This window comes from Schistocerca piceifrons, chromosome X, assembly GCF_021461385.2.
Source record: "Schistocerca piceifrons isolate TAMUIC-IGC-003096 chromosome X, iqSchPice1.1, whole genome shotgun sequence".
In the NCBI taxonomy this organism is placed as follows: Eukaryota; Metazoa; Arthropoda; class Insecta; order Orthoptera; family Acrididae; genus Schistocerca; species Schistocerca piceifrons.
In genome coordinates, this window is record NC_060149.1 from 368,006,769 (window position 1) to 368,150,947 (window position 144,179).

General features: G+C 38.9%; 2 protein-coding genes across 2 annotated transcripts; one reads left to right on the top strand and one right to left on the bottom strand.

Moving 5' to 3' along the window:
* Positions 1 to 9,665: 9,665 nt before the first annotated feature.
* On the bottom strand, positions 9,666 to 99,337 carry LOC124721804 (protein BCL9 homolog). The gene is made up of 9 exons (XM_047246925.1): positions 99,239 to 99,337; positions 91,054 to 91,393; positions 76,331 to 76,498; positions 75,984 to 76,246; positions 71,624 to 71,761; positions 41,372 to 41,810; positions 26,861 to 27,583; positions 19,577 to 19,811; positions 9,666 to 12,786 (listed from the first exon to the last, which is right to left on the bottom strand). Exons 2-9 carry the CDS (start codon positions 91,352 to 91,354, stop codon positions 11,103 to 11,105), a joined length of 3,951 nt encoding a protein of 1,316 aa, XP_047102881.1. The 5' UTR covers positions 91,355 to 91,393; positions 99,239 to 99,337; the 3' UTR covers positions 9,666 to 11,102.
* A 14,209-nt stretch (positions 99,338 to 113,546) lies between these two features.
* LOC124722364 lies at positions 113,547 to 117,054 on the top strand. Its single transcript, XM_047247537.1, has 4 exons — positions 113,547 to 113,596; positions 113,774 to 113,940; positions 114,331 to 114,520; positions 117,024 to 117,054. The coding sequence occupies exons 1-4, from the start codon at positions 113,547 to 113,549 to the stop codon at positions 117,052 to 117,054; spliced, it is 438 nt and encodes a 145-aa protein (XP_047103493.1).
* The last annotated feature ends 27,125 nt before the right edge of the window (positions 117,055 to 144,179 follow it).

Genomic DNA, 144,179 nt, shown 5'->3' on the forward strand with positions numbered 1-144,179 from the left:
TGAAGTGTAAATGGGTGTTTCGACAGTATAGCTATATTACAAAGCTTTCTCAAGTATTAAGTCTTGTAGTGTTGATGATGAAACTGCCAACAAAAAATTGCACCTTTTTAGCAAATATTAGTGGCATGAGTCATCTTAAAAAACCTGGGACAGTTTTGTTACATTACTCTCACAAATCTACCAAGATGACACCAAGATGTGGTATGTTCCCTTGTTCCTTCTTGTCTGACTAGATAAAATTTAAGTATTACAACATACAGCACCAGAGTTGCAGTAAAATGAAATAAGGAATAAAAGGAGCACATCTCAAATGGCAACACAGAGGTAGAGAACAGTCAGTATGTGCAGTTGTAACAGAAATAACATCCACATATCACAAATATACTGAATTTTTTTACATTTTTTGCAATTTATAATTATTGCTTATGTCATTTAATGTATATTAATGAGCAGCATTCATATTCCACCATCAAGTTGTCTCTAAGCATTTCAGAGCCACATAAAAAAAGAAATAATATAAAAATAAATTGTGTTAGTATTTCTTATGAACTTGCATAACACTGTACATATATGACAAAACATTGTTCCTACTGTGCATATTTCAAGCAGAAATTCCTATACATGAGTAACAAGATAAATGAAGTTAATATAGGTAATAACAGCGCCCTACCAACGAAGAATATATGTGCAATGAATCAAATATTTGCAAAATGGAAGTTTTGTTTCTCATGTTCCTCATTTTGTGCACTGATAGCAATTTTGTCACAATGTATAAATAATCTTGAAGATCAAATTTAACATCTATTACACTCTTACTGAAACATGGTTCTCTACAGCAAGCTTGAATCACAAGTTTACTTTTGTAGAAGGCTGACAAAAATATATGTTGGTAGGTAAACTTGGGTCATGAGGTTCTCTATCAAGAACCTAGAGAAAATACCAGGAATCTAAGTATCAGTATTAACAGAATACCTGTAAGGGAAACAACCCTGGCTCCGTAAAAGACCCATTACAAATTTTCAAGTAATAACTTGGCGTAAGTTCGTATGTTAAAAGCTTAACCAATTTTGTCAAACTGATTATCAAAGAACTAATTTTGAACACAAGGCATGCTGCCATAATTTTACATCACAGAGCATTTATCTTGAAATTCTAGGAATAACATTACATAAATATCAAAACAAAAAGTAGACAATACACTGAGGTTCTCCTCAAGTTTACACAACATATTTTTAGGCAATGTGTGCATGAAATAGAAATGTTAGTTAAGTATGTTCTGAATATACCTTACATTAAAGGGACCGAGACTATGCACTGGAGAATGGATTATGCATATAAAAATGCCAACGTCAGGTAATGTAACAATGACTGCTGAGAAAATGTAGACAATGAGAAAAATAGTACAAAGTACACACTATTACAGGAGAGGAGAATGGATGGAGGGTGGAAAGGGAGAGGAAGGACGGAAGAGAAAATAGCATCCACAGCAAGGAAGCTGGGCAGGAGAGCAGGATGTAACAGAGGCAGTGTCGGAGTGTATGAGGAATGGTGAGATGGAGATTAGGGGAGGGGGGGGGGGTGAAGAATGAAGAAGTGGAGAGGGAGAAGCAATCAGAGGGAGGGATAAAGTTACAGAGAAGGAAGGATTGAGAGGGAGAAGTGGAGAAGAAAGGGATACAGGAAGAGAGTAGAAGGGATAGTGGAAGAGGAAGTGAATGTTACAGAAGAAGAGAGGGAAGGTGAAAAAGAGGAGAGATGAAATGGGGTGGGACAACAAACATGTCTATTATGGACAATTTACAAGTATGAAATTCAGTAACAAGGAAATTTAATTTCTTGAATGATATGAAATTAATGTACATCCACATATTTATGTATGCAGGGAAACATTCTCATGCTATCGACTTAGTTTCTGTACATAAAATTCAAAATGCAATACGTATATAGGAATGCCACACAGTCGGCAATAAAAAAATATTTTTTTTCCATGTAACATATGAAAACACTTGTTCTAGATCCCATGTAGTGCACTATAATAAACTCCAGTTGTTGGACCTATATGAATAAACCCATCAAATTTCCCATAAATTTGGACAATTTGTAACGGTGATAGTAACATGAAAAATCCAATAGGGAACTCTGTACATTGTAGAGCAGAGTACAAATATTTTTTGTAGCTAGATCTGTATTTATATATGTTGTAATCTGTCTATGATCAATTCCATTAATGCCAGTATATGAACCTGTTCACATCATCTATCAACATGAGATTATCACTAACAAGTTTCCTCATCCAAATAGCTGTAATGGAATACATGACACTGCCATCGAGTGGAGACAAAGCTTCTACAGATCACATTTGTAGATTCTTCCCACTTTGCACTGATAGGCAAATATTTGTCTTATATCAAAAAGTTGGTACACTAGAGAGTTTGAACTATTTCATAAATATCATGTTTTGTCCAACAGTAGAGTTCACAATTGTGTTAATGTCAATGAGCTGGAGGCCAGCTGGTCTGTGGAAAAACACAGGCAAAACTATGCTAGTCAGGAAACAAAGAAAGTTTAATTATTTTAACTCATAGTGCAGTTAAAACAATGCACGGCAATAGAATGTAGTACTCAGCATCACTTGCTCACTCAAATTTACTAAAAACTGGTATTGGTTGGCAAACATCCATTACAAAATTTCAAACAGCTACAAAATGGTGATTTCATCTCTCTTTGAAGCTTCATAATGGATGCTTGCAATCCAAAAACCAGACATTAATCAATTTTAATGCGTAACTGAGAGTGAGTAGTGCAAACTATATTCTGATCGCTTGTTGTTGCTCTTTACCACCAATACAAAAAACAACTCAGCTTGGAAACTAACAATTCCAAACATTACATCAAAGAACTTCAGTTGATACACACAGATATTTGTTGAATATTGTATTATTTTTTATGTCCAGCCTTTCACTGTCAATCAACAGGTACAACTGCTCACACAGTATGTTTTGAGTCATACGACTTTCTCCAGTGCAGCTAAATACTCTACAAAACTCATTTTCTGGTAATTAAATTTTAATTAACTTGTAAGTAATAAATCTGACCTACACAATAACAGAAATCTGTTTCAGAATTGTGCACTGAAAACTTTTATGTACAGGGGAAGAGGAAATGTCCACTTACACAATAATGGTGCTGGATTCCCTGCCTACCTACAATAACAGCTTCTGTAGGCCCTATGGTCATACAAAGTTATGCAGATGTAATCCAAGACACTCATAGAGCCCACAAAATTTTTGGGGCAAACCACAACAGCGTATCAGCAGTTCCATAAAAGTGGAATCTTTTAAATAAATTCAAAGAATTGTGTAACTTTTGGGATTACAATTAACAATATGTTCCTAATATACACACATTTCACATCAGTGACCAAAGTTGGACAAGCGAAAGGACAGGAATTATTTTTCTGATTGATCAACATAATTAATGTAATTGTGGCAGAATAATGTTTGTATTTTACTTCATTTTTCTTTTTTGAAGAATTTCTTTGCTACAAAACAGATTCAAATTCACACTTCTTGTCCCTTTCAATGTTCATAACGATACCACAGCGCTCTAACCAATCAGCAAACCATCATGCTCCCAGGTCCTAAGCACCTTCATGTAACTGATAACCAGCTGGATCATACCAGTATCAGTTCTCATAAAAGAGTTCATCTCAAAGATAAACTAAAATTGTTACAATCTGAATGGAAAAATTAATGTAATTATTATAAATAGTAACAGTCTCAAAACTAAATCCTGTTTTTTATGCTGAATTAATCCTACCATAAAATTTTCCACTTCATATGTTTTCTTAGGGTACAATTATTAGGCTGTGATTGACTACTTTATTTCCCCTCCCCTGCAGATATAGTCACAGTTCAAGAATTTAGAGAGAAAGAGCATCACTTTTCTTTTTACCTCTCACAAACTTCAGCATTATTCATAATATAATGCACAACACTACACAAAAACCACTAATAATTATTATTTCTTCTACACACCCTCTACGTCATTAGATAAAATCGACAAACAGGGAGGATATACAATGGAAAGAAAGATATTTTCCCACTGCAATTTCAACAGTATTTTACGGCTCTGGTATTTCACATATTGGTTTTTAATGCGTGGTACCAAACAGGAAAAATTGGAAAATGTGAAAGCCGAAGTTTGCTATATATTCTTCATGGTTACTATTCATGATACAATACACCATCTAGAATATGTATAACACATTTTGTTTTCTTCTATGTTAGACATTTCATTAAAGGTGATGATGTCACTGTTGTTTTGTATAACAAGAATTTGGACAAAAATTTCCTCTTATGTTATGCAAAATGGCATGCTGTTGGGAAATGTTACATGTCATTTGTCTTTAAGTTTAACATAAATAAAGACTACAAAAGAACAGAAATGTTTAATCACCACCTAAAGGACTAACTGTTATGTCACTGTTCATCAATCAGCTTCAGTTCCTGATGTTGACAATTTTCATTTTCCTCGTCACTGAATTCACATGAATTAAGAATGAATGAGGAACATATCGTAGTGCATTGTTCCAAAGCCTATTCCTTTGTACATGGAATCCATCAAAAATTTGACAGACACAAAAAGTTACACCAAAAGCCATAAATATCCTCTCCCATGTATGAGTTACATATTTCAAATTACATGATACCAATTTTTCTCAAATATAGCCAAAAGATAGCAATTTAATATCGTAATCCAACATGCAATGCGAATACTGTCCAGAAACACAAAACTGCCACATAATATTCAGAGGGTACATTAATCAGCTTCCATATACCTGAGACAACAGTCTCAACTGAAAGCAGATTTTGTTGCATAAGTTTTCACTTATAAAGACAAAAGGTACAAAAAGTCATTATTAAATACAGAAAATCCTTATCAAACTGAACTACATTAACTGTTATGGTACGAATTGTGGCACTGAGGCTCAACACGACTGTATTTGTATTCCGCATGTGTATCACAAATGAAATTGAAAACAAGTAACTGACAACACTGTTACATTAATTTTCCTGTGTCTAAGGTCATTTTCTCAGTATATTAGGTTTTATGGAACAAAATATTAAGGACATAATAAGCCTAGTAAATTCCAGAACATTCTCCTCGTGTAATTAATTACCCCTTGCTGTTAAAAGAATAAGTCAAAAATATCAATTAAAATTTCAAGGAATTTTTAATGACTGACGATTCATGAAACTTTCAGCATAAAATCATATTTTCTCAAGTGAAATCACAGAATGATGTGATCACTGAGTGCATGGAAGTAAAACTATCCAGAGCTTTACGTACAATTATAAAAATCAACTTTCCTTTTGTATGAATCCAGTACAACATTGAATCCAAACACATTTCATCATATCACTTTCAAAAAAGATAAAGAGAACCAAAAGCAAGCAAGCCATTTGGATGGGTTGTTTCGAAGCACATTTAATAATTCTTTTGTCATGTGTGTGTGAACGACTTCAGTATCTTTACCACACTCGTTTTTCTTTTTTGTTCATAAATGAAGGGGACAAATACCCAACATCTTACTGACAGTGAGATTACTACAACCTGAATAAATGATCAGATCCAGTTAGAAATGAAAAGAAATGGATAATCCTCCACAAGAAATTCTTCACTCACTTCACAAAATTCTTTGAAAATTTAAATCAAAATGGCTGATCTGTAAAATTGCATTGTGGTTCTGCTCATTACATTACTACTGTTCCACCCCACTCATTATTAGCTGTCTAAGCATGTTCTTTAAGTGCTACACATATGTTTGTTTAATGTAAACTGCCTATCCATTAATTATTTACTCAACAATATTGTTTTGAAGTTACAAATTTTACAGAAGACTGAATTGTGTGTGTGTTTTATAAAATTATTGAAGCATCATAAAAGTAACCACAGGGAAAGTGGAAAGCTTCACCAAAGATCTGGAAAATTATTAAAAAGCACATAGTTTGTTCATGCAGGTGCATGAAGTCTGTCTCAAACATTTCCTAGCCATAGTTCTAAAAATAACACCTAGTAAATTAATTGCTTTTTTTTTTTTTTTTTTTACAAATAAAATAACTGCTCTTTAAAAATAGTTCCTACATCACTTGTGAAGACATGCACCGAGAGTATAAGCTTTGTTTCACAATGAAACAGCTGTTTACGATTTATAAGAAAATGTTCAAAACACTAGTGACACATAGGAAAAGGGAAAGTAACAAATCATGTTATGAACAAATTTCTTACTTAAGAGGGACAAACATTCGATGAAGGCATTTTTTCACTTAGTAAAAGAAGAAACAGCTTCTTAGCGACTGAATATTGTGTTCTTTGAGTGAAAAAGAAACCGTGTTGTGAGAATAAGAAAAGTCTGGAAAGAATTGTGGAGCATCTCTAAATCTTCAAGATCAAATTAGAATATTTATTCAGGTTCCCACAGGTCAAGTATAACTGATCCTTAATGTCAATATATAAATATCTAAAATCAAAAATAGAAAGTATGGCCAAATAACTACCACCGTTAAGCAGATGTTTATTTTACTGGTCACTTAACACTCTTTACAGAAGTTAGCAGAAAATTCCTCTACAATAACGAACTAGTGAATCATAAAATCATCCTCACTTCCGCGAATTAGGTATTTTTTTCCCCCCTTCTTTAGTGTTTTACTGACAGTCATACCCAACAACATCCTCATAGTCATAAGGTTGCACGTATATAAAAAAAAAAAAAAAAAAAAAAAAAAAACACTTTTCATAGTGTGTTAAAGTGAATAACATTACTATCCAAAAATAAAACACATGGAAATGGCCAATTACATAAAGTTTTATCATATACAAAAAATTTTGATAAGCAATTTCTGTAATTTGTTTGATTTTCTGGGTTAGTTGCACTTTTAAAACAAATTTTCACCTGTTTTTTTTTTAAAAAAAAAAAAAAAAAAAAAAAAAAAAAAAAAAAAAAAAAAAAAAAAAAAAGAGTTGAAACACACTAACTCAACCCATTACGTAAAGTTGTGCAGCAAAAATAAAGGAGAGGGAAGAACTGCTAATTACTGCAGCAGCTGCCTTTGTTATGAAATATTGATATTATGCATTGAAACTGCGTCACATGTTTTCTGTGTTGACAAGAGAATCATTATTGCCAGAATTTTCTTAACCACAGAAGAAATTAACAAAATGAGCTGGGTAGGAAATAAGTCACCTCAGGAGATTTTAAAGTAAAAAAAGATGTAGAAGAAACTTGAGCAACATCTACTGTACCAAAATAACCATCTCAAGTAAGTTTACATCAAACTTATAGTGTTCATAAAAAAAACTTACACGAACTTTCAAATAGGCCACTGAGTTGGAATATTGTTACTCAGATCATATGATATTAAAGTGGTGGCAAAGATGTTATAACAGTGGCCATGTTCACATTCCCTTGAAGATAAGACAATGTATAGTGAAATTTTTGTTAGAAGAGATAGAACAAGAACAAAGGAACTTCTACCTGTTGAAGAACCACTTAAGAAATATAGGGCAGAAAGAAACACAGGAAATGAGGAGGAGGTATGAATGTAACAAATAACAGCTCAACAAATGGAACTAAATTACTGAAAACAGATGTGCTTAATGATTAACTGCAAGAACCAACAAACACAATTCAAGCAGTGCACAAGGAATTGAAACAAGGTGATATAACTGCTTTGTTTATTGTATTAGAAACTGAAACACGTTGATTTTTCAAGACTAACTGGTACATTTACTGCTAGACCTGTCCATATTCTCTAACGATGTACTCTCATGGACAAAATACAATGTCTCATTCTTATCATTCAGAAAGAGCTGTAGCAATACATTACACTTTCTATGCATGTGTGAATTTTATAAGATGGAAATGGCTGAAGATGTGAACATGCAATGGAAATAATAACATAGGTGACAACAGCATCATCAGAGATGAGAGGAATTTTACGGAGTATACTCAAAGGAAATGTTTTGATAATTTCCACAACTAATGAATGACACAGGAGAGAGACACAAATAGAAAATAATTGGAGTAAATGAACACAAAATGAAATCATACATAAACACAAAAAAGGACCAGCTTGAATAACAATAAAAAGGAATCTCACACAAAACAGAAATAACATGGCATCTGGGCAACCAAAAAGGAGGTCAGAGGGCAAAATCTGATCACAGATAACAAAGAGGTAGTGACAGGATGAAACACAAAAACATGTACTGTTATAATGAAGAAAGGTAGGCAGACAGGAAGGAAAATGGACAAAAAGTGAAGAAGAGAACAACACCAAAACCTAGAGGAAGATGAGAGCATGAATGAACAATTGAACATTGAGAATAAATCACGTCAAACTGACTGACAAGAGGCTAGATAGGAGAAGAGCCTTGAAACAAATTATATGAATGCTATAGGGTTGAAAAGAATAATGAAAGACGAAAGGGGCTGATGATACTAATGTAAAAGTTATGGTTATGGAGCCTATAAGATACAAGTAGGACCTGCAAGACAATTTCCAATAGTTTATATTCTGTGGCTGGCAGCATATGTGACAATTCGGAAGATTCAAAGTAGCAAGTGCTGAAGCCTTCTCATGTCATATTGGACAGGCTATCAATATTGCCCAATAATTCTCTACTAACTGCTCATCTGCATATCATCCACATCACCAGTCATCCACAATCAAGTTCTTGACCCCCCTTTTCTTCTCTCTACCTTCTTTTCTTCATTTTATTTCTGAAGCTGTAGTCACTCTCTTGTTGCAATTAACTTTCTCATTATTCACTTTTTCCATTTTTTGTCCATCATTATAATTTTTTATACATTTTGTTCAACTATTTATTTTCTTTGCAAATTCTCATTTTTTTAAATAATAATCAATATCTGGAACTGTACTGTTATTTCTTTACTATCCCCCATCTTTCCAAATTTCATTCATCACCTAAGTTTTTGCATGAAATTTGCCTTGTAATGGGTACTCCATGACTAAACAGTTAAGTTCCTAACCACTGAATTTTCACATATTATTATATCTGTTACCTGACAACCAATATTTTATCAAGGTCTCCAACCAGTGACCCACTCTTTGAGTTTTCTCTATTTGGAGTCTGTCCTGTTATTCTGTTACTTACTGCCCCCCCTCCCCCCCCCCCTCTCTCTCTCTCTCTCTCTCTCTCTCTCTCTCTCTCTCTCTCTGTGTCACTCTCAGCATAATTCTAGTTCCTCACAAGGGTCATGCAGAACTGCTGAACTGAAATAACCACGTTCAATTGTGCTGTAGCCCATTATAGTCTACTTGGAGAATATTGTGCACTCTCAACATGCAGTTTTTCCGACTTGATATAGTCAATATTTAAAGATTTTTTATTTATATCGTGGTAACAAACTATTTTTAACATAATTAAAATTTGAACAATATATGAAAGGATTGCTACCAATTCCATATTTTTTAATGGGAACAGAGCAGATAGTAGCTGCAACGAAACTGTTAGCCTATGTAAGCTTAAAAGTATCAAAATAAATGTGTGAAATTAAACTGTTACCAAAATAAATGAGAAAAATGTCTAAAAAACCAAATACAAATTCTATATTCAAATCTATAAATATTCTGCCATGTTTCGACTATACGTTGTACAACTTAGGCTGAAATTTTCTTCATCCTGTCCACCAATAATGTCCACTTGAATTAAAAGTCACTATTTCATCCAGAAGAGACTTTTTGTAACATTCATAATTTTTGTTCAGATGAGGCAAAGTGAAAGTACAATGGACAGAAGTCTAAATTAATATTGTCAAATAGACTATAATGATAGTCACAAGTATAAGAATCTTTTTACATTATACATCCAAGTAACTGGTTCCTTCATGACATAATTTATACATATATACAAAAACCACATATCATCCATGTCACATAGCCACTAACATTCCCTGAGAAGTGAGAAATGCCTTTCAAAAGCCAGCTGCACTTATGAAAGTATGTCATACATGGTTTGTTACCATATTACAAACATTCAAAGTCATCAGTCTTCATTACTAAAAAGAAAGATACAACAGCTAAATCATACTTTTGACGTAACAGTCACAGCTTAGGACGCAAATGGGAGCCATAAAATTAAAAACAAAATGGAAGACACTCAATCACAAATGATTTTTTTCCCCATTTTAAGTACAATGAGTGGTGCAATTCCTTCAGTGTCTCTTTTTCTTTCCCACGAAGTTTCAGTTCCCAAACTTCGTAGTTACCACAACCATTCTCTGTGGCAATAATCTCTATAGTGAACTACACTGTGCAACTCACTAAACTGCTACCACAGTTCAAATAGGAAGGAACACAAAAAGATATGTAGTGGAGTGCAAAAACACTATTAAAAGACTGGGTGGAATATGAATGACAAACTGCATGTACTGGTATACAAATCTGGTATTTACAAGACACAAAAACGTTAACTCTTGATTTATGGAACAACACGGAAATCATTTAATTTACACATGAAGTTCATGTGTTTGAAGATAAATGTATGAAATACAATTGATATGACAGTTTTCAAGATACGTATCTAGTGTTTCACAAAACTGCTAAGTAAAACAAACCAGTTGTTTTCAGATACATTCTCAAACTTTAAACAAAAATAAAGAGATTTTCACCATCTTTTTTCAAAGAGAACTGCAAATGTCTAAGCTCAACACGGTTAGTGATTTTGCCCTCTGTAAATAAACAAAGATACAACTGTGACGTACTGTAAATCGGTACGAATATTCTGTAAAACACCAGACAAAATTTACGGACAGACATCATGTTCTAATTTTTACAATGTTTAAATTAATATGATAAGTTGTTTAACATGGCAATTAAACAGAATATTAATATCACTTTTACAGACCAATGGGATCCATATTGCTTTCGTTGATCACTGTTCCAGGTTGAAACAGTGGGATTATCTTTCTTACACCACACACGCATATTCACAACGGATGTGCTGGTATTTTTACCATTCAAATACACAATCCAAAATGGCAACACACTGTGAACTACTCCACACAATCCAAATGCTCATTTTGGAACAAAAAATGATTGATTTGGACCAAGAGTCTGATTGCTCATCTGACTTCTAGTGTTGGTAGCATACAACTGTTGCTGAAAATTATGGAACTGTTGGGCATAATTAGGATCAGCTGTTGTAGGACCCATGAATGGAGAATTCTTGAAATTGTTTGCTTGTCCCATTGAAGGTGGTAATGGCTGACTTGCATCTGGTGCACCACCTAACCCCATAGGTGAGGACTTTGGTCCAGGAACAAATACCTGTGAGCCAGGGCCCGGACCCGGCACAAATGGATGTTCACCACCGGGACAAGGCCCAACTCCCAGCATTCCACCACTCATCCTCATCATTCCACTTGGACGCAGGCCTCCACGCAGTGGGACTGCTCCCATTCCTGGCCCTCCATGGCCCACAACCATTCCACCTGACATTGGTAGATTCACACCAACAACAGGACTACTGGGACCGACTACTGGGCCACCTACATTTCCACAGCCAGGGCCAGAATGGGGCACATTGCCCATTCGCACTCCATTACCATTTGGTTGACCAGTTCCAGGAAAATACTGCAGGTTATGGACAGGAACACTGCCATCTAAGCTGGATAGAGGATTGGCAAATCGCTGCAGGAAGTCAAGACTCGGTGGTCCTCTCGGCCCTGGGGCTCCTGTCTGTGGTTTTGCTGGTAAGTACTGTATCGTATTAGGGGTACTTGCTTTTACCTGAACATTTGTGTGACCATACGTTCCTGGAGCTGGGGGTCTTCCAGGAGCACGTTGTGGGCAGGGATTTCCCATGTAAGGAGAAGGTCCCCTTGGTGGACCTAACCCCAACATGTTGCCAGACTTGGGAGAACCAACAGTTCCAGGATGCTGCACACTGCACGGAACTGCTCCTCCTTGCCCTGAAACACCACTGGGGCTATATGAGTGTGGTGGCACACCTTGCACTTGGAGACTCACAAAACCCCCACCAGGTCCACCATCCTGGCAAGGTCCCACATCTCCAGGATGGGCCGGTGACTGCTGAAAACCCATCACACCCGGTCCGCCTACCATTACAGGATTCTGTGGATTTGGTGAGTTTGACACACTGCTCGTCAACTGCTGACTCATTTGCGCCATTGACGTGATAGGGTCAAAGTGAGCCATCTTACCATCACAAGAAACACTGCCACTCACATTTGGATTCAGAGGCACATTTTCTGATCGCAGACATGGGAAGTTGCCTCCAGTTGTTGGTGAAATGTCAACAGGTGGTCCTCCACCAGATGGCGAAACATCTAAAAAGTGAGATGTCACTTTTACACCACCCACACCCGGCTGTGCCTGTTGTGGTACAAATCCTGGTACCTGGCTACACATTGATGGAGAACTTCCTGGTGGTCCATTGGGATTCTGAAACCTTAGCGCACCCATTCCATCATTCAATGGACTGGAGCTAAGGAAATGTGCTCCATCCTCAGGTCGCGGTGCTTTCACAGGTCCATCCATTCCTGGTGTTCGACGTGGAGCCTTGTTATCAGATCCTGGCGTGTGTGGACTTGGTAAAGGAAATCTAGTATCACCAGAACCACTTGGATACCTTAACTCCACAGACGTTGGTGTAAGAGGAGTGGCAGGCCCAGACATACGAGTGTTCATATCTGAGGACGAGCCTTGTAAGTTTCCATCCAAATTTGGTGGAGGTAAGCTGCCAAAATAAAAAAAAAACACAGGTAATTAATGAAAATAGAGAACAATAGGAGAAACATATACTAAAAACTAAACAATTGTGTCCCACATACTGAAAACGAAGTGCAATAACAGAAATAATTTGCATTTTTCTTAATGTGGGAAAAGGATTTAGGTAAGCAATTCTGAGTAAAATCCCGTACACCCTATTCATATATTACATGTCAATGGTTTGGTACATTTATACTCTGCAGTCTATTCAGAATAAATTTCAGTTTATTCTAATACATAATCTATTAAATTACGATTTTCTGCTACATCGATAATACGTCAAAAGTGTGCAACTCTGACATGCTTACATGACACTATAACACAATGAACCACTTGTGAAGACTAATGGTAATTCTCATCCATGTGGTAGCGAGTTATAAAAACCAAGCTGAGAAACATCCACAGTTTGGTGAGTTACAATGTATCTCTCATTTTTTAAAATCAAATTCCAATTTCAACGAAGCTATTCTTGCTATTAAAATAGTAACTAGTCTCACTGCACGAGATTTTGCTCTTACAATCATTATTCTTTGGTCTGATCATCCAGTATCATATTTTTCAACTTTTGCAATTTCTTTAATACTTTAATGAATACTATAGTCCTCCTTACATAGAGCAGATGATGAAGTATCTATTCCGCATTACATTACTGCTTCCTCCCTAGTTTTATTTCTCCTGAAGTTACTTCACTTCTACAAAAATGTTAAATTTCAGATGTCCGTAGCTGCAGAGTGAAGCAAAAAAGGGGCAAACAGTTTCCTGATGCTTAGTAACTATAAATTCTTGTTCAGATAAAAAGCTTTAACACTACTGTGTTTACAAACATTTGATCCCTTAGTGAGTCATGTCGCACATCAGAAGTGTGACAACCTATGAAGAGAATTGGAAAGCTTAAGAAAACAGTCTGACACACAATATTAATCAGCCACATAATATTCCATTTTTAAGTTGCATGGTGGCCTCCCTGGTAATCACTGATTTATACTGTGATTAAATTCCTAAACTCCATAAGGTATTTTGCAATAACTCAAAATTTAATTTCAGCAGTGATGGACATGTCAACAAAATGTAGTGTAGTTAGTACTTTTCCACATTTATGAGCAGATTGCTTCATTACGGTGGAAAAATGAATTTTGGTGATTAAACAAGCACACTTTTGAGAGCACGAAAGGATTAATACTTAGCGTAGAGGTGACAAGAACACTAAATATACTGGGTTGCACTTCCAAATTAGGACAACAGCTCTTATGGTTTCAGATCAATGTACGTCAGTGTCCACAGCTGTAGGCTCTTGTTTTAAGCATGGGATGATAATATTTAACAGTATTAATGCTGACATGAAAAAGGAGTCTGTTATATGCATCTGGAAAGACAGGTCTTAGCTGTGGTAAGATATTCTGAGGGAAATCGGGAAATCAGTTGCTTCATAATTTACTGGAAATTATTCAGCTTTTCGTGGCAGCAGAATAGGAGGAATTTAAGTTTCTCCCAGGGTATAAAATGTTCAAACAACATTCAGGAAGCAGCCAGTTGGTATCTTGTGGATTAAAAAAAAAAAAAAATCATCAAAAAAATTAAAAACCTGTAATCATAGGCTGCTGAAAGTTTTTCAAATTAAATCGTCATCAGTTCAAAGATCTCTTGAGAAATTATGTTATCGATCTGACAACACTTCACTCTGCGCACAGTTGGTTGATAATAGTGCAATGCCTGTCTGATTTGTCTTTCACTAGAACCATTCTGCTGAAAGGTTACTTCAAGGTGGGCCAACTCAACTGACAAACTTTTAGGGACTGAGATGACATGTGTCCTTATGAATCATGGTACGAAGTATCTCTTCACGCTCAGTGAGATGGTGACAACTATCAGCCTGAAGATACAAAACAGTGAGACTTGGCTTCCCACAAATGGCAAGCCCCAGCAAACCATCTAACTCCTTTTTGACCAACGCATCACAAAGTCCTATTAACAAAGAAAACTCAGTCGCAAGTTTTTGCACAGTGGTAGGAGTGTGTGTCATGAACAACATACTAAAAATCCTAACTGGTGAGATGTGATAATTTGGGTGAGGGGCATTAAAAGATCAATTTTTTGTGTGTTTCTCGAATAACTTGAGAACAGACTTCTAGCAGAATTTTTTCCAAATTTTTTCCAGTACAAAATTAAACTACATTAAAGTTTCTACAAGAACGATCATATTTATTTTTTCTCTAGAATTAACAGTCTCTGTGTTGCAGGGGATGAGAAAGTTACAGATTATTAAAATAATTGTTCTACCAGTAAAAACTTAATGTTTTTCTTTAAATGAAGTGGGTTAAAAACAAATATTAAATTCATGAACTTCTCTTCTCCATAAGTCTGCAAACAAAGATGTGCACATGATTTCCTACTCTATCTACACCACTACATCACAACTGAAACAACTACAGGATGTTTCACAAAGTTATATGGACCCACCATAGCATGCCTTATGAATCACTGGTGACACAGTGTGCAGACGTGCCTGGGAAGCGTGTGTAGATGGGCAGTCGGTCAAATTTCAGTAGACATGGGAGTGGCAATCAGCCTAATAACCTTTGATATGTACACACTCTGCCGGAGTTGCAATAGTTGCTCCATCAGGGTGTGTCTTATAGTACACAGCGCATTCCTTTGCGGGGACGGGACTGTTTTCCCCTTGTGAAACGACAACTTACCTTTTTAATGGTCAATTCACCATGGGCGCAAAATATCTTTGGATTTGACGCTTTTCCTCTTTTTGGCCCCCTAGATGGTTGGTGAAGTGCATTTAGTGTCTCAATCTGTCCCTTTTCATCATTGGGACTCCTTACTGCAGTCTCACAGCCCATTATTTGAGAAAACCTAGGGCTGGTGAGAAAATTTTGAGGCATGTTTCTTTTAAGCTGTCGCAGTACCAAAATCTGTCGCCCCTGTGCCATTCCCTTGCCATGCGTGACAAGGTAAAGGCTGAGTTGCAGCACTGGCAGGATCAAGGCATCACTGCTCTTATTTTATTGAGTCAGTGGGCCACCAGTTTAGTGGTACTTCAGAAGCCCAATGGTGCCACATGCTCTTGTGGTGATTTTAAACAGATGGTCAAAGTGTGATGTGTCGCAAATTCGTATCCCATTCCTCGGCAGACAGAGTTGCTGGCAAAGCTGCTGGGAGGGGGAGGGTGGGGAGCAGTATTTTCCTGCCACTGAAATGTGGGATGATTACCTGCAGTAGGCCCCGAACATGGTTTCTTGGACATCCCTCGTCAATAACACCTCCTTTGGGCTTTACCAGTTTAAAGCTTTCCTTTTGGGATCTCGTCTGCACCAGGAATTTACAAACAGTATTTGGAACAGCTGATTCAGAATATTCCCTACTGCGTCAAGTACCTTGATGACATGTGAGTCACAGGCCCTACTCGAGAGGAGAATTTAGGAAACCTTCTGTCAGTTTTCCAAAACCTCCTGGAGAATGGCCTTCATTGCAAACTGGTAAAATGCAGCATTTTCTCCCTGAAGATGCATTTTTCGCGTCATGTGCTTTGTAAAGATGGTCTTGTCCCCAAGGATGACCACATCAAGGCCACTGTCAACATAAAAGCACCCAAAAACCTGAAAGACATTCGGTCTTTTTTTGGGTAAAATTTCATTCCTGAGGCTGTACATATCTGCCAGCCTCTTAACCAGCTTTGCCACAAGAGCATTAAGTTTGTCTGGTCTGCAGAATGTCAAAGGTCTTTTCAGTCTCTCAGGCAGTGCTTGTGGTGCTGCCTGCTTGGCTTGCTTTATGCTTGGTAAACCTTTCACCCTGGCCTGTGCCGCATCCCAGTACAGCGCTAGTGCCGTCCTGTCCCATTTAAACATTGATGGCATTGAACAGCCCTTCACTTATGCATCAAAGATGCGGCACAGAGTAATGATTAGCAGGTGGAAAAGGTGGCACTAGCTATTATTTTCGGGGCTAAAAAGTTCCATGTCTTACTGTATTGCGCAGGTTTCCTCCTCATAATCAACCAAAAGCCACTTGTTTCCTTACTTGGCCCTCATTTCAAGTTGCACACCAGTTGCAGCAGTGGGTCCTCTTTCTCAGTAACTACTGTTACGACATTGGTTACTGCTCCACCATCCAGTATGCCAATGCTGATGTGCTTTTGTAGTTACCGGTGGGGCGTGATCTGGAGTTCAATCGGCAGGAGACTCTTGTAATGGTGTTGAATGATGTCTTGCCGCAAACCTTGTTGGACTTCCTGCTGACAGCAGGCAAAGTCACAACTGCCATGGTCACTGAGCCACTTTTCTGGAATATTGTTTCGAAAGTCCAGCAGGGTTGGCTGGAGCCCATCTCTTCGGGTGCAGATCAAGTGCAGTGTACATTCTTCTTCCTTCGTGATCAACTTAACATTGTCCAGGAGGGTTCTCATTCTTGCCACAGAGGAGCAATTCGGTGATGTGGCCATTCTCACAGAACTGTGTCCTCGTAAACTCCAGTTGCCGCACTATGACTCATATGAAGGCATCAGTGCAACATCACATCTACTGGCTGGCGATCGAGCATGACATGGCGATCGAGCATGACATGGAACATCCAGTGTGTTCCTGCAAGGCTTCTGCACAGAACTAGGCGACCCCAAAGCACCAGTTCTTTGTCCTTGGCCAATCCTGGAGCACCCTTGGGACAGTGTGCATGTCAACTACACTGGCCCCTTTTGGGCAGCATGTGGTTGTTGGTGGTCAGTGCATTGTTCCAGTTTCCTGTATGTTGCTAAGCTGTCCTCCGTGTTGTCAACTGCCACAGTTTGCATGTTGCCAATAATTTTTGTCTTTGTGGCTTCCCCCAAAACCCAGATATCTGACAATGATCAGCAATTGGGGTCACGGCAGTTTTAGCGCCCTTGCATCCACAACGGTATCCAGCATCTGGCTACCGCTCTGTTTCATCTGCCTTCAAATTCGGAGTTGGAGAGTTTCACGTATACATTTAAGACCCAAAAGAAGTAGTCTGTGTCCGACCCTTCCCGTGATGGGTGCGGTATGGCAAAACATTTGAACAGGCACCATCCCCGGGTCTCCTGGATTTGCTTCACCATGAGTTGCATGCTATAGAGTACCAAGGATGGCTGTTTTTTTCCTCCTGGGTCTTCTATTTTTGCCAGCTACTTCGGCCAGTGGCATGAGTGACTGCAGGATGTCATAGTGGGCCACGAAGCTCAACAGTAGTTTGTGGTGGATGTTGGCAGGGAGCAGCTGGTCCGCCAAGCACATCAGCTACACTTGCGCCCTCTTGGGACATCACTGCTACAATCTGTTAGACTGCCAGGCAGTAGTTTGGGTCACGATGTTGTTCCAGATGAGGGCTTCCATTTGCAGTGGGGTGCTTCCCTGTTGCAGCCCCTTCCACACACCTGCTGCCATCCTATGGCCTGCAGCAGCAGCCCCCAGTAGAACCCCACCACCTGCTCCTGTCACTGTGGAGCCCATAGATTTTGAGGTCCACCCCCCTCCCTCCTCCTCTGCCATCTCCCTCCCCCCACCCCTTTTCATTTATGGAGGTGCCATCCTCTCCACTGTGACTGTCACTGCCGCAGGATCTGTGCCCTTCCGCCCTTCCAGCAGAGCCAGTGGTGCTGGTGTGATAGTGTGGAAACCTGGTGACGTAGTATGAGCCGACTCGCTGGCAGAGGTGTTTACCTGCAGGAGGCACTAGGTCAGGCAGGTCAGTGCTTGCTCAAAGTTTGACCACCTACCATATTGTCATGTCTTGTGCCAAGTGCTGTTTGCACCATGCCCAAGGTTAGAGTTCTTCTCTATGTGGGTTCGGACTCTCTGCTTACTGTAGATCAACTCTCATAGCGAGTTTGTTTCCCTCTCAAGGGGTGCAAATACTAGGGATACCTTCCTAAAAATTACCATCATCAGGCCGAGCAGATAAAAGGAATGATTAAAACATTGGTGGGCCTTGCTAAAATAATTTGTGAGCCACAGTACTTGGAGGAAAAGCTCGATCATTTATGAATTACTTTTGGATGAAATGGTTGCTGTGGCAAAAAATAAATCGGGCTCAATATCCTCAAAGATCTGAAGCTTCTAGTGGAAAAGAGCCACCGAAAGGGAAAGTTTTCCTATAATTCGTTAAAATCGTCAGTCACATATTGTATCAGATTCCATGTTTAAACTGCCAAAAATGTGTGTGAATATTAGAAGATTGCAAAGGACTGACACTCGCTGCTTACTATAGCAGAAATATGCTAAATCGCTTTCACGTGCAGTGAAACGTACATAGGAAATTTCAAAAGAAGCACCTCACTTAAAGAAAACAGAAGTAATTGTCGTCTGGGAAACACAGATGAATCAGCAGTGACAGATCAGGGGCTGCGACCAGGGGACCACCAAATTGTTTCCACAACACTATAGCCGTATGAAGTTCCAATCATTACTATACTAGGATGTACAGAGGGGCCGTAAAAATTCAAACTAAAAAAATTTTTTTTAGTAAACTTGGAGTCAAAACATTAATCACAGTAACAGGCCTTGGCCCATGGTTGAATGCCCACATAACAGAAATTGTACCAACACCACCATTACTGTAATCTTCTGAAAACTAATATATATATATATATATATATATATATATATATATATATATATATATATCTGTCTCACACACACACACACACACACAGACACACACACACACACACACAGTGTCCAAACAGCACTTTTTCAATATACACGTAAAATTAGCTATAACAATATTTTAACACTTACGAAGGAGAACTGATGTTGCTTTCCTTCAAGCTTGTGTTTGGTTGCTTCTGAATAGTTAACTCTTGCCCTTCAAAAGTATTGAGGTACTGTATCTGCTGTGGGGATGGTACCGGCATAAGATTTGGCTCCTTAGATGGCACTGAAATAAGGCTTGAATCCTTAGGAGGTTGAGTTGGAATTTGCTGCTGCTTCTGCTGGGCAAGTGTTTGAAGTGTTCTGCAGAACATAGTGTCAACTGCAACATACAGACACGAGATGTCACTGAAAGATTTAATTAGCACTAAATGTAAACAGTTATAAAGAACATTATTTTTAGTGCCCCCCACCCCCACAAAAAAAAGCTTCACAGGATCAGTGGCTGGCAAACTGGGCTCTCACCCTCAAGTTTTAAGAACAGTTTTCTTTTCCTCCGTAAAAATTGTCTCTCAATACATACAGCAAGAGGCTCCTACCAATCCCTACGCACTAGCAACACTAAGCTCAGATTCATCAGCCATAGAATTCTCTGAACACTGCATGAATGTGCATTATCAACTGGAGCTTTTCACAGCAGTGGATAGTCTCACATTAAATACATGTACTTCTGATAAGAAATATGTTGGCTGTTTTCCTTATTAATACTTTGAACTCCATAAAAAAGCCTGTTTTTCGAAATGAGTAGAGAATGAAGAAGTTACTATAGGGGAAAAGAAAGGAAAATAAACACAATGTACAAGATAACGTAGGTGAAGCAACTATCAGAGCTACAAGCTGACAAGCACATGTGAAGCATATTCTTCTGTCAGTGGGAACCTAGATCATAGCAAAATCTTTATATAGAAGTTAGTTGATGGATTCCATACCAGGACAATAATTTACCACAGAGTACAGACTGATCCACCATTTAGGCAAAAATTCAATCTGCAGTGCATTCAGAAAGATGTAATAAATCTGAAGATAAAATCATCTAGGTCATTACGCCTCATCATGTTCCTCTTCAAATTTCTTTCTTTCAACTGACATTTCGACCCCTCTGCTAGGATGATCTTCAGGATGTTCTGGTGGTCCCAGTTAGGTGATTATGAAAAAGAAATTTAAAGTGGAACATAATGTGGCCTACCAACCTAGAAGGTTTTACCTTCAGTGACAACAGCTGTGAAAGTCTGCAGACTTACATGTAATAAATCGGTTTGCAAGACAGCTTCGGACATAATTAGAGAGTGTAAAGGCAACAGAATATTTAATGTTTCATAAACTGACACAATCAGAGACATCTGTGATGTACCTGGTGAACACACATGATAAAGTGTACTTGCTACAAAAACCTACATGTTGGGAGCAGACAATCACTCAATATGTAGGAACTGCTTAAGATATGCAGGAGGTTCAAGAAAATTTTGAATCTGCACAATAGTTGGTAGTATAGAATAGTAAGATAGTAAAGACTGTTTTGGTTCTCAATGGCATTCACTTCATGTGCCTGATAGGTTCTCAAAAGTGAAGTACTTGTGAACCTACATTGTCTAAGGCAAAAGGTAATACTGTCTAACACTGAAAATCAGTTGGGTGGTAGATAAAGCTCATATGAGCAAATTAGTTTTAGATAAAGATGGAATGAATACTGTGAACAAAAATGAATGTACGTAGATATGCAAATTTAACACAGAAAATGTGCTCCATTCCTTTCACACGAGATTGTAAGCAATGGATTTTACACTGAATATGTTTGCAGTGTGAGAACACTAACATAACTGTTTGCCCTATACATATTAATTTCGCATTCATGGCCAGTTATGGGGATACATTACGTTCACATTACATTTATAATGATTATTAGCCACACAGACATCAGGGAGCTACATCAACAATACAGCAATTGTAGCTCATTTAAAGAGCAGCAGCTAGCTGCAAGTGCTGATTAGTGTGGTAAGAACAAGACTCGGTCTGAAGCTCATCATCAGCAGTTGACCAAACTTTTTTACTGTTACTGAATCATAAGAATGTGGTATGTTAATGCACAAGGAACTTCAACAAGAAGTAAACATCTGTAAAGCACAATGAGTCAATGTGTGTTGCTCACAGTCAGAAATGTAATGTTCTTCACAACTTTCGAACAGTAGGAATTTCTTGAACATTTATATGAGCTTTTCAATCCTCATCCAGTTCTTGGGATTGGAAACTGCCTATTACATGTGAATTTCTCAAGCACTGAGAAAGATCTGATCTGTTTCCAGACTGTTTTATTTGAAAAGTAGTTAGAAAAGAAGAGTCCTGGACACCCGATGCCAAGACTGAGGGCGAAAATTTGGAAAATCCTTAGTCCAATAACAATGTCAATTGGGAACAAAGAAAATTTCTTATCAAAAAGTTTCAAACAGTAAAGTAAAATCTCTTAAAATCCTTATCAATAATCCGAGTAAATTTGTTATATTAAATATCAAAACCTGTAGTCAAAAACTGTCCAAATCACCCACTGGGTCTCTTGAAATTAGCACCATGTCTAGATGTGTCAAAATTGTTGAAAGAAATGCATGACAGAATGCACTTTTAATGGTAAAAGGGAATAACTGAATAGAATAACATATGTTTTGTAAATAATTTTAGTCTACCTAGCTGTTAACATATTTAAAATTTACAGTGCCTATGATAACATGCAGAGTACAATATAGTTTGAAGAAACCGCTTTAGTGGCTTTAATACACTCACAATTTACAGCATGATGGAAATATTTACCATTAGCTGCGCAAAAGTTGGCCATCTGCAATTATAGTTCAAGATAAAAGACCTGTACAGCACTGGTGTGTATGAAATGCAACAAGCCAATTTTCCCATTTGCATAAGGAACAGACATAATAGAAAATATTACTTCAAAAATTAGGCAAACCTATTCTGAAACTGTTCCAAGAAGATATGTATACTTTTCTCCAAACGGAATACATAGCTATATCAACAGTTATACTGCAGAGTAAATAAATACAGAACATAGCATTTGTAGCTGAACAGTCAATGTCCACACATTTCATGTACAGGGTACCTGGTCCAACATGAGGTTAGGTAGCTTATGGTGTCCCTGTGCAACAATGGATACAGCAACAACGAGGTGATGACGAATCCAGCTAATGAGTGGGAACTGGACTTAGGCATAAAAAACATAATTACAAATGTCCTTTACTTTTATTAGTAGTACATAAAACAGACACAAACGTATAAAATTGAGTGCATACATTCTACTGCTAATATCAACCCCTTACTCCTTGAGACAGACACACCAATTCAGCTGTTTAACTATAATTGCTTAGACTAACTGAAGATTATAAACTCAGGCTGATTAAGTGTTCGTGAGCCTTCAGGCTCAAAATTTTTATAGATTCAAGTGTGGGTTCTTAGCAAAAACACAAATATATCAGAAATGTTTGTCTGATATTTGAGGTGATGGTCATGAGAGGAAGTTAACACATTGGTGTACTGAGATGTTAGCTGGTCCAACTGACCAGTTGCTTACATTCACCACTCTGGCAACATTGCAGTGTATACGCATTCTTCTGATACAGTATGGGCAACTAGCTTTTGGTACTGACAGCTCAGTAGCATCATGTTTTTCCCTAACAGCTGCTGCATGCCAGCCAATGGAGGAGGGTGCTTGAGCAGGTAAAATGAACTACTTGCACTGTAAAATAGATGCTCACATTTGTGAAACATAACAGTGAATTTCTTGTCTGTAATTGGTGCTGCTATTTTGCTTTGGTTAACTTGAAATATAGTTGGTAATTTATTTTGTTTTTGGATTTTTGGTATTTATTCACTTCTATTTCATTTGAAATGACATGCAGTGTGATGAGCAGCTAAATGAAAGAAGTGAAACAGAGGAAGAAAGTGTGCTACACAGCGAAGTCTACAAATCTGTGGGCTCAGTGAAGGAACACTTTGAGAAAGAGAAGCAAATGGGCAAACCATCATTCCCTGTTGCTCGGGTTATAAAGAGAGCTAGAATGGCCTGGAAAATAAGCAAAACCATTGTTTTAGATATAGAGAAAGGACAGAACAATACAGACTGAGATGAAACTGGCACAACAAAGTTTCGGTCACCAGAAAAAAAGTGGCCGAGGAATAAGCAAGGGATAGCTTGGGATGATTTTCAGGAAGACATTATTTGTAATTATTCTGTTACAGAACCAATGATAACTATGTCAGAAATCATAGTAATGTGGAAGAAAGGATGGTTATACACTACCTGGACCAGAGTATCCGAACACCTCTATGTAATGCAGAATTGATCACTATATGTCAGTATAAAAGGAGGCAGAGAGTATTGTGTTGCCACTAGAGTAGCAGTAACAGCAGAATTGGTCAGTCAAGCGAGGTTAGTGACTTCGAATGTGGACTAGTCATTGGATGTCACCTGAGTAACAAATCCATCAGGAACATTTCACCCCTTGTAAAGCTGACCTCGTCAACTGCTGGTGACGTGACTGTCAAATTGAAATGCAAAGGAAAAACCACTGCTAAATCAAGGCCATGCACACCAATGCACTGATGGAACAGGGGTCATTGAGGGCTGTGGGGGGGTGGTCATAAAATATCAGGGGAAGGCATCACTTGTGAGTTCTGAAGTGCTACCAGCAATGCAGCTAGCACAATGACTGAGCACTGAGAGTTAAAAATAATGGGATACAGTTGTAGAGTAGCTCCTCACAAGCCATACATCTCTGTAGGCGATGGGAAATGAGTGATTTGGAGTGATGAATCACACTATACCCTCTGGTTACCTGGTAGAAGGGTTTGGGTTCGGCAAGTAACTGGAGAGTGTTACCTGCCATCGTATGTAGTGTAATCAGTGATGTATGGCTGTGGCGGTGTTACAGTTTGGGGGCATTTTCATGGTTAGGATGTGGTCTCCTAAATGCACTTGAGTAAATGCTAGATGTGGAAGGATATGGACAGATTTTACAGCATTGCATATCGTGTATCATACAGGAACACTACGGAGACGATGACTTTATCAGCATGACAGTGCACCCTGTCATAAAGCAACATCTGTGAAGTAATGGTTTGTGGACAATAACACTTCTGAAATATGCTGGCCTACCTAGAATCGTTACCTAAACCCACAGGGACTTCTTTTGGGTGAGTTAGAACGTCAGCTGTAGAGATGGGCAAAGTCGTTCATCCTTGGGAACTAGTTCACTGGTGATAACTCTTTTTTGGGAATCGTTCATTTTAACTTGTTCACCGTTCATTGTGCTTGGTATATGGTTCTCATGAAAAATTGAAAATTAGTAGCATGGGTGACTGAAGATGGAAGGTGCCAAGAGGGGGTACTTGCCTCCCCCCCTGGAGTACAGAGTTTTTATTCATAACAGAATTCTCACACACTTGTAATTTTCGTGATTCTGCAAAAATCTCATTTAGCCAACTGCAGCGTTATGTGGCTAATCACAGTGAAATAATATAAGGTGGCGCACGAAAAACCGGTCCTGAGTACAGATTGCTCACCAATTATGCACAATTTGTTGACTGCTACGAGCAGAATAGATAAACATGTAATAATTAGGCAGTGAAGCAATAACATATAAGCTAATGCAAACAACTTCGAAACAACAGATGACGATTGGTAAGTGAGAATGAGCAGTCTAGTACTCAGGGCCGATTTTTCGTGCTTCACCCTGTACCACTGAAATAATATTGTAAGAGTTATCATATTCTCTCCACAAAATGTGACACCATACACTTGATTATGAATCGCGGGCTTCATTCGGATGTTAGTCGGTCTGCCTTCCGTAACAATAAACATACTCTTTTATCTTGGATAAAAAAAAAGACGGAAAATGGCCACTCATGTATGCCGTGCTGACGTCCTTTGCATGTGTAATAACAAAAAATCTTGCCTTTTCACAAGTATTTCTTCTGCTGCTTATCAAAATAGTGAAGTAAGCTGATACGCTGTTTTGTTACATAAAAAGACGTATGCATTACATGCCACGTAATTTTTACGTAATTTACATAATTATAAAATTCATTTTAATTACCGGTCATGGACGCTGAATAGATTACAAAAAGAAGCAGAAGTTCAGAGTTCAAAAAATGTTTGAAACATATCTAGAATTGGTGTGCAAAGCAAACGAAATGAACAACAACAATTCAATATTGAACTAACTATGAGCAGTCGGCAGTGGAACTGTGATGAGTGGCCACACGAAGAAGGATAAGTCCGGCCGAGCGAGACCAAGACTGAGCCAGATGGGAACAGGACCAAGGCTGGAACGAGACCGGCCGATGTGCCGTTGCTGGAGCGAGACCAGCCGATGTGCCGTTGCAGGAACGAGACTAACTGTTTCCTGTTCCCGGGAACTATAAGTAGAAAGCAGAGACTGAGACAGACGGGAACGGGACTGAGGTTGGAACGAGACTGGCCGACATGCCGTTGCGGGAACGAGACCGACCGTTTCCCATTCCTGGGAACTATAAGTAGAAAGTCATGACCAAAGTGAACTATGAAAGACCGTTCCTTAGAATTCGTTCCTCGCTTGTTCCATTCATCTTTGAGAACCATTCCTTTGGACCTGTTAGTTCGCGAACAACCCATCTCTAGTCGGCTGCCCTCTAGACTGCAGTGCCCAACATCAGTACCTTCTCTGGTTTCAGTTTTTGAAGAAGAATCGGCTGCCATTCCAACACAGACATTCAGCCACCTCATTGGAAGTGTCCCCTGCAGAGTTTACACCGCCATAAAGGTGAAGGGTAGACACATCCAATATTAATGTTCACTAGATATCCCGATACTTCTGATCAGAGAGCGCAAATCACTGTCTTATAAACACTAAGGTCTTTACACTAGGACACCAATTCAGTCTGAGAGAGATTTGGGAAGACATTATGCTTGCCCATGTTTAAAGGTCTATCACAGCATCTGCCTAACACAACTGTTATGTCTCAACCACAGGGCTAAATAACATAGTTTGGTTATGTGGAAATATGAGAAAAAGTTAACAACACAAAGAGAAGAGCTTGGCATTAATGTGTCTTTTCCACACACACAAAGAATCTAGGCTTTGAAGGACAACAGATTGAGAACATGTAAGTTTCCTATTGTTTTGTTGCATCATGCAGATTCTAATGTAAATCACTTAATATATAGCTCTCAAGGAATTGCACTGACTATTCACTTACTTTGGTCAAAAATATATTATAGTATAGCATTTGAAAACATTATCACCATGGGCAATAAACAATACTTGATCTACAAGCACACTATTTAAATTACAGATGTTATGAGTGTAAACATCTTTAAAAACAAGATATACAAACCAGGTTGCTGCTGTCCTGTAAAATCAGTGCCTTCTTTTCGAACTGCTGTCGGTGACAGATGAGTGGACAGTGGTGTCCCAGGATTGCTCGGATTAAGTGGACGACTTGGACCTGGCGAATCAAGAGGAGTGTTGTGAAGACCTGTTGGACTAGGTCCTGCTCCAGGAAGACGAGCTGATCCAGTACTGAACTGCTGCCGACTGTTCGAATCAGAAGGAGAGTTTATACCTGATGAGGCACGTGGCGATGGCAAAGACAAGTTTGATGTAGGGTTATTTGGTGAACCGGGGGTTGGAGAAGACAGGGCTGTTGGGACACTTGCAGACCTAGTCGTCGGATGATATGGTGGAGGTGGCCCCTGAGACCTCAACAGCGCAGGGCCCGAAGCTGCCCTAGCTGCACCTCCTGGGCTGCCAACGCCTGTCATCACAGGCTTCTTCTTTCTCTCTTCATAAAACTGCTGCTGTAATTTATGCCATTCCAATTGTGCAGCGGCAGATGTCGGTGTAACGTGATTTGTAGCACCCATGTTCTTCTGTGGCATAAGCACCAAGTTTTGCATTGCTACACTGTCTGCTGGCTGTCCTAACATGGATCCATCTGGCATTAGAGATTGATGCTCCCCAGGGAACAGCATTTCGTGCATCTTACGCAAGGTAGCTAGCTGCTCCTCCCTATGCTGCCTTTGCTGTGGGGTCAAATTTTCATCAGGAACTTTAACACCTGAAAAATTAAATACAAATACCATTACTATATATATATATATAGCTCTGCTACAAGGAGCACAAACAGGCAAACAAAATCAGTCCAAGCAAGTTGCAATAAAGACTACAGATGTTGTTTGGTATGTTACACCACCCCATTTTCATTGAAGTGCTGATCATCAGAATATCTACTGTGTTGTTGAAATTTTCTTCACATTAACTACATTGTTCAACTATGAAACTCTAACTTGAATATTATCTATCAACATTAGGTTCATTGCTAAAGCCACCATCTACAACATTAACTACATATAGTCACTCACTGTGAAGAATATCGAAAATATGGAATCAAAATATAACCTGACACTGTTTTCATAAGAATGACACAACACACAACCGAGGACTTCCGCACTGTGTAACAACAGTTACAGAAACGTACATGACACGTGACAGTGGAACACAAAAAAAATTTTTTATTCTTCATTGAGGTTCAATCATTTATGATTTTTTTTTTCTTTTTAGTTCCTTAACTCACATAAATAAAATTATTTTGACAGTTTTCAAAGCCATTTGTTTGAAGGTAATACGCCTATTCAATTTTCCATAACCTTAGTCTCTTGGCATATTACAAGAGTATAGTCCTAACAGTTAACAGTGGGACTACAAAGAGTAAACATCACCAAATGACTTACCAACTAGCACTGAGAAATGGGCATCATGTCAGAAGCACCAACATTAGTAAGACAGAATGAATTAGCTAAACGAATTTTTGCAGTAAAAGGGAATGTCTTAAAATGCAGCCCCTCACCCTAGTCTCCGAACAATGCTTTTCAAAAAATAATTTAAATGAAAAATTTTCTTACCCTCATGGAAGAGACATTTCAATACTCTGTTCTGATGCTGCCATATAATACTTTTTTACCTATCTGATGTAGATTACTTAATCCACTACAACCAATAGTAGCAAATGTAGTCACAGCTTCTAAAACCAAGGCAGGAGCGTATGTTATAATCCATCACAACTTCATCTGGTACTCGCCACTCAATTTCTTCAACATTCTTTTGGCTACTACAAGTCTGAAATTTACTGATTGCCCCCCTTGATTATGGACAGCAATATAGGTGAATCAACTGTTTTCAAATCTTCAAAACAAAAAAGCCTAACAATTATCTCTCAGCAGTTTAGCAATAGGAAAATTGTCAGTGTGCTGCAACATTTAAGAGGACTGTCCTCAAGTTTCTGTACCTTTTTGCCAAGCACAATACTTAAGTCCCTAATACATCTTTTTCACCTTGTGATGCACTTTAGCTAATGCTATACAGGGTGTTACAAAAAGGTACGGCCAAACTTTCAGGAAACATTCCTCACACACAAAGAAAGAAAATATGTTATGTGGATATGTGTCCGGAAACGCTTACTTTCCATGTTAGAGCTCATTTTATTACTTCTCTTCAAATCACATTAATCATGGAATGGAAACATACAGCAACAGAACGTACCAGCGTGACTTCAAACATTTTGTTACAGGACATGTTCAAAATGTCCTCTGTTAGCGAGGATACATGCATCCACCCTCCATCGCATGGAATCCCTGATGCGCTGATGCAGCCCTGGAGAATGGTGTATTGTATCACAGCCGTCCACAATACGAGCACGAAGAGTCTCTACATTTGGTACCGGGGTTGCGTAGACAAGAGCTTTCAAATGCCCCCATAAATGAAAGTTAAGAGGGTTGAGGTCAGGAGAGCGTGGAGGCCATGGAATTGGTCCACCTCTACCAATCCATCGGTCACCGAATCTGTTGTTGAGAAGCGTACGAACACTTCGACTGAAATGTGCAGGAGCTCCATCGTGCATGAACCACATGTTGTGTCGTACTTGTAAAGGCACATGTTCTAGCAGCACAGGTAGAGTATCCCGTATGAAATCATGATAACGTGCTCCATTGGGCGTAGGTGGAAGAACATGGGGACCAATCAAGACATCATCAACAATGCCTGCCCAAACGTTCACAGAAAATCTGTGTTAATGACGTGATTGCACAATTGCGTGCGGATTCTCGTCAGCCCACACATGTTGACTGTGAAAATTTACAATTTGATCATGTTGGAATGAAACTAAAATGAGCTCTAACATGGAAATTAAGTGTTTCCGGACACATGTCCACATAACAGCTTTTCTTTATTTGTGTGTGAGGAAAGTTTCCTGAAAGTTTGGCCGTACCTTTTTGTAACACCCTGTATATTCTCCAGTTTTCTCATTACTCTGAAGGACACAATTATCATGTCTTAAGCACATTTTACACGAGCAACTTTATACTCAAAAATCAACTACTCGAACTGCATGCACCTTTTGTACATGTGTGTCAATTGGCAGCCAACCATATATCGTGTGTGTCTATGGTGTCAATGATCTATAGAATGTGTGGAGTACTAAATTTTCTAGTATGCTGCTCACTGCACATGCACAGAAACAGGGCAGTGTGGTGTTGTCTGCTAACACTGGAAGTGAATCTATTGTGATTGAGATCACTTGTATCATAGAAACAGATTTTGTGCTCTCATGTCTTCTTAATTTTTATTGTGCTGTTTTCTTTGTTTTCATGACACACTGAAAATGTTGTATGAGGTCCTCCTACTTTTCCTACTAGTGTTTTCCTACATGAGATGAAATGTCTGAAAGCAAAATGGTGTTTACGTTTTACAGGGAAAAGCCTACACTATACATCAATAGATAAAAATGTTTTAATAAAAATTATTTTGACAGTGGAAAAGTCAGAATTATTTGACAAGAAAAATTATTTTTGATGTTATTTTACACTTTGCAAGAATTAACGATACAAAGGATAAGGTGAAATGGCACTACTTACAGTGTTCTAGATATTGTTTTATATGTTTACAAGTAAGTATTTCCTCGAGCAAACAAATAAGTATCTTTTGAAATGTTTGGACGACATTTTTCCTATTCTTCCAGTTCTCTGGAGCATACAGAATTTCGCACACAACCTCTGACAGGGACATTCACAATGAATTTTCCTTTGCTCATTAATAAAGTTTATTATCATTGCTTGTTCCAACATTTTGTTACTATATTTCTATTTCTTTATAAAACGATAGTCCCTGGAAAATTCGCTGCAGCTGTACAGATGCCAAACTGCACAGCAGTCAAGTCTCACAACATACACAACTTTGGAACTGACGTGTAAACAAAATGAGCACTTGAGACAGACGAAACTTGCTACAGGAATGAAACACCAGTGCCACTGCAGTAGACTCACTTGCCTCGAGTAGTCAGTTGGTACAAGAAAGTAAATTGTGCAGAAGGGGTTATTTTTAGCACACAAATTTATTGTATATATGACATACTAAAAGACTGATGCTAACAGGATACCATGTCGTGTGATATTTGCATTGTCACTGATCCGTAGATTCTCCAACATCTTTAAATAACCATCTTCATCACAGTCACCAACATTATCTTCATCTTCAGTAGTCATGTCTGCCTCTTCCTCTTCCTCTGACACCATTGAAGTCACGGCTGTGTCAGCGAATTCTTAAATGCTTTCATAAAACTACTTCTGCTACCAGTTACTGCAGCAGTAACTCTTTTTGCATTTGAACTGAGTTCTCTACAAATTTCATCCAGCATAGTGGCTATACAATTGTAGCTATTAGATACAGAAAGTCTCCAACACGCTACCATTTTTGATTGTCTGTTAAGTTTTATTTCTGAAACTTAATCCTGGTGAAAGTAATTTTTCTTTTTCTCATAAGTGTATTTGATTAATTACATTTATACCATAATCATAAATGTTTAAACTGTTCAATACTTCAACAAAATCTGAGTTTTAAACAGAACTGAGCACGATAATGGACAGATGAGTTAACAAGATCACTCTCAAGTTTATCTTGTAAAAGATTCTTACACAATACACCATTATCTGTGGCTGTGACAGTTTTTAAGTTTTCCTTGTCTTAGTTTAACTTGCTAAGTGTAAGCATGATATTCTTCAACAGCTTGCTCCCCATGTTTTTATTTTACATGACTCAAAAATTTCGGAGTAGAATTAACATTTGCATTAACTTCAACAACCTTAGGCGAGCAACTCACATACACGGCCACAATACATTTTTCCTTCAAGCATATAGCGTGAAGTCTGAAAGACACATACTGTCAGGTAGGGCCTATGATGATGGTGTATCTTTTTTGAGTGCCTTCATTTCAGCCACTTGATGTTAGCATTTTAGGAGATAGATTTAAAATCTGTTGATGTCCACTATTACAAATGACAGAATCCTTACTTTGTCCACACTTTTTTTAGTGCTATGAACATGAGACAACTGCAGAATTATATCAAGGCCAACATCCAATAGCGTTAGGAATATTTGTAGAACTGAGGAAGGTATTGCAGATTAGTGCCCTTCAGCTGCATTTTTATCTTCATCTTGTAGCCTAACTGCTAAGGTCATTTGGCTAAGAAGCATTTTTATGTTACATTTGTTACACTATAAAGCTGTTGTGAATACAAAGGTTGGTTTGAATTGTGTAATGCTTTGCTGGACCTGGTCCTATTGGAGGGTAAAGCCCATGCCTTCCCATGATCTTTAAACTGACTTATCCAGCCAGTATAGAATAATATGGACTCAAAATCACTTGGTAGTTTTCTAATTAACAAATCACTGCTAGATGTGAAAGGGGCAATAAATGAAACACAAAATCCTACAATCAGAGGTGCATCGAACCCCAGATCTTTAGATTTGTTGAATGGTACTTGCCTACTGAGCTACTGAGTTACACTCCTGTTCAAAGCATTAACAAATTCTTTTTCAAACAGGGACCACACTGAGACACAGGAACAAACACTGATTATATTTAAGAGAGCACTGATCAAGAAATACACAAGCTGTGGTGATATTGTATGCTACTTGTTAGTAGAGTGACAAATAATAAACGGCAAATAATTATTTGTATTTGCGGAGACAATAAGTCCTTTATCAATGAATAATTTATTCGTGAGTAAAACTTTTGAATTATCAATTTATTTGAATAATTTTCTACATTGTCATTTGAATAACTTGCATTATTGGTCATGCGTCCATAAAATGATTAAAATCTCATAAACAATTGTCATCTGTCTCACTAAGCATTCAGAATGCTATAGAAAGTCTGAAAGAAGCCTGAGAGAAACTGTATATAATACCTTTGGTATTGTTAACATTTAAAACCTTATTTCCCAGCCTCTTTGAATTTTGAACATTACTAGGTTTACAGATGAAGTCACTCTAAAAATGAATACATAAGGCATGGCGGGATAAATAACGAAATTATGCAGATTCTAATATTCAAATGTAGGAGAAGTTAAAGGAGGGAGGAGGGTTGTTTTTGAAATCTTGTTGATCTTCATGCCATTAGTGTTTTAAAGCATATTGTATTTACGTGATTTCAAAAATGTCAAATGCCCTATGAAATTCAAAAATATAAGTATCTACAGCACAGTATTTTCAGTTGCTGATGATTCTGCCTGGTACGAATTCAATGTCACATTTGTAAGTATCAGAAAGGTACAAACCATTTTCAGAGGGTTGGGAAGAGGTTGGAAAGGATGAGCATTGCTGTCAACTAGTGACTGCTAGTGGTGATTAAACTTTTGGAGAAGTGATTAAACCATTATAATGATTTCATACATGATGAACATCAATGAAGAGACAATAAGACAAATTTAACATGAAAACTTGAACATGGCTAAAGTATGATAGTAAAAATGGTCAAATGGTCACTCCATAACAAAAAGAGACAACTGGAGAAACTTATGCTCTGACATAATGAAATAACTAATAAAAGAGTCATACTTATTGCAAAATGAGATGATATAATGAAACATGATTCTACAGTATGATCCAAAACACACAAAAAAATGCTCTGAAAGAGCCTCACACTGCCAAAATGAAACTCATGGCAATCCTAATCATTTGACATCTGCAGTGAATCATCTTACATAATGTTGTAAAATGTATCAATGACAACATACAAAACTTATCTAACAGGCTGCACAAGTCTATCTAAAACTGGTTGCAAAGAAGTTACTCTACATCATGACTAGTCAGCTACAGGTTTTGAAGGCCAACTGAATTCAGTATAGTTGGGATATCGCACTGTAAATTTCAGCAACCATAAACTGTTATATTGAAAGTTCTCTTGTTTTTGCTGCAGAACTAAAATACAATTATAAGCAATTCGAATCTTATCTTGTCATTTTTGCATAAAAATCACATTAACTAGGACATATAACAAAAACTTTTGGAAAAGGAAGTAAAAAATTAACTATAAAAATGATAAAGAAGTCCAATATATTCATACCAGCCATTATAAATAGCAAAGCTGCTACTGAAGTACAGGTGCACTACAGAAATGTCATATAGGGGTGCATGATCCTACTATCACTAAATATTATTGCCAATCTACTAAAAACATATGGACAGACAACTTAAGATCTCAGGACAAAGATAATGCTAATTAAAAGGTTCTTACTTTTTTGAACATCATTTTCACCGGCATACACGATATTTAAAACTAAGGAAATTCATACATAACTGATTTAAAACTAATACTTTTATGGCAACATCTCTGACCACAACATACTTTTAAATTATCATTCCAGTTTGTCAGCTAATAGCACATGTTTAAACAATAGTGACATCTATTTACCGTTTACTCATCATTTACAAAAGATTGCAATTTTCCAAGTGTTTCAATTCCAGTTTAAAACAGTCAAACTTTATTGTGTTCAATAAGGAAACACTACCTGAGCTCTATTCAATTGTTGATTTCAGTCAAAACACATCATTTCATGGAATAAAGATCTTCCATGCACACAGGTTTTTCAATCTGGTTTTGCTTTACTGAATGCAGTATTGTGTGAAAAACTTGCACATTTCATTACATTTTTAAGTTTTCAACTAATGGTCGAGGTAATACTGGCACAAGCTGCAGTGCATGCAATATGGCACAGTGATTCTCATCACTGGCTGGTGTGAGGATTGCCAGTTCAAACCCAACCACCAGCAACTGTGTTATTTAGTATTTATCATGTCTGGAAGGTTTTTAAAATATCTCACATTTGTAAATTCTGGGGTATTCAGTGTTTATATAAGCACATGCTTTCTCTGTGCAGAGTCCAGTTCTGTTCTGGCTGTATGCTGGTGTTTGTAATAAATGTGCTTTCAGATCTGGACTTCAGAGTCGTTACAATGTGACATTGGTTAGTGGGGATGCCGGCTACTTCAAAACTTTTACAACACTATTGTTCCAACTATTCAGTGTGGTGTTGGCCCAACCTTAGCCCTGATGACGGCTTCCACTCTCGCAGGCGTATGTTCAGGTGCTGGAAGGTTTCTTGGGGAATGGCAGCCCATTCTTCAGGGAGTGCTACACTGAGGAGAGGTATCGATGTCGGTCAGTGAAGCCTGGCACGAAGTCGGTGTTTCAGAACATCCCAAAGGTGTTCTATAGGTTTCAGGTCAGGACTCTGTGTAGGCCAGTCCATTACAGGGATGTTAGTGTCGTGCAACCACTCCGCCACAGGCCGTGCATTATGAACAGCTGATCAATCGTGTTGAAAGATGCAATCGCCATCCCTGAATTGCTCTTCAACGGTGGGAAGCAAAAAGGTGCTTAAAACATCAATGTAGGCATGTGATGTGATAGTGCCATGCAAAACAACAAGGGGTGCAAGCCTGCTCCATGAAAAACATGACCACACCATTACACCACTGCCTCGGAATTTTGCCGTTGGCACTGGCAGATGAAATTCACAGGCATTCGCCATACCCACACCCTGCCATCAGATCGCCACATTGTGTACCGTGATTCGTCACTCCACACAACGTTTTCCCACTGTTCAATCGTCCAATGTTTATGCTCCTTACACCAAGCGAGGCGTCGTTTGGCATTTACTGGAGTGATGTTTGACTTATGAGCAGCCGCTCGACCAAGAAATCCAAGTTTTCTCACCTCCCGCCTAACTGTCATAGTACTTGCAGTGGATCCTGATGCAGTTTGGAATTCCTGTGTGATGGTCTGGATAGATATCTGAGTATTACACATTATGACCCCCTTCAACTGTCAGCTATCTCCTGTCAGTCAGCAGACAAGGTCGGTCTGTACGTTTTTGTGCTGTACATGTCCCTTCATGTTTCCACTTAACTATCACATGGGAAACAGTAGACCTAGGGGTATTTAGGAGTGTCTAAATCTTGCATACAGATGTGTGACCCAACTGACACCCAATCACCTGACCACGTTCGAAGTCTGTGAGCACTGCGGAGCACCCCATTCTGCTCTCTCACAAATGTCTAATGACTACTGAGGTCACTGATATTGAGTAACTGGCAGTAGGTGGCAGCACAATGAACATAATATGAAAAATGTATGTTTCTTGGGGTGTTCGGATACTTTTGATCACATAGTGCAGCTTACACATACAGAAACTGGAATACAAGCAGTACATTGTTCCCACAGTCTGTATATTCAGAAGACCAATGGATTTCAAGCCAGCAGTAAATCAAGTGCGCACAGGCATCCATCATCAGTGTTCTCCTGAGATGCTGTGCTGAAAGGATTCAACTGAGACACCAAATACGACAGGTGGGAGGACATGACGTGTTTAACAAATGTGTAATTCAACAGCACAGCATAGCAGTGGTTTGAGCACAATGAAGAGAAGCTTAATAGCTGAAACTGAGCACAAGCTGAGCTGAAGAGAACGTTTGGTGACAATCAGCAACACGTACACTTGGCACAAGAACTACTGAAGAGCACTTCATGGGAAAAAAAATGTAGAATGTTTTGGCCCTATGGCAAACTGTGAAACCAAATATTACAGAAATTGGCAAAGTCTAACAATTAATGAAAGGAAATGCAGAGGACACGTACCAAGTTCTCCTGGTAAATTATTTCACAACTGAGGAATTCATCAAGTGGTGGCAGTGCATCAAGGAAATGAAACAGAAAAGAATTGGACAAAAGAAGTATGACTGGGTCCTGTAGGTGGTCTCTATGGTAGTTGTGCAAGATCACTATGACCTCACCCCCCTCGCACGCCGAGTAGTGAGAAACGAAATACAGCATTTTATAGCAACCAGAACTACCGAATCGAGTAAGAAAGAGATAGCAGCCATTAATGTCAACCTGACCCACTAAGTGAATGTTGAAGAAGTAGTGTATAGATCCTTAGCACCAACCTCTGCCACCAGCCAGGAAGAACGAACGCAGCCAACTCAGACTTATGCTGCAACCATTCAATGACAACCCAGCACCCGACCACAGCAGGTAAAACTACCTCCAATGCCAAGTGTAACATCCTGTAGAAGAACAGACATTTGGAGGACAGAGGACAACACACTGGTATGTTTCCACTGTGGACATACACACACTACTGCATAGAAAGAAGGCAAATTTTTGACGATTGCCATACTGTCAGATGTCAACCGTCATAATAATTCTATTCATGACAGTCAACTGCAGATTATTATACACGATCTGTGGGATGAAACTCATTGACGTACCCTGGATGAGGTCACTCTCCGACTGTAGCTGTTCAATGTCATCGTAAAGATGTATCACCCAATCACTTAGCTGCCACCTTCAGAAGACTAACCGATACAACAATCTATGGAGGTAAGGCTGCCACAGGTGCAACTCCCTCCATGTACGACTGTCACCAAGATTTGAGGAAATCTCACTGATGTCACCATGTAAGGCAACACTGTCTGGGCAGTAATTGACCCAGAGGCTTTCCAGTCTGATATGTTGGATGCTCATCATAGCTAGCTGAAGAAGACAATATTCCTTGATATGACACCACTTGCGCAAAGTGTCACAAGCGGGAAATACATTCAGCTGAAAGGAACATGTATTGTACAAATAACTATCAATGACAGAACACAACCCTTAAAATTTGGTGTTTTAGCAGAATGTAGCCATAATATTATTAACGGATGGAACTTCTGGCAATCATCATACACTGTCATAGACTGTGGAAGATCAGAGCTCTACACTGACGAAGCTATTCCAACAAGCACACATGACAAATAATTGCTGGTGGTCACGTTTGAACTGGTGACCCACAGCATGTCAGGAAATGAATCACTTAAAACGCTTTTTGCTCACAATCCTGATCCATTAATTTTGCATTGCACTGTAATTGTTTTGACTTCTACCAGCCACAGTCTGTTTTGTTTTACTTTAATACCTTATGACAGGTTATGAGCGTGCACTGCTCATCATCAGGTATTTTATTGCACGCATGTGAAAACGGAAATAATCTATAGCTAACTTGTGTTTTCAAATGCATCCAATTGAATGCTTGATAATGATGCTCAAAAATTATTGCAGTTTATTAAATTAAAACAAAATAAATAATGTTACAGACAGCAATAGAAAAAAAACTTTTATTCACAAGTCACAGCATTTAAAATTAGCCATTATGGCTACTGTTAATTTTCGTTATATTTAAGAACTCCTTCACAGAAACATGAAGCCTCAAACAATAAATAGAATTTTCACGAAATTATAATTAGTGTCTCCTAACAAGATTGTAGAATTCATTGATTTCATTATAGTTGTAATCATAACTGCTAACAATTCAGAATCTCATTCACTGAGGTGATAAACGAGGTAGAGACCAGTTTAAGAATGGAAATAAATCAGATGTCTGCATACTACTTTAGATTTTATCCCACATCTCAGCTATTTGTACACATCCTCTCTGTAAGTTAATAAAAGGAAATATAATGAAAATGAACTGCAGTCTTTTAAAAATTTTTTAATTAAAATTTGGTCTCACAACTGTTATGTTCAACACAACAGCATTATATGTAGTTCCTTCAGGATTGGCTTATTTATTTGGATGCACTTGTGGACTTACACGCAGCACTTCATGCTTCTGAGCAAGTTGTATTTTCCAGGGTGAATAGATGCACTCTGTTTCATGACACAAATTTGTCTACTGCTAACATGCAGAACCAGAGGAAAAATGGTCAGCTTTTTTCCATTCCTGATGCTGCAATAATGGGTCAATCACAAAACATTTCATCTAATGATTACCTTAATATGACCACGAATTGTTCAATAAAATAAAGAGTGTACACTTTACTCTTACACTGTTCTTCAAAATAAGAGCCTGATATTAAGATACAAGTTGTGATATAAAGAAATATATGTTGCATCAATATAAAGCCATATATATGTTACAGAACTCTGTATCAGGTATATACATTCTTGTTACATCAATAAAAGTGGAAATGGTGGCCTAGTGGAAAAGTGCATGCCTGGAAACTTAGAAGCACAGAAATTTTTGTCTGTCTTTAACTTAGCTTTCACATCTCAATGACGTGAAGACACATCAGGAAAGACACAAGGTTAAGATTCCAAGTTAAACTGTAGGTCTCCTTTTCTCAGTAGGATTACCAAGATAGGTTAGGGCCACCCAAGTCACTGGAGTAGCATCTAATTGAAAGACTTGCACCATGCCATCGAATTACATGAAAATTCTTTTCTTTATGCCAATAAACGTGATTATGGGCTACCCTCGTCGCAAAATGTAGAATATGAAATGTCTAAGCATACTTTAAAATATGTGCCCACTAATCCATCAAAGTTACTACTCAGTTGACAAGTGACATTTCATTTGTGTAATTCAATTCATGATAGAAAAATATTCACTATGAGGACTCAACTTCTGAACACATGCATAAAAACATGTTTTACCACACTACTTTAATATAAAAATTGCTCATCACTAACAAAAAGTATCACATAAACAGCCTAATAGACGTGTCCTTATTGGCGGTGTGTCAGAACATTGATTGTATTAACAGAGTTGGAATCTACTCCAGTTCACCTCCCACTTTCAGCCAAATGCTTAGCACAATGTACTCTCCTTACATACAATTAAATTTAATGTTTCAACACTGTTAAAATTTTGTTCCTTTGTGGGTCCACAGCCTACAACAGACCATGTTTTCATTTGTTTAAAAATTGTGGTCTACTCGATTCCCTCATGGAAACATTGTTGTTATAAATATTACATTCTCTGCCTCATTTCCAATGTCTTCCATCTTTTATTATTGTTATTGTTACTCAAATGAGTGGCATGTCTAGAGGTGCCTTTAATTGGGCCTTATTTTACAATGATATTTCACCACAATAGTTTTACTGTCAACACTGCTGAAATAGATGGCAATTTCGCAGTATGGCTGGCAATATTGAAGACTTTGCAATCTGTTGCAGGTAGTTGCCGACATACTGCCAGCGTTGTCCACAAAGAACAGAGAATATCTCATACTGTCCTTGTCTGTAAACACTTCCCTCTCACTCTCACCTTTGTTTCATACTTATCTCACCGAGAGCGCCGCTGTCACGGGTCAGAGCGAAAAAAACATCAATTCTCTTTTGTTCGAAAGTTTCCGTTGTTTCTTGTTGCCAGTTTTTTATGTATGCACTGGGGAAGAGGACAAACAAGAGAATTATGAACTTTATATAAATGCGATTCAGCTACGACCAGAGTTATGGGACATTGAAATTAATGTATACAAAGATCAAACTCTCGAAAAAAGATAACAGTTGGCAACCTGTTGCTGCTGAACTCAGAACTGCACTTGATAAAGCACACAAAAACTTTCAAATCCTTCAAACCTATGCCAAATGCGAGGTAAAAATACTGGACAAGAAGAGGGGAATCACAGGTGGTTCTTCATTCTCAAGGTTTGCATTTCATACTACCTCAAGATGTAACTGAAGCAGGAATTGATAATGTAAATAGTGATATGCGCTGGTGAATAAAAATAAAATGAAATTTGTGTTCTTACTTCAAACTTCCATAAATGAACTCTTTCAGTCATACCAAACCACTGCAAACTTCTGGCACCACGAGGATTATTGACGAATACTGAACTTTAAACAGGTATATAAATTTCCATATGAATCATCAATGGCAAAAAACTGAAGGTACAAACTGTAGTCTCGACTCTCGGTCCGGCACACAGTTTTCATCTGCCAGGAAGTTTCAAACTCTATCATATTTGTATCGGTTTTAGCAATTCTCTGACAGATTGCTTGTACAGGATATTCAAAACAGTGTTTTAATAGTCTGGTAAAATTCTGGAACAGGCATGTATCCAGCATCAGTTCACTAGTCCAATTTTATGAAGCATTCTGTTTGTTTAAAAAGAATGTGTCCACAAATCCTAATTTCTCTTGTTCTTTCTAACTTCATTCCTTTTGTAGTGTGAAAATAGGAGAGTCGCACTTACTTCCTAAAGCTCATGCTCGTCCATTTTGTTGCAATAGTGTGGCCCGTTCTAAACATGTCTGGTCCAGAAATTTACTGCTGTGAACATTAATGGGCAAAAGTGGCTGGTAATGTTGCAGTACATGTGGCTGCAATTTGAGTGGCCACATTGTCGCTGGACAAAATTGTCAGAATATATTGTCAGTAATATGCACATCAATGTACCTTAATAATTTAAGAGTAGATTCAGCAAGGGTCACACCCCAAGCATGACTTCTATTTAGTTTTTACAGCATTCACTGCTCTTAAAAATTGTGTTTGGACAGTTTTCTCAGCCATTTTTTTAAATTTTATACTAACATATTATTAAACTTTCTTGGATATCCAGGACACCAATGACAACCTAGTACCTTTTTAGTAACACGAAAGACCTTTAAAGTAAATTATAAATAATAACTCTATACGAGGTAGCCTACATTTCGCTATGTACTTGATTTTGTGCCACAAAGTTACAATACCTGTCAGAGACGGTTGCTGTACATCACTTGGGCTGTGATGCATCATAGGATTTGCAGTTGGTGATCCTCCCATAAGACATGGTGTATCCTTTACTGGTCCGCTGCTGGGGCAAGGAGGGATCATTACATTATTGCCATTGTTACTCGCTACAGAAGTACTACAGCTACTAGGGGCAGCATTGGTAATGTTTGTATTTGTGCTGCTTGTTGCAGTATTGTTGTTGCTTGTGCAGATTCCACTCGTACTGACAATTGGTGTACTGCTATTAGTGGGAGTAACACTGTTGTTGTTGCTTGTGGCATTACTGTTGTTAGCATTGTTGTTGTTGCTGGCCCCATTATTGCCACTGCTGCCACTGTTGGCACCACCCATTCCAGAGCCACTGGTAACACTGTTGTTGCCAACAGTACTACTCACAGTATTGCCAGCACATGTACTCTGTAAAAGACATAACAATTTATTTCACTAACATTACTTCAACAAATCACTCATATTCAGCTTAGAAATCAATATTTGTTCCGATTCTATTTTATTTATCTTTTGTTTGTTCTTCAAGACATTCATAAGAATGGAAGTTAGCACAGTTATATTGCACTGCGTAAAAGAACTAAAGTGTATAATAATTAGGCTTGATGGGGTACAAATGTTAATAGCCAGTATCAATGCAAAAGGACCTTTGCTACAAAAATTGAAACAAGGGATTGAACATCATACAGAAATATAAATATTCCTTACACTTTTCTGCAATAACTTACATAAGCAACAGATCCACTGAGTCAAAGGCACATACATCTCACTTGATGGAATCACGGATTTGCTTAATTGGACTGAGGTCATGGGACCAGAGTGGGGCACACAAGCACCACCATCTCCATGGAACATTCCTCAAACAATTTTGACACTTTTCAGGACAGAGAGGGTGGTGCATTGTCTCGATCAAGGTACATATAGACTACAAGAGCTGTACTCGAATAAAATGATGCAAATGATCCAACAGTAGGTCCCTCTGTCATTCCACGGTAGGACACGATGGTCGATATACAGGGTGTTACAAAAAGGTACGGCCAAACTTTCAGGAAACATTCCTCACACACAAATAAAGAAAAGACGTTATGTGGACATGTGTCCAGAAACGCTTAATTTCCATGTTAGAGCTCAATTTAGTTTCATCAGTATGTAACTGTACTTCCTCGATTCACTGCCAGTTGGCCCAATTGAAGGAAGGTAATGTTGACTTCGGTGCTTGTGCTGACATGCGACTCATTTCTCTACAGTACTAGCATCAAGCACATCAGGCATTGTTGATGATGTCTTGATTGGGCCCCATGTTCTTCCACCTACGCTCAATGGAGCACGTTATCATGATTTCATACGGGATACTCTACCTGTGCTGCTAGAACATGTGCCTTTACAAGTACGACACAACATGTGGTTCATGCACGATGGAGCTCCTGCACATTTCAGTCGAAGTGTTCGTACGCTTCTCAACAACAGATTCGGTGACCGATGGATTGGTAGAGGTGGACCAATTCCATGGCCTCCACGCTCTCCTGACCTCAACCCTCTTGACTTTCAATTATGGGGGCATTTGAAAGCTCTTGTCTAAGCAACCCCGGTACCAAATGTAGAGACTCTTCATGCTCGTATTGTGGACGGCTGTGATATAATACGCCATTGTCCATGGCTGCATCAGCGCATCAGGGATTCCATGCGACTGAGGGTGGATGCATGTATCCTCGCTAACGGAGGACATTTTGAACATTTCCTGTAACAAAGTGTTTGACGTCACGCTTGTACGTTCTGTTGCTGTGTGTTTCCATTCCATGATTAATGTGATTTGAAGAGAAGTAATAAAATGAGCTCTAACATGGAAAGTAAGCGTTTCCGGACACATGTCCACATAACATATTTTCTTTCTTTGTGTGTTAGGAATGTTTCCCGAAAGTTTGGCCGTACCTTTTTGTAACACCCTGTATAAGGGGCCTCTTTCACCCCCTGTAAATATCCCCCATATGAGACACCCACAAAGCCCCTCCTTGAATGGTGTCCTGTTGCTAACCAGGATGCATAGCCTTGCATGGTTTTTTATGTAATCATACTCCATTACCTGCATGTATCAACATGCACCCTCAGTCTAGCAACTTCTTCCCATATTTCGTGTTTTCAATGGCACTGTTCCCACACTCATATTATCTGTAGTATGAGCATTTTTGTGGAATGTAAATACTTTTGGATTGAAGAAGACAACTCACTGAAAAGCAGAAGTGTTGAGTTGTCGATAGGCACACGCCAAAGAAAGAAAACTTCCTTTGATGAGCTACAGTAACTAACTAACTAACTAACCAACCAACTCACACACAACTATGCACCTAAATGGTCCCAGCTGAAATAACAGTGGCAATGCTATTTTTCAGCACGGGGACTGGTTGTGGTGGAGGAAATGTCAGGCGGAGCAGGTAGAGGGACAGGGAGGCACGAGGCAGGAAGAAGGACTAGGGGTGGGTGGCTAGCACTTCAGAGGCACGCCAGCTTGCCGGCTAGGAATGCAAGAGGGAGGGGTGGTGTGTGTATATGAACCGGCACGATTGTAGTGGCTGGTGGGATGCAGTACACGTTGAAGGTGACATGGGGACATGAACTGGGAGGGGGTGAAAGGACAGAGGTAGGGCAAAATGTTGGGTGGGTGACACAAGGATAATGGGTTATCTGAGAGTGAGGTCAGGATGATTATGTAGTAGAGGGCATGTTGTAAGAATAACTTCCACCTGCGAATATCAGAGATGTTGGCAGTGGAGGGAAGGATCAGATGGCTCAGGTCGTGTAGCAGCCAATGAAACTGAGCATGTTATGCCACCAAGAGGTCTACTTTGTTCTTGACAACAGTTTGGCGGTAGCCATTCATCCTGGTTGACACATGGCTGGCAGTTATACCAGCATAAAAAGCTGTGCAGTGTTTGCAGCAGAGTTGATGTATAACATGGCTGCTTTCTCAGGTGGCCCGGCCTCTGACAGGGTGTGATAAGCCTGTGACAGTACTGGAGTAGGAGGTACTGGGTTGGTGGATTGAGCAGGTCTTGCACCTTGGTCTACCACAGGGATAATATCTCTGTGTCAAGGGGTTGGGAGTACAAGTGGAATAGGAAGGGACTGGGATGCTGTATAGGATGGGTGGACGATGGAACATCACTTTAGGAGGGGTGGGAAGGATCTTGGATTGGATGTTCATCATTTCAAGATCGGATGAGAGATAATCAAAGCACTGGCAAAGGATGTGGTTCAGTTGTTGCTGTCCAGGGTGATACTGGGTGACAAGGGGGCACTCTTTCGTAGCTGATTCTTGGGGATGGTGGGAGAACTGGGGGTGTGTTAGGATATGACACAGGAAGTCTGTTTGTGGACTAAGTTTGGAGGGCATTACCTGTCTGTGAAGAACTTTGCGAGGCCCTCAGCATTCTGGGCAAGGGAGTTCTCGTCTCTACAGATACATTGTCCACAGATGGCTAAGTTCTATGGGAGTGTGGGAGCAATTTTTAGGTGTGGAAGGGATGGCAGTTGTTGAACTGCAGGTACCGGTGGTAGTTAGTGGGTTCAATGTGGACAGAGGTGTGGATGGAGAGGTAAAGGTCAATGTCCAGGAAGGTGGTGTGTTAGGTAGAGGAGGATCCGGTGATGCAGGTGGTAGAAAAGGTGTTGAGTTTGTGAAAGAAGATGGATAGCATGTCTTGGTCCTGAGTCCACATCATGAAGATATCATCAATGAACCTGAACCAAACTGTATGTTGGGGAGTTTTGGTAGGCTAGGAAGGTTTCCTCTAGGTGGACCATAAACAGGTTGACATAAGAGGGCACCATGCAGGTATCCATGACTTACCATGGATTTGTTTGCACACTTTCCCTTCAGAGGAAAAGCAGTTGTGGATCAGGATATGTGGTAAGGTGTATAAGGAATGATATGGTGAGTCTGGAGTCTGAAGGACATTGGGAAAGGTAGTGTTCGATACCGGTGAGGCCATGCGCATGAGGGATATTGGCGTATATGGAGGTTAGTGGTGAGGTCATGGGCATGAGGGGTGTTGGTGTATATGAAGGTCAGTGGCAAGGCCATGGGCATGAGGAATGTCGGTGTATATGGAGATATCAACACTGATGAGCAGGAATCCTGGAGGTAAAGGGGTGGGGATGGTGGAAACTCAGTGAAGGAAGTGCTTAGTATCTTTGATGTGAGAGGCTAAATTTTGGGCAATTGATTGGAGGTGTTGGTCAACGAGAGTGGAAATTCAGCTATGATGGGGCATCCAGTGTTGTTGGGGTGAGGAGGGAGATGGACTCAGGTGAGAGGTTCTGGGAAGGGTCTATAGATTTCTGCAGGGATTGAAGGTTATGTTGGACACTTGAGATGGGATCACTCTGGCAGAGCTTGTGGGTGGAGTCGTCAAACACTTGGCAGAGGCCTTCTGTCAGGTAGTCGCTGTGACTCATCACAACAGTGGTGGAGCCCTTGTCCGTAGGAAGGATGATTAGATCTGGATCTGTTTTCGAGTTGTTTATGGGTGTCGTTTCTTCTGCCAAAAGGTTAGTACTCTTAGGATCTGAGGAAGTATGGTGAGGCGAAGTTGGAGGTAAGGAATTCCTGGAAGCTAACCAGGGTTAGTTAGGCAGGAGAGGAACAATCATGATTGGCTGGTGGTATGAATTGGGAGAGGCAAGGTTCCATGTTGGCATGAGGTTGGCTTCAGTTGGAGGGATTGTGGCAAAGAAGAGTTTCCAATGTAGGGTTTGGGAGAAAGGGAGAGTAGGTCTTTGGCAAGTCCAACATGGTTAAAACTGGGTGTAGGACTGAAGGTTCTGTGGGACTGTTGTTTTCAGTGGAGATGTCAACAATAATGTTTTTGGTTTGCTTGTTTTCTGGGTGTTGTGGTTGTTGGGAGGGAGATTTGGAAGATGTGGTACAATGATGAGGTCAAGCTAGGCAGGGTCTGGATGCTATGTGGGGTTGATGAGGGATTCATTGTATGTAGGATGGGTGTTGATGGACAGTGATGTCCCAAGGTGGGAGTAGAATGTCGACAGGTTGGACAGTTTATGGAGGTGGTATATAGAATGCAACCCCAGGTGTTGGAGTGCAAAGATTTCCATTTCAGAGATTTTAATACATAGAGAGAATTGCACAGTGACACTACCTTGTAGAGGAAATAGAGGTGGTTCTGGAACGCATGTGCCATGTAGACGTATTTTGCAGTACCTGATTCCTGAGGGATAGGGACTGATGGAAACTGAAAAGGTGAAGGTTGTTGTGAAAGAAGGTGTAGGACACAGAGAAGGGGTTCTTTATGGTTAGGCCATTGGAGTGAGGGGGAGTGGGGACTGAAAGGTTGAGACAGCATTTAAAGAACACGATGTGGGACTGGGTTTTAGTTAGGGAAAGGGATACATATCTGAACTGGTGCAGAGAGACTGAACATAATACAGCCTAGCCATCCTTGGATGACGTATCTGCAGGGATGATAATTCCCTTGCCCCACATATAAATGCTTCACAAAGGCCTTCACACAGAGGCAATACCCTCTAAACCTAGTCCACAAACAGATTTCCCTTGCCATATTCTAACACATCCCAAGTCCCCCAACCATACTCATCAAACAGCTACAAAAAAACTTCCCCGCCATTACACATCACCACCCTGGACAGGAACAACTGAACCACACCCTTTGACACAGCTTTCACTATCTCTCATTCTGCCATGAAATGAGGGAACTCCTCCTAAAACGATGTTCCATCACCCACCCTACCTACACAGCATCCTAGTCCATTTCTTTGCCTCTTCCACTCCCAATCCCTTGAACAGAGATAATATCCCCGTGGCAGACATAGGTGCAAGACCAGCCCAATCCATCCACCCAGCACCTCCTACTCCAGTTCTGTCACAGGTTTATCCTACCCCATCAGAGGCCAGGCCACCTGTGAAAGCAACTCTGTTGCAAACACCGCACAGTTTTTTGTGTTGGTATGACTACCACCCAGCTGTCCACCAGGATGAATGGGCACCACCCAATTGTTGTCAAGAACAAAGTTGACCACCCAGTGGCACAACACGCAGCTGAGCACAAAATGCTAAATTTCATAGGCTGCTACACAACCTGAGCTACCTGGATCCTTCCCTCCACCATCAGCTTCTCTGAACTACACAGGTGAAAATCTATGGTGACTAACTGACCCTGCACCCTCCATCCAACAGTCTGCCCTTCCTTTATCCTGTCAAACACTCCCAATTCCCATCCCCATATTGCCCATGTGCCACTTCCCACTGGCCACTACAGTCGTGCCGGACCATACACCTGTCACACATCCCTCCTGCCTTCCTAGCTGGCAAACCCTCGGCCTCTCTCCGAGCCACTAGCTGCCTGCCCCTAGTCCTTCTCCCGCCTCCCTCTACCCACCACATCTGACACTGCCTCCACAACAATCAGTCCATCTGCCAAAAAATAGCAGAGGCACTGTTAGTTCAGTTACCAAGATGTAGGGGCATAGGTGCGTGTATGCATGTGTATGATTGTGTACTTTAGTCTAGCTCATCAAAGGATAACTACAAAAGCTAGCAAGTTTTCTTTCTTTTGTGTGTGCCTATCGACAACTCAACTCTTCTGCTTTTCAGTGAATGGTCTCCTTTAATCCAAAAGTATTTTCATGTTAGCATGTGTAACATGCAATGAATAAAGTACACGTGTGGAGCAGTTGTATCTGTACCCCAGTGCAAGGAGGCAGATCTAAAAAGCATCTGCGTTCAGTGGTTGTTATTGCCCACCACTGTACTGATAAATGTTTTGTCTCTAATTTTTTTCTTTCCGCTACTGTGGCTCATCTACCATTGTCCATGACCCCTTCCCCCAGAATCAGGGCCCACACAGTACGCTCTTCAAACAGCACCATGTGAAAAGTCTAGTGGGTCAATAACCTAAGAGATATTGAGTGCTATGCATTATCATGTACCCCCTATATGGACACAATAAAATGCACTGCACATTGCGTGCATTGGCCACCCTACACTTCACTTTCATACTGACACACAAGACTAAGTCTGATCACATTCCAATCACTTGACACAACAAACTACACTAGACTATCACTAAGCTGACCAGCTGTCACACATATGGGTACTGGACTAGCAAAAGAGCCAGATTATTGAGAGTGACTGAAATTTAGTTTGAAAACATTGGAACTATACTTTTTTAAATCCATCGATACATTAATTTTCACAGAAAACTTAGTCTGTGAGTGTGTACATATACTGTAGTATCACAGTATTATGAAACATGTCTCAAGATTTTAGTTCTTGCACTGATCATAAGCGACAGAAGCACACTTTATCATGCAACTGCTTTATAAGCATTATATTGGTACTGCATATATCTGGTTTGCTATAATGAACTCCACGAAGATGTCTACTGCTTCAACATCAGCACTGAAAGAAATCTCCATGCTCTCTCCTCCTATGTCCTGTTCTTCATCACTGCTTTCCTGCATGCTTTTGATTATTTCTTCGTCTAGCTCACAATTTTCCCCTTTTAGCCAGTTAGCATCATCATCATTAATTTTTCCTCCTCCTGGAAGCTTGCTAAATATGTCAGTGTATAAAGTGTCAGCATTTGATGATTTTGAATTGACCGGCTCATTGCTATTGCTCAACGTAGTTTCCAACTCTGTATCAACGGATGTTCAAGCTTTTCTCCAGCTCTCCATTATGTTAGCATTCTCCAGTGTTAGCCTCTGTTTCTGCTGTTTGAAAAACAAAATGACTTAAGCTGATTGCATCCAACACCTTCAGCATAGCATTGGTAGAGTCTTTTCACATTCATTCTGCAAGGAGAGTAGTGGTGCATAACCTGATTCCAAAATTCCCTGGTCAGTGGGTTCGTGTTCTGTGTTTCCTTTTATAAGCCATGATACTGAACTGTACACTGGGTGAAAGATAGAGTGCATGTATACCATTGGACTGTAGACTCACATCAGAAGGATGACTGACAGCAATGTCAGTTACAAGGATAGCTCTCAGTGCAAGCTTTTTCTTTCAGCACTTTTTCTCACAGCTGGCACAAATGTTTTGTAGAACCACTGACAGAATATTTCTCTTTCCATCCATGCTTTCTTCTGAGCATAATATTGCAACAGTAGTTTATCTTTGTCACTGCGTTGAAAGCAATGTGAATGTTAGATTTTGACAATCACCATGAACAGTAGTTCATGACTTGCATTTCCATTACAACATGCCATTAACGTTGTGCACCGTTTCTGTTATTTGTACAAATTCCTTCTTGTTCCTGGCAACTAATGTTTCTGAACGAAACACTTCGTAAAAGATGCTAGTTTCACTGGCACTGTACATAGCATCAGTAGTAAAAATCTTCTCCCTATATTATATTATCTTCTGTATCTTCTCCACAGACTCTTAGTATCTTCCTTGTTAGCCAAGTGACTTTTTCCAGTGCATTGTACATACACTCCAGGAAATGGAAAAAAGAACACATTGACACCGGTGTGTCAGACCCACCATACTTGCTCCGGACACTGCGAGAGGGCTGTACAAGCAATGATCACACACACGGCACAGCGGACACACCAGGAACCGCGGTGTTGGCCGTCGAATGGCGCTAGCTGCGCAGCAGTTGTGCACCGCCGCCGTCAGTGTCAGCCAGTTTGCCGTGGCATACGGAGCTCCATCGCAGTCTTTAACACTGGTAGCATGCCGCGACAGCGTGGATGTGAACCGTATGTGCAGTTGACGGACTTTGAGCGAGGGCATATAGTGGGCATGCGGGAGGCCGGGTGGACGTACCGCCGAATTGCTCAACACGTGGGGCGTGAGGTCTCCACAGTACATCGATGTTGTCGCCAGTGGTCGGCGGAAGGTGCATGTGCCCGTCGACCTGGGACCGGACCGCAGCGACGCACGGGTGCACACCAAGACCGTAGGATCCTACGCAGTGCCGTAGGGGACCGCACCGCCACTTCCCAGTAAATTAGGGACACTGTTGCTCCTGGGGTATCGGCGAGGACCATTCGCAACCGTCTCCATGAAGCTGCGCTACGGTCCCGCACACCGATAGGCCGTCTTCCGCTCACGCCCCAACATCGTGCAGCCCGCCTCCAGTGGTGTCGCGACAGGCGTGAATGGAGGGACGAATGGAGACGTGTCGTCTTCAGCGATGAGAGTCGCTTCTGCCTTGGTGCCAATGATGGTCGTATGCGTGTTTGGCGCCGTGCAGGTGAGCGCCACAATCAGGACTGCATACGACCGAGGCACACAGGGCCAACACCCGGCATCATGGTGTGGGGAGCGATCTCCTACACTGGCCGTACACCACTGGTGATCGTCGAGGGGACACTGAATAGTGCACGGTACATCCAAACCGTCATCGAACCCATCGTTCTACCATTCCTAGACCGGCAAGGGAACTTGCTGTTCCAACAGGACAATGCACGTCCGCATGTATCCCGTGCCACCCAACGTGCTCTAGAAGTTGTAAGTCAACTGCCCTGGCCAGCAAGATCTCCGGATCTGTCCCCCATTGAGCATGTTTGGGACTGGATGAAGCGTCGTCTCACGCGGTCTGCACGTCCAGCATGAACGCTGGTCCAACTGAGGCGCCAGGTGGAAATGGCATGGCAAGCCGTTCCACAGGACTACATCCAACATCTCTACGATCGTCTCCATGGGAGAATAGCAGCCTGCATTGCTGCGAAAGGTGGATATACACTGTACTAGTGCCGACATTGTGCATGCTCTGTTGCCTGTGTCTATGTGCCTGTGGTTCTGTCAGTGTGATCATGTGATGTATCTGACCCCAGGAATGTGTCAATAAAGTTTCCCCTTCCTGGGACAATGAATTCACGGTGTTCTTATTTCAATTTCCAGGAGTGTAGTATCAGTAGCAAAATCTCCTACCTATATTATCTTCCATATCTTCTTCACAAACTCGTTGTATCTTTCTTTTTAGCCAAGTGACTTTTTCCGGTGACTGTCAGCAGCCACATGCCTTGCCATTTGCTCCAGTTTGATAGCAAACCCTTGCCTGCAGCAAACAAGTTACTGGCACCAAGTTGTGTGTTAAATGCAACTGCTGTTTTCTTTATTATTGGATCACTGACTGGAATTCCTTTGCTGTGTTGTTTTATGGACCAACTGCATAGAGTAATGTCCAGTTCTTCATTCTCACTCTACAGCATAACCTTCCGTTTTCCCAACATACTCTCCATTTGGGTCGTGTACTGTCAAATAATGTGTTGTTTCTTTTTTATGTCGTAAATGGCTCTAAGCACTATGGGACTTAACATCTGAGGTCATCAGTCCCCTAGACTTAGAACTACTTAAACCTAACTAACCTAAGGACATCACACACATCCATGCCTGAGGCAGGATTCAAATCTGCGACTGTAGCAGCAGCGCGCTTCCTGACTGAAGCGTCTGGAACTGCTCGGTCATAGCGGCCGGCGTTATGTCATGAATAGTTAAACATCTGACACTGTACTCAGCAGTAATGGTCATTTATGTTAGAGTGACTGGAGGCCCAATGTGGGCTAGATTAATGAAAAGCCGGTCTACTGAAGACTGGATTAGCAAGAGTTTAGCATATTCTATTTGCCACAGAGACAGAAGAACTCTTTTTCCAGCACTGCAGTTTTTTCTAAACCAGTTGCTTATTAATGTAATATGCAATCCACTGAAATGTCTGTCTCTCTGGAACTAGTATATTATATGCTCTGTTAATTGCTCTAGCAGTACGCATCCTAGTATAATACCTTACACAGATACATCAAAATATGTTCATCCCACACAAATGACAGATGATAATACAGCACCTAATTCACCTGTTGAGAGTCAAGTAAAGTGACATCACTTGTAAACTGCTTTACTTACAAGACGAATACAACTCCACAATGATTCACTGAGTCCAGGATCATTCACCAGTACTCACTGAAGACAAAAATCAAGGCAATTAATGGCAAAGGCTACCTCAGTTGAGATGCTTAAATGTGATATTTGCTTGGAATTCATTTGTCTTAGTAAATCAGAGACTCTCAAAAATCCAGTCTCCGGAGTAGATGAATTCAGATCTCGGATGTACATTGTACCCTGGAGTGTAAGGTGTATATGCTGATCTCCACCTCTCCGATGTTTTCATTACACGTATAACCCACTGGATCCCAGTAGTTCCTCCACATCACCCCTCCAATACTTAAGTCAGGATGTGTAGTGGTTAAGACACTGCACTCACATCGAGTGCTTTATTTCTTATGACATCAAGTTTGATGAGACATTATTCTTGTAAAACAATACATGGGTAGCCAATATCACAGGAATTCTTTTTATTCCATGACTACCGGTTTCAGCGAAACTAAAGCCACCATCATCGGATCTTAGGACACATACAGGTCATAACATCAAGGCAAACAATGGTGACATTAATAGTTGCCTATAACACGCAGGCCTTACAAAATTGTCTTGAGTAGCACATAGGCGTCCAAGAGAGATGACATCATAAATGTTAAGTGTCTCCATCACATGCAAGCACACGCTAGGTACCTCTCTTGGACGCCTATGTGCTACTCAAGACAATTTTGTAAGGCCTGCGTATTATAGGCGTCTATTAATATCACCATTGTTTGCCTTGATGTTTTAAACTGTATGTGTCCTAAGATCCGATGATGGCGGCTTTAGTTTCACCGAAACCTGTAATCATGGAATAAAAAGAATCCCTGTGATCTTGGCTACCATTTATTGTTTTATAAGCACCTAGATCGCTCCCACATGAGCACAATGTGCTTCCTACAAAAAAGACGTTATTTTCTTACTTTCTTTTCTTCCCTCCCATATATCAGTGCCACCTGTCACATCTAGTTATAAGCTCTCCAATATGCTGACAGTCTTATCAAAGCCTCTGCAGACAGACTTGGCTCCAAAACACATCCCCACACTCCCACCACAATGGACCCCACTCCCGATTATTAAACAATACCAGCAGTCTATATGGTATTAGAACAAAAAAGCAATTACAAGAACATTCAACATCAAATTGTAGTTCCCAACAGGTTTGAACTCTCAGTTAAGGGCTATTAGGCACAATGCTATCAACTTAAACAGTAGTTTCACAATCTATATCATATATGTACCTCCCTGCTTAATGAAGTCAGATGCTCCATATCACACTGACCCGTAAACACACATCAATCAAGGATGCAACCTTCCCAGCCCCAATGTCTGCAAGTCTTAAACATCTCTCATCTCTTATCGAGCAAGATGATGCAATGGTAAGACAATGGATCTGCACTAGGAAGAAAAGCAGTTTAAATCATCCAGTTATTTACATTTAGGTTTTCTGTGGTTTCCCAAAATCGTTTACAGCAAATACTAGAACTGTTCCCTTCGAAAGAGGCAGTTGATTTCTTTCCTCATTCTGAGTTTATACTTAGTCTCACAAGCCCTCTTTGTCAACAGGATGTTAATCCCTACTCTTTCTTCCTTCAAACCCCACTTCCTCTTCTTCCACATGTATGAATTTCTGAAGAAACAGTCAGAAACAGAAATGAGTCCCTATTAGTGGCATGCCTCAGCACAGTTATTTGACAGAATAGAGGAACAGATGTATGAGGTGTGGCAGAGACACAGAGATCAAACTGATACCATTGCAGTGTGTTCTCATTTACTGCATAAATTTCAACATATATTCAACTTTGTCTGTGGACACCACAGAAACAGCACTCAACATAGAGGTACCTACTTAGAATGTTGGTTGTACAAGGATATTTTTGTATCTTGAATAAGGCTGTCAGGTGGTGAAGAGGCGTAAGGTATACAGTTCCTGAACAGAGTATTGTTGTCAACATCCTGTATTAGATGCGAAGTGAGGAAATTGTCCACTTAGCAGATCCTTTGGTAGCTTTTGCAATGAGCACACTAAATGCTGATAACAATAGTAAGTTCTATCATTTCTCTTCCTTTAATTTATACCATTATTCATGACAATGAAATACAATAGTGCACTTCACACGCATCCACTAGAGTGAACAACACTAAACACTAACATTTTTGTCACTTTATCATCCACAGATTGAGGTAAGGTAGTGGTAAACAGTCTTCACCTGAACCTTACCAATAGCGGTGAGGGTTCTCCTACAATGTAATCACAGGGAAGTCATGGAGTATGTGATTATTAAGTGATAACATTTTCCCTTCAGCTGATTTTGGCCCCTCTGGTCATTTACAAGTCATCAATATGTGCAGTGTAATGTTCAGGTTACACAATGTCACTATAACTGGTTTTGCATTGATCCATCAAGCTACAGAATAGTAATGAGTACCACAATGCTACTGTATTTAATTGTTTATTTTTAAGCGCAATAATAATGTGAATGTTTTGTAATATATTTGTGCAGTAAAACACAACTATAACAGTAGTGGCAGCATGGAGGAGTCAACACTACCCTGGAACAAATGAGAAAGGATAACTGAATTCACAAACCATCAATCATTACTGTTACAATACCACTGTAATGAGTTAAATCATTCTTCACTCAATTTTCTATATACTGTTTTGAGTATACACAAAGAAAGACACATTTTGTCAGGTCTGTGCCAAAGTACACAAACATGCCTAGAGATGAAGCCTACTGCTTTTGCTACACAAGTAGCTTGCTTCTGTAAAAGCTATGTAATGGAAGTGAAACAGATCGTTATTCTCAGCTACAAAGTATTTCAATGAGTCTAGGAGTGTAACTACTTTTACGAAAGGAAGACATGATAGATAGTAGTGCCCCCTCAAATGGATAAAAGTTATTTTATTTGATAGCTTAAGTGATGGACACAAGTCAAATTTATTTCTTATTCTTTTCAAACTAAATGTCAGTGTCGGTAATATCAAGATAAGAATTTATCCAGATGGCTATTGTAATTAAACTGACAGACAAAAAATCACTACACCAAGGAGTTGTGCAACATAAATGAAAATTGGTAGGCATGTTTCATTGTCTGAAAGATGACGTCTATTCAAATTTCGCACCAGTCGCATAAGAGGATGCAAATCAGGTTTGATTTAAATACATACTGTAACAGTTGTGAGCATTAGTTACTTCTGAGACAGGATGTGGTGAATTGATGTTAGTCAAGCATGCCTTTAAGGTGACAAAGATGCCATTATCAACACTTCTCTGAGTTCGAACGAGGTTGTGTAATAGGGTTACAAGAAGCCGAATGTTCCTTCTGCGACATTGCAGAATGACTCAGCAGAATGTAGCCACTGTACACGATTGCTGGCAGTGCTGGTCACGAAAACGTACGTTCATAAGAAGACTGGGCTCCAAACGACCACGTGGCACTACCTAGAGGGAAGACCATCGAGCTGTGTATGGCTCTGGTGCATTGTGCCACATCTGCAGCAGTTGGCACCACAGTGACACAACGAACTGTTACAAATTGGTTACTTCCAGGACAGCTCCAAACCAGACGCCCTAAAGCATGCATTCCACTGACCCCAAACCACAGCCATTTGCATTTTCAGTGGTGTTAAACAAAAGCTCATTTGACGATGGGGTGGAGGTGTGTTGTATTTTCTGTTAAAAGCTAGTTCAGACTCTGTGCCAGTGATGATCGTGCATTGGTTAGGAGGAGGCCAGTTGTGGGCCTGCAACAAATCTGTCTGCATGCTAGACACCCTGGATCTACACCTGGAGTGTGACTTCATTCGACAGCAAGAGCATTCTCGCGGTTGTCCCATGCACCCTGACTGCAAATCTGTATGTCAACCTGGTTATTCAACCTGTTGTGCTGCCATTCATGAAAAACACTTGCCCAGAGACCGCTGTTGTAACCCAACATGCTCTACAGACTGTTGACATGTTGCTTTGCCTGCTCAATCGCCAGATTTGTTTCCGGTCGAGCACATACGGGATACATTGGACGACAACTCCAGCATCATCCATCATCAGCATTAGCCGAGCCTGTATTGACTGACCAAAAGCAACAGGCTTGGAACAGTATCCCACAAATTAAGCCCGCTTGCATTCAACATTCTGGTGGTCACACTGATTATTAATGTACCATCATTTCACATTTGCAATGGTTTACCTGGCACTTAGATTGACATGTGGTCTTGCAATGTTGCAGCATTCCACATCTGCTATGGTTTACCTCGCACTTACATTACACTGTGGTCTTGCTATGTTAATCATTTACATACATTACCTATGCAAATATATCACTGAAATTTTATTACTCTACATTAATTAGTTTTTGGTGTTGCAGTTTTTTTCTGTCTGTGTATTAGATGACTAAATGTCCAGAGAGAGATGAAGTTGCAGCTTTGATCATTTTGTAGTGTCGTCTAAATGGTGAAACTATTTTAACAACCACAGGCTGTCAGTTTTATTCCTTTAATGCACTGTGCACATGCATTACATTACTGACCAGTCTCAGCCTACGTCCATTTTCAAAGGTATGATATTGATGATGTGTGTGTGTCACATTTTAAAAACTTGTTTTGTGTTAATGTTGAACAAGTTTTTAATGCCAATATCATGCATCTGAAAAAGGCCTTCGGCCAAAACTGACCAGTAATGGAATTTAAATCCATGGTGCATTAAAGGAATAAAACTGACAGCAAACGGTGGTTATAAGGGTTCCATCATTTAGACGATACACGGAGGTTGTGGACCCGTATATGAAGAAATTAATTTAGTAGTGCCATTTCCTAGTGCGTGAGGTTTTTATTAACTTGACACAAAAATGAACATTTGTTCAACATGACATTGTAGCTCAAAGACTGCTAATTATTTCTGGCAAAGAATAAAAATAACAATGAATGTTGGTAATAACATAGTAAAAGGCCTGAACAATAATTTACTGTTTCTTGCATTATTCAAAGAGTTTTGCTGAAAAAGAAAAGGGAACCAAATTTTGACCATTTTCAAACCAAAACTCTGCACACACAGAATAATTATTTCACACCACATAACCAGAACCAGGGTAACGTAAAACCAGAAAATAATGCTGTGTAGTGTGACAAACCTTATACTTGTGCATACAGCGTACCTGGTCATCGAGTAAATCAGCAGGGTTATTTCTGTCTGTACATTTTGTTTCAATATTGGAACAGTTGTTGAATTAATGACAATACTGAACTAGTGTTGAGTTTTAGAGCAATAAAATTAACAGGCATATAATTCTGTAATGCACGTAAAGTCCAAATTATGTATGCATCAGCAAACAATTTTTTACAGATAACACAGTAATTTATACATAAAGTTCAAAGTGCGTATTGCACATTTATCAGCTACCCATACATATTCTGACATGTAAAAAACGAACTGAAACAGGTAATAAATTACTAATAATTCTTTAAAGGTTAAAAATTGCAATACAGTGATGAAATGCTAAGAAGGCAACATGATGCACCAGGCCATGTGTGGCAAAATTAGTGTCACAAATCCAAACAAGTGTGTAGAAGAAGAGGGAATAATTTGAGAAGATGAAATTAGTACAATATTCCAAAGGAAATGCAGGAATAAAGTATATAAGACTGCATGCAAAGTTGGGAAGAAACATAATGAATGGCATACAGGATAAACATGAGAAGCACAAATGTGGTAGGACACAATGAGACACTCACGATTTACAACAAATTAACACAGAGGACGCATTTAGAGTGCACATGTTAGCTGAATGGTTTATGCACATTTATAACAATAATATGATGGAAAGTATTTTCATTTTCTTTTCTTTTCCTGTTAGGAGTTTACATGCCACTAACTAAATGCAATGAAGGACTTCTTGGTTAATTCCACTCATGAAATCTCTGGACTTCAACTGACAAGTAAACCTATCTAAGTGATATACTTCGATTTTGATCAAAAAAAATTCGATCAAATGGCTCTGAGCACTATGGGACTTAACTTCTGAGATCATCAGTCCCCTAGAACTTAGAACTACTTAAACCTAACTAACCTAAGGACATCACACACATCCATGCCCGAGGCAGGATTCGAACCTGCGACCGTAGTGGCCGCGCAGTTCCTGACTGCAGCGCCTAGAACCGCTCAGCCACCCCAGCCAGCCAATTTTGATCAGCTCTGAATATGTTGTAGTGTAGAGCAAAATAAGGTACACTATTTTTTTTTATATGTGCCCATATGACTGTTAAGAGATGAAACACCACATTGGAGGGAAAAAAAGTTTAATATTTTTGAGAGAATGCTGTTGAAATGGTAACAGATATACAAAAATTTCAAATACAAGTTTTATTGCTTTTAATGTTTGTTACAACAGTGCACACAGATTTGTCAAAAAAGTCTTTTTTTCCATATCCCCTTTCTCCACCTCCAGTATTTTGTTTTTCATCTCGACACTTGACTAACAGCAAAACATGTAGGATTGTTAGTATCCAGTTCGATCATATACGATGAAGTGGTATTCCAAAGATACATTTGTCAGAAATAGGATAGAAATATATCCATATCATTGTATGTACGCCCGATATGTATTGTCTTCAATGCCAATTCTCAAGTTGGGTTATTTAATAAGTCTTTCCACATAAATATATTCTAAACGTGTGTGTGTTTTTGTCAACTATGGACATCAGATCAGTTGTGGACCCATTTGGGAAACTCTATAGCAGTTATAGTTGATGCAGATTTGGTGCACAATAGAGAATATAAATCAACATGGAAAGATCCCAAATCAATGTTCCATCTCATAGAACAGAACCGTAGTAATAAAGACAAACTGTGCAGATAACAAGAACCATGGGAAACTCTCAGCTCCATAGGAAAGCACCTCCATGTTGTTACAGGCACTTGTCTCCCTTATTAACGAGCATGGAAATCATCCCACCATGTTAAGCTGTCAGTGGGAGAATGAAATGGCACAAAAAGAGGATGGAATAAAGTTAACTGTTCCATCTATCACAATATGTCACAGTACATATTATTTCAACACAACAACCACAAGATGAAAGAATTACAGGATTCACAAAAATTCACCTTACATTGCAAGAATTATTTCCCCTGAAATATTCTATTTACATGTTTTGAATTCTTGTGAGGCACTTTTAACAAAAAAATACAATACTTAAACTGTAAATAAAATGAGGCAAAATGACCAACATCATTGATAAGAACCAACTTACGTCACAACTCCGAGAGAGAACATAATTAAATGACCTCTTAAAATTCTTGTGAAAAGAGAAGCTCACAAAAGTGCATTACTTCTAATGACTTATGAAATAGAAAAGAAAACTTTGAGTAGAGTTGCTAAAAAAATTAATTTTGAGTGTAAATGAAAACACAGGCAAAAAGCTTTGTGCTTAATTCCCTGTCGATGAGGATAGGACAAGTATATTAGCTGTCAGTTTTGAAGAAATCATCCTAGCATTTACTAAAGCTATTTAATGGAAAACAACGAAAAACTAAACCTGTAATTTGGATGGCCAGACAGTGATATGAAACTCGCTCCTTTCAAATCCTTTAATCTTCATAAGCAACAGAAGTAGCACATCTTAACAAAAATTACCTTGCAATATTACAGTGGAGGTCAAACGTACCAGTCATCCGGCAGTGATGACTACTACGAGGGTATTCCCAAAAGTAAGGTCCCCCTCAAAAAATAGCTAAATGTTCAAGCTGTAAACTGATGCAAACCATTGTAGAAATAAACAGATCTATGTACTTATAAAAAAATAGGATACCTTACTTTTGGGATTACCCTTGTATATTTATACAAGTGCTTGGAGAACAGGCTATCTGCATCAAGCCAATTGTATGCAACATTAAATTGCATCCAGTTAACCTATACTATGCAGATAAACAGATGCCCTACCAACTGTACTGTGTTACAACAAACTTCCTATCCATGGATAAATACGTGCAAACCAGCATATTTATGCCATAAACACATTTTCTGTCAGAAAGATTCAATGGAGAAATAAGTGTGTGTATGAAAAGGGCATGATCGTGTGGTGTCTCAAGTTCTAGAATTATGTTAGAGAGATTTCACTAAAGTAATATCCACCCACATCTTTTATGTTAAAAAAAGGGGTCAGGAAAGTAATACGACCAATAATCAGTTTGGCCTATTAAATTAACTGATATAGACTGTCAAAGACTAAAGAATACTTTCTGATACAACTGTCTGATACCTTTGTTAACTGAATAAACATTCACTTTACACCAGAGTGAGTACAAATTTGAAACTTCCTGGCAGATTAAAATTTTGTGCCAGACCAACACTCGAACCTTTTTCGTGCATAATCTCTACCGACAGAGATATCCAAGTGTGGATAGCTCAGGTGGTAGAGCGTTTGCCCCCAAAAGGCAAAGGTTCTGGGTTCAAGCCACAGTACAGCAGCCAGTTTTAATGACCCAGAAAGGTTTGGCTTCGTTAACTACTGCAAAATGGATCAGTGGCAGAATACTACACCAAGAGACAATAGATCTCTGTTTCTCATCATCTTTTCAGGAGACATTGATCACAAGATGAAATGCAGACATTGCTTAAAGAGGTGCCAACAACACCATCATTACCCTTTGAAACAATAGAAGATTTTAAAGAGAACTGAAGGAAGAAGTAGAAATATTAAGGTTCAATATCCCATCAATGATAAGGTAATTACACCTCTTCAGTTTGGCAAAGTAAATAAGTGTATCTTTCCCAAAAGGAATCAATATGGTAAATACTATCACAAAATTACCTTAGGTGATTTAAGGATGCCAAAGAAAATCTGAATCTAGATTGCTGGTCATGTATTTGAACCTCAGTCCTAAATGTGTGTCCCTGGAGAACTGAGTCACAATATATGATGCAGCATTCAAATGGGAGTAAGCAGATCCAGAGAATACCCAGTAAAAGGCATTTGCCAGAGCGGGTAGTAATAATAATGAAATTTGGTGAAGGAGATGTGATGGATTGGGGCTCTTTTTCCTAATTTGGGCTCTGACCTTTAGTTTTGATTAAAAAAAAAAGCTAGATTGGCCTACAAGCAATAATTTTTCACCATACTTTGCAAAGTTTGGAAATAAACTTAGTCTACAGTGTTTTAGAACTAGCCACAAAGGTTTTGTCAAAGATGAAATGCTGTAATAGTAAAAGGTCCTACACACTATTAACTACACATTGGCATCCTTGGAAGGAAAAGTAATGTATGTATGAACACAGTTGCTCACATATGGATATCTACATGTTCAGCAAATAGAAAGCAAAATGAAGGTAACCCGTATGCCAGGAGACAGATCTCTCTCAATTAATAACCATATGCAGTGGCAGTCAGTCCTCAACAGATTTTCACATTCTAATTGGCAATTATTTACAACAGGAACATATTCAGTGTACTTACAACAGGTAAAATTCCAGAGTGAACCATGGAAATATTGCTGTATGTTATCATTCAAGGATTCCAGTACAAGGCTGAAGTAATGCTTTTCTGGAGGGGAGACTTTCATCGACTTTTGAAAAGTTCTGTGTAACCCCAAGAAACATCATGAAGACTAAGGAGCAAAAGTATGAGATCTCAGATCATTATCTGCATGAGAACAAGACAGCAAACTGTTTTTCATAACACAAAAATTTCTAACAACACACAGAACGTTACTCAATCAGCAGCTGATGAGATTTCAAATAATGTAGCTGTCAGCAAGATACTCACATCTAAAACCTACCGAGCACAGAGGGGTGCTCCTAATTGATACCAGACTTTCAATAACCGACAAACTCTAAATGAATTCCAAATTGTTCTCTAAACGCAAATGCAACACATGCCACATGGGCTGCTTCACATCCCTGGAACATTTTTGTCAGGCTTGAACTGTTGAATACCATGATTATGTTCTGTAACCAGAACCTGGTGAGATACTTTTTGCTCCATTTACTGTACAGTCCCTTTAATTGTCCCTCAATTATTTGATTTCCAAGTTTGTCATCAATAAATAATGAATCTGTAATGTTCATTCAGGAATGAATAAACATCTCACCTCAGAATTTGCTTTTCCACACCTTTTACACATTACAATAATAGAAATTCTTCCACAAAACAGAAGGAGTTGTCAAGGGGAAATGATTCCAATTTATTTTCAAATTTTACTCTGCTGTTGGACATTTTATATCACTGAGTAAGTGAACAGAAATTTTGGTTACAGCATTGGGCACCCATAGCGCTAAAGAAAACCTTACTGCGGTGTAATGAATGTAATTTTTTCTTCTCATACTGTAATTATATACATCATTGTTCCTTTGAAAAGCAGTGAATTATTTACAACACATTTCATGAGGGAATAAGTATACTGACAAGCAGCAGTCAGAATGCCTAACTCATTAAACAGATGTCTACATAATATTCTCACAGCACGTTTTCGAGCAATGAAGACTTCCTTTCTTAAAGTGAGTTACCCCAGAACATTATTCCACATGAAAGTGAGTGAATATACATAAAATATGTCAACTTACTGGTTTGTCTTTCGTCAAGGTGTGCAACGATTCTAAATCCAAATGTGGGTGAACTAAGTTGTTTTAGGAGTTCCAAAATGTGTTTTTTCCAGTTTAAATTCTCACTGATATGGACACCTGTGGATTTTGAAGTTTCCACTCTATTTTCTCACCATGTGTTACACATACGAAGGGTGCAGAACCTCCAGATGTGCAGAACTGAATATATTGTGTCTTTTTAAAATGTGCAGATGACTGAGACTTGGAGAACACCGTATACGATTCCCTTCAGTCGGCTAATGTCCCCCGACTACATTTGTTGACTTACTAGGTACAACTTTTTGCATTTTTTTGGTTTCATATGACATTATCCATTGGTTGGCTTTAGCATCTGTCCCATAAAACTACAGTTTATCTAGGAGAATACTGTGATTCCCACAGTCAAACACCTTTGAAAATATCTACCAGTGCTATTTGTTATTTAATGCTTATAAAATGTAGTTAGTAAACATGTAGATAGCATTTTCAGTAGAGCAAACAGGAAGCAGATTGCCTACACAGCAGACAGAACCAAACACAGCCCACTGTGTCAGCAATTGACAGTCAGGACTCGACATCTGTTAGTAAAAGACACTTGTCCAAGTGTATCAGCTGCTGAGCACTACTCAAACATAGCAAGTGAACTGACACTTTGTTGTGGCATTAGCAGAAAATTCACATGCAATACAATTTCCCTTGAAGCTGTAAAACTTATTAATCCTTTGAATGGTGAAGGTTTTATACACTGGTGTAGAATTTCCCGGCACTCCAGGAAATGAAACCCAGCAAAAAACAATGCATTTTGGAAAGATCTTTGATGTGCGGAAAATGTACACTGCACAGTTTTGCATTATGAAAGTATAAATATGAATTTCAGCTTCCAAAGCACTGAAATTCAGACTGCGCTTTGTGATGCACATTCGTCAGCCAATCATCATAGCTCACATCATGTGATCTCACCAGCCAATGACTGCAGATATTCAGAGCATAGGACATGTGACATTGTCAGCAAATAGCAACATCATTGTTAATTAGTGCAAATACACAAATAGGAAAAGTTAACAGTTTAAATTAATATATACAGGGTGAGTTGCGTAAGACGTAACACCCACTTTATTCCGGGGGCGATTGCACGTATCGGCATGCAGTTTTCGGCGAATCATAGTGGACTATGGGGCACATACGTTGGCACATGCACAATAATCACAACGTTTATATTGACTGAGATAATGAGGCAAGTACATGTTTTTCAAATAGGACGATATACTTTTTTGACCATCATTCGAACGCGTATAGTGATGTAACGCATGTTGCTATTGTGATTCAAAATTTGCTTAAAAGAGGGTGGATGAGGATTTACCTACATAGCGTAGGCCGTGCATGCTGCATACAGCACGGCAACTCGGCCTGCGCGTCACGCGAGGCGTGTTTACAGTCTGCAGCCACTTCCGAGCGCCTCGACCTTCAATTGTACAATATTTCCCAGTGTCTTTTAAGTGAAGTTTGAATCACAATAGCAACATGCGTTACATCACTATACGCGTCTTTTCCAGAGCGTTTGAATGATGGTAAAAAAAGTATAGCGTCCCATTTAAAAAACATGTACTTGCCTCATCATCTCGGTCAATATAAACTCCTTTAAGATACATCAAATACAATTGTGTCAGTAAAATGGCTGGTCTTCTGGGCCTGAAATTTTTCTAAGTAGCTGGTCTCGCAAAATGTTAAGTTTTGAATGAGAGTCAAATGCTCTGTGAAAATCATCACATTTTCTCACATGTAATATAAGTCACCTTGTGTAAAAGGAAATTTACTTTGAAGTAACATTCTCAAACCACCATTCACAATATTTTATCCCGACCTGTTAGAAATGTAAACAGTCGTTACATCATAATCCTCGAAAGTAGTTTATTGTTACTAAGTATTGCATAGTCTTCAACCTACAGCCATTGACAGATTTTGTGTTGGCAGACAATTTTGTGTGCACTGTGCTTTGTTGTTGTAAATGGCACATTTTCTTTGCAACTAAAGACTTATTTTGATGTTATTCTCTCATTTATGTTTTACTGTTTCAGTATTATTCTGCAGTAGTGGGCTAAAGTAAAATTCTTTGTTAGAGTATCAGTTCTTACCAATCAAAATTCCAAATATTTGATTGAAAACTAAAACAATGAAAAATTCCCAGAATTCTAAAAATTTCTTTGTTTTTCCTGGATGTAAAAAGTTTCCACAGTTTTCCCAATTTCCCAGGGCGTATACACCTTGAAGATGTAAAACTCAAAACTAAAACAATGAAAAATTCCAGGAATTATAAAAAATTTCTGGGCTTTTCCCGTATTTAACTCAGATTTCCTGGGATGATCTCGAAGATGTAAAGTGTCAAGTAATACGTAACTTTCATCGGACTGGAGTATTGTTCAGCTGTGAGGGATAATGATATACATATCAGAAGACCCATTATGCACATGGACAACCACCACTTGCTATTATTATTTTTATTCACAAAATGCATACTACTAAGATGAGGTAATCGTAGTTTCATGTCTTTGACACAAATGTGGTCTGCCACTGACATGTACCAACATTTGATTTTTTTTTTTTTTTTAACTTCCTTGAAAAGTACAAATATTAATCTGTTGCCTATGTCATGCTATTAGCAGAGGTACCCACGTGGAACAATGAAATCTGTACCCCACAGTGCCAACAGGGTTCTGGATTGTTGTTCTCCAGAGCTGAAATGGATGCAAACTGTTGAAGTGTGACCAGACACTGTCTTGCTCATTCTGTACATGATTATTACACACATAGCCTAGACAACGTCTAACATCATCAACATCATCATGTGCCACATTCTTTTATATATCTGCACGTATACTCCTAAAGCCACCATATTCTGTGTGGCAGAGGGTAATTTGGACACCATTACCAATTATCTCACTCAACCATTCCACTCACAAATGGTAAGAGAGAAGCATGACTGTTTGTAAGTGTCCATATAAGCTGAATCATCCTCTTTCAGAATGACATGTACAGCTTTATTTGTTAGGAAATAATCAATACCGTCACTAAACTGATCTGATATTCTGTAAGTTCGTATTTTTTCCCCTATGCAAAAGAGCAAAATTGTATCAGAACACTTTCTGGAAGACACAGAACACGGCATCGGCTTGGGCGCAGTTTCCTGTTAACCTCTGGACCTCATGGTGCAAGTTGACGTTTACAGGATTGCTGTTTGCAGCACCCATGCTGATTACTACACAGGTTTTTGGTCTCTATAAAGACCATAACATGCGTGCAAATTTTTCCATAACCCCGTAATCCTCCAACAGATGGCATTTGTCTGGTGACCCTTCTTGAGTACAATAAAAACCTACACTTCTTTGAAGCTGCTCGGAAACCTTCACTGTTACAATGAACAATTGCTGTTAATGGAGAGCAAGTTCTTTTCAATAATCCACGTATAATCATGAAGGTATCTCATTATGTTCATCCTGTATGTGCAGGCGCACGCAGTACACAGCAATAACTACAGTGGGTATCACCAACCAGGCAGTCTCCATGCCAGCCACCTCCATGTTCTGATCAGTCACCACATAGATGGCACTCATAAATGGCAATCTGTCTATGCTTCCGCCACAATACCTACAGAGCCTGCTCCATGCACATATAATTGTTTCAGCTGACACAGAGGGCACTGACACCAGGAAATACTTTCTGCATTGCCAACTATATCACAGATTGACATCATTATGCTTGTAGCTAATAAATGGGAACACACAATCATATGCGGCCAGTTCATCATCAGCAACAGTTCTGGATCACTAGCTCCAACCTACAGTTGTCATTTAATAAACAGCTCTTTCAGACAGGGGTCATTTCCTGACTCATTAAAAGTCACTGAAATAAGACCAGTGCATAAAAAGGGAAAAACTACTGATGTACAAAATTATAGGCCTATTTCATTGACATCAGAACTTACTAAGATGTTGGAAAGGCTATTTCTTGATCAAATGGAATCATTTTTCTCTAAGTACAATATATTAAAAAGTTCTCAGCACGGTTTCAGGAAGGGCAAGTCTATAATAACAGCCATAGCCACATTTATTCAAGCAGTATTGAATAAGCTTGATGATGGAAACAAAGTTATTGGCACCTTTCTAGACCTATCTAAGGCTTTTGATACTGTAAATCACTGCATTCTTCTACATAAGTTAGAAACTTATGGGGTCAGAGGAGTGGCATTAGATTTGTTAAGATCGTACCTTGCTGACAGGAGACAATGTGTTAAGTTGTATCATACAACCGGGGACTTACACAAACAGTAAAATCATCTTATCAAATTCTTAACTGTGGAGTCCCTCAGGGAAGTATTATTGGGCCTTTTCTGTTCATTGTGTACATCAATGATATAATAATTCCAAAAAACACAGACCTTGTGAATTATGCCGACAACACCACCTTCATAAGCCGGGGCCCTACAAAACAGCTAGCAGTGCAAAATAATATGACGAACACTAGCCTCACCACAGAATATATGACTAAAAATAAATTGGCATTAAATAAAGAAAAGACAATTCTAATGGAGTTTATGCTAAATTACAAATCAAGACAAGTGGATACTGAGCCAGAGTTATCAACTGAAACAATTGATAAACATAAATTCCTGGGTATTATAGTTGATGAACATCTTATATGGAAGGAGCACATCAGCTACATGTGTAAAAAAATCTCGTGTAATACCTACCTGCTAAAACGCCTTTCTAGCATAATAGCATCACCAGTCTTAAGACAAATCTATTTTGGTATTATACACTCCCACCTACAATACGGTATTGAGATTTGGGGCAGAGCACCAATGGTATACATGGATATGGCCTTTAGAGCCCAGAAGAGAGCAATTAGGATAATAGCGAATATTAGCAAATGTCAATCCTGTAGAGAATACTTCATTAAGTATAATATACTAATAGTGTATTCATTATATGTTCTAAGGACTATACTGTTTGTAAAAGAAAATATGGAGCACAGTATAATAAATAGTGATATCCATAGTTATAACACAAGGAAGAAAGAGGATTACCACATAAAATTCAGAAATAAAAAAGCAACCGATCATAATCCATTTTCTGATGGAAGATTTTTTTTACAACAGACTGCCAAATACCATAAAAATGTTAAAAGGAAACATATTTAAAAGAAAATTAAAGCAGCTGTCAATTGCTAAATGTTTGTACTCCATCAAGGATTTTTAATGTTGTGTGTACTTTATTTCTACTACTAAACTATTATTATTGTTCATATATGTACTGACTGACTATGTCCATGACTGTAAAAGTTATTATGGACAAATAAACCATTATTATTATTATTATTATTATTATTATTATTATTATTACCGGCCAACACAAGCCAACAGTTGCAGCCATTATACCCAGTCATCATTCACAAGTGATCATCAGACGGTAAACATCTAGTGTCAAAATGTTATTCAAACTTGCATATGAACTAAACAACTTTTGTTACAGCAGTGAAGACTAAACTTTTACAGTTTAGATGGCTGTGTTTCACTGTGATAGATTAGATTTGTGTGTAGGACTTTACCTACAGAGCCACGTATCATTCATTACTTAAAGCTGAGTATATCTGTGTATATTTTAACAAACACTTATTACTTGTTTCAATTTGTGTCGCCCATATTACTTGTGTAATAGATATATAAGCCCTCTGAGCAGTCCCATTGCCTGCATGTATGCAAGCTACCTTTGTGCTGCAACTCCTTTTCTGTACTAGGGGTTTGCTCCTTGCAAACATGTATATTGGGCACCAGACCTGTTTGGGTCAAGACAACAGGCTAGTAATCTTTCCTCTGTTGAGCAATTTTAGGTGATCTACTCTGCAATCACATATCTTAATTTCTGTCATTGTGTCATTTTTGCAATGATGACAAAGATGAACCACAGGATGATCTTCCTCTGTAAAACAATTATAGTAGACTGGAAACAGTATTTTGGCGTGCACTATGTCATCGTTGTCATCTTATGAATTTTCATTACATCAGCAGACAAAATTTTAATTCCAAATCCATTGGATACACTTCACTTTGCCCTGCTCACAGTCATTGTGGCTTTGCAAATATTTTGCTTATCAACAAGACTTTCCCTTCATTTAAATCTGTATGACGCACACTCACTTTCGTAGTATGATCTGAACACTGGTTGTTAACCACGGCAGCTGCTTCTCATTCTTCACAACCGGTGCATACATGTCTAACACTTATTTACTATGCTCTTGAATTTTGTCCATTGGTACTCTAAAAATTTTCATCCTAATGAACTGTTTCTTGTTACACTTGGTAAGAATCAATATTTTACTACTTTTCTTAAATTTCTTTTACTGATTTTTATATGTTTATGAAACTTTATGATTTCAAGTTTATCTTACTTTATGTTGCTGAGTACAATTCGCCTTGACAGACAATGAAACACCCTCAACAAAGCATGTTAACTGCATAACTGTTAAACATTTACATGACTGCCAACTATTATGGATTGTCCGTAATTGTTACAGATTGATCACCTTAATTACACAGTTATGGGAAGTTACTAAAATTTATGGAAATAGACATTTTACAATTTGATTTTTTTACAAAAGGTAATGTTTACATTTTGCTTAACATATGTCACTGAAACATTTTATAGATTGTAATAATTTCCTCCCAAGTACTCAGTAAAGCTGTATATGAATAATTTCATCACCACGTCTTACCAAAAGCATGTTTACACAGAGTTTGAAACATGTTCGCGTCTAGTACTACCACTCTTTGCAACATGTTGTCAGCATCTTGGCAACACAAAACAAGTGTTCCGCAGCTGTGTCGATATAGACCAAAGGAACACTGTTCCTGGCCTGCTACCACTAAATGCCACTACACAGCACTAGTGTTTGTTTTTGCTCTGTCTGCAGTGTTGTGTGTTGTCTTTACATGTGTTCTTTTATTAAATGGAGGGGATAAGCAGCAAATTTAACAACATGAAGCAGAGAAGTGCCTCTGTGATGCTTGAAGTTATAGTTACAAAAATATTAAACAGAAGCATGACTCCCAACAAAAAAATATTTCGTTGCTTCGCTCCAGCAACAGAGATGCAGATAAGGAAAATTAAGGTCTTCATTTCTCAATACCACAGCAAGAACAGCATTTGTTAACTCAATATCACAGCACAACAGTATTCGTTATCTGACTTTGGAAAAATTTATCATCAGCAAATTATGTGAGTTGCTGCCATACGAAAAGGTGGTGGGATGAGTGGGGGGGGGGGGGGGGGGGGAGGAGGAGGAGGAGAGGTTTACAACACTTTCTATGAGTCAGAAATAAATGCAAATGGCAGCAGTCAGTAATAAACAACATGGATGTGCCCAAGTGATCACCAACTGCAGATTACCCCATCAAATTCCCAGAAAGAGTGAGTGACATTGAGGCTGAAGAAGTTTTCTTCACTGAAAATGATAATTTGGATTAATTTTAATATGATACAATTAAATATATCTTCATTGTTTAAGGTTGGATAATATTTGATATATATTGTTTAAAGACCTAAATCTGGCTCCCATGTATTAAAATCTTTCGGAAGGGTGGGGGTGGGGGGGGGGGGGAGATATGTCCTTGACCCCTCTCTCCCCCCCCTCTCCCTTCTCAGTATCTGCAATGTGATCACTGACAGCCTCTTCTCAAGGTTGGTAGCTATGCATTTACAATCATATTCTGTATAACATGTCCCCAAAAACTACATCACCCACAGCATAAACAACGATAACTTTTGGCACCAGTTACTTGGAAATAAAGAGGGATGATTATGGTATAATGCCGTTGATGATAAAGCCATAAAAGGAGGAGAACATGCTCGAATTTGGAAGATACAGGGCATGAAATTCAGGAAAACAATGGAAAACCTAAATCAAGATGGCAACTTGAACTGCCGTCCTCCCAAATGTGACTCTATACTTATTAACCATTGTGAATACTGGAAGTCACTACCGTATGCTTCCACACACATCACTTTATTTAATAAAAATAGGAATACATGTTACCCTTTTGCATGGTCTAATCTGTTCTTTTTTTTTCATGTTTGAACATCTGAACAGTGAATATGTGACAAAGAGAAGGAGAAGCAGCCTAGAAACATATAAATCTACAGTACTACAAAAGTATTCTGAATTTGTATACAAACCTTTAGCAAGTATTTCTGCCTATTAAAAACAAATATGTACAAAAGGAGAACATGGTTGCTCCAACAAAACTCTGAAAGCTATGTCTCCATGAAACTGCTGTTATTTACAATCAATGATGAGTGAGAATAGGATTCTCATACATGAAGTGAAAGTCTCAATTTGTGACAATAAATTCGCTAAATTATCAACTGACAGATCTGTAATGAAACTACAACACAAAGTACACACATGAAATGCAATAAATGACAAGATTAATATTCTTTACATACACATAATTAATTTGGTATTTCTAAAATGAAACACAAATATTCAATCACGATGGACAAACCACATATAATTGCCTAGCTACCTACAATTACGTGCATCAAACAAAAGCAAAAGTTAACTCAGAATTATCATAACAAACATTGTCCGTAGGTGAAGAGATGATAGCAATAACATTGCACACACAAAATCACATTGCTATTGAGTAAAAAAAATAGTGTAATTGGCGAATTTGCCTAGCAACTTGATTAGTTTGTGCTCTTACTTGCAGCCATGGATCAGGTAGTGGAGTGGTGCTTCCTTTCAAGCCCCCCGGCCCTCCTTTCTGCTTCATTTGAACCAGGTTATTGAGCCACTGCGCAGGGTTCTGGCGGCTGAACTGATTCATCTTCAGTGGGTGTTTCTGTGGACCAAGCAAGATGCACAAGCCCAATCAAGTTGCCAAACAGTAAATTGTCACGCTCTACACACTGCACCTGTGACAATACTTAAAGACACTGCAGAACAGATAAAGCGTACACAAAAATGCCTGAATGCAAACAAACATGCAAGAGGAATAACATAATAAACAAACACACATAAAGTCACAGTTCAGTTGAGAACAAAAGAAGAACTGTAACACATCAACAGATAGGTACAAATCAAGCAAACAGGATCCCGCATGCTCCAACAAAATTTCAGTTTCGTGTCACTATTTACGTTATAATAACATAAATTACTGCCACTTTTGAAAATGATGTGCTACAATTAACTTCAAAACAAAATTTTAGCTATAAGATGGAACACAAAGAGTGAAAGCAAAGTTAAAATGACAACAATGTAATTTTCCACAGACATACATTTTCATTCTCTTCAGCAAACAGACAAATATTTGAATAAACAGAATAAAAGGCAGTACTCACAGTATGTCATGATTGGTAATCTACAGGCATTACTGTGAGTTAGTCAACTGAGAACCTCAACAAACTATGTCGTAGCCTCAGCATATTTAATCCTGTCAACAACCGCTACATTTCTCAGCAATCTATGTAGCGTTCAAAGTGAGTGATTTAACTAGAAAGTAATCTGCACTTTACAAACTTAGAAAAAATTATTTTTAGAGATCTGAAAAACCAATTCAAACACATAAATGTATCTTAAAAAATTATATCCGCAACAGCTCATATTTAATACAACCACAACAACTGAGAATTGTTCAGATGTGATTATGTGAATATTGTCGTATATTCAGTACTTCGTGGACCTACATTTCAATTATATCTAGTTGAGTCACACTAGGGTATCAGTCTTTGACTCTTCTTGAGAAAGACAAAGGCGCACAGCAGAAATTTCGGTCCCCAAAGTGCTGAATAACTGGCAATAGTACAAAAAACTTATCAAACCAAGACTTGTGGAATAAACTCCAAGAGTCACTATTTAATGTTATTGCTCTAATTTTTCTGTAATCATCCATAAAGCAATTTAACTAACAAACTTAACAGTATTGTGCAAAAATTTAGGCAAGAGCTGTGTTGTTTAAACACTGCAGCATCAAATTTTAAAGGTGGAGTGTAAGCTGAACTGAAATATCTGGCAGATTAAAAGCTCTATGTTAGATCTGATTCAAATATGTATCTTCTAATTTCACAGACAATTCTATTAGTAACTTATCTATCCATGTTCCACTCATTTTATACCCCATTTACTTCTGTTGCCATTAATTATTTTTCTGTGTAAATAGCACAACTTGTATAGCAAAATCTGTATATGAGTTTCAGTGTCTCACTTCCTAACCTAATCCCCCTAAGCTTCAGCCAACTGAATTTGACTAAATTCAGTTATCCTTCACTTTATTTTCTAGAACGTATCCCTTTGTATGGAGTCCACTGTTTTCATGATTGGTAAATTTTTATTATTTAACTTTGTGTCAACATGCCCTTCTTTTCACAGCACAGCTGGGTAACCTAAAGCCATCTCACACAGAATAACGTTCACTGTAAGTTTGCTAGCTGCCACGCATGACTGTCGGCTGGCAGGTGACAGTGATGGCTACTTCACATGCTGAACCTCTCATGCAGTGTATGACAGCACCGAAGCTAGCTAGCTAGCTGGCTCGATTCCATGAATGGTAAGGCGCACAAGCTTGTCAAACTGCAACCTTCTCAAACAATTGTAAAGAAACTATTAAGTTAAAAAAAAGGTAAGTTGATTCTTCCTCATATCACAGCTTAATTCATCCACTTCATGACAAACTGCCTGCTGTTTCATTAATGGTCATATCTATTGTGATATTTCAGGATTATGTAAACTACTGCAAGACTTTAGGAACGTTTGCAATAAAAAATAGAGGTCACTATGAATTTGCATTTGGTTCATGTTATGTTAAATGTTGCTGCATATGAAACGCAGCTAATATACTGAATTATTCTTTTAACTTGGAGCACACTGCTACCTATCACCATTCTCGAGAAAATGGACTGTATGTAAAATGCATCATCCCGAAGTCGGGGTCCAGTGAATGAGCCAGAATGAAATGTTCACGAAATTCCTTAATCTCGTAAATGGTTTCAGATATTGAATCATGGCAAATGATAGCACACAAAGAGGAGATTATTTTGCCATATGATTAATATGCAAGACTTCCATACCTATCATGATATTCAAGCAACTACAATTTTTTTTAAATGAAATAATGTAATAATCAAGTGCCATCAACAGTCGGTGAAACGAGAATTGCTGTGGGTTTGAAATAATATATATGAAGAAATTACAGATTCCCGAATGAGATTTTCACTCTGCAGCGGAGTGTGCGCTGATATGAAACTTCCTGGCAGATTAAAACTGTGTGCCCGACCGAGACTCGAACTCGGGACCTTTGACTTTCGCGGGCAAGTGCTCTACCATCTGAGCTACCGAAGCACGACTCACGCCCGGTACTCACAGCTTTACTTCTGCCAGCATCTCGTCTCCTACCTTCCAAACTTTACAGAAGCTCTCCTGCGAACCTTGCAGAACTAGCACTCCTGAAAGAAAGGATATAGCGGAGACATGGCTTAGCCACAGCCTGGGGGATGTTTCCAGAATGAGATTTTCACTCTGCAGCGGAGTGTGCGCTGATATGAAACTTCCTGGCAGATTAAAACTGTGTTCCCGACCGAGACTCGAACTCGGGTCCCGAGTACTGGAAGAACTTTATTTAAACCATGACTGGTTTCTAGCATTTATGATTCATTTTCAAACGCATTATAATCAGTTTTTGTGTACACGCAGATGGTGTACACCCAGTGTGAAGAATCAAAACTGAATGTAAACCTTTTGAATATGATGTGAAAACGATCAAAATCAGTCATAGATTAGATACATAATTATGTTACAACAATTTTGACCAAGTACAGCCCTTCTAATAAAGCCCGAGTTGCAGTACATTCCAGAATTTCTCCGCCTACTATGGATATAATATTATTGCTGTAAAAATCTTGAATGCTTGGTGCTCCTTGAATGCTTGGTGCTCCCTAGCTTTCAAATATTTATTAAAGGAAATTGTCTATACACCATTAGCTCCATTTGAAATGTTTTATTTGTCAATACTGTTTTCGGATTTATAACCCACCATCAGTGGCAGCAAATAGAGGAACAAACAACTGTATGTACAGCAAAGTCTACAAAATGATAACTGCATGTACAATGCCAGAAAGGTAAGTCTACTTACATTATGTATCTCTATAGCAATGACATGCATATCTGTTATCAAGAATTGTCATGGAAAACCCAAAAACTGGTTTTGGCAAATAGAACAGTTCTAGTGCAGCTTATGATTTATAGAAAATTTCCTTTAATAATTATTGCTGTACTTTGAGGGTACTCTTTAATTTCAAATGAACTCTTACAGAATGTTCCAATACAAAACAATACATTTTATCTTTAATAAATTCACATGATTCACATTCAAAATTATGCAACATTCTTTGAGCCCCCCCCTTGAGCCTCCCCCTCTGCTCTGCTAGTAAGCGGTTTCTTCCCTTTATGTCTTCCTTGATTATATAACATGGAAAGAGGTTCTCATACTTAGTGAAGGAAATTATTATGGTGCTGCAGTCACATGCAATGCAAGTATTATTGCCCATATGTAAAAAAGAACTTGCACTTGAGGCACAACATTTGTGACCGAACGGAACAGCATCTGGAGTCAAATTAGTCTCAGCCATAAATAGAGCTGTCTTCATATACCAACAGAATGCAATTGCAGTAATGTAATACAACATAGAAAACATGGAAAGGGGGAAATCTGGAGTTTTAGTACATTTCACAAATTCAAAATCAAAAATCATTAGTACAAAATACATTTTAAGGAAAGAAGTGGGAGTTATTAAGGTGGTTCTCAGTACACCTCACAAAATCTATAACAACAAGCTGTTTATCTTATTTACATTAGAAGAGTACTACCTGTTACTTGCTTACAATCCATGCAGGTGCACCTAAGATAAAAACTAATCACTCATCAGAAACAAGAGTTTTCACACACCCAATATCTGAAGTTTAAATAGTGCCATTCCACACACAGATTGAATAAAAAAATCATATTTAGCTATTCTGCATCAACTACACTTCAGTAGACACAATACTGAACTTTATCGTAAACTACATACCTCTAAGTACTTCTTGGTTCCTGGCTGTGCACAATGAAAGGCAATGATGGATGGGTATTGACCTTGCAGAACAGCATCAGCAGATTTGTTGGCCAAGTTGGTGGAAAATACAAATATTTGGCTTTGCTGTTGCATATACTGTGCCTCCATACTGCCTGGCTGTTTGTTAATTACATTACTGGGCAGAGGTTGGATGCCATTTGGAGGTGGTCCAGTAGTTGTGGTGAGCCCCATGCTCATGGGCAATCCAGGTTCACAGTGATCTAGCATACGAACAATGATTGCATTACCAGCATCTTACAATTATTTTTTATCACCTCATCAGTTAAAAGACAATAACATCTAACCTGTTGATGTCGGAGTGGACCCTCCGCCTGACGGAGGGGCTGTTGTTACAGGAAAATCATGGCTGCTGCTACTACTCCCACTGCCATTCAGCTCAGTTTTAATTGGAACTGCTGGTACAAGTTTTTCGGTAACTGGTGCTTCTTCAACTTTCACTGGGCAATCAGGAACTGAAGATAATTGCATGGTTGAATTAAACATTCTCAACATTTTGAAATCATTGTAAGACTAATAGCAAAATTATACACAAATCACTCAGGCTTTTTGAAGTAGAACAAAACTGTGTAATGTCAATCTAAAGGAAGTAAACAGTAAGAAACACCTGAAAAATCTCTTTCAATGATTAGACTTTGCACATGACAGTACATAAATAAAAAATCAGCACTGTTAATACAAGGGTATAAAATAAGTGCTTGTACTTAAGAGAACACGTAAGTGAAATAGACTGATGCATGGTAATGAGTTATGATGAACAGATATCCTATTCCAGTGATGAAATACACTGAGCAAACCGAGTATATTATGTGAGGACACAGGAATGAATGTGTTCAGTTGATCCTCATAATGAATGCTGAGTTATTAATGGCATCAGACCGAGATAAATTTCATGTGTTAGCAAGATTAGATGATGCAAGTGAACACTGCCGTACAGCCCAACTCAAAAGAGTACAACCTTTGAAGTGATTACCAGTGTTTGGATAGACTGAGAAGGGCACTTGAGGAAACAGAATCATGCTACCAGTTCATGTACATTTACACTCTGTAAACCAGTAAACAGTGAGTGAAAGAGAATACAACAATCCCTTCAAAGGCATTCCATGATTTTCATTTAAAATTGTCTTAAATAATAAAGCCTGTTGGAAGTCGAATAACCTTACATTGTTCTAGTTAGTAATTTCATTTTATTCAACAGTATAAAGAAGAAACTCCAATTTAGCATTAAAACACAATTACTATGCCACTTAGCATTTTTCACCAACACAAAATATTTTGTAGTAGTGAAAGTCAGACAAAATCCGAAGTCCTGTATGTGTTTGATACCCAGAGCTACAAATTACTCACTAAAATTGAGAATTACCAATCTATTAACAAAAATCTCTCCTCTGGTCCACTATTTATTACGGCCTGATAATTTAAAGAACTTAGGGCACATTATACAGTAAATAAACAATGTAAAAATGGTTGATAAAATACGTACTTTTAGAAAATAAGGGCTCCCGTTAACTCTACTGAGGATCTCATATACCACTTAAAGAAGAACTAAAAGGTTAAGTTTCATCTACATGGAGAAGTTCCTGCCTAAAAGTTGAGAGAATGATATGACAATTATGCAGTTCCCCACTGCTGATTGACAATGTCTATAACATATCATAATAATGTGAATAGAGGGGCTGTTTGAAATGAGAAAACTGTACTTTCAACCACAAAGAGAAAGGAATGCGATATGAATGGTCATCTTAAATGGCAAAGCGAGAAGACAAATATCATGGGTGTGGGAGTTGCTCCAGATATACAAGGGTGTTCTGAAAAGTAATGTCTCCAAATTTTTCATTTGAAAACTCTTAAATCTTTTTAAATAAAACAAATTTCATTAACGGTCTACATCTTTATTCTTCATGTATACATATTTGCAGCCCTCTGCCACTACAGGGCTTCGAATTGTAACACATAACATGGCGGTGTGCAACATAACTATGTCGGTGCTTGAGAAACAGCATGCTGTAATCAAATGTGAGGAGTTTGTCCACACATGAAGCACCCTCTCCTTCAGCATGGTAATGCTAGATCACACTTCAGCACTGCGACATCTGCAACAATATGACACCTTGGGTTCACTGTCACTGGTCATCCTCCATATAGTTTTCATCTGTTTCCAAAACTTAAAGTTCACCTTCAAGAACTTCACTTTGATAGTGATGAATCAGTGCAAGCAGAGGAGAGGTTGTGGTTCCATCAATAAAGCCAAATATTCTACATTGACGGTATCAACAAATTGGTCTTTCATTGGGAGAAAAATGTTCTTCGCCAGGCTGACTATGTTGAGAAATAAGTATGTAAACCTGAAGAACACAGGTATAGAATGTTTGTAACATTTGTTTCATTTAAAAATCTTTAAGAGTTTTCACATAAAAAATTCAGAGGAATTACTTTTCAGCATGCCCTTGTATAAGAGGCTGAAAGGATTAAAAAGATAATCTTTCAAAAGAAAAGAGGATATGGTTAAAACAACGATGCAGACATATGAGAGAGAGAGAGAGAGAGAGAGAGAGAGAGAGAGAGAGAGAGGTGGTGGGGGGGGGGGGGGGGGCGCGGAGGAATAAGGGAGTTCTAAGAATACTGGATTACGAAAACAGGACTAAAAGCAGAGACAGCAAGGAAGATTAAAAAAAAAAAAAAAAAAAAAAAAAAAAAAAAAAAAAAAAAAAAAAAAAAAAAAAAAAAAAGAATTTACAGATACGGAAGAAATTTTAAAAAGTAAGATAGTAATCATCTGGAGCAATAGCTTTAACATTAAATATAACTTAACTAATGAGTTCAATAAACCTGAAGATATACATATCTTCTCAACAAAGCATACAGATATAAGAGGAATGGGAAGTAACATGGAGGGATTATGATGCAGAAATTAGTTTCTCACCAGCGTCATGAGACCCACACTTGAGAGCTGGTGCTTCCAACAAATTTGATGCACATGGCAAATTCAGCAACTTGATAATTCAACAAAGTTCTAGATAGTGATGTGGGCCAGGCAAATGCACAGTGGGCAGACCAGTATTTATTAATAGGCATTTGCCTGGGAATTTGCCCAAAGCAATTTTAAGTGCCCAAAATACGGTCATTTACAAAAAAAAGTTTTTTTTAAGTTTCACTGCTAGAATGTACAATTTACCAATTAAAGTAAGGGAATGGGATGACACTACCAATATAAACAGTTAGTAAATGTTTCCGCTTTCCTTTATTACTAAGAATGAAAGGACAGAAGAGCGAAGAATGTTTTTTATTTTATTTATTTATTTTACTAGCATTCCAACTTGCTGTACCATGGAAGGGCGCGTGTTGCTGGCAGCTACTTATCTTTATAATGTCCCTCTTCTTTTTACCAGTTCTACTCTTCTCTCTCTCTCTCTCGCTCTCTCTCTGTTGCGCGCACGCACGCACGCGCGCGCACGCACGCACGCGCGCGCACGCACGCACGCGCGCGCGCACACACACACACACACACACACACACACACACACACACACACAGTGTTGAACAGCTGTGTAGAGATAAGCCAGTATGAAAAACATTGTACTTAGGTAATTGGTTGGTAACATAACACACTTCATAATCTGTGTCAAATCTATGAATGTTATTCAAAAATAATCACTTGTAACAAAAGTATTACTGAATGTAGCAAATTGCTGGCATGCCTTTTACAATGTGACACACCCCTAAATAAAATAATTATGGATAAACATTTTTACACTAATTCTAGTTATTCTAATGAAATATTAGTGCTATTGTTGTTACTGTGAATAGGTAGTAGACAAATTTTTGGGCGAGTGGCTGTTAATTCAGCCAATTCATGCAATTCTGTGGGTTATTTAGTTAAATGGAACTGGCAATACTGGTCTGATCATCTGACAGTCATTCATATCTGTGTGGTTGAGTGAAAAGCAACAAAACCTCCTCTCTGGGTTATTTACAGCATTAAAGACAATAGGCTATTGAACAGTTGCAAGAGGGCTAAGAACAAACGACCTATTTTGAACTTTTTCAGTTCAACTTGGAAAGGAGTGTCTTGTAAATATTATTTTAATGAATACAAACAGTCATATACCAACAAAATGGAAAAGCACACCAAAAAGTGTTTCAAGTTCCCCAAGAGTTTGAAAAATGTGATTGAGAACAACTTTTTAATTTTTGTGCAGTAGTATAGTGTAAGTAAAAATACTATCTACAGGCTAGCTGCTTAATATAAACTATACTTTGTTTCAAAAATTACTTTTAAAGTGCAGTGTCTTTCTTTTATTATTAAGAACTGACCTTATTAAAGATTTAAAAAATTATGTTTACAGTCTAGTTTATTACCCCCTCTCTCCCCAATAACTCTCCCCTAACTCTAAGGGGTTTTTGAACAAGTAGTGTTGCAAAACATCTTTTCCAATACAAAATATCAGCTTAAAATTCTTTTATAAGTGTCATTTTTATAAATGCCAGGGCATTTATGAATTTTGGATATTTGCCAAGGAATTCATCCTGGGCATTTGCCCCAACTTATAAATGTCCCGGCATTTTACACTACTAGTGCTAGATATTCCTTAGTGTTGATTATTCATGGGACAGAAAGCTGATAAGAAGCAACTCTTATGTACAGCTTAAAACAGTGGCTGAAACAGTTCATGTACATAATACCAACTCACGCTTATTATATCACAAGAATACAGACTTACAGTTAATTTTCACTCAATAAACCAAATGGGAATTCAGCCTATGTTACCGTGAATTTTCCTAGTGTTTCAAACATCTTTTCCTTTACAGAACAACATGAGCCAGAAATACACCACTTATACCATAATGTTCGAGAAAATTGCAGACCAAGAAATAATGGGCCAAAAAAATACAAATTCGGAGCACGAAAGAACCATCAAATGCAGTAAAAACTAAGAAGGAATGAAGTGCCATTACACCTTGCCAACATCAAAGGAAGTAATATTAGTACAATTGTGTACTGAACCGGCGACCTAGAAATGACGGAGAGGCTTCGTCCCACTGTAGCTCTCAGTGGTTTACAACCCCACAACAGGCCACAGCAGTTCACCCACCCCCACCGCCACCCCACACCGAGGGTTATTGTACGGTTCGGCCCCCAGTGGACACCCCCCCCCCCCCCCCCCCCCACGAATGTCTCATTTCAGATGAGTGTAACCTAATGTTTGCATGGTAGAGTAATTATGATGCACGCATATGTGGAGACAGTGTCTGCACAGCAATCGCCGACATAGTGTAACTGAGGTGGAATAAGGGGAACCAGCCCACATTTGCCGAGGCAGATGGGAAACCAACTTAAAAACCATCCACAGGCTGGCTGGCACACCAGACCTCAACACTAATCTGCCAGCGGATTCGTGTCGGGGACCGGCATGCCTTCTCGCTCGGAAAGCAGTGACCGCTCAACCAGCTGGGCAGGCATATTAGTACAGTAGTTCAAATAGAGCATACTGTCTGGTCTCTGGTAAGTGGGTTCGTCCTACTGCAAGATATTTCAGACCATATGCGACCTTTATTTTTTTTTGGGGGGGGGGGGGGGGGGGGGGCAATTGGGCAACATATAGAAGATAATAATACATAACAATGAGCAAATACTGAAGCTTGCAAATGACCATAGCACAAGAGGCTAATCCGAAAGCCAACTACCGCAGGGAACTTTTACGGCCGAAGGCGTACTGTTGTCCCTCCACACAACTCAACATGCCATAACCCAGAATGACAGTCTTTGGCCATATAAAGACTGTGCAAGCCTTCTTTGAATAATGACCGGTATCACATCTTCTCTGGCCCAGAATTCGCCTGACATTTCACCCCCTTAAACATAAGTGTGATTTGACTGGTTAGCAACTCCTACATCAGAGTTCTCCAGCAGCCTCTTTTGTTGCCCTGTAGACTGGCATGCAAACCACATGGAAGGAAATTCCCCATGAACTTACCAAGCCATTTTTAATTCTTTGCAACATTTAGAGGCTCTGATTACATGGTATGGGAATAACATTTTGTCTGTAAAATGGAAGGCTTTTTCACAGCACAACATATATTTCTTCTTTCACAGGTCTGTCTGCTGCCCTAATATGTCATCAATTAAATTTTTGTGTCAAAATTACTTGCCAGGCGGCTCATCAGTATCCGTCAGAAATAAATAGCAATTAATTATAGTCTTGGTTCAAAACAGTGTGGCAGGAATGCCTCAGAAACATACACCACCTTTCTGATTTGATGTCTTCATGAAAAGAATGCCTTGTTGCTCAATTTATCACAATTATTTTTTTTTTTTTTTTTTTTTTTGGCAGGTTTATTAGCCTGAAACTTGCATGTGTTTCTATCATTATTAGACATATGTACGATAAATTTTGTTGTGCTCTGGTGATTCCTTCTTCCTGGAACTTTCTGCCCGATAGTGAATACTGAAAGTAAGAACTTACTCACTGAAATGTTGATGTAACAGATTCAAAGCTCAAGTCCAAAATCAGAGGAATGACTCTCTCAACATGAGGCCAAGACTGATTCGAGTCCACTGTGCAAACACTAGAAGGGAAAGAACCAACGAAGTGTGGACATGGTAAACAACAGCTCAGAAATGAATGAAATCTTCATTTGGCTCAAGTTCATTACTTGACAAGTATTTATTTCTGCAATTTTCTAGTCAACTAAAGGTTAGTTTTTTTAAAAACTGATTAGAAGAAAAGATAATGATATATGATTGAAACTACACTAATCTACACTCTTCTTTACAGTGAAATCACAGCTGCTTGCTGTGTCAGTGTGCAAATATTATCATGCAAACCATGCACTATGCCTTTCTTTAGTGTCTCATAAACTAAGGATCAAACCTAGAATCACTTTTAACTTCTCTTCATAAGAATAATCTACAGCCCACTTCAATGTGATTCTAAACACTAGTTTACATGGTTGGCCTTTCTCGCCTTCAGTCACAATCCTATTTCAAAGTGCTTTCACGTCTGATTAATTTAGTCATGATTTTCCATGGAAATATTTGTTTTTCATTTCACAGATGGCAGCCATCCACATTCCAACAGAAACCAATCTCGATACAAACCTGAGCATCTCCAACTGCATCTAATTACACAGCAGTCACCTTAAAGAAAAGTCAACATATTCCACAGTATTGGCCATTTTTACTACACCGTGTATAACAAAATGACAATGACAAATTTCATGGGTTTGTAGCATGGCTTCAGTGAATAAACAGAGGACAGGAACTACGAAGACATGTAGATGTAGGTGTCTGAAAGAATCATCCGTATATGTCACAGGGTATTAAAAATAAAGGGGAGGATGCCTGATATTAGGAAGGCATCACAGCAAACTTAAGTTTATACACTGATGCAATGTTGCTAAGACAGGTGAAGAGATATTTGATGCCATCTAATATCAAAAATGTTGTTGAGATCATTACAAGATGTTCCTCTTATATTTTGTCATTGTACAAACATGTGTTTGCTGCCAAAGGGTGGCCTAGTAGCATGCACTGCCTCCTTTAGTTTCTACATCTTGTGGTGTCGCTGAATGACATTTCTGGACACTGGTTCCTATCCTCAATTTGTTCTTCGTACAACCAAAACGGCCTTGCTGTGCTGGTACTGCGAACGGCTGAAAGCAAAGGGAAACTACAGCCGTAATTTTTCCCGAGGGCATGCAGCTTTACTGTATGATTAAATGATGATGGCGTCCTCTTGGGTAAAATATTCCAGAGGTAAAATAGTCTCCCATTCGGATCTCTAGGCAGGGACTACTCAGGAGGATGTCATTATCAGGAGAAAGAAAACTGGCGTTCTACGGATCGGAGCGTGGAATGTCAGATCCCTTAATCGGGCAGGTAGGTTAGAAAATTTAAAAAGGGAAATGGATAGGTTAAAGTTAGATATAGTGGGAATTAGTGAAGTTCGGTGGCAGGAGGACCAAGACTTCTGGCCACGTGACTACAGGGTTATAAACAAAAAATCAAATAGGGGTAATGCAGGAGTAGGTTTAATAATGAATAGGAAAATAGGAATGCGGGTAAGCTACTACAAACAGCATAGTGAACGCATTATTGTGGCCAAGATAGATACGAAGCCCACACCTACTACAGTGGTACAAGTTTATATGCCAACTAGCTCTGCAGATGACGAAGAAATTGAAGAAATGTATGATGAAATAAAAGAAATTATTCAGATTGTGAAGGGGGACGAAAATTTAATAGTCATGGGTGACTGGCATTCGAGTGTAGGAAAAGGGAGAGAAGGAAACATAGTAGGTGAATATGGATTGGGGCTAACAAATGAAAGAGGAAGCCGCCTGGTAGAATTTTGCACAGAGCACAACATAATCATAGCTAACACTTCGTTTAAGAATCATGAAAGAAGGTTGTATACATGGAAGAACCCTGGAGATACTAAAAGGTATCAGATACATTATATAATGGTAAGACAGAGATTTAGGAACCAGGTTTTAAATTGTAAGACATTTCCAGGGGCAGATGTGGACTCTGACCACAATCCATTGGTTATGACCTGTAGATTAAAACTGAAGAAACTGCAAAAAGGTGGGAATTTAAGGAGATGGGACCTGGATAAACTGAAAGAACCAGAGGTTGTACAGAGTTTCAGGGAGAGCATAAGGGAACAATTGACAGGAATGGGGGAAAGAAATTCAGTAGAAGAAGAATGGGTAGCTTTGAGGGATGAAGTAGCAAAGGCAGCAGAGGTTCAAGTAGGTAAGAAGACGAGGGCTAGTAGAAATCCTTGGGTAACAGAAGAAATATTGAATTTAATTGATGAAAGGAGAAAATATAAAAATGCAGTAAATGAAGCACGCAAAAAGGAATACAAACGTCTCAAAAATGAGATCGACAGGAAGTGCAAAATGGCTAAGCAGGAATGGCTAGAGGACAAATGTAAGATGTAGAGGCCTATCTCACTAGGGGTAAGATAGATACTGCCTACAGGAAAATTAAACAGACCTTTGGAGATAAGAGAACGACTTGTATGAATATCAAGAGCTCAGATGGAAACCCAGTTCTAAGCAAAGAAGGGAAAGCAGAAAGGTGGAAGGAGTATATAGAGGGTCTATACAAGGGCGATGTACTTGAGGACAATATTATGGAAATGGAAGAGGATGTAGATGAAGATGAAATGGGAGATATGATACTGCGTGAAGAGTTTGACAGAGCACTGAAAGACCTGAGTCGAAACAAGGCCCCCGGAGTACACAACATTCCATTGGAAGTACTGACGGCCTTGGGAGAGCCAGTCCTGACAAAACTCTACCATCTGGTGAGTAAGATGTATGAAACAGGCAAAATACCCTCAGACTTCAAGAAGAATATAATAATTCCAATCCCAAAGAAAGCAGGTGTTGACAGATGTGAAAATTACCGAACTATCAGTATAATAAGTCACAGCTGCAAAATACAAACGTGAATTCTTTACAGACGAATGGAAAAACTAGTAGAAGCCGACCTCGGGGAAGATCAGTTTGGATTCCGTAGAAACACTGGAACACGTGAGACAATACTGACCTTACGACTTATCTTAGAAGAAAGATTAAGGAAAGGCAAACCTACATTTCTAGCATTTGTAGACTTAGAGAAAGCTTTTGACAATGTTGACTGGAATACTCTCTTTCAAATTCTAAAGGTGGCAGGGGTAAAATACAGGGAGCGAAAGGCTATTTACAATTTGTACAGAAACCAGATGGCAGCTATAAGAGTCGAGGGACATGAAAGGGAAGCAGTGGTTGGAAAGGGAGTAAGACATGGTTGTAGCCTCTCCCCGATGTTGTTCAATCTGTATATTGAGCAAGCAGTAAAGGAAACAAAAGAAAAATTCGGAGTAGGTATTAAAATTCATGGAGAAGAAATAAAAACTTTGAGGTTCGCCGATGACATTGTAATTCTGTCGGAGACAGCAAAGGACTTGGAAGAGCAGTTGAATGGAATGGACAGTGTCTTGAAAGGAGGATATAAGATGAACATCAACAAAAGCAAAACAAGGATAATGGAATGTAGTCTAATTAAGTCGGGTGATGCTGAGGGAATTAGATTAGGAAATGAGGCACTTAAAGTAGTAAAGGAGTTTTGCTATTTGGGGAGCAAAATGACTGATGATGATCGAAGTAGAGAGGATATAAAATGTAGACTGGCAATGGCAAGGAAAGCGTTTCTGAAGAAGAGAAATTTGTTAACATCGAGTATAGATTTAAGTGTTAGGAAGTCATTTCTGAAAGTATTTGTATGGAGTGTAGCCATGTATGGAAGTGAAACATGGACGATAAATAGTTTGGACAAGAAGAGAATAGAAGCTTTCGAAATGTGGTGCTACAGAAGAATGCTGAAGATTAGATGGGTGGATCACATAACTAATGAGGAAGTATTGAATAGGATTGGGGAGAAGTTTGTGGCACAACTTGACCAGAAGAAGGGATCGGTTGGTAGGACATGTTCTGAGGCATCAAGGGATCACCAATTTAGTATTGGAGGGCAGCGTGGAGGGTAAAAATCGTAGAGGGAGGCCAAGAGATGAATACACTAAGCAGATTCAGAAGGCTGTAGGTTGCAGTAGGTACTGGGAGATGAAAAAGCTTGCACAGGATAGAGTAGCATGGAGAGCTGCATCAAACCAGTCTCAGGACTGAAGACCACAACAACAACAACAACCACCCTCTACAAACTTCCTACTTTGTTCTATTGTTTTGTTGTACCTTGTACATATATTACACTAATGTAGACAAGGATGATGAACATCTTGTTAAAAAAGAACACAGAACTGCAAACCCCTGTGCCAGAATAAAATGAGTATTGATGTGAGGTTTGTTCAAAAAATTCCAGAACTTTGTCCACAAAATTTTTGTATGCCTACCTTTAACTTATTGTGCATGGTCTACTTTGAAATACTCTCCTCCACAATTGATACACCACTTCCAATGCCATTTCCACTTCTGGAAGCAGTCTTAGTACGTCTCTTGCTGGATTGTGCAACGCACTGTCTGTGAATTTTCTTTGACCTCATCTATGGTTGCACGTCTTCATCCTTTCAATGGGGTTTTCAACTTTGGAAATAAAAACAAGTCAGCAGGGGCCAGATCTGGAGAGTACGGAGGATGAAGCAGCACAGTGATTTCATTTTTGTGCAATAGTCATGTCGAAAGAGGGATGAATGTGCAGGTGCATTATCGTGATGCGTGAGCCATGAATTGTATCGCCACATTTTAGGCCATTTCCTTCTCACATTTTCTTGCAGGCATCACAACACATCTCAACAGTGCCATCAATTAACAGTTCATCCTTGGGGCACGAATTCATGACAAACTAATCCTTCAAAGTCAAAGAAAACTATAAGTATGGATTTGATATTTGACCTGACCTGATGAGCTTTTTTTGATCTTGGAGAAACTTTACTGACCCATTGTGAAGATTGAATCTTGGTCTCAACATAATAACTGTAGACCCATGTCTCATCACCAGCTACGATTCTCTTAAAAAACATCTCATTCTCATTTGCATGATCCTAAAGCTCTTCACAGATTGTGAGGCGAAGGCCTTTTCGGTCTCGACTCATGACCCATGGGATGAACTTGGTGGCAATCCAAAGCATTCCTGCATGCTATGTCAGGATTTCAAGACATGATCCAACTGAAATGTTACATTCTTCTGCAATCTCTTGGGTGTCAGTCTTCGATTGGCACACACAATTTTGTTGACGTTCCTGACTTGAGCGCCACTGGCAGACACTGCAGGACGTCCTGAATGAGGATCATCTTTAACTCCTGTCCAGCCATTTTTAAACCATGTGAACCATTTGTAACATCGAGTATGGCTTAAGCACTCATCACCATAGGCTTCCTGCATCATTTGGTGTGTGTCTGTAAAGGTTTTCTTGAGTTTCACACAAAATTTAATGCAGGTGGATTACTCCTCCAACTCTACCATCTCGAAATTCGCAACTATGCAACACGTTCTACTCAATACAGCACTGAACAAATAACTAACAGGCATACAACAATGAAACATCCGGCAGTTACACATTAAACAAGGGTGTGTGCAGGAATGCCAACAGCATTTCACTCCACCACACCACTGGCACGAAGTTATGAATGATTTGGAATTTTTTGAAGACAACCTGTATGAGTTACCAATCTACTTGAGAGCATCTTTAAAATAATAATAATTAGTATTATTATTATTTCATGTTCATAATTCTCATTTTATCTTTCTTTATAATGTACCAACTGTCCTATTTTCATTCTTTGTCTTTCTGCTGCTTCTCCCTTCACATTCATTCAAGTATTTAGTAAGGCTTTCTTTCATTTTGGGGTGACCACATTCCCAGCCATAATCTATCACTAGGTGCTTCATTTTTTATCATTCCACTAGAGATGAACTACTCACTTTAAAAACAACACTACCCTTACATTTATTTTATCATTCTTCCATCTTTCAGTCTGGATTTCTTTACTTGTATATCAAAGAAAAAGAGATGCGGAATCAATGAAGACATCACAGACCAACCACACCATTCAAAGCACTATTCTCGGTTGAAATATGAACTGGGTTGCAATCCAGAGTAGCCCTTTGATATGCCATAGCTAATAATCAGGAAAAAAAAACTATGACTGTTCTGATCATATCCATACATGTTAAGACATGTAGGCCTGTTGTCTTTGGAATTAAACTCATAACAAGTGCCCAAAATAAGTGCACAAACCTAGATAGCTATTCCAAAATGAGTAATACTACACAGTAATTACCAGAATTCTGCGCAAAAGACCCTCAAACAAACACAATACATAATAATGTACCTAATTATGACAAGAAACATTCCTCCCCCCAGTGCCCAAAAAAAAAAAAAAAATGTTGTATTGGTCAGTACTGATAGGTTGTAATTGAAAGATAATGAATGCAAAGTATTTGTCATACAGGATGCAGAGCAAAAAAGCAAAGGCCTGATAATGTGCTTGCATGAGAGACTGTGTGAGGGTTAACATCTATACATCTAAAGTATACATTGGTTGTAGTAACCACATAACTTTAAATTAGCATAGATGCACTGGAATTCACACTAAGGTTTTCCTGAGTATATTCACATGGCTCACACAGGCACATGGAAGGATTTATCTATTTCAGTAAAGTTAACACTTTATTGAAAGTGGAAATAAACATTACATTTCTGAAATGTTTTATTAACAGCAAATGTCTCACAGCTATTAACTACATATTTAGATATGCATACTACCTTTACATAGAATTTCATACAAGGATGATACAATGAACTTCCAAGCATCAAAAGTGATGCAGTGCACAAGATGAGGCTATTCCAACTCTCTTTCAATGGCCTCAGTTCTGATTATAGACCTTGCCAAAACAAGTATTTCAGGCTATATCACAATTCTAATGCATCTCTCTACTGCTCAGTACAAAGTTACAAAGGTTTCTGAATTCATCCTTGATACATATCCTCAGACGTGCTCAGTATCTGTTATTACGTCTGGAAGAATAGCTCTCAAGGGACCACAGAAGATTAGCACTTCCCTTGTCTTCTCCCATCAAGAGTGTTGTACTAGGGTAAACAGCGATCTCCTATGAAGGAAATGTGACATCTCAACTTTCCTTTTTACATTTCCTTCCTTCCTTCCTTCCATACTCTAACACAGCTGTTCAATTCAGAAGAGTTCCATTATGACCTACTACACCAGATCTGCTATCATGCCTTGCAGTTAATTAACCATACACACGAAGAATTCTTAGCACAATTGTTGTCATGTCAACAATACTTCACATATATTTCTGCTGTTAAATAAGAAAACCAGGTTTCAGTCACTTTTAGTGACAATTTTGCTCTTCATTTGACATCGCTTCAGTTTACTAAACTATTTATTACAGAGAATGTTTCACATGTGACACATTACATTTTTACACATAGGGATCTGCCTAATAATTGACATTCTATAGCATGGATTCTTGCGATGTTCTTTGTACACATTGACAATGTCAGGATAGGGTGATAAAACACTCACCATGGTTTCTAACTCATAACCCAACACATTATTTGAAAGCAATTAACCACATGTATGAAATACTTTAACTCATTTACTAAATATAAAATTTCTTCTCATTTCCATTTTTATTAATAAATTTCATCTGGCTTAGCAAAGCATGTACCATGAGTGTCTTGCAAAAATGCTACAAAAATACTACACTCGAATGTTATGAAGAATAGTGTGCAGGAATAGTAATATCAAAACTAAAAGAAAAAGGTTGTAGGATGACTAGACTGGTCAGCATGTTTAAGAGTTTTTTGTCAGTGCTATGTATCATTCCTGTCCAGTAAAGCTACAGTTTCTAACACAATAACATACAACATTGTTTTATTAGTCATAGCCAAGCAACTTGCTACACCCAATCATACTGACAACACGGCAGTACACCTGGACAGCATAGATAGGTATCCTTTTTTACTTTACTGCAGACCTCTGTTCGGTGCCTAATTCTTCATTATCTTCCAAAACCAGCTCCAATTAATATTTCAGAAATGAAGCACAGAAGTGTTTAAGCAAACACCAACAATTAACTAACTACTGCAAGAGGAAGAGATGGAGGCCATTAGTCAGAAAGAGCCACATAGTGAGAGAAAAGATCTATTTATTGGTGTCTCTGGGGAAGAATTTGAACTTGTATAGTCCCATTATTATTTTAGCCCTAACCCTACTCCATACAAAATATTGAAGAGTTTGGTAATCAGAATGCTAATATGTACATCATACTAACGTATATTGTCTGTCTGGTGTTTAATTGATCCAAATGCAATGGGTAAATTAAAGATAGGTGCTAGTATCTAAAAATTTTTGGTGCATTTATTGCAAACATGACTTCATATCCCACCTTATTACTGAAAAACTACACTGCATACAAGCCATCATGCTACCGCTCCTCCTAAGTGTGCAAAACATGTAATACACTGTAAGTACTCACCTACAGGTGTTGTGGAATCAGGGACAGGAGCAGAGTTTGTTTCTGGTGTTGGCTGCTGGGAACTCGGTCCTGGCTCAGCAGGTTTCTCTACCACCTGCTCAGCCTCATCCACTCCTACACCATTGAGACAACCTTCCGCCTGTGCCTCTTCCTTCACTACAGCAGCCACTGCTGCAACAACAGCTGCTGCAGCTGCCCGCTTCAGCCTCTGGCCCTCCACCAGTAGGGAGTAGCTGCTTCTGTTTTCACAATTGGTGTACTTCCATTTTCCCGCTGCAAGTCTTTGCTCTCCTTTTATCATTTTTCTTGGTTCACCTGACGTAAACCATTAGTAACAAATCTGAAAGAACACATGGAATAAACATGTGCCAAAGCAATGAGGCACAGAAATGAAAATGGCTAAAACTGTAACAAAGTATGGTTTAAGATCTGCAATCCCAAGTCCTTATTTGACTAGCAGGGAAACTGCCATTCATTTACAGCATAAAAAATGTAAAAGGTACAGTCACCCAGGGTAACTCTTTTCCAGTCAGTTTATCTTCGTACCACTTACTATTTTTGTTTTCAAATGGCTGGTGTTTCATCTAACAGCAGTATTTTATTCTAAGAGTAACACAAGTAATGAAATTGGTACTTTTCAAAAAATGATAAATAAAATCAGTAGATAGGCCAGGAACAATAGCCACTTGAAACTAAGTAGTAAATGATACAAAGATACCCTGACTGGTAAAGTTATCCTAATTCATCGTACACACACAGCATGTCCACAGCCAGTAATTGTTAGTTTCTGTCAAATAAATTAAATTTATGGAAATGAATCAATGAAAAGCAATGGGGATGAAGTCAATGAATAGTAATAATATAAATGATATCAGTGAAACAACAAATGGAAATTTGTGACAGACTGGGATGTGAACCTGACCTCCTGCTTCTTATGAGCTATCACCTTCAATTTTGGCCAACTGAGCGTGTCTCCAAGCCCATCTCAAATTAGTAACAGGATAGTGTTTCTCTTTGGTGGAGGACCATGGCTTACCATTTAATTTTAGTGAATTTATTTCGACTGATGGACATCCCTACGGCAATGCAAAGCCACATTCCTGGAGTGATGAAACTACTGATACCACCCATGGGTTTTGAGAAATACGGTAATCAAAATTGTGGACATAAACCACTCATTACAATAAAATGTGTGTAAAACATATGCTGTAACATTACATTTATTCTCACGATGTCACATTCATGGGCTTTGCCACTCAACCAGTCATCTTCCAAAGTATCTAGAGCTCAGGCTACTCTACAGATAAATATACCACCACAACTAAAATGTATTCACATTTGTTGGCTACGGTAACTCACAAGCAAACTGTTACCTTTCAAACTAGTCTAGACATCAAGCTGCACAACAGAACAGCCTGTCACTACAACTTACATTCCAAAATATAAAATATACACTATAAATATAATTTGATCACAGATCAAAGTAACGTCTGGTATTGGTAGGCTCAAATGACTATTTAATTATTTTATTTACATGCCACATTCTGTAGGACCAAATTGAGGAGCAAATCTCCGAAGGTCATGGAACGAGTCAGTACATAAAATTACAACACAAAAGTCTCCCAAATTTATTCTCCAGGAGTGTTACCCACAAATAACCAGTGGGAGGACTGTTACCCACAAACACCCAGTGAGAGAACATCTGGTTGTAGTATTCAAAAGTAATAGAAGGGAAATATCACCGAGACAAAAAATTTGCAGCGGCTGCTTCACTGGCTATCTGATGTCTGGAGAGACATGTTGCATAAAAATGATCCTCAGTATGCACTCATGCTGTTTAAGGATTGGAATGATGATGGTGCGCAAAAGGCTCTCATAGCATTTACCAGGGATGGTACAGGTAACATTATCCGCAGGACTCATCTCCTCAGAAAATATGGCCCTAAGCTAAACACTGCCGCACTAAGATAAATGATACCACCAACCTGCACCACAGTCACCTTTGGAGAATGAACTGGCACCGGTTGATGTGCAAGCATATTCCAACACCTACAAGGTTGTTTTCTGCCCCCACCCCTTCCCACCACCCTCCGGATAGTTCTTCCTGTGTCAATAATATGCTGTTCACATTTGACATTTTCTGAGAAGTGGTTCTCCTTCTACAGCATTTTGAAACTGGAACTTTAATTATGGATACCCTATAGTTGCTGGCGTCAACTGCAAATTAACTCATGCAAAAGTAGTTTCTATATAGTGTCAGATAAGAAAACACTCATAGCAAATATGTGTGAGTCACAGATAGGTGTAGTAAACTGTTTTGGATGAAGGAAGACGACTTTCATTTTCACACAGAATTGAGTAACTTAAAGCACACACAAAATTTCACACAGATAGTTAAGTTTTTGATGTAAAACATATACACTGTATTGCAAATGATATTAGAAATTGAAGTTCATAATACTGGTGAAGATCCTGAAGCATTCTTCTACAAACAACTTACTCTGCTTCACAAGTCATACAACAATAGTGCAATTCACAATGTTTCTTCTGTTAAGGGTATACTTGGCGTGGTTTTATTGGTTACATTTTCTTATCAGTATGGCTAACTAATGAAAACTACCCCATGTTCCCAGTCTTCTTTTGGGTGGTACATCCCCCAATTAATGCCTGAATAAATGTTCCTCAAAAAGGGTTACACCAAACAGATCTTCACTTTAAATGAATTCAAAACAAATGCATCTACATTTTCATAAGTGTAAAGCAATGCTGTATTCATTTAATAGTTTCCACAACACTGAATAATAGGAAAGCATTTAATCAAACTTATCAACACCTGACGTGCCACTGTTGTTTCCGACTACTGTCCAGTCACACTAATGTGACCTCCTGCCAAAAGCCTGCATAGCCACCTTTTTGCAGTACAGAGCACTGTGAGACATGCAGGAGGAGAGTCAATGAGATTCTGGAAGATACCAACAGAGATGTGGAGACATGCCAACTAAAGCACCGTAGCCAATTGCGTCTAGGTTTCTGGAATGAGGCTTCATGGTGCAAATAGCCTGATTGAGTTGGTCCCACAAATTCTCAGTTGGATTTCAATCCAGGGAGCTTGGTGACCAGGCGAGTGCGGTAAACTCATCCTAGTACTCTTTGAACCACGTACATACACTGTGAGCTGCGTGACACATTGCATTGTCCTGGTGGTAGATGCCATCGTGCCGAGGAAAAACAAACTGAGCATAGGGGTGGACATGGTACCTAATGATAGATGCACACTTCTGTTTATCCACTGTGATTCCCAGAATGATGAGATCGCCCAGGGAATGCCACAAGAACATTTTCCCAAACAATGCTCCTTCCTCTGCCCTGGACCCTTCCAACAATTGTTGTAGGATGTCTGTTTTTCAGACATTTCACACCATAACTGTCAATGGCACAGTACATCTGGAAAGGCCTCTTTGGACTTCAGTTGTGGTATTTGGGTGCATACATAAACCAGGCACCTGCTGCAGAGGCCCATACACAGTAACATTTGCTGAACAGACGTGAAGGAGAGACTGTTGGTAATCCCTTGGTTCATCTGGCCATTCAGTTGCACGTCTACTCAGCTGTACACATCTCTGCAGCCATCATTCACGCCTCTCACTTATGGCCCATGGTGCATCACAGGTGCCTCAGCACTGTTTTTGGTTAGCGCCCTTTTGCCACACATGGTATACTTTAAATATGTGGCACGTGAACAGTTTACAAACTTGGCCATTTCGGAAATGCTTCCGCCTTTGGCCCGAAAGCTAATGATCATGCTTTTGGATGTCAGATAAATCACTCCATTTCTGCATTACCATAACAACTGCACCGTTTTCCACGTCCCCCCGACATGCTTTACATATCCTCCACTGCTAGTACTGCCACCTTCCGTCTTTGTGTGGTTATTGATTGCTGATGTCGAAAATAGGTGGTGATCACATTCATGTGACTGGACCATGTAAAATTTCATGGAAACTGAATGCAAATTCCAATATTTCACCATTATGTGTATTAGTGATGAGGACCTCTCTTTTCTCTTCCCACTTAGAAACAACTACATTGGCATTCAACATTTCTTCAGTTTCATAAAAACTAATGATTTCAGGTTATATTTCTGTTGTTACGTTATGTTCCACATACATAGGTTTTATAAGTAGACAACAGTTTTATCAGATCTAAAGAACTATATAAATTTTCCATATAAAGCACATATCAAGAGAGTGGGGGGGGGGTGGGGGGGGGAATAGGGGGGGGGGGAGAGAGAGAGAGAGAGAGAGAGAGAGAGAGAGAGAGAGAGAGAGAGAGAGAGAGAGAGATATGAGATTGCACCACAAATCCACTGATTCATCAATGCAGAGCTTCTTGTCTGCAATGCCACATGGGCAAATTTTTGTAGATTTGGTCTTTGGATTGCAATGAGTTGTCTGGGAAGTGAAGACATCTCGGCAACAGCTAAAATCTATTCATGCTCAGAACAGAGCAGCATAATCTGTTAGTATAGAGAGGCTTGTATTACAGTACTGTTCTATCAGAAAACAACAAGATCATATCTGCTGCAACAGTCCCAGAAACTTTTATTTCAAAATCTGTATCCTTCCACCTTGAGGACCTACTCAATACTTTCATCCTACATTTTTCTGTTTCCTACCCAACATGCACGTCTGTTTGTTCCACTAATAGCATAAGGTATTCTTCTCAAAAAAAGTAGTACACAAATGCCAAAATTTTACAAATCTAACTTCAACCTCACTCTCTCAATGAACACAAATACTGATGGACCATGAGCAATTTCACTCCACATCCCAAGTGTTTGTAATGCCTTCTATCAGACTAGCTTAATCACTTCCACTGCATTCACTGTTAACTGCGCCTAAATCTGCTCTAGAAGTACTTTTGTTGACAGTTTTACCTTCTAAGAATTCATCCACAAACTCATCCTACTAAGATTCTTTAATTCCTCAGATAATGATAAACATCAGTGTACCAAATGCAACAAAGACCAAAAGAGTTACTGGCCTAAATAGAAAAAAGAAACTCTTAGAAACAAGTACATTAAAGACTTCAACATCATAATGTCTTATGAAAATGGTCTACAGAACCAATAACTTAACTGTTGAGCAGTAAGTCACTGTTAGTGTATGAGTAAAACTTTACATTCTGTATTCCATCTACAAGACAAGTGATAGGTTATCTACAAGACAAGTGATAGGTTTAATTTTATCACTTATTTTCCTTGGATGATGCAAACAAACTAAAGATGATACACTAAATCAAACTGACTCAATCATTTAGCAAACTGAATCAATAATTTAGTAGGATTTATAGAATCAATGGCAATAAATGAGCAGGAATAGAATGCAGAGCATTAATTTTGTGGTGGTCAATAGAGTAATCACAAAAGCTGACTTTATATTAGATTCAAAATTAGTCAATGGATGAGTTACACAGTTCATTACACATAAAAAAAAAATCTGTTTTATCATAAGTGATCCTGACAAACTGACAATTATATACAGCTCAGCTTTGCATTTGGAACTCTTCACTCCACTACCCCCCCCCCCCCCCCCCCCACACACACACAAATAACAGCGCATTAGAATTATTAGACTTATTCACTTTCCATTAAAGGTGCAGAGTAAGCTCCTTGGGTATTAAAATAGAGGAGGTTTGGGAAATTTTTCTATTTTCATATCCATAAACTAGCATTACTTACAACCGATCATTAAATGTCATCTTATAAAATTTCTCTTCGCGCATCTCTTGGCTGGATAGTCCACTCACCACTTTCCCCCTTTGCGCTGTTTCAACATATGTACCTCAACTGCAAATATACAATATCTGAGGCAGAATTTATGTATATGTGCACTTTTCTGCAGTTGCTCCCATTATGGCAACTGGGTATTTATACGATGACACTATTCTACACTTTTAGGAGGATATCTGGGTTATAAGCTCAACTAAAATACAATACATTATTAGTGAGTATGATGAGTTTGAGTGCAATTGTGCCGGCCCCCCACCAAATCGTTGTGGCAACAGAGTGATTCGTAACACAACCCAAATGTCTATGCTTGCTCCCTATTTAATACACTTTCATTAATTAATTGATTAACTAAAACTGCAATGTAAATCCACAACAGCTGCATTAAACAACGGACCATATTCAACAAGAATTTTGGTCCGTATGACTTACATATTTCATTCACATAAGTCTCACATATGCACAGACAACATTCTACTGTCAGTGTGTAAGCCCTACACATCTTATTTCTGGAGATCACATAAGTTGTCCAGTATTAACAACTGCCTACTCTCTGATAAATTAGTGCCCTAGTTAATGTCTTTCTTTATAGACTCAAACATTGATTTAACCAAACATTTGGGTCAACTGAACTGACAAATGTAGGCTTCATTCTAAGATGAAATTCACACCAAAACTATTTTCTTAAAATTAGTACAAGTTGTATTTCACCCATGACTTCTATTCATACCTACACCAGTATCATCCAGTACATGACGTGAACTGGTCTGAGATACGTGTTGGGGGAGTGAACTTAACATTTGCCTTGTCATTTCCTAATATGCACCAAAGCAAACAAAAAAACAATACAGTTTGCTACCACTCTACTACATATTACAATATAATGACACATAACATTAAAATCAAATCATTCTGCAACTTACTATCAATTTAAATATTCAACGAATTATTGTGAGCACTAAATAAAACATGAATAGTACTGAACAATACCTATAGTTTCAACCAACTGGAAGCACAACGAAAGATACCCATTTTTTGACTGGAATAGAAATATGTCCATAAGTAAATAAAACTCATTGTCACTGCATTGTAATTATGAATAAAAACAACACGTATTTTAATTTAATGTATCAAAAGAAGATGACTAATTTGGAAATCTCTGTGCAAACATGAAATAGGACACCCTTTCCTGCATTGCTTTAGATGAACCTGGAGTTCGACACACAGCGAGCCACATTACATTTACTGCAGTGTGACATTTACCAATGGTCTTTTTCATGTGCACATATTTTTCTTTGTGCATCGTTTATACACTTCCACAGAAGTTCTCTGCATTTCACATAGACCACAGTTTCTCAGATTATTACAGTAGTTGCATTTTGAGAAGTGTCTGATAGTATATACACTACAACTGCTCCAAAAAATTCGCAAATGACAGACCAAAAGGTCTAAGGAATAGCAGTTCGCCAAGACATAATACTGTGAAGGGTACTTTCCAAAGTCACTAACATACTGCAATATAAACACAAACCCAAAGAAAGTATATTCTGCGAAATAAAATGTTCTTAAGTTCCCAAATACACAGAAAATAGTATCGGTTTCAGGAAGTAAAAGTTAATGCTCACAACTATCGGTCCAGCACAGATGGTGAAGAAGAAGAATAACAGTAATTGGTGTCCCCTCAATAGCAGTTCACAGTGAACTGAGCGAAAGTTTATTAACAACTTGAGCCCTTTCACAATTGCTACAACCATCCATTTCCACTATTTGGTAACAGTCAGCACAGTAAAATCTATAAACGAAGGGTAATACTCTGAGTGACGAAATACATCAAATAATTAAAAATCAATAAAATAATAAACTTACTTTGAAACATATCCTATAAAAATTTGTATATAAGGGAATCTGAGAAAGACATATAACTTACTACAAAAGTTCTTTGCAGGAGAACAGGAAAAGTTTTCAACGTTATAGCGTCAATGACAACTAAAATTTACTTAAAATAAAACAGCTGTACGAACCACATTAGCTCCGTCTTCCTTAATGCTTGGTAGCAACAATAAACTTAATAACAACAACAATTAAATTTCACTTCACATTTTATATACACCTTTCATTGTTTGGATTCAAAAAAACTACGGTAACCGAAACGAAGAAAAAAAACTGTTCACTTTCTGCCATTACATGCGAAAACGGAACGTATTTTTTTGATTATATTTGTGATGCTTCTTTTCATATTTCTCAAACACCGTATCGTGTGTAAATAAACTCACTGCAGTTCCGTTCTGAACTTTAAAAACACATGGCAATACACAAAACACAAGAAGTGCACTTTCAAATGTTTTCCTCTATAACGACAAACGACACCGGTGACTTCCAAGTAAAACACCTTCTTACCTCCATATCTCTCATTCTCTGGCATTATACAAAAGGACTTCCCAAATTTGTTTACAATCACCGCCAGCGAAACACATCACCAAGCCATTTTGGAAGTTTTGATCACAATAAGTATACCAGAGATATTACAATTCTTAGAACAAGATATCAGAAAATATGTAGACAGAAGGAAATCATAGTTCTCAAAATGATGTAACTTCGCGAACATTTGTGGCTGGTTGTAACTTAAACAACATTAATAAAAAGATAAAAAAAATCAACAATTAATTGCCAATGTCTGGTGTCCTTTTAAATTCTTTCGTTGCACAGATTACATTTCATTGACGAAAAAACGATTGTGATCAGACGATTTAAAGAAATAACTTGGTACTTTAATTTTCTCCATTCTTCCAATGATGAAATATGCTGTCAAACTACGCATTCACCTAATTTTACATGACACACATTTACACCTATAATTTACAAATCTCTGAAAGTGCGTAGCGGAGTGGTAATTTTTTATGGTGCGATATATGTTGGTTCCTACTCCTTCAGTCACATAGCAAGCGCGGCACGAAAGAGTGACTACATATGTGGCTTTGTACGAAGTGTTAATAGTTTACCTTTTCCTCCATCAGGTGTACTGAAGCGGATTATAGGGACCACAAGCAGTGCAACTAAAACCTCCACAAGTAAATACATCAATGGTCGGCGATCTGCAAATGGAAATCACACACGAGTTCAAACAAAATTTTTGAGGTAAGTGTTTTGTTAAATATGCCTTCAGGAAAAACATCAACAGAGGTACAAAAGATCCTATCATTTGCTATATTACACCATAATGTCCAATCTCGATTACAAAAAAAAATTTACCTAGCACACATTGGCGGATGTCAATATAACTTCAACTTCATACACATACGCACCATCACCGGGTATGTAAATGTTTATATAGTTGCAATTCCCTGTGAGCTGGTAGAATGGCCACACAGTGCATTATGTTGTGCACCAAGCACATCGTAACCTGCAAACTCTGTACCTACCATTCGAGAAAAAGTAACAATAATCCTGCAGCAGTATGTGTCATCCTGCGCCATTGGATGGAGACTAGCAGCAGCCGGCTAGGGAATAACCATCCCTTTCATACGCTGCAACTAACACTACAGCAAAATCGGCTGTATTTAGATTAGTGCTGTGACTGGAAAGTATGAACTGCTTGTGAATGGCGTTACACGGTGTTCAGCGGTGAGTTGCATTTCTGCACTACACTGGATTGTCAAATATGGCGGAAATCTGGGGAGAGTCCCATTCTATCAATATTTTGAAGGGCCACAGTGGTATTACTCCTAATGTAATGGTGTGGGTGGCACCACATATGACTTTAGATCACGACATGCAGTGATTTGGAGGAGTGGAAGGGCTCTGGCGGCACAACAGGACGTCATGGTCATCCTACAGCCTTATATGTTACTTATCATGTAGTGCCATTTTCAGCAGGACAAAGTCGTCCACACATGGCATGTGTGTCTGTGTACTGTCTATGTGATGTTGAGGAACTCACATAACAGGCAAGATCCCCAGGTCTGTCCATGATAAACTACTTAGTGACAATATCTAGGATGTCAAGGAGAGGATATAATGGCTTTATGACTCCTTCCCCAACTGAATCAGTGAATACATTTACTCCACAGGGTGTGCAAGATTATACTGATAAGTGAGTTCACACTGCCAGGTTCTTTGCAAATTTAAGTCAATGTTTTATTCACTGGAATAACATCACATACCATTTCAATCTGTTATCTTTCATTTCATTTCCTCCTCCCATTCTGGGCGCTTCACCTGTTTTGTCGTGCAGTGCATATGGAGCACCAAGCAGTAATCTGTAAATTTTTGAACAAATTGGAGGTTCTGCTGAACAGGTTATTAGTGGACCGAAGAGAGTTTTATGCCACTGATTTATTGGTTTATGACCTTTGATCATCAATATTACAGTTCAAGGTCATCCATGGGACTCATGCCTCTAGTGTAGTTATGTGATTTAAAATGGCAGGAAAGTCTAGGTCACATCAGACTGACCTATGTCGGGGTCATCAATCATGACACTTATCCACCCACACCTCTAGGGCAGTTATATGATTAATAAATGACAAGAAAACAAAAAACAAATGCGTGACACCTTGTCCTATTGATTGGGGGGAGGGGGATGAGGACAGCCAGATTTATTCTCTCCACATCTCTGTACCAAATTTGTGTCTTAAAAATGGCGGGAAATGCTTCCTCCTGGCTGGGGGAATGAGGACAGCTAGATTTATCCTCTCCCTCCCCACCCTCCCTTCTCTCTTTCTAGGACAATTGGGTGGGTCCTCTCACTCGCTTTATGTTTGCTGTCATGGAAAGATAAGCATCATGAAGCATCATCATGGATCAGCCACTGTCCCCAGGCTAAGTATTTATCCACTCTTCTCTCTCTCTCTCTCTCTCTTTCCTCCCCCCCCCTCTCTCTCTCCTCTCTCTCTCATGTTTTGTGTGTGTGTGGTGTGTGTGGTGTGTGTGTGTGTGTGTGTGTGTGTGCACGTAATTTCACAATACTTAAGGTTTTTTAACAGCACAACAGCCTGTGATGCTGATGTGTTGGAGCAAGACATTCACCTGTTCACTTCACCATTGCAGGAGTAGCACACAGATGGTTTACCTGATTTATCAGTTTCTGGCATTGCATAGCATCCCATGGTAGGTTTACCTGAAATGTGGGATCAGGAGAAACAGTCAATCGAATTTCCTCAACCTGCCAAACCACAGCTAAGCAGTTCCAATGTGCTACTGTTCAGCAGTTCATATAATTTGACTGCCAGTGGATCCAAATGTGTAAACATAGGTATACAAGCTGCCATGTAGTAATGGAAATTGAGAATGTTAAACATGGTGTTCAGATGTAGTTTACATACACAAAGTGGAATGGGCTAAGCCATGCGATGTCGTACATCGATGTTCATATGACAACATAGTATTACCCAATTTGTCCTCTACCTGATATCTGCTTCTTTGGTGTGAAGTTGTCTATCCCCCCCCCCAACACACACACATGGGATGCAGCACTCAAGGTTACATCTGGAGACTGTCCCATTTATTTGTCACTCAAGTGTTATGAAGTTATGCAACCTAAGTGGTGCATTATGGCTTGTGTTTGATGAACTAAGTAGGTGGCAACCATATGTCAAAGCAGTATTCAATGACATTGGCTGTTAACTGTTTGGGCACTATGTACGTCTAGATGACTTAGGAAAAAAGTGCATATATTCATTTATCGACACAATGTCAAGATCAGCTGCTACCACCCTTAAAGCCACACAAGCAGAACATACAGACTGAATACCTCAGATTTTTGTTGCATCTATCTGTCTGAATGCTTTTCAGTTCGAATTTGGGGTGAATAAGAAACAGTTATTTCTCAAATACTGGACAGCTTCTGATTTAGTAAGAAAAAAGAATCATTGAAAATTTTAAAGAGTATGATTTACTGCAGCAAATATACAATTACTGATGTATCAAAATATATGTAATAAATAATAATATTTTCATATAAAATTGTTTTTATTTTTTTCCCTACCATATTCTACCATTAAGGTGATTTAAGAGTTTCTAATGCAGTCACTGTAGCTCAATGAGTATTTGTCTCTTAAACAGAAATTTATATAGACACAGAGTCATCAGCACCCTCTCACCAACTTCCTAAACTACAATGACTGCACATTTCGTAGCCTATTTATTCTTTTACACCGAAAGCAAAGATTATCTTACACTTTTTGTGTTTCAAAGTTGCATACACTGCTGCTAATGTTTGTATACTTACAGTGGTTGAATGATCACTCATCCAGTCATGTAAGGACTCTCAAAGGGTGAACATGTCGAAACATGTAGCACCATTCCTTGCCTCAAGACAGCTGTCATCTAAGTGTTAATGATGTATAACAACCTAGTCAAACAAAAAAATATTTGTAACTCATAATTTTATTTTGTGCAGGTGATGTAAAGTCATTGCAGCTGCCTGATGTGACACTTGCGCTGGTTAATCCCACACAGTGGCATATCTAGAATGGGGGACACCCAATGCAGATATCAGTGGTGTCACTCAATGAATAGAAACTCTTAAAATCAAAAAAACCTGGATACATGTAAAGTAAGATTTGAAACAGTAAAAATGAAAGTCACTGGAGACATTAATCGTCAAATTGCGACATATAGTGTAATAGTACTCTTTTATTGTATATTATACATTATTGTATAGTATTATACACAATAAATTAGTATACATTCTTCAGAAGACTAATTGGTAAAGTAAGACACAAACAAATAAAATTTTCTTCCTAGCTTTAACAGCTGTGAACTCTAAAATTACATCTTCAGAATTAATATTTTGTGTTGTCTCACCTTCGATAGTTAATATGACAAGATTATTTAGCCTCATGTTGCTCATTGTCGACCATTATTAGTTCTAACTTAATTTTGATTTGCTTAAGCTCGTCTCACACCAAACAACTGATATGCAAATTGTCATAAATAATTTTGGAGGGAGCATAAGGCTTGTAAGAGAGTCTGTAAATCGCATTCCACAATGAATTTAAAGAAGTCTAGACATATCCAATCAGAAAATACAACATTTACCGCATTTAAATGTCTTCTTAGCTTTGGAATCTCAAAGATGTGTTCTGCTTCAGATGTCTTGAAACAATACGTTTCAACTCCTTATTGTCTGTCAAAAGCAAAATATTAGGATGCACAACCTCGAAGAAAAAGGCAATGTTTTGAATGGACTTTGATTTGGTTTGGAGTTCAATACTGAAAGGGTCAAGACATTTCAAAATATCATTTTGATGCTCTGCTCTCAGTGTGAATCCTGCATCGGTGGCCATTTCACCAGTCATTCGTTTTTTACGACGAATTGATCGTTCTATTGGAATGTTGTAGTCCTCAGATTTTTTCGCAGCAATATCTATTGCCTTTTTTACAATATGAACTCGTTTTTGTGCAGTACAAAGATGAAGTGCCTCTATTTTTATAGCTAACTGATCAAGACTCAAGCCTTTACTTTGTAATGCAACCTGAGTACAATTTACTTCTCATAGTACGTCATTCCAAAAGTAAAGATAACAAAGAAATGTGAAATTACACACAATAGTCTAAATTTTCTTGTTGATCACATAATTCATCAATTACAGCTAGAAACCATCAAAATTTTCTGTCAGCATTTATTTCTCCATAATGATCACCTCAGCACATGGATGGGAATCTTTCAACAGATGATTCCCTGTGTTTAATATGAATTTTGCAGCTGCAAGTGCAAGCAGAAAAAAATGTAGACATGGTCTCTACTGTTATGAAAAATATAACACAAGGTATATTTTGTGCAAATGAGGGTGAAATACATACATTAATTGATTGATCAATACATTTCACAAAAATGGCTTTATTGGGTTTTACTTTAATAATAACTTATGCTCTTGCATTGTTGATCATAACAGCTGCATTGTTATAACCTAGGTAACAACACTTCTAAACATCCCAACTCTCATTGTCAAGTTTCTTAAGAATTTCGTCGCTAAGATCAGTGGCTTACTGTTTTTGTAACAGAAAAAATCCAGGTAATACTTGTTTTACATTCACTTTTCCATCATTAGTTTTCACATAACTAATCATTTCAGACATTTGATCAATTTGTGAAAAATCAGTTGTGATATCAACTGTAATACAAAAAAATCAGCAATTCAATTTCGTTGACATTCTTAGATTTTACATTGTTAGCTACAACATTTAGAAGTTCATTCTGTACTTCAGACGACAAATATTATACTTTTTGTGATTTACCATTTTTCTAGTTCAAGATGTGGTCTTTCAACACTACATCGTACTTGGACATTAATTTGACTAGTTCTAAGAAACTGCCTTATTTTAGCTTTGTGCTTCATCATGTCCACGAAATGCTACATTTTGTTTAGCAAGAAACAAAGTTATATAAAGTAATCTAGACAAAACATGCTTCCACTACAGTTTTTCGGATCCATTAATTGCAAGGCTGCGTCATCGATTGTTTTAAGCCATTTTATGCTGATTTCCAACGTTTCCCACTTTTCAAGATTTTTTTATACATTCATTTGTAGTTTCTTGGTTGGCCACTTCAGGATTTAGTTTCCACCACTTCTGAAATCCACTTATAAATGTTGATCTTGCAGTATCACTACTGGCGATAGCAAATAAGAAGCAAAAGCAGTACTGGTTATTAGTTACAGGAGAGAAAACAATTGAAGACTGCAGAATCATCTCATAAGACCATTCTTTTGAAAGATATTGCACATCGTCTTTCGTTTTAATCGGTGCTTAAATACAGTGTGAAACAGCCCCTTTCTGGTCTGTAAATATTCACTTCCTTTTTTATGATCACACTGCTAACATTACAGGTGTGCCCCAATGGGAAGACACCTCTCAAGTACTGAAGTGAGTCATTCATATTATTACAGTCTTTGAGCGCAGTAACATTATCAGTATTATCACAATCATTTTCAATATCTCTTTCTGATTCGTCTTAATCACGGGTTATCATCATTACTGTATTGTCATTGTTGCCTTCTGAAGACTATCTGATATTATCTGAATCATTCATTGCATCAACATGAGAATCACTTTCTTTTGCGAAACTTTGCTACCCTCAGGTTTTGCAACGTATTTCTTGTTCTTTCTTAACAGACACTACATAAATACGTAACTAAGGCAAGTTAGTCAATGATATCGTCAGTACAGATGCACACCAGGCTGAACTGAGAATTTGTATCTGATGGGAGGCGTGTCACGGTAATCGGTGCAGTTGCCATGACCACTAGGCCTGGATGGTCTAGTGGCCAGAGCATCTGCCTAGTAAGCAACAGACCTGGGCTAAAACTCCAGTCTGGCACAAATTTTCAACTTTCGCCATTGTCTGTTATTCCTTTGCGTCTTAATCCATAATGTTTGCTGGATCTTACATACACTGATCAGCCAGAAGATTATGATCATCTATGTAACAACCGATATGTCCACCTTTGGCATGGATAACAGTGGCAGTGTGCCATTGTATGAAAGCAATGAGGCCTTGGTATGTCGCTGGAGGGAGGTGGCACCACATCTGCACACACAAGTTACTTAATTTCCGTTAATTCCAGGAAAGGGGGCAATGAGCTCTGATGTCACGTTCAGTCACAACCCAGATGTGTTTGATCGAGTTCAGATCTGGCAAGTTGGGGGCCAGCAAATCAATTGGCACTCGACATTACGTTCCTCTAACCACTCCACCACATTCTTGGCCTTATGACATGGCATATTATCTTGTTGAAAAATGCCAGTGTCATAGGGAAACATGATCGTCATGAAGGGATGCATGTAGCTTGCAACCATCTTTGCCTATCTTGCTGCCTTGTACAAGCTTCACTGGACCTGTGGATGCCCATGTGAAGCATAATGGAGCCGCCACTAGCTTGTCACTGTAATTCAGTACAGGTGCCATGGAGCTGTTCCTCTGGAAGACAATGGATTTGTGCCTCCCTTTGGCATGATGAAGAAAGTACCAGGATTCATCAGACCTTGCAATGCTCTGCAATTGCGCCAATATCCATTGCTGATGGTGATGTATCCGTTTCAGTTGTAGTTGAAAATGTCATGGTGTTAACGTTGACATATGCATAGGCCGTCGACTGCGAAGGCCCATCAATATGTGTGTTCGATGCTGCACCGTGTGTTCAGAGACACTTGTACTCTGCTCAGCAAAAAAGTCTGACGTTATTTCCGCCACAGTTCGCTGCCTGCCCTGTTTTACCAGTCTCCCCAACCTACGACATCTTACATCTATAATGAGGGGTGGCTACCCAACCCCATGATATCTGGATGTGGCCTTATCTTGGTTTCGCCAGGTGATGAAGACACTCACCACAGCACTCCTTGAACATCCGACAAATGGTGGAGTTCCCAAAATGTTCATGCCAAGCCTCCAGCCCATCACAGTCTGCCCTCGGTGAAACTCAAAATGCCATGAGTAATGCGGATAATGGGCCTGAGGCACTAAATTAGTAGTTTGTGGATAAGTTGAGAATTTTTGTGTGCTGGGAAACATGCTAGTGTAGTCTGCACAGTTGCAATGGTCACTGTGTACACATCACTTTGTGATCAGAGAATGTGCCTAGTGAGGAGAAGCCACAGGTATCACATCGCAGTCAGGCATAAATTTTCAAATTTCCCCATTGATTTCAATCAATGTCTGCTTGCAGTCAATGTCTGTAATTCATTTGTGCTTTAATTCATAGTGGCTGCCGGATCAAAATGGTGTCTGTTCTTTCAGACATGTCTAAAGGAGCAGACTCCACATATCTACATACAAAAATATTTACTTGTATAATTAGAGGTGTACATTTTATAGTAAATCTCCATTTTTAACGGATATATGCATTACCCATGTTAACAAATAAGGACAGTCACATTCTCTGTACAAGTCAGTTCATATTTACTGTGAAAATGGTTTAAATTACATTGTGAAATGAACGTGATGAAAAGCAGTGACAAACAGATAATTAATGTTTCCTTGTTACACCTGTTTATGAAGCCTAACATTATATACCAAAAATAAAACGGTAATGTTAATACCAGTTTTAGTTAGCATAAGCCCTCCATTTTCTAAAGTTGAATGAGATGATTTTGATAGGTTTGTGCTTAGGTAATGTAAGTCACATACACAAATCTGAACAGAAAAAGGTATTATTAGCAATTAAAAGCTGGGCACAGTGTGGTTAATTGACAAGTGATTATTACCACTTCTGTTATGATTTATCTATGTGACTTATGTTGCCCACAAATAGACATCAAATAAATTTCTCCCATGTAAATTTTGAAAATAGATAGCTTATGCTAACAAAAAACCAGCCAAGAATAAGTTGCTTGCCATGTGTAGCTGGTGTCTGTACTTTTCATTCTGAATGATATCACAGTGTATATTATTTTGATATATTTTGTTACAAATTATTAAGCTGTCCAGTCCACTTACCTTTGTTTTAGCTTTTTTACAAGATTTTGTTAGCTCTTTTATAACACTCTATTGAAGTAACAACAATTAACTTCATGTGAATCACAGCTCACGATTCGAAGGAAATGATAAATAAAATAAAAGATAAACAATGAAGATTTTGGAGGAACCACAACCGATCCACGAAGCTATGAAAATAAAAACAACAGACAAAGTGTCCGTTACAGTCTGTCCAATGCATAGTGAGTTCAAATGTTGAAGTTCAACTCTACTTATGCCTTATATCACTTCTGCCAGTCCTAGCGATCCATTGTTTGGTACGAAGCACAAGTACTAGAATGCATCCCAGTAACCATGGCATGAAATATTGCATATCAACTGCCTGTATTGTTGTTACTGCCATATTATAATGTATTTAATTGTGATCATCTTTAAACTGCTTTTTCACAGTTGTTCTAGTTCTATGAAATTTCCTACCATGGCAGATGATCAGCACAAAAATTGATTTGTTAATATTGCACAGGATGCTGTCCCCTGCACCACCATTCCTGACTCGGAAGTAGAAGTAGTCTTTCTGCTCTCTGCAGAAACTCCAGTAAGATAAGCTCCCTATAAACAGCCAGACCATATGTCTGTGTCTGTATTCCACCAACTCTCAGGGCTGTGAACAGAATGTAAATCAAAAGAAAAAAATGCTGCTTAGTTATTGTAGCAAAAGGAAAACAATTACTTTCAGTCCTGTGTCACCCCTATACAGGAGGCATCCAGGGTGGGCCATCCCCATTGTCCACCATTAGCTATGTCACTGATTCTACATGTTGTTTAAATAGCAGTGGCAAAATAGAGCACCGTAGGAATGATGTCAGATCGTAAGTTAGCTCCAGATGAGTGGATTCACCAATGTGACACATCAATGCAAATTTCTCCATGTTCAATAGAAATGCTTGCTCTCGCTCAGTGGTACTGGGTGATCATACAATAACTGCAGGGGACATCCCATGAACAGTTACACTGTTTAACGAGGGAGAATGCATTCATCTACAACAGTATACATTTAAAAATCTAATATATACTAATTATGTGATGAAGTATGTTCTAGACAAGTGGCTAATCTGGCAAACATATGTACACAGATTCTAAGAGAAAATTTGGACTAATCTGTTGGAGTTAGCACACTAAACTCTTCATCCATCAGAAGAAACCACGGTGCAACATTATGATTCATGTTGTGCATCAGTAAATCTAAATTTGTATGAAACAACTGTGCCAGATGTAGTCAAAAACAGTACTCCTATTTAAGTATGTGCATATACTAAGCTATATGTAAGAGTTTATGAATAAACAAAAAAGTGTAAGAACTACGTGTGTGTTTTCATTTTTCTATAAAATCCCCTGTACACTGATGTAAACAGATACTCGTCACAATGGCTGAGTGGACAAAACAACCCCATCACAAGGGCTCTGTAGTGACTGACTTGTCCTGCAATGCTACTGAAGAGCAGAAGAAGAAGATGAAGTATGGATCACTCCTTCTCAATAACATACAAGCTACAATTGTTGGTTGATTAGACTGAAGGAAGATTAATGTTGTTATGACATTATTAATATGTCCGTAAGGCATCTGCTTCAACCATGAGTATATATTTTCAAAAATATTATTTCAACCCAGATACTAGCTATTACAAGAGATACTGGAGGTCATTGATGGTGTAACATACACTATATTCACCAAAAGTGATGGTATCCCACCACTAGAATAGTAAAGCGAAACACTATATTTCGATATAGCAATGGAAAAGCTCGATGAAATACATATATATTTCTGTTCTGGCGGCCATATGGAGGTTGATATTATTTATTTGAGATAAACATATTCCAGGCTTCCAAAACAGCTGGCACAGGATAATGCAACATTATTAATCCTTTCAAACAGGAAAATATGAATTTTTGACGCATTTGTCAAGCACATTAGGAACTAACATGACATTCAATTATTTATAACCATATGTGGGGATTGCTGGAATCACATACAGTACGGGTTTCTGGATTTTCATAAGACAAGAAAATTGAACAAAGGGTAATATAGACAAAATTTCCAAGAGAATCTGTTTAAAAGATAGCATATCAACACATAATTGTGTCAGTACTTTGGGTACTATGGATACGTTTGATAGATCTTATGCACTCATTCTGAGGGGGTAGTGCACAGGCCTAATGTCCATTCATACATTGATACCAAATGGAAGTTTTAAAAGCTGTACAATGGAAAGTAATGATATCAATAAAGCTCTTAAACATCATCCTATGGAAATGCAAGCACAGGAAGATGCTATGAAAACTGTAACTGCAATCGTCCATAAAACTGAAAAAAGCATTAGAGGTTATAAAAAATGTAAACATTAATGAAACATATGCTCTGGAAGGAATCACTAAAGAGCTTCTGAAGTTAATAAATATAGCAAACGCAAAGGTTGACAAGACTGAAAGAGGTTTAGACATACAGAGAGAAGAACCTGTGTATGTTTGCAAGAGACTATTAAGTTGTATATATCTCAAACCCATTTTAGTGTGCAACAGCATGTTGACGAAACACGAGGCCATTGAGACACTGAAGGTGATATACTGGAAATCGCAACTGCTAAAATTATTACAACTGGAATGAAGTTGTTCTTTATCAGAAACGTACAAGCTAGTAACTGAAAGTATTAAACGGCTCTCACACATGATGAATAGTGGCAGACGAGGAGAATGAGGGGGAGGAGAAGAAGAAGAAGAACAAGACAAACAAAAAGAAGGATGTACTATTGCCCATTACATCAACCATCACAGTGTTAACGCACAGATGTAACATACATAGTAGACAGCAGTAAACCGCATATGCTGGGAAAGCATCCTATATGTCTAAGCAACTTGGGGGTAAAGAATATAAATAGAGTTGGTTTAGTGGATCTAATAGCGTTAGAGGTCAACCCCCATAGTCAAAGGTCAATGCAAAAGAACACCCTGAGACAGAGCCCAGAAGACTATAAAAACAGACACACCACTGGGCAAGAATGTAAAATAATCACAACAGACAACATAGAAGAAACGACAGTCAAGAGCACCAGACTAACAAGAAGCAATAATAGCGAATTCATAGTAGGAACATTGAAGAGGCAAATGCTGAGAACCATAGAGAGAGAAGAAGAGCACGAAAATGCACTAAAAGAAATAAAATTCGATATACTCGGACTATGTGAAGTAAGGAAAACGGCGGAAGTCATCATAGAGAAATCAAATGGTGATCTGCTTTATTATAAGGGATCTACCACAGGACAAAGAGGGATAGGCTGCATCATGAAAAGCGACGTAAAACCATCCATACAAGAATTTGTGGGAGTATCAGAATGAATAGCAGCTTTGAAACTTACCACACAAAGTCATCAAATAACAATCATACAAATATATTCCCCAACAGAAACGAGTACCAACGAAGAATTAGAAGATTACTATGAGAAACTAGATTACACCTTAGAGAGATATCGATCACCAATATAATAATTGGAGATTTCAACAGTGAAGTCGGCTCGTGCAGTAACTATGACAAAGAAAGAGTCGGACCACATGTTTTTGGAATAAGGAACAAGAGAGGAGAAAAAATGGTACAATTTTCTCAAGAACATAAACTGAAAATAACGATTGCCTTCTTCAGGAAAAATCAAAACCCAAGATGGACTTGGTGCTCGCCAGATAGCAAGGTGAAAAACGAAATATATTGCATTCTAACAGACAATCAAAACACAATAAAGAACATCCAAGTAATCTCACAGTTAAAATTAAGCACATTCCATAGAATGGTGTGGGAAAAAATAAAAATTCCAAAGAAATGAAGAAACGTAGAAAAATCAAGCGAAACTGAACAAAGACAAATTTAAACAAGAACTACAGAAGCAAGTACAACAAGCAGATATCAGCACAAAACAAAGCACTCAAGAAATGTATAACACACTAGAAAAATGCATATACCAAGCTCACAAGGACACAAGCAAAGACGAGCAAATGAAGAAAAGTCTAAGCAAATTAAGTCAGAGTACCATACAGCTAATCGATCACAGACCGATAATGATAAAAAAATAGAGATATTTCAGACTGGAATAAAGAAGAATATGCAAAACTAGACAAAATAACGAAAAGGAAAATAATGAAGGATATCCGTGAACACCGATCAGTAACAAATACTAGAAATAAACAAATAAATTGGAAAAGTGAAGATAAGCGCCCAGGGCGGGGAACAATGTCAACTAGGAATGAAGAACCAGGTGGGAGAACATCTAAACATAAAAGAGGATATAACCAAATCAGCAACGGAATTCTACAAAGCAAGATACACAAGCTCTCTACTAAAGATAGCCTCAAACCACAACCCTGTGTATCCAGACCCAAGCACCACTGAAACCATGCCTGCTACAACACACAGCGAGGTTAGAACAACCATCAGTGAATTATAAAATGGAAAGTCACCTGAAGAAGACAACATATACAATGAGCTCTTAAAAGAAGACCAAGATGTCCTAATACTAATCATCACAGAAGTGTTCAGCAAATTCATACAAAAAGAAGACATTCCAGACCAGTGGAAAATTAGTACAATTGTGCTTTTGCACAAAAAGGTATGAAAGATGACATGAACAATTATAGACCCATAAGTGTTATGTCTAACCTATATAAACTGTTCACAAAAATACTAACAAGGTGATTAACAAAAACACTAGACGAGAATCAACCCTCAGAACAAGCATAATTCCTCGAAGGATTTAGCACAGTGGACCATATTCAAATCCTTCATCAGATAATAGAAAAATTGGAGGATTGCCACCTCAAAATATACCTTACTTTTGTTGATTACAGCAAAGCATTCAATATCATCCAACACCCAAACATACTTCAGTCACTAAGAAATCAAGGAGTAGAACCAAAATACATCCAATTACTAAGAAACATTCAAAACAACAGCTTCGCTAGAGTTAAAACGCAAAAGACAGGCCAACCTTTGTGTGTGGAAAGAGGAGTTAGACAAGTGATCCCATTTCCCCAAAACTATTTACCTGCATACTCAAGGACATAATCAGGAAACTAAAACGGAAATAGATTATCGGAATATGCCTCAACGGCAAGAGACTAAAAAAATTGAGGTTCGCTGACTACATAGTCATCTTCGCCATAACTGCAAGGGAACTGCTATCAGTGCTCCTGGAGCATGACACACAAAGCAGGATGGCAAGACTCACAATGAGCAAATCTAAAACTCAAGTAATGACAAATGGATTAAAAACCCCAATATATCTTGAAGGAATGGAACTAATGTATGCATCACAATACATATGCCTAGGACAAATAACTTCCTTTAACAACAAAATGGAAAAATAAATGAAACGAAGAGTTATCTTGGTAAGCCTTCTGGGCCCTAAAGTTCATATGGCTAGACGAAACCCCAAATAGGAGACTCAAATTGGAGACAATCGAAAGTTGCGTTTTTCCAGTGTTATTATATGGATGTCAGACATGGGCTCTCAGATTCAAAGAGAGAAACAGTCTACAGTTATGCCAAAGGAAAACGCAGATGAAGATCCTTGGCATCTCTCTGAAAGACACAATATCAAACATCTAAATACACAATATGTGAGAACAATAGACCTAGCACAACAGGGTACGAAGATCAAATGGAAATGGGGCTTTATTCTTTTCAAGAGACATTAATATTACAAACAACAGTAGAAGTACCTTCATTTATATACACTTAAAATATTATGACATTAACCTAAACCCAAGCATAAAAGATATTTATCAACGAACCATCATTTGCGTCTCATCTATATATAATTTTTATAAATAAAAATATAATATTTAACAAAAAAGTTTTATAATGAATGGAGTCAATCATACATCAAGTCGCCAACGAGCTTACATACAATAATATGTAAGTGTTAATCATTATTGCCGAAAATAATGTTCCTTGCTTTAAAGGAAAAGATGTTGCTGAAATATTAGAAATAAAAATACAAAACGAGCAATCAGAAAATCTGTCGATAAAGACTAGTGAGGCTGCAAGACGACAGATGGACAGAACGAGCTACTACATGGGACCCCTACATCGGCAAGAGATTCCTAGGGAGGCCAAGACCCAAATGGTTGGACTTATTCAGAAAACAAGCAGGAATACAGTGGACTAGCATAGCAAGAAACAAAAAGGAGTTGAAAGAACTAGAACTACAACTAAGTGATCAAGTGTAATTCAATGTGTAGTGTGCATTAAGTGCAGTACCCTCTTACGCAAACTAGCTCACCGTGTGAGTCTTTAAAAGCAGTTACCCCTACTCATAGGAGGCCTTTGCCCTCAAGGACAGACCACAGGCTATTTTCATTCATTTCATTCATTCATTCATGTCATACATTATACCTAAATCATTATCAGCTGTTTGAATTAAATGATCTATCTGACCACTTTAATTTTAATTCCTTCATCTTTAATTTTATTTAAATTTTCTGAATGTGATATTTGATCTTTGATTTTACATTTACCTGTTTTTCTAATTGAAGGTAAAGCATCGTGAGGCCCCTCATTGTTTAAATTTTTTACTTCTACTTTAAAATTAAATAATATAAACCATATTCATTAATAAATGTAGAAGATTTCTCATTACCTTTTAAGGGTGTCTTGGAGACAGCCTTAAATTTTTCTAATATCGTACAATCATCTTAATTGACAATTTTTCTGATTGCTCGTTTTGTATTTTTATATTCTAATATTTCAGCAAAATCCTTTCCTTTAAATGAAGGAACATTATTTTCGTTAATAACGATTAATATTTGCTTATAATTATATGTAAGCTTGTTGCTGACTTGATCTGTGATAGACTCCATTCATTATAAAACATTTTTATTAGATTTTTTATTTCTATTTTATAATAATTACATATACATGATATGGAAATGATGGTTCATTGATAAATATCTTTGACGCTTAGGTTTAGATTAATTTCAGAATATTTTAAGTGTATATAAATTAAGGTACGTCTACTACTGTTGTTTGTAATATTAATGTCTCCTGAAAAGAATAAAGCCCAAAAATTTTTATATCAGTTATGTTACTTAAATATTCATGATGATACAAAATTTACTCAAGTGTGTCATGGTGTATTCACAAGAGCTTTAATGTTATTTCAATATGCATACAATCTAGCTGGTGAATTGAATGAAGAAACTTTAAAATTTGTGACTAAGCTTAGATGTGGTGAAAAAAAATTCATTTGGTAGTTATAGAATTAGTATGTATAAATGGAATAAAAAGAATATAAAATGGTTCTATAAATTATTAGAAACAGCAGAAAAAGGATTTCATTTATGGCAAAAGTATACTGGTATTAGATTTCGTCTAAATAACAAGGGCCCTGATATATTACTTTCAAATAAAAGATGATTATGAAAAAATAATATATACAATCATCATTGTCCGAAGGATCTAGATGGAAAAGGAAATGTGTTAGGTCTTGCAGTTTTCCAGACTATGAATAATGCTCCACTAGAAAAACATATGGATGATAATCAATTGTGGTACTAGGAAATTGACCATAAGACACTAAAAATCTGACAAATTTATTTGAGGTTTTACTTTATCGAAATGGTCATTCATTACATTTAGTCCATTCAGATGTTTGTGGATTAATAATGTTTCCATACTGTAATGGCTCACTTAGAGAATTACTTCAAGATGACATCAGTGGTATTAAGAGTTTGTATGGTAAAAGAAATGTCAACAGACCCGACTATACCATAATCTACACCAGTTGTACCATCAGTTAACACAAATGAATCAATTGAAGCATTATATGAAATTAATAAATTCGATTATTTAATACTTTCAAGTGGAATTTCATATATTTTTTACAAGAAGTGCGTGCTGATAGGTATTGTTATGAATGCACAATTAATAAGTAATTGGTTAACATTCTTACCACAATATTCACAAAAAAAAGATTGTGTGTATCAAAGAATGAATAGTGGTGTTACCCTATTTGTTGATGATGTGATGTATATGTTAAATTTACACACATTACAGTTAAACCTTGAACATCCAAAGTCAATAACGAGTATGGGAGTATAAAATATTTTTTATTGAATGGAGTACTAAACGCTTATTCTGGTAGAACAATTTTACCATTTAGGGAATTTTTCTATATAGAGTTAGATGAATGTGATCTCAAATGTATGTTGTGAGGAATTATAAGTAGCCAATTTCCTACAGGATTAAATTCTGCATTCAGACATGTTAATGGATTGTTTTCTTTTTCAAGGTTGACACTTTTATGAATATAATGAATTCGCAAAAAATTTGTTAAGGCTGGTACAATTGTTTTATCTTTATTTGGTATTGGTTGTAATAAATGGTCAGAATTAGTTCGTAAATATATTGAAAGGTAAATACAAAAATTAGAAAATTTGGAACAGCTTAAGCAGTCTTAAGACTATGTATTTATAAAAAAATATAATGAACAATTTTTATATAAATAAATTTGAATAAGATTAAACTGTGTAAGTATTATAACAATGAGAAGTCAGTTGATAATTTTAATTCACAAAAATACACAAAAGATGCTTATAGAATTGTGTGTAGAAAATCTGTAATTCAATATCATGACAAAGTGTACAATGAGAAACGAATTCCTTGTGCATGTGGAAAAAAGATTTCTAAATATCATTATAAAAGTCATTTACAACGAATTCCTATTGAAGAACGGTCGGAAATATTATTGTTGGTGAATAATGTTGAAAAACAGGAAACTAATGCATCTACAAAGAAATGTAAAGTTTTGTTAAGTAACTGAAGTTTTAAATTGTTTTACATACATCCATTACATAAAGATAACGATATTAATAAATGTAAAAATGTGTTTCAGATAATATTAGGAATAAGAAAGAAATATCATCCTGTATTTAGTTTTTAAACACTTATTAAATAAGAATTCGCTGCAGTCGATGTTTGATTAGTTTTTCACAAATCAACTAACTTTTATTTTTAATAAATAGAACATTAAAATAGAGAAATCCACGCTTGTTCAACTTTGTGGTTATTGTAAAAGAGCCTATATTATATTAAATAAATCTGATATAATTACATTTATTAAGAGACAGCTGCTGCAAGCTGGAAGTCATGGTAAACAGTTACCTTATCATAAAATTAAAAACGATGTTGAAATTTTCAAAACTAAAGTTGATTAACAATTGAAAAAGATATTTTCATTTTCTACCAACATCTTTGAGAAACAAAAAAAAAAAACAGTTCATGATTATCTAGTTGATAAAGCATTTGCTGAAAGATTACAAACTATAAATTTTGAAAATAATGTAATCTCAGTTTAACCTAACCATTTCTTATCTGTGGTGAAACTGAAAATTATCAAATTGGAAAAAATAACCTAAGAATACATCATGGATTGAAAGTAACTTCTAAACGATTTTGTTGGTAGCAAATGCAAACAAATATAAGTATTATATACTTTAAGGTCCAGACAGTAAACTTCAACACCACAAATGAAAGAGAGTTAATTAAAAATTTAAGAATGGTTAACAAGATATTTGATCAAGAATGGGTTAATTCAAGCATATGGATCAGAATGGACATTAAATACAATTATTGGTTTACAACTAGGAAATAACAGATATGGCCCACGTACATTCAATTGCCAGAGAAAATAAAAAATAAAAAGTATGTATTAACGACAAAATAACGATAAAATGTTTTCTGTTGTCTATACTATCTGCAATATATCCTGCAGATAAAAATGTTAAAGAGTTTACCAATATAAAAATGTTGGTAATGATCTTGATCAGAAACTTGAAAATTTTGAATTTCCGATAGTGGTTGAAAATATTCCAAAAATTAAACGTAAAATTAATGTGTTAATTTGTTTAATGAAAAACATGAAATGTATCAATTACGATTTACTAAATGTGAGAAAGAAGAACATGTAAATCTCCTTTATTTGAAGGACAGAAGTAATTCATACTTTTGTTATGTAAAAAAATTATATAGACTTGTGTTGAGCCAAATTAATAAACACAAATCAGTAAAATTTAGTCGTAATTTATGTATACTCCTTTTCAATATTTAATAAAAATTAGACAATCACACATCTAACTGTTTAGTTGACAAAACATAAAAAGTATAAATACCAGAAAAAGGTTCATATGTACATTTTCAAAATAATAAACTTACACAAAAGTTCCATCTGTTATTTATGTTGATTTTGAAAGTTTACTACTGAAGATGCATAACTGTCAACCAAATCCAGAAAATTCACACACAGTGAAACATCAAAAACATGAACCATGTGGGTTCTGTTATATCAATAACTAATGGACATTACAAAATCCAGTTGTATACACAGGACCAAATTCTCATAAAAAGTTTATTGAATGGATAAAACAAGAAGTAGAAGATATCAGATGAATGTATTTTAAAATTGAAGAAATGAAACCGTTAACACCTGCAGAACAATCAAGATATGTAAGTTCAAAAATCTGTACACTGTGTAAATGTAATTACTCACAGGACCATTTGAATGGAAAATTTATAAAACCATTATCTAATAACTGTAAACTGAAACTGACACTTCTGAGTTTTGTACAAATTTATCTACATAATCTCTCAGAGTATGATTCACATCTGTTTGTAAAAGAACTTGGTTATGGTAAAAAAAGAGATAGATTTAATACCCAATAATGAAGACCTATACATCAGTTTTTGTAAGATGACAGACGAGATTTGACAAAACATTTAAATTATGCCTTCTTCACTCAATAAACTTTCATCAAATTTGAAAGGAGATCAATGAAGAACATTAGAAAATTTTCACTGAAAGAATTAATCAATCTAGTGATCAGAAAAGGTTTATCCATATGATTACATGGATTCTTGGAAGAATTTGGAGAGACGTAATTACCTGCAAAGGAAGCACTTCACAGTTAACTGAATGACTGTGAAATAAGTGATGAAGATTATAAACATGCAAAAATAATTTGGGAAAAATTTAATATCATAAATCCTGGCGAACATCATGTTCTATATCTTAAAACTGATGTTTTGTAATTGGCTGATGTGTTTGAAAATTTTAGAAAAACGTATATAAAAGCGTATGATTTAGATCCATCTTGATATTTTTCTACAGTACTAGATTTATCATGAGATGCAGTGTTAAAAAAGGCTAAACAACCAATAGAATCATTACTTGAGTATGATATGATTTTAATAATTGAAAAGGAATACATAGTGGTATATCAAAGTGTTGTAAAAGATATGTCAAAGCAAATAGTAAATATATAAAAGATTATGATATAAGAAAGAAATCTAATTATCTAGCATGTTTATATGGAAACAATTTAGATGGTTACAATATAAATAAATGTTTACCATCTGCTGGATTTGAATGGGATGAACCAGATTTTTTTGATTAGAGAAAAATAAGTGAGATTTCAGATAAATCAGCAAATGGATATATATTTGAAGTAGATCTAGGATATTCAAAGTAATTGCATGATTTGCATAAAGATTTATAAACTATATGACTTGCATGCAATGTTTGTTTCCTCTTACTATGATGGCGATGAATTTCGATGGATTCACAGCCTACAGAAGTTTAGGGAATTAATACCTTTTATTGTAATAAATTGGTCCTTCTGAAATTAAAATTGTACCAGGGACTAAAGAAATCAGTTAATGACTACTCTGAATAAGAAACATAATTATGTAGGTCACTATAGAAATCTTAAACAGTATTTATCATTAGGAATGAAAATAATAAAAATAGATGGAGTCTTAAAAATTAAGCAGTTTGACTGGTTGAAAATGTATGTAGACTTGAATACAGAAATGAGGATGAAATCGAAGAGTGATTATGAAAAATATTTTTACAAATTTATGAATAATTCTGTGTTTGGAAAATAGATGGAAAATATAAGAAACAATATGGATAAAAATTAGTTTCAGATGGAGATAAGTGTGGTAAATTAATATCTAAACCAAACTTTAAACAAAGAACGATATTTAATGAAAATATAGTTGTCATTTGTATGAATAAAACAAAAATACATTTAATAAACCCAACTAAATTGGTATGACAATACTCGATTTATCTGAAGAACTAACGTATGATTTTCACTTAAGAGATACAAGGAAATTAAAGACACATGTGGATGTGGTAGAACTGAAGTCAAGTGTTATCTCAGAATAACGTGAAAAATTAGTAGTTCATAGGAAGGTTTTGGGTAAGAAATAAAACTTTTAAAAACCATTTTTATTTATTTACTTAAATTCACCTTTTATTAAAAATGCCCAGAACTCATGAGCCAGTAAAATAGTCGAGTAATTTTTCTCCATTAATCATAATTCCTTTATTATTTTCTTACAATTACCTCTTGTATGAAATAAATATTTTTTTACAGTAAGTGAATATGAGAAAAATGTTTATTTATCTTAATTTTCTAAGTAATTTATTATAAAATACAGGTGTATTAAATGAAAATAAGTGAGTTAGACGCAAAATTTAAACAATAGTGGACTATTTCAGCAGGTACTGGGTAAATTTTTAACCTGCAATCATAAGTGTTGTTAGAAAAAATCTAACACTTATAATTTTAGTTAAATATTCCAGCACATTTCAAAGCTAATGAAGTGACATTCTAAAAATGTTTTATTTAATATCCTGTGTTTCACTTGATCTGTGACTCGACAATCATATTTCAACAATAGCTTGCTAGTTGTGCCATTACTTAAACTGGTGCGCAGTTTTAGATTTCTTTCTAACATGGGAGTCTATATGTAACAATTACTTCTCCTTTTGTGGAATACTGCCTTGCTTCACTTTTAGTCTGTTTCTTGTACTTGCAGCATGTGGCTGTGTTCGTTTTGTTTTCTCCTGAAAGTTTTCAGTGTATGTTACGTCTTTCATAAGAAAAGTAAGTGTTCTTATTGGGTTGTATGAATTGAATGAAACAATTGTTTTACAGAGTACATGACATTCTCTGTCGAATATGAAAATATATAAAACTCTCCAGGGAACAAGTCATATCACAGAAACAGATATTGATGTAGCTAGATGAACCACAAGATGAGGATATTTACATAGAGGGTCTGTCATCAGATTCTGACGCATCCTCTGAGAATGAAGAAATCAATACCGCAACAGAGCAGTCAGACAGCGAATCTGATATTTCTGCTACAGCTGCTTCTCAATATACATTTTGTGAAACCTTTCTTGGTAAGGATGGAATAACAGAATGATTGAATGCTCCTCCAGCAGAAACTGCCTATCAGAATATTGTAACACAGCTTCCAGGTGTGAAGAGTGTTGCAAAAAATTCAAAAACAATTTTGGAATGCTTGAAATTATTGTTTCCAGATAGTGTAATTGGTCGCATTGTGCAATACAGAAACCAAGAACTTGACAAAATGGCAGCATCTTATTCATGGAGAGCTCGAGACTGTCATAGACAGATTTTGAAGAATTATCTGCTTTCTTTGGTGTATTATATGTCGCAGGAGAGAAAAAGGCACAGCATGTCAATACTGATGAGCTATGGGCCACTGTGGGACTGCGCCAGATTTCTTTATTGCATCGATGAGCAAACGAAGGTTCCACACTCTTCTCCAAGCTATACGTTTTGACGACAAATCTACGAGAGCTTAGAGAAATATCTGATAAACTTGTGGATGTTTGTAAAAAGAGCTATAGTGCTGGTGCATTGACAATGATAGACGAGACGTTAGAACCATTCCGTGGACATTGGAAATTCAGGCAGTATATACCAAACAAGGCTGCAAATATGGCATCAAGGTATATGTGCTCTGTGATGCCAGAACGTTTTATTCGCTAAATATGGAAGTATACGCAGGCAAACAGCCTACTGGTCTGTATCAAGTATCCAGTGATGCAGAGATTGCGATGTTACGATTGATTCGACTGACTTGACGATGAACAGTTGTTATACATCTATACCATTGGCTAACAAAATGTACACCAATCATTGACTGACAGTAATAGGTGCTCTACAGAAGAATAAAAGAGAAATTCCACTGAAAGTTCTGGACGTAAAGTGTAGGCAACTAAACAGCAGCATATTCGCATTTGGAGAAAACCCTAGCAACAACTGCTTGATTTGCTCATAGTCCCAAAAAAGAAACAGAAAAAGAATATTCTAATGTTATCCACCATGCACAGTGGCGATGCTATAGACACTGACAGTGGCGAAGCAAACAAACATGAAGTCATTACATTTTACACTCTCACAAAAGGAGGTTGAAATCAGAATATTCTGTTTCAAGAGTAAGCAACCGCTGGCCTCTTACACTGTTTCTCATCTTGCTGAACATTGGAGCAATAAATGCTCAAATAATATATAACATAAACACAAATGACTTAATTCCACAGATAAGATTCATCACAGAAGAGTATGTGGCTTACAAAAGCCTACATGATCAAATACATGTCGATTCAGAGGATATCACTTTGCTTGAAGGAGAAAATAAAAGGTGTTGAACACATTTGCAAACCATCAACAGCTAAAGAAGAAAATGAATCAAGAGAAAAACAAGGTGTCACTACTGCCCTAAAATAAAAAACAGATTCATGCAGCATCGCTGCCATCATTGTTGCAGCCCTATCTGTAAAGAACATACAGCATCAAGTGTTGTCATTTGCTAGGAGTGTATCTCACAAGAAGCCTTATCTGAATCTGATGAGTAAAAAGCAGTGTGGTTAACCCTAATTCATCACTTGCTATAAATATTACGAACTGCTGTTCACACAGGTGTTGTAAATGTAATCAAAAAAGTTTGTGAAATCTTTACATGTTGAAATATTTTTAAGTTTAGCAAATTACATGTTCCATACCATGTTTATACTAATTTGTAATGCTTTGGTAATAATAAAGAAATGATTTATTGTACAAACGTGTCTTTGTCTGGCACAAAGAGATAAAAAAAGGTGCAAGATCTCATTGTTAGAAAAAATCCAACACGGGAGTTATCATGTGACAACAATATAAGCGAGCAGCCATGGTTTAAATGTAACAAGTGAGCTAGTGAAACAAGCGAACGAGTTAGCTTTAAAAAATTGAGCCAGAAGCTGCTGTAATATTCTGCTAGCATGAACATCACTATGTCAGTTGAGGATTACATGTGATGTCATATACACTAACTTTAAAAGAGCAATCGCCAGTATTAAATGCACACTGCTTTCCTGCAATAGATCTAGGCAAGAGAGAATGAGGAATAGCATAGAATGATCTTGAGACATACAACAGCATTTGTAATATCACCGAGGCAAACAATTAAGAACATCTATGAAGTGACACAGTTGTGGAAATACACTGTGGCTCATACAATAATGACAATGGAAATGCCCATATAAAAAAAGTCTGTTAAGGGGTTTGAGTTACATACAAATATTAATACATTTAAAACAGCGATAAAAACGCCAAACACATAATTGGATTAGGCAAGGAAGGCTCAATAGGACTCAAGAAGTCAAGTTTTGGAGAAGAGTTTTGATAAATTTAATGAGTTGGAACAACCAGTAGATATATCACCTGTCAACAAGATTCACATATATTGTAATATTGCAACAATTTCGTAATTCAAACTAACTATGGATTATTTTCCTGCAGTGGCACCATGACAAAAATACATCGAGGTGCCAAGCAGTTCCATACACCTCACAGTGACAGTGCAGCCATTAGACTATCTCAGGTTGAATATTGTGTCACAGGACGTAAATTTAGTCGAATTTGAGGAGAGGTACCCATGGTAAATCTTCATTTGAAGCAGCAGCACGTGAAAAGGTATAAAATCTATAGATGTGGAAGCACAATGCTGTAAGACAGGAGTTCCTTAAATCGATAGGATTTAAACAACACTATGGCATTACCTGATATAAGAGCCCCAGTTCAGCATGACAAGCTGACCATTACCCAGTAATATTTCTTCTACAGGCCTTTTGGTTTGGTGATCTTTAATAGTAATGATGAGGATTTCATTTAACAGCAAGAGAATTAAATAATCCTGAGCAACAGTTTCCTATACTTGGAGATAAAATTTGAAAAGAAGAATGATGACATACATTGACACAAAAGCTTACACGAAATATGTTCACCTTGCTGTTTCAGGAAATAAGATATGAACTAAATGGCATAGAGATCGACTGCACAATAAATCTTGAAGTCACATTAACCCTCAAAACATACATTTCTGCATCAGATTTGGACTTGAATGGTTTACAGGATGCAGAATGGTTCATAGATGGATTAGTAAATGATAGGATTTGTGTATATATGCCACTCAAACTGGTTATGGAGTACTTTGAGGAAATGAAATATGTCATCATGTATGGTAAACAAGAACTTATCTTGATGTGAAGTGTAACAGATAATAACTTGTACATTCAAGGAGAGCCTAGAACTGACAAGAACAAAATTTATTGGTATAGAAAATGATCATTATTTCCATAGGAGATGAGCAGCATTTGTAATTTTTAGAGGTTATTGAATCCAGGTACTCAATGTAATTAATTTCCTGCACATGGGTACTATTGGAATATCCAATTCTACCGATGACTTCTATACAGACATAGGCCATTAAAATAGCAGTTCAATTAGAAACATTTATATTGATTATTCTGGCTTTGCAAACAAATAGGAGGGGAGGTCTGGAAAAGGATTCGAGTCCTCTGAAATTTGTGAACTAACCAATACTAAAGTATACACGAATTCTGAATTTTAGCCATTTCTTAATTTACTACTTGACTGCCGCAATAACATTCATGGACTACTATATGACTTGCATGCAATGTTTGTTTCCTCTTACTATGAGGGCGATGAATTTGGATGTATTCACAGCCTACTGAAGTTTAGGGAGTTAGTACCTTTCTTTGTGATAAATTGTTCAAAGAAAAATAAATGAATGAAGTCAGGACCAATAGACTTATGTACTGAATATGAATCCTCAGACAATGACCCCCTCCTCCGCTCCCTCACCCCCCTGCCCAGGTACTGCAGCATACACAATATTGTTACATGACCATGTGATTAATTACTCGCAATTAACTGAAACTGTGCAGCTTGTATACAATACTAACAAGTATGAACATCATTATTGACTCACAGGGCTTCCATGATGAACGTGGGCAATTTGTGTTTGAGGATATCACCATCATTACATTTAGGAATACTGGACGTGTAATAACGACACTCTCCACAAATTTTCATCACCCAAACCGTTCAGAAATACGAAGTGTGGCAAGAGTCGAGAAACTGCATCATGAGTAATGTGTTTTTACCATGGGAATCGCTGGGACAATCTTCGAATGGCTTAAGAAAATTTGGTGACAGAGTTTACGGTGACACAACACCAACATTATTAAAAAAATAAATTATATATGTATTCAGTTACCCTCCTTCTCCTCCACTTCTTTCCCCTCCTCCTCCTCCTCCTCCTCCCCCACTACCACCAACAAGTTTCAACATGTGTGCAGGTATGGAATTATTCACAGTAATCATTTATTTTCGTCCACATATGTTTCCTATACTGCTCATCTAACATGACCAAAATACACTCCTGCAAATTGAAATAAGAACACCGTGAATTCATTGTCCCAGGAAGGGGAAACTTTATTGACACATTCCTGGGGTCAGATACATCACATGATCACACTGACAGAACCACAGGCACATAGACACAGGCAACAGAGCATGGACAATGTCGGCACTAGTATAGTGTATATCCACCTTTCGCAGCAATGCAGGCTGCTTTTCTCCCATGGAGACGATCGTAGAGATGCTGGATGTAGTCCTGTGGAACGGCTTGCCATGCCATTTCCACCTGGCGCCTCAGTTGGACCAGCGTTCATGCTGGACGTGCAGATCGCGTGAGACGACGCTTCATCCAGTCCCAAACATGCTCAATGGGGGACAGATCCGGAGATCTTGCTGGCCAGGGTAGTTGACTTACACCTTCTAGAGCACGTTGGGTGGCACGGGATACATGCGGACGTGCATTGTCCTGTTGGAACAGCAAGTTCCCTTGCCGGTCTAGGAATGGTAGAACGATGGGTTCGATGACGGTTTGGATGTACCGTGCACTATTCAGTGTCCCCTCGACGATCACCAGTGGTGTACGGCCAGTGTAGGAGATCGCTCCCCACACCATGATGCCGGGTGTTGGCCCAGTGTGCCTCGGTCGTATGCGGTCCTGATTGTGGCGCTCACCTGCACGGCGCCAAACACGCATACGACCATCATTGGCACCAAGGCAGAAGCGACTCTCATCGCTGAAGACGACACGTCTCCATTCGTCCCTCCATTCACGCCTGTCGCGACACCACTGAAGGCGGGCTGCACGATGTTGGGGCGTGAGCGGAAGACGGCCTAACGGTGTGCGGGACCGTAGCTCAGCTTCATGGAGACGGTTGCGAATGGTCCTCGCCGATACCCCAGGAGCAACAGTGTCCCTAATTTGCTGGGAAGTGGCAGTGCGGTCCCCTACGGCACTGCGTAGGATCCTACGGTCTTGGCGTGCATCCGTGCGTCGCTGCGGTCCGGTCCCAGGTCGACGGGCACGTGCACCTTCCGCCGACCACTGGCGACAACATCGATGTACTGTGGAGACCTCACGCCCCACGTGTTGAGCAATTCGGCGGTACGTCCACCCGGCCTCCCGCATGCCCACTATATGCCCTCGCTCAAAGTCCGTCAACTGCACATACGGTTCACGTCCACGCTGTCGCGGCGTGCTACCTGTGTTAAAGACTGCAATGGAGCTCCGTATGCCACGGCAAACTGGCTGACACTGACGGCGGCGGTGCACAAATGCTGCGCAGCTAGCGCCATTCGACGGCCAACACCGCGGTTCCTGGTGTGTCCGCTGTGCCGTGCGTGTGATCATTGCTTGTACAGCCCTCTCGCAGTGTCCGGAGCAAGTATGGTGGGTCTGACACACCGGTGTCAATGTGTTCTTTTTTCCATTTCCAGGAGTGTAATTTTAGATGTAGCTTCTATACGTCATTGGAATCGACAACGATCTCTTGCTGCCTCTTCTTTAAGGAGCTATCTGTGCCGCTCTGTATATGAAAGCCCAAGCATTTATTGTGCAGACTGAAATACACATCTCATGTGGAAAGTACATGTTCTTGCCCATCATTGCACTCATGTTCGATAAACCGCCTGACATGTATCTGTAAGTGTTTTATATACTAATAAAATACTGCACAGAAATATGGGTATACAGGCATGACACTCCATGAATTCGGTCAGTCCAGTATGGCCTGGCTTCCTGGGCGTGCACACATGCAGCCAGCCAGTTGTGGCTCGACAGGAGCAGGTCCTGACACAATGATATGTGGGTGCTACCTGCAGAGCACAAGGCGTCTTATTTCTCTGTTGACTGAAGGTTATAAGCAGAAGCAGTGTTGGTAGTGGACCACCCACTGTGTTGTAGGAAGTTGTTTTATAACTCTGCTGACTAGAGAGCGATAACCATATGCAGTGGAGGTGGTGCTGCAACACATGTTTCATGTCCTACTGCAACTACTGGATTTTTTAAAGTAGGTTGCGATCAGTGTGTAATCGTTAGCCATTAGATAGCGTCTTGCCTACACCAATAACACCATCTGGTTAGTTTGTAAAATGTTGGGAAGTGATCCTATTAGTTGGATTTGATCCCTCCGAATCTTTATGTATGCAGTTTCCGTCCCACAATCTAACTATTAATAAACCCGATGTGGGTCTGCAGTTCACCTCCATCTTGTTCAGACAGCTGACAGAAGCAGAAGTTCCATTGTTCTGGATCCCGGAATGATAGCACTGCAGTTAATGGGGTGCCACAAATCGATGGAAGAAAATATTTCCCTTTCATCACCAGATGCACTGCATACTGCCAACGCTCACCTGGTAGACCAATGGTCACACTGGCATCATAGTGGGCAGTCTCTGACTTGCGTACACCTACATATGCAGGTTCCTACCTGTCTACATGGCAATAAATGCTTGTTTCCTATTGGCTGAAATAAGCAACTACATGCAGCTCTCGCCTATAAAAAGCTGCTGCTTCGATGTGGAAGCCCATTCCAGCTTGAACAGTGACAGGAGTTACTTCTCTTCCTGGGTACTGGGTTCTGAGTAGACTAGCCTGAGCGACTCTCTGGTACTTCTCAGCATCACTCCATTTCTGCTTATGTTACGTAGACTGGCTAAAATATTCTCTAGGGCTTCCCAGTAGAGGTTATCCCATTTTTCCTTCCTACCTGCTTGTTGAGTAGACTAACTACAGTACTCTCTAGTGCTTCTCAGTAGGCATTGTTATTCCCTTGTTTTCTTTCCCTCCCTGACCTTGTCAGCATTCTACATGCATGCTTGAACCATGAAGCGCCATATTGCTAGTGACGATGATGCAACTAATAAGTATCCCAGAATACACACCAGTGATTAAGCAGGTATGTGGTGAAGATTTTTGTCAATGTTGTTGTTCTGCGTATTTTAGTTTCAATCTGATGATTAATTTCCCTTTCTTCTTCTTCTGCTGCAGATTGGAGAGTGCCATCATCACTAATGAATGACAGTACAGCGGAACAGCTGATGAAACTTACATTATTAGAGCTCCAGAGGATGGCGCATTATGGATAACTGGCAAATCTGTGTTTCTGTGTGTGAATTATAGTGCAGTTATCTAACATAACACAGTTGTTCTAACATAATGCTTTTCTTTTTCTTGTTGTAGAATTCTTCAATGACATTTCAGCAGTGGGAACTGATGAGGTATGGCCACATCCAATAACAATTAATTCCAAGTCCCAGACTGTTACTGAAATTGATTCAGGGGAGGATGCTGATAAGGTTGAAGCAATACAGCAAACATGCACTCTCTCTATCCTGATATTTGAGCCAAAGCCTTTCCCAATGTGAGCTCACAGGGGATGAATCTGGACGTTCAGGAACGAATACATGAGTAGTATTTCTTTCTAATCTTCTTCTACAATAATACATTTGTTAACCAGTTGCGTGCATTAATTATGTGAGATTATGTTTGTTTCTAGGTGCACCTGATAATGATAGAGACTGCTGGATTGTTGCGGTAGCTGCTGAACTAAATTGAAAAGAGCTTATTCAGACCATGGCTCCATTCTCCAGCGTTAGCTCATGGCGGTTGACCCCTGTCATCAAGGGGGATGTATGTAAGTAATGTTTCTTCTTATTCTTCTACAACAATATTCTTTTTACCCACACGCACTTGCACACATGCAATACTTCTGGGAAATTTTTTTTGTTTCTAGGTGTATTAGATGATAATATTGCGATGGATGTCGATCCACAGGATAAGCTGGACAAGAACTTATGAGACATAATGCCCGATTATGATATGATGTGTGTCCACTGGACTGATTAAAATGCTGCTAATTTTAAACGTAAGTAGAACTACTGTAGATGTCTGCATACAACTTTTTTATGCATGATAGTTATCAATATTTACTCTTTCTTTGCATCATATACGGAGGACATATGCAGGCGCAGGTTTGCGCCTGCAACTACACATGGTACATTAACGATATAGCTCTGTTCATCGATGATGATGTATTTGTTCCATGCTGGTCCATCATCAATACCAACGTGGTGCAGACTTGCAACCCCAGCTTGTTTGCCATGGGCTTGGCCACACTCCCTGCACCGTGGATTGTCTCATGACCGCCACCGTGGGGCATCTTCACTAAATCGCCCTGGGCTCAGCAGCTCCCCTGTCCACCCTGTTACAGATCACCAGACAAATCCTGCAGCTGCTTTGGACTACTCCGTGGCTGCTGGCACATTTGGGAACAGGATCTCAGAATCTAACACTGGAAACACAAATTTGGGCTGCTGAGATCCTAACACGTTCCTTAATGTTTGTGAAGCCATTTTGGAAAGTCGGTTCGACCGACAGCGAGAGAGAGCACCTTCTGTTCCTGCTTCGGATAAGGGAAGACCACTGTTTGTTTGCGTATTTTATTTATGAGCTTCAAACAAGAACGAATTACTTTCAGTTATCTGTGTGGATACTAGCTTATTTTCTTAATTCCTTGAGTGTTTGGTTACTGGGCACATTCTTTCATTTTAATAGCAGTGTAGTGTAAATTATCCACACCTGTATCGATGCTTGTAACGATACCCATATCATACAGACTTTTGTTTGTTTGTTTTTCTTCGATTGGGTCAGTGACAGTTGAACTAACAGCGAGAGAGTCCACCTTTCGTTGCTGCTGCAGATAAGGCGAGTACACCGTTTGTTTGCGAATTGTATTTTCAATTATTTGTGTAGATAATAGTTTACTTTCTTAATATCTTGTGTGTTTGCGTGCCTACCAGGCACCGTCTAGCTTTCTAATAGCTGTGTAGTGTACAGTTTTGCCGTCTTTGGTATGAGTAGGGGCTGTGTTTCCTATGTGCGGATGCACATTGAATTGGTGAACCTTTGCGCATAGTTCCAGGCACCTACATCTACATCTACATTTATACTCCGCAAGCCACCCAACGGCGTGTGGCGGAGGGCACTTAACGTGCCACTGTCATTACCTCCCTTTTCTGTTCCAGTCGCGTATGGTTCGCGGGAAGAACGACTGCCGGAAAGCCTCCGTGCGCGCTCGAATCTCTAATTTTGCATTCGTGATCTCCTCCGGAGGTATAAGTAGGGAGAAGCAATATATTCGATACCTCATTCAGAAACGCACCCTCTCGAAACCTGGACGGCAAGCTGCACCGCGATGCAGAGCGCCTCTCTTGCAGCGTCTGCCACTTGAGTTTGCTAAACATCTCCGTAACGCTATCACGCTTACCAGATAACCCTGTGATGAAACGCGCCGCCTTTCTTTGGATCTTCTCTATCTCCTCTATCAACCCGACCTGGTACGGAACCCACACTGATGAGCAATACTCAAGTATAGGTCGAACGAGTGTTTTGTAAGCCACTTCCTTTGTTGATGGACTACATTTTCTAAGGACTCTCCCATTGAATCTCAACCTGGCACCCACTGCAGATCTTCCTTCATTTCGCTGCAGTTTTTTGATGCTGCAACTTCTCTGTATACTACAGCATCATCCGCGAAAAGCTGCATGGAACTTCCGACACTGTCTATTAGGTCATTTATACATATTGTGAAAAGCAATGGTCCCATAACACTCCCCTGTGGCACGCCAGAGGTTACTTTAACGTCTGTAGACGTCTCTCCATTGAGAACAACATACTGTGTTCTGTTTGCTAAAAACTCTTCAATCCAGCCACACAGCTGGTCTGATATTCCGAAGGCTGTTACTTTGTTCATCAGGCGACAGTGCGGAACTGTATCGAACGCCTTCCGGAAGTCAAGGAAAATGGCATTTTCCTGGGAGCCTGTATCTAATATTTTCTGGGTCTCATGAACAAATAAAGTGAGTTGGGTCTCACACGATCGCTGTTTCTGGAATCCATGTTGATTCCTACAAAGTAGATTCTGGGGTTCCAAAAATGACATGGTACGTGAGCAAAAAAGTTCTACAACAGATCGGTGTCAGAGATATAAGCCTATAGTTTTGCGCATCTGCTCGACGACCCTTCTTGAAAACTGGAACTACCTGTGCTCTTTTCCAATCATTTGGAACCTTCTTCTGTTCCTCTAGAGACATGCGGTACTTGGCTGTTAGAAGGGGGGCAAGTTCTTTCGCGTACTCTGTGTAGAATCGAATTGGTATCCCATCAGGTCCAGTGGACTTTCCTCTGTTGAGTGATTCCAGTTGCTTTTCTATTCCTTGGACACTTATTTCGATGTCAGCCATTTTTTCGTTCGTGAGAGGATTTAGAGAAGGAACTGCAGTGCGGTCTTCCTCTGTGACACAGCTTTGGAAAAAGGTGTTTAGTATTTCAGCTTTACGCGTGTCATCCTCTGTTTCAATGCCATTATCTGTTGTGTCTAGGCAAGACAGCCTAGACACAATGCGAGGAAGCCGAAAGGCACGACCGTTCGCCGATTTGCGGGGGAGGAATGTGGTGTCACCGCCAGACACCACACTTGCTAGGTGGTAGCTTTAAATCGGCCGCGGTCCATTAGTACATGTCGGACCCGCGTGTCGCCACTTTCAGTGATAGCAGACCGAGCGCCACCCCACGGCAGGTCTAGAGAGACGTACTAGCACTCGCCCCAGTTGTACGGACGACGTAGCTAGCGATGCACACTGACGAAGCCTCGCTCATTTGCAGAGCAGATAGAATAGCCTTCAGCTAAGTCAATGGCTACGACCTAGCAAGGCGCCATTAGTAACATTGCGTGTATCTACAGAGTCTCACTTGTATCGCCACAATCTCCAGATGTACCACAAGGATGGATTAAAGTTAAGTATTCCAGCAGCTACGTACTTTTCTTTATAGCATTCATTACGTATCCTGTTTCAGACCTCACGCCATCCTGCTTTAGCTTAGCGCGTGCCTTTCGGCTTCCTCTCATTGTGTCTAGGCTGTCTTGCCTAGACACAACATTATCATCCCAGAGTGTCTGGATATGCTATGTCGATCCACTTACTGATTTAACGTAAGACCAGAACTTCCTAGGATTTTCTGTCAAGTCGGTACATAGAATTTTACTTTCGAATTCACTGAACGCTTCACGTATAGCCCTCCTTGCGCTAACTTTGACATCGTTTAGCTTCTGTTTGTCTGAGAGGTTTTGGCTGCGTTTAAATTTGCAGTGAAGCTCTCTTTGCTATCGCAGTACTTTTCCTTACTTTGTTGTTGAACCACGATGGGTTTTTCCCGTCCCTCACAGTTTTACTCGGCACGTATCTGTCTAAAACGCATTTTACGATTGCCTTGAACTTTTTCCATAAACATTCAACATTGTCAGTGTCGGAACAGAAATTTTCGTTTTGATCTGTTAGGTAGTCTGAAATCTGCCTCCTATTACACTTGCTAAACCTTCCTCCCTTCTTTTATATTCCTATTTACTTCCATATTCAGCGATGCTGCAACGGCCTTATGATCACTGATTCCCTGTTCTGCGCTTACAGAGTCGAAAAGTTCGGGTCTGTTTGTTATCAGTAGCTCCAATATGTTATCTCCACGAGTCGGTTCTCTGTTTAATTGCTCGAAGTAATTTTCGGATAGTGCACTCAGTATAATGTCACATGATGCTCTGTCCCTACCACCTGTCCTAAACATCTGAGTGTCCCAGTCTATATCTGCTAAATTGAAATCTCCACCTAAGACTATAACATGCTGAGGAAATTTATGTGAAATGTGTTCCATATTTTCTCTCAGTTGTTCTGCCACTAATGCTGCTGGGTCAGGAGGTCGGTAAAAGGAGCCAATTATTAACCTAGCTCGGTTGTTGAGTACAACCTCTACCCATAATAATTCACAGGAACTATCCACTTCCATTTCACTACAGGATAAACTACTACTAACAGCGACAAACAAGCCACCACCAGTTGCATGCAATCTATCCTTTCTAAACACCGTCTGTGCCTTTGTAAAAATTTCGGCAGAATTTATCTCTGGCTTCAGCCAGCTTTCCATATCTATAACGATTTCAGCTTCGGTGCTTTCTATCAGTGCTTGAAGCTCCGGTACTTTACCAACGCAGCTTCGACAGTTTACAATTACAATACCGGTTGCTGCTTGGTCCCCGCATGTCGTGACTTTGCCCCACACCCTTTGAGGCTGTTGCCCTTTCTGTACTTGCCCGAGGCCATCTAACCTAAAAAAACCGACCAGTTCACGCCACACAACCCCTGCTAGCCGTGTAGCCGCCTGCAGTGTGTAGTGGACTCCTGACCTATCCAGCGGAACCAGAAACCTCACCACCCTACGGCACAAGTCGAGCAATCTGCAGCCCACACGGTCGCAGAACCGTCTCAGCCTCTGATTCAGACCCTCCACTCGGCTCTGTACCAAAGGTCCCCAGTCAGTCCTGTCGACGATGCTGCATATGGTGAGCTCTGCTTTCATCCCGCTAGCGAGACTGGCAGTCTTCACCAAATCAGATAGCCACCGGAAGCCAGGCATTGTTGGTGTTGGCTTCAGTCACACATCTTGAGGCTGTTGCCAAGAGGACGTGGAAATCTTGGGGATTTCCAGTACCTCCCACAAATCCCCCAATTGCTCGATTACCTGTCTACATCCCAGGTATTGCCCTCAACCATGGTCGAGTGGGAGGTCGTTCAAAGCAGAGGCAGGCAGTGAAAGCCTTCCCAGGGGACCGATCAGAGGACCATCCAGGTTCAACTGAAAAACAGGTTTCAGGTTATAATGGGACATCCTCTCCTAGCATTACGTTTTCTCAAAAGTAGTTGTCTCTGCCAGTATTATTTTTAGAATTATAGACAGGTCAATATTATCTCATCTGCTTTCCTGAAAACTTTCATGTAATTTTATGCATAGTATGTTTATTTCAAGCTAAAATTTATGAAAATGAGTTACTTTATTTTCTATGTTATTTTTAATGTACAGTTAAAATTATTTTTTTAGGACCATTAGAAATTACGAATTATTTGGCACACTTAAAATTTCTGTTATTAATTACGCTATCTAGTACTGTTTATTATGTTTATTTCTGGATTCACTTATTAGATAATAATCGAAATTAATAGAAATTCATTTGTCAAGAAAAATTGTAAACACTTTGGAATATGGTTGTTACCAGAGTGAAGTAGTAGTAAGCATGCCTCTGATTTGATTGGACGTATATTTGTAGTTTGGGCGAAAAAGGTAATTTTGGCTTTGTTAATGTGAAAATTCAATAGATTGTATGATATATTAAAATGTGACAAAATATATTAACTTAACAACAAAATTCTGGAACAACAAATTTGCAAATTTATTTAAATCAATGTAAGGATTTCAGCTTCAAGAGTCAGACCCCTAGACAACAAGAAGTGGAGCCAACTGTAGACGAAAAGCTAAGTAAACTAGAAAGTTTGTTGTAATCTTCACTCCTCTCAAATTTTTCATAAAACATTTTGCTTATCGTGGACAATAGCTGAAATTAGGAAGGAGGTGGGAGATTAAAAGTTGCTATCTGTGGCTAACAAAGTGAGTTAGATGAGGTCACTCACCCTGTTCCAAAGGAAGCCCCTCAGCGTACAGGGTCTGGGGATTCACAGAGGATGGGTTTACTGCTAGTTGGAAGCACCATCATTAGGCGCATAATTGGGCCCCCTAGGGATGTGGCTGACAAGGGGGGAGGGGGGGGGGGGAAGGAATCCAGTGTGCACTCTCTATGGATACTGGGAGGATTCATTCCAGATTTGGAAAGGTTGCATCTAGCTGCAGTCGGTGGCTCTTGTTGGAAATAACGATGTGTGTCACTTTGGATCAGAAGCGATTCTCTACAGTTTCTGGCAGCTAGCTGAAGTAGTAAAGACTGCCAGTCTTGCTTGTAAGCTAAAGGTGGAGCTCGTCATCTGCAGCCTCATTGACAGAACTGACTGCGGTTCTTTGGTACAGCACTGTGCCAAACAACTGAATCAGAGAGGAACAGATGGTCTGCGACCATGTAGGCTGTAGGTTCCTCGACTTACGCCGTAGGGTGGTGGGATTCTGGGTCCCGCTTAATAGGTCAGCAGTCCACTACACACTGGAAGCAGCTATACAGATAGCAGGAGCGGACTGGGCGGTTCTTTAGGTTAGAGAGTCTCAGGAAACTACAGGGAGGGGTTTGTCTAAAAGGGTGTGAACAAACACAGCGTGGCAGGCAGACCCAGAACAATCGCTATTGCAGTTGTAAATTGTCGTAGTGTGTCTGAAAAGAACCAGAGCCAAGCTCAAATCGGTATAGGTATGGATAACTGGCTAAAGCAAGAATTAAGTTCAGGCGAAATTATTACAAAGGACCTAACTGTGCTCAAAAAGAATAGATTAAATACATTTGGTGGTGGAATGTATATTGCTATAGTGAAATCGAAGTAGATAGGTCCTCTGAGTTAGTTATGAGCAGATGTTATACTTGACCACTGATTAAGATGATACAGTTGTTGAACAGTTCAAAGAAAACTTTAGTTTCATTTCAAATAAGTACCTGCCTCATTCAATAATAGTTGGTGCTGACTTCAATCTAACCTCGATATGTTGGTAAAAATACATGTTTCAAGTCGCAACGGAAGTAGGCACAGAACTTCGCCTGAAATAGTTCTGAATGCGTTCTCAGAAATTTTTTTTTGAATAATTAGCTCAGGACCCCACTCAAAGTGTAAATGGTTGCAAATACATACTTGAACTCTTAGCAACAAATAATCCTGGGCAAATAGGGAACATCATCACAGGTGCAGGGATTACTGACCACAACGGTGTTGTAGTGAGACTGAATACTGTAACATCTAAGGCCACCAAAAATAAATGCAAAATACATCTAGTTAAAAAAAAGAAGTTGAAAATTCGGCGGAGGCGGTGGTCCTCCTAAGGTCGGTATTACAGTATCATATTTCTTTGTCAAAGTTGATGTGTCAAATATTTATGTCGAAGACATTTGGTGGTGTAATAGGGAACTTTGTCAAATCTCGCCTGTCGTCAAGTAAATATGATCAAATCTAATGCCTCGCCGCAGATTTGATCATAAAAGTCGTTCGTCTTCTGTTCACTGCAATGTGAAATGTAACTGGTTGGAGCACTGGCGTCACTACAGCTACTTGACATCTCTGTAGTGTGATTCTAAACATGGCTTCAAAGTTGGTGTGTTCCTTCCACTTAATTTTTTTCAATAAACTTGGTTGGACTAGGGGGGGGGGGGGGGTGAGCAAGGGGCACAGTGCATGCGATTAATTGTGTGTTGATGGGAAAGTGGGATATGCTGCAGGAGACTTCATGTCTGCAATCACAGCTACAGCATAGACCAGATGTGATTTAAATTCAAAGAAATAATATCGATGGCTATTAAGTGACACAAGTATGGGATAATGGGACTCTGACACTTAATTTTGATATAAAATTGATATGCAAATTAATTAATTGATCAATTAATTACCGGGAAATTCAAATTTGGGTGGGAATATTTTTTTCCTTCACTCACATGACTGGAGTTGGTGGGACAGCTTCAGTCTGTGCTCAGCTGTTGTTGTGGAATCATTGAGTGTGTTCAATCAATGGGATGAGTGTGAAGGATAGAGCAGCTTTCAATAGCTGTATTACATGTACGCAGTGACAGTTCAGTACATGAGGGACGGAAGATTACGAGAATGGAAGAGTTCAGGAGAATGAAACAAAAGAATTCGGTTCAGCAGATTGTGGCAATACAAAGGGATGGAGCCAAGATGTATGTTGGAACCAATACATGCTCATGTGCATGCACAAACTGCCAAGATGTTGCACATGAAACATTCATTCTTCCAAAATGGAAGAGGTGGGCAGTTGACGCTAATTTGCTTCAGTGGAAGCGTATATATATATATATATATATATATATATATATATATATATATATCCAAACTGGCGGTCTGTGAGGAAAGTGACTGGAACCAATATTAACCCTTAATCCAGTGTGTGAGAGACTTCAGCCATTAGGATGGGGGTACCTGGTAACATCATTGGAAGGGTTATAGGGCAGGCTCAGCAGCTCTGGGACCTCAGTCCCACTCAGTCAGCCAGCAGAAGCGGCAGCAGCAGCAGCAGAAGAAGAAGATGAACCATGAAGAATCAACAGCAGTTGCAGTACAGCACAGCCCTGCAGAATAGGAAGAAGCAGAAAAGTAAGTATCCCATATCACAAACTTGTCTGTCGTTACCATTATCATCATTATTGGTTGTTTTTTCATCTTGAACTGTATGTTACTCTTCCTCCTCTTTGTTCAGCAGTAGCCCTTGACACGTCCAAGCCTGCAGGGTCGAGGACCAACATGTCGACCTCTGCTGCTCCCAGACCTGCAGCAACCTCAGCTGCCATCTTGTCGAGACCTACCTGACCTCTGGATCTGTGGCAGCAACAACCTCCAGCACGTCTGAACCTATAGCGGCTACGTGGGATCCGGTAGTGCACATAGCCCACTTTCTGGAGCAGGACAAGGAGCTGTTATTGTCTGTCCCACTCATTGATTTGTGTGATGAGGACATGCGGTCTGCTCCCAACACATCGAACGCTGGCGGTGGTCCTAAACAACAGCAAGATGGAGGACAGTACTAGCTAGCAACATACGGCCCATCCCAGCAAAACATCCCTGGGCTAGTGCAGGAACACAGTTCAGACGCAGTGAATGAGCTGGCATCAAGTGACCCATGCTTTTCAGTTCTACATACAATTTAACTCCCACTGGAACGAAATGTGTGAATGTTGGTATAGAAGCACACCATGACTGGGGCTTGCATGCGAGAATAGAAATTGAACATGCATCAAAGGGTGTTAAAGTGCCAATTTATGAATTCGACTGGGACGAAATATGTCGTGCAGAGCGCTACATCAATCACCAGATGACTACAGAGTATTATCCAACTCGCCCCTCCCCCCTTGCCCCCCCCCCACCCCCAACCCCCGCCCCCTGGCCAGGCATTCGCCTTACTAGTGTGACGCTATCTATTACAACATTGTATGATGACTCTGCACTATGTGTGAAATTGGGTGAAAAGTGTGTTTATCTACGGCACGCCTCGGTTATGAACTTATACGATATGGATAATGGATATTGCGCTACGCCTTGCATTGGAGAGATTGTATCGTTGGTTGCCAAGCATAGACTCTCCATACAATGCAATGTAAACTTCTTACATGTGCATAGTGTACCTGTGCATAGTGTACATGCTGAAACAAAAGTTAAACAGATTAAATTTGCGTGTGAAAAACCCAAGTACTGTGAGGTATCCATTGGCCTGAGGGAGATATGCTCGGAATTTATTGCATAACAAAAAGCTTTGTTTGGGAAATACTGTACAGGTGCGAAGAAGAAGATAAAGAAAGAGTCTGACGATTTTTTGAAATACTGTATCCTATGTATGGTATCTAAATAAATAATGTATGTATATACACTCCTGGAAATGGAAAAAAGAACACATTGACACCGGTGTGTCAGACCCACCATACTTGCTCCGGACACTGCGAGAGGGCTGTACAAGCAATGATCACACGCACGGCACAGCGGACACACCAGGAACCGCGGTGTTGGCCGTCGAATGGCGCTAGCTGCGCAGCATTTGTGCACCGCCGCCGTCAGTGTCAGCCAGTTTGCCGTGGCATACGGAGCTCCATCGCAGTCTTTAACACTGGTAGCATGCCGCGACAGCGTGGACGTGAACCGTATGTGCAGTTGACGGACTTTGAGCGAGGGCGTATAGTGGGCATGCGGGAGGCCAGGTGGACGTACCGCCGAATTGCTCAACACGTGGGGCGTGAGGTCTCCACAGTACATCGATGTTGTCGCCAGTGGTCGGCGGAAGGTGCACGTGCCCGTCGACCTGGGACCGGACCGCAGCGACGCACGGATGCACGCCAAGACCGTAGGATCCTACGCAGTGCCGTAGGGGACCGCACCGCCACTTCCCAGCAAATTAGGGACACTGTTGCTCCTGGGGTATCGGCGAGGACCATTCGCAACCGTCTCCATGAAGCTGGGCTACGGTCCCGCACACCGTTAGGCCGTCTTCCGCTCACGCCCCAACATCGTGCAGCCCGCCTCCAGTGGTGTCGCGACAGGCGTGAATGGAGGGACGAATGGAGACGTGTCGTCTTCAGCGATGAGAGTCGCTTCTGCCTTGGTGCCAATGATGGTCGTATGCGTGTTTGGCGCCGTGCAGGTGAGCGCCACAATCAGGACCGCATACGACCGAGGCACACTGGGCCAACACCCGGCATCATGGTGTGGGGAGCGATCTTCTACACTGGCCGTACACCACTGGTGATCGTCGAGGGGACACTGAATAGTGCACGGTACATCCAAACCGTCATCGAACCCATCGTTCTACCATTCCTAGACCGGCAAGGGAACTTGCTGTTCCAACAGGACAATGCACGTCCGCATGTATCCCGTGCCATCCAACGTGCTCTAGAAGGTGTAAGTCAACTACCCTGGCCAGCAAGATCTCCGGATCTGTCCCCCATTGAGCATGTTTGGGACTGGATGAAGCGTCGTCTCACGCGGTCTGCACGTTCAGCACGAACGCTGGTCCAACTGAGGCGCCAGGTGGAAATGGCATGGCAAGCCGTTCCACAGGACTACATCCAGCATCTCTACGATCGTCTCCATGGGAGAATAGCAGCCTGCATTGCTGCGAAAGGTGGATATACACTGTACTAGTGCCGACATTGTGCATGCTCTGTTGCCTGTGTCTATGTGCCTGTGGTTCTGTCAGTGTGATCATGTGATGTATCTGACCCCAGGAATGTGTCAATAAAGTTTCCCCTTCCTGGGACAATGAATTCACGGTGTTCTTATTTCAATTTCCAGGAGTGTATAATTTCAAACTGTGTTTGTGTTTTATTTCATGCCACACTCACTATAGTCCAAGTATTATTCTTATTAATATCATTATTTTTCAATGCTACTCCTATAATGATACAGCACCAGACAATTACCCCAAACATCATCTCACCAGGTATTGACAAAATGAATGATCAAGTTACTCTTCATGGGTAAAATATATATAACTGATTTCTCTGTGTAGCCAATATAGCTCAGTTGGTTAAGTGATGGTGTTATAGTGGCTACACATACTACTACCATGCCTTCAAGTGTATCTTTCTATATATGTCAACTACTTGTCAGTATCTGGCGTAGTTAGTATCATGGCAGGGTGAGTGAAACATTCTCATCACAAAGACTTTGTTGTAGTTAACTGGTCCTGTGGAAATGCAAAGGAAGACCTGAAGAAGAAGAAGAACGGAATTCTCCTTCCTGATAATATACGAGCAATTATTGTAGATCCAGCCTGTTGTGGCAAGACTAATGTCCTCATGACGCTGCTAACACATGTAGATGGAGTCCGATTAGAACACGTTTGTGTATTCTCAAAAACACTGTTTCAGCCCAAGTATCAGCTATTACAGGAGATATTGCGCGGTGTAAAGTGTGTTACATACACAACATTCAGTGAAAGTGGTGATATCCCCTCAGCCGAAAAAGCAAAGCCAAACATTGTCTTCATTTTTGACGATGTTGCCGTGGAAAACCAAGACCAAATTCGGAAATATTTGTGCTTCGGTCGTCATATGATGTATTTTATCCAAGCAAACCTCGTTATAGCCTTTAAACAAGACAATCTGAATTTAAAACACATTTACCAGGCACATATAGGGACTGATACGTCGTTCAATGATTTTGTAAAGATATGAGGTGATTGCTGGAACCATTCACAGTATGGGTTTCTCGTTATTGATAAAACAAGAAAACTGAATAATGGTAGGTACAGGTGAAACTTTCAAGATTTTCTGTATATAGCCCGGTAACAGAGGTTAGTGCATCAGTATATGCTTCACCAAGGACAAATTCGCGCACATGTCTAGCTCTCAACCCGAGAGAACGGGTGTACACAGACAGAACATTCGCCTATGCATAGATGCGAAAATTCAGGCTATTGTGCATAATGTTGGAGGTATGCCCAGGGAACCAGAGACATATTACCAGACTCTTCTGAGAATGATCAATGGATTAAATGAGTTAGTTAATGAAATCGGTCAGAAAGTACAGACTTAACTGAAAAGGTCGAAGCTATTGAGGGGTAAATAGACGTAGAGTTCCTTGTTGTTGAGAAGGGTGAGCAGGCACCTAGTAGGGGGAAGAGGAAGAGCGGATATATAGAGCCTCACGCTGCGGAGACGTCTGATACACCGAGATGTCAACGAAGCAGAAAGTGATTCAAGCGCGCAAAGTGGTTCGAGAGAAATTACGGTTGCTAAGGTTAGGGCATATGGATCGACAGCAACCACTAAGAGAGATCTTTAAGCCTGTTAATGAATCTCTAAGGCAGCTCTCAGCAAAAACAAAACCACACGATAACGATGGTGTTGCCATTGACGGATTCATTATCCGTCACGCCCACGGTCAGATAGATAGAACATTTGGCGTTAACAGGGGGAGACAGTTTATGTTAGGCATGCATCCTATAAATGTAACTGATGACATAATACAGATTGGTGATATGTGCTTTGAGAAAACACCTAGCTTAATGAATCTTATTTTCCTAAGACCTACCAAAAAATAATAGGGAAATTTACCGCGAAATACTGCATTTAACTGATGTACATAAGATCGCAAAAAGCCAAATACTTGATGGCGAAAACAACAACAACAACAAAAGCAGCAGCGGCGATGGTTTGAGATTGAACATAAAGCAGTGAACAATTGAATCCCGCAGTATACAGGGTGTTACAAAAAGGTACGGCCAAACTTTCAGGAAACATTCCTCATACAAAAAGAAAGAAAGTATGTGATGTGGACATGTGTCCGGAAACGCATACTTTCCATGTTAGAGCTCATTTTATTACTTCTCTTCAAATCACAATAATCGTGGAATGGAAACACACAGCAACAGAACGTACCAGCGTGACTTCAAACACTTTGTTACAGGAAATGTTCAAAATGTCCTCCGTTAGCGAGGATACATGCATCCACCCTCCGTCGCACGGAATCCCTGATGCACTGGTGCAGCCCTGGAGAATGGCGTATTGTATCTCAGCCATCCACAATACGAGCACGAAGAGTCTCTACATTTGGTACCGGGGTTGCGTAGACAAGAGCTTTCAAATGCCCCCATAAATGAAAGTCAAGAGGGCTGCGGTCAGGAGAGCGTGGAGGCCATGAAATTGGTCCGCCTCTACCAATCCATCGGTAACCGAATCTGTTGTTGGGAAGCGTACGAACACTTCGACTGAAATGTGCTGGAGCTCCATCATGCATGAACCACATGTTGTGTCGTACTTGTAAAGGCACATGTTCTAGCTGCACAGGTAGAGCATCCCGTATGAAATCATGATAACGTGCTCCATTGAGCGCAGGTGGAAGAACATGGGGCCCCATCAAGACATCACCAACAATGCCTGCCCAAACGTTCACAGAAAATCTGTGTTGACGACGTGATTGCACAATTCCGTGCGGATTCTCGTCAGCCCACACATGTTGATTGTGAAAATTTACAATTTGATCACGTTGGAATGAAGCCTCGTCCGTAAAGAGAACATTTGCACTGAAATGAGGATTGACACATTGTTGGATGAACTATTCGCAGAAGTGTACCCGTGGAGCCCAATCAGCTGCTGATAGTGCCTGCACACGCTGTACACGGTACGGAAACAACTGGTTCTCCCGTAGCACTCTCCATACAGTGACGTGGTCAACGTTACCTTGTACAGCAGCAACTTCTCTGACGCTGACATTAGGGTTATCGTCAACTGCACGAAGAATTGCCTCGTCCATTGCAGGTATCCTCGTCGTTCTAGGTCTTCCCCAATCGCGAGTCACAGGCTGGAATGTTCCGTGCTCCCTAAGACGCCGATCAATTGGTTCGAACGTCTTCCTGTCGGGACACCTTCGTTCTGGAAATCTGTCTCGATACAAACGTACCGCATCACGGCTATTGCCCCGTGCTAATCCATACATCAAATGGGCATCTGCCAACTTCGCATTTGTAAACATTGCACTGACTGCAAAACCACGGTCGTGATGAACACTAACCTGTTGATGCTACGTACTGATGTGCTTGATGTAGAGCAATGAGTCGCATGTCAACACAAGCACTGAAGTCAACATTACCTTCCTTCATTTGGGTCAACTGGCGGTGAATCGAGGAAGTACAGTACATAATGACGAAACTAAAATGAGCTCTAACATAGAAATTAAGCGTTTCCGGACACATGTAAGCATAACATCTTTTCTTTATTTGTGTGTGAGGAATGTTTCCTGAAAGTTTGGCCTTACCTTTTTGTAACACCCTGTATA

Excerpts from the sequence above, each read along its gene's own strand:
- LOC124722364 (XM_047247537.1), top strand. The coding sequence starts at position 113,547 with ATGACAAATGGATTAAAAACCCCAATATATCTTGAAGGAATGGAACTA. Across the intron at positions 113,597-113,773 it reads CTTGAAGGAATGGAACTAAT|TGTTATTATATGGATGTCAG; the intron begins GTATGCATCACA and ends GCGTTTTTCCAG. Across the intron at positions 114,521-117,023 it reads CTACAACTAAGTGATCAAGT|AACGGTCGGAAATATTATTG; the intron begins GTAATTCAATGT and ends TTCCTATTGAAG.
- LOC124721804 (XM_047246925.1), bottom strand. The coding sequence starts at position 91,354 with ATGATAAAAGGAGAGCAAAGACTTGCAGCGGGAAAATGGAAGTACACC. Across the intron at positions 19,812-26,860 it reads TACAGGACAGCAGCAACCTG|TTGACACTATGTTCTGCAGA; the intron begins GTTTGTATATCT and ends TGTATGTTGCAG. Across the intron at positions 12,787-19,576 it reads AGCAACATCAGTTCTCCTTC|CTTACCTCCACCAAATTTGG; the intron begins GTAAGTGTTAAA and ends TTATTTTGGCAG.